Source organism: Mus musculus, chromosome 5 (assembly GCF_000001635.26).
Source record: "Mus musculus strain C57BL/6J chromosome 5, GRCm38.p6 C57BL/6J".
In the NCBI taxonomy this organism is placed as follows: Eukaryota; Metazoa; Chordata; class Mammalia; order Rodentia; family Muridae; genus Mus; species Mus musculus.
The window spans coordinates 120,083,409-120,205,356 of record NC_000071.6 but is presented as its reverse complement, the minus strand read 5'-3'; the positions used below and the strand labels follow the sequence as shown (position 1 = coordinate 120,205,356).

The following is a 121,948-nucleotide window of genomic DNA, read 5'->3' as shown; positions in this document are numbered from 1 at the left end:
ATTCAGGTCTAAAAGGACAACTCTAGGGGAATAAGATGAACTGGATCTGGCTGGTGGGGTCCCTGAGTACCTTCTCAACTGGGGATGGGCACCACTAGCAACCTGCAACTGCCTTGGGGAGGAATGTGCTCGCAGTGGGGGGAGCACCTGCATTTGTTGACCCCTCCCCCCCAGCAGGGATGGTGGCTCCCTTTCCTAACTTCTGAGGGAAGACAGAATATAGGCCCTTCCAATGGAGGGAGTTATCTGGAAAGTTCACCCAGACCCTAAGGGTTTGAGGAGTATCACTGAATCCCTAGTAGTGCTCCTCCCCCTAAAGCTGGGAGACAAGTCACTTGCCTGGCCAACACCTTGCTGGGCTGGGCAGGGCAAACCTCAGACTGGTAAGAAAAAACAAATCTGCCTGGGTGCGAGGAGGATGCAGTGGGGCCTTCCTGACATAGCAGGGGGCAAGAACCCACCATATTTGTCCTTAAAAGGGCTTAGAGCCAGGTGATGGAGTCTCCAGGCTATGGTGTGGAGAGGGGTCAGGTGAGGTAGTAGGGGCCAAGACTCAGGTGGCCAGTGAGGACTGCTCCAGGGAAATGGCATCCAGATGTGAAAGGCGGACAGGCTGCATAGACAGGGGAAGGGGTGGGGAGAGCAGAAGAGCCACAGAGTGGGTCTGGTTCTAGGGTAGTGCTCAGAAAGGGACATGGGTGGAAGATGCATTAAAAATGTGTGGGAGAGGTGGCTGGGGAGGTGGCTCAGAGGTTAAGAGCACTGGCTGCTCTTCCAGAGTCCTGAGTTCAATTCCCAGCAAACACGTGGTGGCTCACAACCATCTGTAATGAGATCTGGTGCCCTCTTCTGGCCTGCAGGCATACATGCAGGCAGAACACCCTAAAAGTAATATGTGTGGGAGATTGTGACCCCAATTTCCACATCTTCCCTCCTCCATACCCACAGCTGTGGGCGCAGTCCCTCTCACTGACTGTTTGACCGCCTGATCCCCAGCAGGTGACACTGTTTGGGGAGGCTGGAGAACCTTCTAGAAAAGGAGCCTTCTGGGAGGAAGTGGATCACTGGGGCTGGGAGGAACTTTGGGTCCAGTGTGGCCCTGCTTCTTGGCCATCTCAAGATGTGACCGAGCAGCATCGGGTTCCCACACTGGCTGTCACACCTGGCAGCCATTCCCTAAAATGATGGACTGCACCCTCAAACCGTGGTCCAAAAGAAAACCTCCTTCCCCCAAGTTGCACCTGCTAGGTGTTTGGTCACAGTGATGAGACAGTTAACTAGCTGGCATAGATTGTTTCCCAGGATTACATAACTACATAGATTGCTTCTCAGGAGTCCACGGTGGGTGGTGGTGATATCACCTGGAGTCGTGGGAAGGGAGGACTCTTGATGGCTCCCAGAAGGAGGCAGTTACCATGGTTCTCCAGGTTACCATGTCCTGGTCAAAAGAACAGTGTAGGAGCCACATGAGGACTCCAGGCTGTGCCTGAGGGGCAGGGCAGGAGTTCTTCCTCTACCGCACTGGTAGCATCCTTCGGACTGTATGACGACACAGTCTCCTGTGAGCAGCACCAGACATGCTCACCTTTCCAGTCACTCTGGAGACTTGCCTTCATTGTACTGAAGGCCCCCAAGGCCAGGGGCCAGAACACACCTTCCCCGGTGCACACTCTCAAAAACAATACAGCTGGAGGCCCCTGACTCTACAAGATTCTCTTTCACTGAGCGCTGAGTTATGAAGCTTGCATTTTAGGTTCCATTACCCAAAAATGCTCGTAATGGGAGCAGAAGTGTTTTTTTTTTTCTTGGGGTGGGGGTGGGGGGGCTCTGGATCCTGCCTCTCTAGACCAGTGGTTCTCAACCTTCTTAGTACTGAGACCCTTTAATACAGCTCCTTATGTTGTGCTGACCCCCCCCCCCCATGAAATTACTTTTGTTGCTACTTTGTAACTGTGATTTTGCTACTGTTAGGAATCAAAATGTAAATATTTTTGGAGACACAGGTCTGCCAGAGGGGTCCTGACCCACAGATTGATATTCACTGCTCTAGACCATCCCCCTCTCGGGGGCACAGTCTGAGGTATCCTAACAGGAACAGGTGTCTTCTCTCTGCTGTCTGTGGATGGTAGGGTCACATGAGCACCAAGACTTTTTTTTCCTTCCTCAAGGCAAAAGGGAGAGAGAGGCTCAGTCATTAGTCAACCATGAGGTGGGATCTGAGAGGAGGGGGCACCTGCCTTCCTCTTGCACCTTCCTGGAATACTCATTGTGAGCAGCTTGGCTCATTTCTCCAGCCTCAGTTTCCCCTTTGTATGGCAATCCCTGCCTATGATTCCAGGAAACCACTCTGTGAACTGCAGGTGTCCAGGGTGGGTGGTGGTGATATCACCTGGAATCGTGGAAAGGGAGGACTCTCCACAGCTCCCAGGAGAAGGCAGGAGCTGCCCCTGTGCGGATCTGCAAGCATGGATGCGTTTGGTGTTGGCTCTTGCCCAGGGCAGAAGCAGTCTGGCTTCAGTGGATCACTGTCAGGATGGGCACAATTAAGAAGTAGGGTTTATTAAGGACGCTGGAGGTTGAAGGCATCTTGGGTGTCCGGCGAACATGTAGGTCCCCTCTGTCACTCACAGAGACAACCCCAGCCTAGGGCTTGTGCTCGAACACTCTGGCTTCCAGGGCATCTTGGAAGTGGGGGAGCCTGCTGGGAGTGGAGGATGAGAACACTCTTTGCACTGGGGGATGGGATGACCACAGGAGAGAGTTTACAGTAAGCGTGTTGGGGCCTTTCCCAGCTCTTGGCATGTACTGACTTAAGCATCTGTGCTGGATAATTTCAGGTCATCGCGACACAGTTAGAGTCATCTGAGGGGAGGGAGCTCCAATTGAGAAAATGCCTCCATAATAGCTGGCTGTAGGTGAGCCTGCAGGGCATTTCCTTAATAGGGATTTGTGGGGGGAGGGCCCAGACCATTGTGGGTGGGCGGGGCTATCCTTGAGCTGGTGGTCCTGGGTTCTATGAGAAAGCAGGCTGAGCAAGCCATAAGGAGTAAGCCAGTAAGCAGCACCCCTCCAAGGCCTCTGCATCAGCTCCTGCTTCCTGCCCTGCTTGAGCTCCTGTCCTGACTTCCTTCAGTAATGAACAGTGACTTGAAAGTGTAAGTTAGTAGACGCCCTCCTCCCAAGTTGTCTTTGGTCACGGGGCTTAATTGCAGTTAAATCAAAGCCATAACTAAGATGGCTTGCCACCAGTCGGTGTGTCTGTCCTGGAAGGACACTGAGGCCCAGGGAAGTCAGCCCCATGTCATCCAGGCTGCATGTGACGGAGCTGAGACTCAGACCTACCGCCGTAGCAATCTATGTAGATGATATATGATCTTAGCTGGCACAGCAGTGTTACATATATATACATACACAAAATAAATGTGAAAAACTTTAAATATACATATTTAGTATATAAATAGGTATTAAAATATAATTTGATATATAAATGTTTAAATATATAAAGTTTTTCACACTTACTTGGTGTGGTCACGTGTGAATGCCACAGCATGTGTGAAGGTCAGAGGACAACGTGTGGGGGTTTGTTCTCTCCTCCTTCCATGTGGGGCTCAGGAATCGAACTCGGGCTGTCAGGCTTCTTAGCAATCACGTTTTAGCCAATGAGCTGTCTCAATGACCCCTTGTTAGTATTCTGGAGAGCCTGGAAAAGCCATGGATCTGTTTGTGGCAACCGCCTGGGGAATGACTTCATGAATTGAATAATGAAGTCAGTGTGGACTCCTCATGTCCTCCCCGTGCCTTGGGTCCATGCTTTCTGTTTCGGGGCTCTGTCTGGATGATGGTCCGGAAGCCCTCTTGTGCCCTTTGCCAGATAGAGCTGGTGCCAACCCTCTGTGCAGCGTTGGTACTGGGGGGAATGCCACCCATCTTTAGGATGCACTGAGACAGAAACTGGTATATATGTGTGTGTGTGTGTGTGTATGGGGGCGGGGGGGAGAGAGAGACTGACTCTCCTCTCCATTTTAAACACCAAGTCCTGGGACCTGCCAGTGCAAGACACTGCTCTACTGTTAGGATGGGTATGACCCCAAATAACCTGCTGCGACAGGATTAGGAGTGGGCACAGGGCCCTGTGCCTGGAGCCTGGGGTCGCTGGAGTCCAGAAGTGCAGGACGAGCCTGGGCTGCGCAGTCCTACCTACCTAAAGTAAATGCAAACAAGGAGAGACTCACAAGCTCTGATGGGGGTCATGTGTCCAGAAGGGGAGGAGTGTGGGGGTGGGGCAGACAAAGGTGCTCTCACTCCCTGCAGCAGGGGCAAGCATGTTACAAGGAGGTAGGGGCGGTCCCAGCTTTAAGAAGCAACTCTGCAAGGGAAAACCTCTAGCCATCCCCAGTGAAGCAGAGTGAGAGGGAAGGTGCAGAGTCCTGGAGGCTTCATTCCGGGGACCAGAGGGCCAGTTCCATTTCCTCCAGACCCTTACCGGAAGGGTTAAAGTCATTTTCATTAAAATTTAAATTCCGGCAGGCACCATCTCTCCCTCCTTCTCCATCCTTTGAACGTTTTTGACTGGCAACCATTTCATATTTCAATCTCAGCAGAACAAATTGAATTAGATGTTGAGCCTGAGCTCGGCTCTGTTCGGGCGAAGCCTGAGTGCGCCAGCCCCAGCTGATCCTGCCCCTGCCGTCCTGGTCCTGAGCGGTGGCTGTGGTTGCAGACTGTGGGGAGGGTGCGGGACTGGGGGGTGGGAGTGGGGGGGTGGCAGAGGCGAGGGGACACATGGGGGGAGGGGGGCTGGCTTGCACCTGATGTGAGCATTTTCTAAAATTAGAAAATTCTTATTTTTATTGATGTGTATCTGTCTCTTTTCATGTGCCAGATGAGTGCAATTGCTTGTAGAAGCCAGAAGGGGGTGCTGGGTCCTCTGGAGCTGGGGTTAATGAGTAATCTTGAGTGTGGCTCACCCCAGTAGCTGCTGGGAACTGAACCTGGGTCCTCTGGAAGAGTGGTACAGTCTCTTAACTGCTGAGTCATCTTTTTAGCACCCCATGTGTGCATCTCAAGGCCCAGGATAGCCTCTGGAGTTTATCCAGCAAGGAATGCCTTGTCTCAAGGGAGATACCCACAGAGGTACTCTGGTTTGTCCTCAGGGCTGGGTGCAGCCTGGGATTGATGAAGGAGTTTGTGAACGAGGGTCAGATCTTGCTGACTCTATGTCCTCCACCTGCAACAGGGTGCCTGTCCTGATAGGGCTGTCCCTTACTGGAGAGTGACAAGATGCTGGCGCCCTTCCAGTCAGGGTGCTCATGTGAGGACCCGAGCTCAAGGCTCATGGCAACTAGCCTTTGCTGTGAGCCAGTGGCAGGCAGGACGAGGCAGGCTCCATCTCAAATCTCCCTGCTGGCTCAGACGCCACTCTGTTTCCTGGATGTACCTTTCTCAGCTGGCCCGGGAGTCCCAGCTGGGCTCTCAGGACTCGAAGACCTAAGGCAGAACCGCATGCAGGTGTTTACACCCCAGCCACCAGAGCCTACCTGTGTGGGGAACCATGGGGTGGGTGATGATGAGTGAAGTCTCCTGCCCTGGGCTGCAGGCCAAAAACTACCTCCTCCAGGCCCTTGCTGGACTCAGGCTCCTGTCCTGTCTTGTGATGTTTCACCCACAACTTCTAAGGCCCCCAGCTGTGCTGGGCACTGGCCACCCACACGCTCTATTGTGTGTGTGTGTGATGGAGTGGGGGGAAGGTCAGAAAGAGGTACAAGGGGAAGACAGGTTCACTGTGTCCTCAGTTGCTCTCTGCCTTTTTTTTTTTTTTTTTGATTCACTTCTCTTCCTCAAGCCGGAGTTCCCTGATTGGCTAAGCTCACTGTCCGTCCGTCCGTCCGTCCGTCCATCCATCCATCCATCCATCCATCCATCCATCCATCCATCCATCCACCCACCCATCCATCCATCCAAGGACCTGTTTGTCCCCATAAGATCTGAGATTACGAGTGCACAGTGACCTTGCCTAGCTGGCATGGGTACTGGGGACCTGTGCTCAGGAGGCTGGGGGACTCAGAAGTCACCTGCTGGGCTCTAGGGTTTAGAGGCCAACCTGGTGGAGCACAGGTCTTGGGTCCCATGCCAAGTGGCACAGGTGTGGAGCCTGCTCTGGGGAGTCTACGCTGGCATCAGACTACAACTTTCTGCCCTGGGCCATCCTGGCTGAGGTGTGATGATGGGTGGGTGCACCCTGAGTGAGTGGGTCGGTTTCTAATGACCCACAGCGATCCCCATGGTCCAGTACGGGTGTGTGGCAAGCATCATCTCCACCCCTCTGTGCATCACCATGGTGCAGGGTGTCATCAGAGTGACAGAGTGACATCAGGGTAGAGGGAGGGGCAATTCTAGGCTCTGCCGTTTATTGCTTAGTTCTCAGCACCCCTGAGAGGGCGTGGCCCCATCTTTGGGAACCTGGTGTGGGATCCAGGCAAATCTGGAAGGCAAAAAGTTCATAGGCCAAGACTCTCACATAAAGTTGGAAAGCCTGGTGCTCAGAGTCCTGTCTGGTGCCTCTTCAGCCCTCGGTGACAACAGCTCTGAGGTGGTAGTAGTGTCTCCCCACGTCTTCCTGGTTGGATGAGTGAAGTTGGCATGGCTGGCCGAGGCAGCCATGCCAGTCACCTGCACTGAACAGCCACTCAAAATGACACAGGTCTTAAGCTTCTTGCTTGAGAGGTAGTGCTGGGGCTGGACAGTGGTTGAAGGGCTCTGGCCTTCCTCCCTGACTAGTGCCATGTCCTCCTCTGGTTGACGGTGTGTCCGAGTCCATGGAGAGAGGCTGTGCTAGGGTACCCAGCCAAAGACTCGCCTTTGAAGCCTCTGGTGCGGGTGAGGCCTCCGTGCGACTCCCAGGGCCTCCGCTTGAGCTGTAGAGTCCGTCAGTGGTGCTGGCGCAGTTCAGCCTGTGAACCTGACAGCAGGGCTCAGAACCTGGCTGCATCACAGGGACAAGGAAGGGGCCCCGATGATGAGGTAGAGTCCCCAGCTCTGTCTACTGGCCAGCAGTCCTGTTGAGGGGGAGACAGGGCTGCAGGAGCCTGGCTGGCCAGGGCTGAGCTCTACAGTGGCTGTGCACCCTGTCACTCATCCCAGAGTCTGGCCAGCCATGCCACAGGAGGATGCCAGGCCTGAGCTCCTCATGGAACCATCTCACAAGCAGGTGCCAGGTCAGCAGCTGCTCAGCACTGGTGCAGAGTCTGCAGCAAAGTTGTTCTCACATCCCATACTTGCCGCGAGCTTTTGACTCCTTTGGTCCTGACCCATGGAGACTTCCTGTATCGCACTATCCAGCCCCGGGGCCCTGGAGCCATGCACCCTGGCAGTGCCAGCTCACAGCTGGAGAGCCTGCTCGCCGTCACTGTTGTCCTCATCTTCCAGCTGCTCCAGGATCCCATCCAACACTGCAGACCGCTTTTTCTTCGGGGGTTCTGTGGCAGATGGCAGAGAGGAGAAAAGACCCCGAGAGGGTTCAGCAGTGAGTGGGGGAGGCAGAGGTGTGTGGGGTGAGCGCAAGGAGCGAGCAAACGGGGGATGAGCCCGGGAAGAGAACAAACACGGCTCTGGGCAGTCCAGCCTCCCATGGATGCCGCTCACCTGCCTCCCACCCTTGCCACAGAGCAAAGGACCTACTTGAGGGAGCCAGCGGCCCACCTGAGGGTTGCCTCCTCCCTGCCCGCCAGAGGCCTAGTGAACCAAGGCAACAGCTGGGCTGAAGCAGAAGCCAGCTTCATTTCTATGCCGGCCGTGGACTCAATGTTAGGTGCACAGCTGCAGTGGCCAAGGAATCCAGAGGGGTCCGGGGACCTTAGCAAAGATGATAGCTTTGGAGGAAAGGGGCTATTTGATCTGGGCTTTGATGAGTGCAGAGGAGTTTTCTAAGAAGAAGGCACAAGTGCAGGGGGGGAGGGAAGGGGGGCATTTAGACACACAGCTGTTTCAAATGCCACTGATTTGAGTACCTACTGTATGCTAAAGCACTGGTGTCCTCAACAACCCCACAGACAAGAAACCTGGCAGGCTGGCTCTGGGTTGCTCTTCTCACCAGTTCTACTGCTGGTCTAACCATCCATTCACCAGTGAAGGCCTATTTCATAAAGAGGCTGCTCACCCGAATCCCTGCCTTCAGGACACTCTTAACTCCTTCTAGGAAGCCCTCTGAATGCAGACACCTGACCCTTTATCTCGAGTGACTACAAGGCAGTAGATAGCACAATGTGGGCAGAGTGCCCGGCTCAGGCATGGATGACCTTGGCTCTTTCCGGGGTGGGTCAGGAATCCCTCTCATCTCATGCCTCCCATATTTATAAGGATATGGACCCTGCCCTCGATGGCGGTCCGTGGCCCAGCTGCTCTCACCCCCTCTCCGTTAGCTTGGCCTTTCCTAGGTGCTTCCACACTTTAGCTGTGGCTGCCCCCTGAGACCCGAGCCCACAGGCAGCCCTCTGTAGCTGCATGCTGCTTTCTGAGTCACCCCCAGGCTGGCAGAGGTCACACCCTGGTCTGTTTTGCCCCAGTTCCCCACACTTCCTTGGCACAGCCTGAGCCTCCCCTCTCCCACCATGCACCAAGCTCTTCTGTTTGGGACCGTGTCCCTGGCTGGGGCTCCTATGAGACCCCTGGGTGGGAGAGGCATGAACAGAGCTGCAGCAGCGCTGCCTGGAGACAAGGGAGGTGGGGGCACTGGCTGAGAGCTGAGGTCTGGCGGCTCTGCCCATCATGGCTGACTGTGGAAAGGGGAGGAAGCAGCCCGACTCCCGACTCCCTGCGGTGTCCTCTCTTCACTCCGTGCCTCATGCCCGATGCACAATGGCCTCAGGAAATTGGATCGTGGGCAGGTAATAGGGCTGGAAATAGACAACAACAAAGCGGGGCCCCCCACCCCCGCTGGATTTATCTGGTGCCCCTCCCGCTGCTGCTTGGGTGGTGATCCAGGACAGACTGGCTGGGGAGAAGCTGCAGGGGGCAGGTGTCCCTCAGGTGTCCTTGCTGTTTCAGAGCAGACCCCTTCTGCCATTATGATGGTCCTTCCAGCACAGAGAGACCCTGTCAAGCCAACTCTAGAGCCCAACTCCCTCTCCTGCAGAACTTTGCCCTGTTCCTGGGGGAAGCCAAACTGTCATATTGTTGGCAACCAGTCCACAGGAGCCGGCCCCTTCCCTATCCTGTACCCATTCCTCTCACCTCAGGGCCTTTGCACTGCTGTGGCCTATCTAGAATGCTCTACTGGGCTGCTCAGGGGCCTCATGCCTGTGGTGAAGCATCCCTGGGTGCCCCACAGTACCCCTAAGACCTTTTGGCTTTGCTGCTGTTTGTCTCTTGCTGGAAGGCAGGGATGCCTATCATGCCTGCCCCTGTGCTCCAATGCCCAGAACTGTCTTAATACAAGCAGCCCTCAGTAAATGTCTACTGAGAGACTGATAGACTGACTGAAGAGGGCCAGGGTACAACCGGGCTCAAAGGGATCAGGCTATGGCAAAAGGAGCAGAGAGAAGAATGTATGAAGCCATGAATGGTTTCCATGAATACCTTGCTACACAAACTCGCGCACGCATGTGCGCGCGTGCACACACACACACACACACACACACACACACACACACACTTCTCTCTCATCACAGAGACCTGGGCAACACCTGCCTGGGACCCCAGCCAGGAGCCAACTGACTCTTGGCCAGGACCTCTGAACACTGCCCTGCTAACAGTCCTCAGGGAGGAAGCCTTGGGGACTGCTTCATGGTAGCCACTGCCTTCAGCCTGTGCTCACAGCACCAGCCTGTCTTTGCTCAGAGTAGGGTTCCTTAGCCCAAGTCTTCATGCACTTTCTGAACAGCTGCTTTCTGTAGTGCCCATCTGCCATCACCAGCCAAGTCACCCTGAGCATGTCACCCCTGCTCTCTGCCACCTCCTGGGGTGGCCGTAAGGATGGGGTGGGTGCACCTTACTGATGGGTCAGGTTCAAGTCTACAGCCAGGGATGGGGGTTGGGCCACTCACCCCCATTTCTCGTCTTCACTGCTGCCACCCAGCCCCCCACCCCCACTGGCCTGCCTCCACATGGAGTGCCGGCTCCGCCTGGCAGGAACAGCTGTGGAAACCCCGCTTCCCCATGTCGGAGGCCTCCGTGGGCCTTCACCAAACAAACACAAAGCAGAACCCAGGGAAGGTGTGAAATAAATAAACGGAACAAGCCGCGCATTTTCCTTCCACAGCGCAGCTGCTCCTGGAGATAAACAACAAGTGACTGTCACCAAACATCAATACCGAGAAATGAACTCAACAAAAAGCTCGGCCGGCCCCCAACAGCCCCCCAGTCCTGCCCCCTCCCCCCAACCTCCAAACACCCACTTCTGCATTTCTCCAGTTCCCACCTAATGGTTTTATTTTTCAATTAATTCCTTGACAGAATGCCAGCCCGCATCTTTTTTTCCCTTCCCTGGCTGGCAATGTCGCCTGCATGGAAGGCACGGGCGGGCAGGCGGGGGACTGTGGGAAGACAGGAGAAAGGCTTCATGGGAGGAGAGGGAGGCTGGGGAGGAGAGCAGGGCTGACAGGGAGAAAGGACGCTGGAAGGGCTCCGTGAAGAGGCAGGCGAGACAGAGGCGGCCCAGAAGGGGAAGCCAGCAGGCCTGCAGCAGACCCTGCCACTCTGGATGGAGGCTGCATGCAAGCCAGTTGCTTTCCCTGTTTGGGCTCAGTTCCCGAATGAAGACGAAGCGTCTAAGCACAAGTTGCATGTGCTGGCCATGCCTGGTACCCCAGGACCAGGGAGGCTGGCACAGGAAGATGGTCTGAGCCTGGTGGTGAGCAGCCAGCCTGGACAATGGCGAGATCCTGTTTAGAAATGCAGGAAGTGACAAGCCACAGGGCCTTCAGGACTTTGGCTAGCACAAGGGTGAACACTCAGTTGCCAGAAGGCACCGGCCAAGATAGACAAGAAGTGTTAAATGTACCATCAAGTGACTCTGACGGCCAGCACCCAGCAGAAGGGGCTGAGCTGCCGTGGCTGAGCTGGGACACAGGCAGGGTCAGGTCTCTAAGTGCCTGTGGGGAATCCCACAAGTTGGGTACATGAGCCCTGAGCTGTGGGGAAGCCCTGTGGGTACAGACTGGCTCTCTACATGGTGCTGAGCTCACTCTGGGGGCCTTTTCCTCACATCATAGCCAAGTGTCCCACTGACACTTGCCTTGCAGTGGAAAGTGACAGCTCTACCCTCAGTCTCGGCAACAGAAGCAGAAGCAGAGTGAGTCACAGGACAGTATTCACACAACAGTAAGCCCAACAGACCCACCTCAAAGGGCAGGGATGTGGATCTTATTCAAGTAAGGTAGGCAGTGAGTGGGGTTTGCTTCTCACAGACACATTCTCCACTGTGATTCTGCCCAGTGAGGAAGGGACCTAAATGGTGGGAGGTTGTAAAGTGGCCACAGGCTAACTTCTCTCCAAGATGTCCATCCTGGGCATCTTCCTGCCTGGAGGTCCAGATAACTGGATTGGCCCTGTGCATGTGGAACCCCAACCTCGATCACGGTGGGCTTAACCCAAGATAGGGAAGGGGCCCACACTGACCTGGGGTCTTCTGTCCTTGGCCTATGTGAGTGTGGGCTACCAGGGCTGGGAACCCTGTGCAGTCTTGGGAGAGTGGAGGCTCCCACAGGCTCCTGCAGCCCTGCTTAGCCTGGAGGCTCATTTTCATTATGATCTTTTCTTCCTCCTGGGTCCAAGCTGAGATGACACAGAGACACGTGGCTGTGGAGTAAGCAGGAGTCCCAGCATTGGGAGGGCCGTGTGCCGTGGACTGGGCAACAGGAAACACACATCTCATAAATGCACAGTGGCTCTACAGGCTTCTGTGTGGGGTGTGGGACCAGGGTGGCCGGATCTGATTTCCTATGAATGCCTTGAAACTGATTTCCAGGTCAGATCTTCCAGTGGCCAAACAGTGATGAATCCAATACTGTTTTGTGTTCAACATGTTGCAGGCAAGACACCGATGGCTCAGCTGGTGGCTGCTGGTCTGCGTGCTTCTTGTTGCCTATCACAGGCACTTGAGGCCGCCACTGAAGCTGTTCCCTGGCTTCCCCTGGTTGGGCCAGGCTGCATGTCAGGTATGCTGGCCAGCCTGTACCCTCTGGGTCTGTGGGCCCCGCCCAGGATGGTGGCCAGGCCCTGCCCCTCCCACACTGCCCTGCGGTACTTCTGTCAGTTTAATTCTGTGATCGATGAGAAGGAGCAGGCGAGATGGCCCGGCACAGCTGGCTTCCCCGTTAGCCCTAGCAGGGATTCGTGGGCTTGCCGGCGACGGCTGAGTGAAATGTTTGCAGAACGCACAGAACACAAGTCAATAACAATTTAGTGGGATTGGGAGCAGGTCCCTTCCTCGCACGGACAGTCGCTCCCAGGGGAGGGAGGCACAATGTACAGGGTATTGTCACATCTCTTAAGAGTGGGAGGCTCAGGTGTGTGTGTGGTTGTGGGGGGGCGGTTAGAGGGAAGCAGGGGGCGTGGCTGGGCCACACCTGCCCCAGCAGGCCCCAAGGACCTGCAGGCTCCCAGTATACTTTCACTGGGAGATGAGGTTGCTGTCTAGAGGCCCTGACACAGGACCCCGTCCACCTGCACCTTGGCTAGAAGCTGCCTGGGCCCACAGAGTTCCACTTTGTGAGCCTCAATTCCTGTTACCAGCTGTGGCAACCAGGGGAGGGAGTGATAAGTATCCTGACCTCTCGAGGCAGGAGCCATTGATGCAACCAGGAGTCAGGATCAAAGCCCTCTTGTATACCCCGTGTCCTCCTGGGACCTAGAGTGACAGTCTGGGGTATCCAGAGGAAGGACTGACACAACCAGGTCTTGGGAAGAGTGAGAGGTGCCCAGATGAAGGGCTGAAATGTAGAGCTTACACAAAACCCCCATCTCCAGGGAGTTGGAAGGAGGCAGGCCAGGGGATGTTTTGAATAATAAATTCTGTGACTTCACATACTTGCTTGAACTTTCTGCCTATGATTTTGAAAGCCTGATGATTATGTCTTCACGGCTCAGATCAAGGAGGCCCATTTGCAGGGGCTGATGGGGGATAACGGGCTCTTGTGGTCCCTGGTCTTTCAAAAGCGTGCCATCTTGTCGATGATGGAGGTGTGGGGTGGGGGTGTGTGGGAAACGCTGGCAGGCTTTAAATATCATCTGTATGCTGATAACTTCAAATTTATATCGCAGCTCAGCCTTCGCCCGGAGCTCTGAACTCATCCATCTATTTGCTAATATCCCTGGGGCATCCTGGGATATCTCAGACCCAGCTTGGTCAGACTCCCCACTCCGCACCTGTTTTTGGCTTCCAGGGCTTGCGCAGCAGCTGGGCCCCACCCTTGCTTCTCGCCTGCCTTCTCTATGCCACCCTGGCCAGCTCGACCCGCTCCCAACACAGCCAGTCTCCTGGCTGCTTTCCGCCCTGCAGCCTTTGGCTGTGGTCCTGGCCACCATCTTTGGATGACCCCAGTGTGATCCCTGGGCCTGGTTCCAGAGCTATCCCCACGGAGCAACAACAACAATGTAGACTCACGAGGTTAGTTGATGCTGGCCTTTGATTTAGTCTTCCAGGGCTTCCCAGGGCAACATGAGCAAAGTCAGGCTTCCTGTCACCGATGGCCAGACCCCTGCTGGCTTCTCCTGTTTGGTTTCTACTCTCCATGCTGGAGCTCCAGTAGTAAACACACTTCTGCCCCATGGCCTTTGCATTGGTGGGCACCTGGGTTTGTACTGTTTCTCCTGTAGGTCTTTGGCTGGCTGGTCCCTTGCAATCACACAGAAAAGCTGACTTCCTGGGAAGGCTTGTTCTAGTTGCCATATTAGATGCACCACCTTCCCTTGGGGTATGTTGTAGCATCTATTCTAATTTTCTTCAGGAAACCTGCCGCCAACAGAACTTTGATCCTTATACGCTGTGAAACTTGCCCCTCTCTTATACAAACACCACATCCACAAGGAAAAGGAGGAGGGAGAGACAAAGCCACATGCCTTCTCCCAGGAAAGCTTACACTGAGGCTGCTACGTCTGTGCACGCCGCCCAGGACTCAGGAACTGTAGACAACGTAGGGCAGGAGGAAAAGGGGTATCTGTTCTACAAGGGCCCGCCCAGAGCTGTGTGTTCCTAGGAAAGCCAACAGCTGACTCTGGGTCTGTCTGGTCCTGTAACATGGGACCTGTCTCTCTCCGAGTGTGCTAGGCTAAGGTGCCACCAGGCTTCTAAACTGTATGTAAAAGTGCTAAGTGTTGCTGCTGCACAAAGGCCCTTGACAGAGCTTTCTCTGGCTTCCCTGAGGCTGAGCTCATCTTTAGTAAGACTTTACGAGGCTGCATCTCTGCAGAAGGACAGGGCTTTGAGGAACAAGGTAAAAATATCAGGCTCCAAACAGGGCCTGTCCTAAATAAGTCTGGGCTGGGGTAATAGCCTGGCTGTGCTGAGCCTCGGCACCCGTACCTAATGTGAAGGTGGCTGCAATCAGAACTGCACAGGACTCAGAATATGCTAGATGTCCAGCTAACATCAGCCACGTCTATCACTTGTTCTAACGGGGCTCACTCATCTGCTCTGTGGACAGTTATGAAGCCAGCTTTATTCTTGATACGAGATAAGTTAGGAGACAAGGAGGGTGGCTGTGTCCCCTGGAGGGTTAAGCTAGTAGGGGAAAGGGTGTGTGTGTGTGTGTGTGTGTGTGTGTGTGTGTGTGTGTATGTGTGTGTAACACAGAGAAGAATGCTGCAGGCCTGGAGGTGAGGTGGTGGGCTGATGGCACAGGTGTCTGGTTAGTGCTCCATCCCTACCTTGTGAGGCTAGGAAGGTGGCTCAGAGTGCCAGGCCAGTGGCTGTCTGGCCAGAACTCTTCCTGTCTGTGCCAAGGGCTCTTGCTGTGTGTGCTCTCTGTCTATGTTGCTCTGGCTGGCGTCCCCAGGCCTGGTGGGCAGGGGTAAGGCGGGTGGAGGGACGGCGGATCTGCGGCCACTTGCTATGCTGCTCATGCTTGAGCCCCTACTCTGGAGGTGAAAGTTGCAGCCACTAACCACAGCCCATCAGGCCTCCCCAGCTGGAATAAGACAACAGAGGGAAGCCTAGCCACGTTCCTGGCTAAATGAAAGCCGTGTGCCGGGCCTCCCTGCCTGTGAGTGCTTAAGACCGGTTGGGCGGTGGATCGCTTCTGGCCATTTTACTCTGTCTCTGTGCTGGGGTACTGTGGCCTGCCAGGCCCTGAAAGCTTCGCAATGCTGCGACCCTGCTGGTTTGTAACATGTTCGGGAAGAAAGGGACACAGCTAGAGGCAGACTTTCTTCTTTCTTCCCCTCCTGAGCACTCTTTTCACACCCCACACGCCAGGCAGAGAAGAAAACCACTTCACCTACTACAGGGCTGGGGGCTGGAGACCAAATATCTGATTCCTGACCGGGGAGGGGGGCAGGCAGAGAGCAAGGGGGAGGAGAGTTGGAGGGAGGGGAACAGGGAAGAGGACCAGACTGGGATAGTCCAGGAAGGGTGGGGGTGTTGAGGGAGGAAAGGAGAGGGGGAATGGACTAGAGGGGACAGCAGCCTCCCTCCCTCCCTCCCTCCGGCACCTGTCTGGCAGTAACGTCTCTACTGACTCAGGGTGACTTCTTCCTGTGGCCTGGCCTATACTGTGGTCTTGCCAGGTGGGTCCCAAGCACCAGCTAGGGAGGGACACTGTGATGTCCTGCCATTGCCCAGGGACTGCAGATAGCATCAGGGATGCTGCATGGGACAGACAAGGGGGTGGGGCTTAAAGCAAAGCTCCTTTAGACACCAGTAAGTGAAAAGCCTGAAGTGGGCTAGCCTGGGGCCCTCCTCCTGTGTGCCAGGCCCTGTGCCCTGGCTGGAGACTCAGCAGCATCAGGCTCTCCCTTTCCTCTGCCCAGTTACATACTCTTCAGTCCACTAGCTGAGTGGCCAGAAGCTGGGTGTTACCTCCCTGGAGCCACAGGCCCTCAAGGTGATGACACCCTGGGTTCACTGTAAGGATGGCAAAGCTGAGGCTGAGACTCACCAGGGCCATGGAGCAGATAATAGGACAGACAGACAGACAGACAGCAGACAGACAGACAGACAGACAGACAGACACACACACACACACACACACACATACACACACACACACACGGAATCAACGTAAGGGTGCCTACCAGATCAGCCCATGCAAAGACTCAGTCAAGAGAATGACTAAAAGCTTAGGTTTGAGTTCCAGCTGTGTCATGGGTGGCTGGACACCCCTTAATAAGCTTCTTGCCCTCTCTGAGCCCTTTCTGATCTGCTAAATGTGTCAATGACCGTATCTGTCTCCCTGAGTCCTGGCAAGGCCTGACAGGAGAGGAGAGGCTCTGACAGCAAGAATACACAGTTCAGCTGTCTCCTTGGACCCAGGAACGGCATGTCTCCACCAAGCCTCCCATGTCAGTAGCGGGCTGTGGGAGAGGCATGGAACTGCAGCCCATAGGCAGGCAGCCTTGTGGGGCCAGAGTTTCCAGGCGTCCACCTGAGGTCTGAGTACCTTCCTGGCAATGTTCAGGGCCCATGCCGGGGCTGGGCACAAGTCCCACTTACCCTTGGGTTCTGCCAGGGCCCTGGAGGCTCAGAACAATGCAGACTCCGACACAAATGAGCTAGTACTTTTCTCGGCAGGGAAAAGGGCAGAGGAGAAAGGAGGCCCAGGCAGGCATCAGGGGCCCACAGCCCTGTTTTTAGGACTTCAGCTGCTGTGCACACGGGCAGGATGGGGTAGAGGATGGGGTGCACACTGTCTCTGGGACATCTGCCTACCTGGAGCCTTGTACCTGCCAGGGTACCTGCAGGGCCACGTCTGGCAGGTGCTACAGCCATGCTCAGTACCCATGGCCATCTTGGGGTGGCTGGAGAGGCAGACACAGGGTTAGTTATCTTCCCCAGTCTCATTACCACACCCCTAGTGGGGTCCTGTGGCTGTGAGCGGCCACAGAGACAGAGACGGCGCGGACACATCAAGGGCTGGCTTCTGCTGTATCCTTGCGCCTGGGAGGAGATGATGCAGTCTTTGGAACTCAATTTATTGAAGGGTCCTCTGTCCACACAGAGCAGAAGTGCTGAGCCCACAGTCTTAGAGGCCTGGGCTGGGTGGTGGGGCGACCACAGGGGGGGTGGGCCCCGCCTCGGGAGAGTGCCTTCCACAAACATTTGCCGACGGGTGCATTTGGGGCTGTCGATGCCTGTCGATGGAGACAGGTTCTGTCTGCCCATCAGGACTCGGGATCTTATTGAGCTGTTTGTGAGCCCACCACCGAGTGTGTACCATCTCCTGCTTCTCTTGCTTTGCATTTGTTTGGGCTGGAAAGCTCCTAGCCCTGGATAGAAAGCCTGGCATCACCCGGAGATGAGCTAAATAGGGGCACCCGATAGGAATAGATCACGCCAGGTACAAGCAAGCAGCACACTACATTTGCCACGCGTGGGGGTGGGGTGGCTGGGCCTGGCCAGAATGACAAGCCATAAGAAGACTTAAAAAAAAAACCAAAAAAACCAAAACCAACCAACCAACCAACCAACCAACCAACCAACCAACCAACCAACGAACTAACCAGCCAGCTACCAAACAGCAGCGGCAGCAACAACAACAACAAAACCAAGAAAGTACAGGGACAGGCACAGAGGAGCAGATGCAGTGACCAATGCCCGGAGGGCAGGTCCAGAGCAGGGCAGGGGACCAATTGCATGGAAGCAGCATCAGCCCTTTAAACAGGGCATCCATGTCTCACAGCACAAGCACACGCAGAGAAGAAGGTGCTAATCTGATCTGGAGCAGCACATAAGAGGGCTCGGGGTCCTCCTCAGCTGGTAGAGGACAGTGACCTTAGTAAGAAGTATGGCGGGCAGGTGGCGTGGCTCTGGGAAGACCGATGGAGGGCCAAGGCCAGTATTGCTGGACTGCTCTTAACCCTCCAGGACAATGCACCCTATGGTCCTCCACTGCCCCTGGCTCCTGAGGCCAGCTTTGTAGACAGATAGCTTATAGCAAACACCTTCATGGGACGAGGGTGGTCTCTCTGAGCCCAGAGCTAGAATTCCTGCGGGGGCCCCAGTGCAAGGATGACAGGGTAGGAAGACTGCCTGCCTCTTGAGGTGACAGCACCACTGACTACAGACAGGGCTGTCCCAGCCCCAGCCAGAACCTGTTTGCCAGCAGATGGGAGGAGGGGACCAGTTCCCAGCTGGGTGGCTCAATGGTAGCTGCCTTGTTCCGCTTTCTGGGGACCACTGTGAAGGTACTTAAGGAAGATGGGCTTCCAGTTCAAGTCTTGACATCCTTGTGAGGGGTGCACACCCAATTAGAGACAAGGCTCAGTGATCCCAACCCCACAGACCTCTCTAGCTCTCCCTGACTCCCTCCATCTCTCAGCCACAGGCACAATGGGCCTCTTTGTTCTCAATTTTGGGGACCCTCAGCCTGGGCTACCCACGAAGGGAAGTGGCTACCACTTCATCCATGCCCACAGCCCTGCTCAGTCACTATGGTGTCCCACACATGAGGACAGCTGGACTCCGGAGTAGGACAACCATCTTTAGGCCAGTGTCACCTTGCTGAGTCAGCTGGGAGCACAGAGCTTGGGTCCCCAAGAATGGCAATACTGGAACTTGGTGACCCTATGGTTCCTAGGGCCAGCCCGCAGGACACATTTCCAGCACCCCTGGGCTTGAGGTATCATGTTTTGGAACCTGAATCAGAGACTATAATATGAACAGAAAAGACAACTGCCTTGCCCTTGTTGCTTGCCTGGCCTCATTGCCTTACCTACCTGCAGTGGACAAGGTAAGCTGCCATGCACATGGCTGTCCTAATCCAAGGTGGCTTGAAGTGGCAGGAGGCTGCACCCAAGTGAGGGCAGCGATCCAGGTGGTCCCCATCCCAGCTCTTAACCCCAGAAGCCCCGAGTCAGCCACTCCTACCTTGGAAGTGCCTGGCCGTCTTCCTCCGTAGGGTCTGCACGGTCACCTCTGAGTCTGCCCATTCCAGAACCAGCCTGCGGCCGTACAAGTGAGTGCTATGACACAGCGCATTGAAGGCTTTCTGGAGGAGGGGGCAGGAAAGAGCAGCGAGTGAGCTGTGAAGGAGCTGCGGGTGTTGCACACAGCCCCCCTCCCCAACCCCCTTGTGACTTGGGGTGTCTGGCAATGCTTCAGGGTGCTGCTGGCACACTTACTTCACTAGTGAGCTATGTTTGACATGAAGGAGCTGCAAACAACTGAGCAGCCAATACACTGGGCCAGGCGGGTCACCTGTTTCCCCGGGTGGCATCTTATCTGTTGTCTGTGGAGGGTGACCCCACAAGCCTCTCACCCAGCTGTCAAGTCACCAGAGGATGCATGCACACTCCCTCATGGTAACTTGGTGCCTGCCCTCTGTCTGTCCTGTTTGTTCCCAATGTCTCCTTCCTGGCCCCCCTGTCCTTTCCACTAGGGGCTTCCGTGCCCAGCTCAGCACCCCAGGCCTTGAATACGCTCTTCCTCCTTGCTCTGCCAAGCTCCCTCCGCCCCCCCCCCCCAAACCAGGCTTTTCAACACTAAATTGAGATATAATTATACAGTCAATGTATTCACATGCAGCCATCAGCATATGATTCTAGAACATTCCATCACCACCTCAAGAGAGAGACACATTTGGCTGTTACCTGGCAAGTCCCCCAATTCTTCTCCCAGTTCACACACACTTCAAACCTACTTCCTGCTTTTATGGATGTACCAGCCATGGGCATTCATCTGATCACTACACAGCACTGATCAAAGCCCTCAGTAAACATGGCTGACTGAGGCTCAGTGGCCTTGTGAAGGGACAGTCTCTTCCAACTCTTCTGGAGACATCCCATGACACGAACACAGGACTTCGGTGGCTAAGAAGTCTCTCAACTCTAGAACCAACATATCTGGGGCAAGGTAGACCCTGTGCTTCCTTTTTCTCAAGGTCTTAGGCAGGTTAAGGGGATCTTCTGAGCTCAGCATTTTGAAGTGGAAGGGTCGATGCAGCCAGATTTAGGACCCTGAAGAGGATCTAAGGTGACTCAGTGTGGGGCACATGGCATGTCTACCTACATCTCCTGTGTGGGCACACGGCATGTCCACCTACATCTCCTGTGTGGGCACACGGCATGTCCACCTACATCTCCTGTGTGGGCACACGGCATGTCTACCTACATCTCCTGTGCTCTCAGACGAATTCCCTTAGCAGCCTCCTTCTCTCCACAGAGCGCTAGGTATATAGAGGATGCTCTTGGGGGCCCCTGGAGGCTGCAGAGCACCCAGGCTGACAGCTGGAGGAGGGTGACATGGGACCAGGAGGGGAGCCTGCCTTTCTCATTGTGTTGATGCCTAGAAGCACTCACTCATTGAAGGCTGAAACGGCCACTGACCCTTGCCCATGAGGTGACTGCTATGGTTAGAATGTGTTCCCAAGAAGATATGGTGGGTTCTGACCTTGAACACCTTGGGAGATGACTGTGCTTGGAAACAATAGTTGAAGTAACCAGGTTAACACTGGAGTAAGGTGGCCCTAGCACAGAAGGACTGGTGTCAGACAGGGCAGCATTGTGCTGCACACCACCAAGCATCACCGCCTGGGGACAGCATCTGGGAGGGAGGCACCGGTCACATATTATCCCGCGCTATCTTGGTTTGGGGCCCTGTAACTCCAGGTTGTGTACTTCTGCTCTGTAAGCTGCAGGATGTGCGAGAGAAGTAAGGCCAGGACCTTGGGCTGGTCACTACCCTAGCTCGGTCTTTGGGACTTACAGCAAGCAATGAAGGCAGCCCGCCCAGAGTCCATTCAAGACAAATAGAATCTGGAAGGGCAGGAGGCTTGGGGATGCTGGGGTAGGTGGGAGGGGAAGTGGTAAATAGTCACTTGGCCAATGGAGGGAAGGCTTCCACGTTTTGTTCTTCTCTGCACTGCTTGAGAAGGGCCAGGTGCAGCCCCACCCCCCCACACACACTTTTTTTTTTTTTTTAAAGTTTAATTTAGAAGCCTCTCTTGACTGCCGGCAGAGCCCCTACCATTTTTTTTTTTCCAGGCAGATATAAAAATGCATCTGGCCCCCGAGCCGAAATGGCTCATTCTGAGCTCAGAAGCGCGAGTGCTCAGCTGTCGGGGGTGGGGGGGGGGGAGAGGCAGGGAGATGGTGGGACTCGGGGGAGCCGGGTGCCTCAAGACCAAGAAAGGAACTGGTGGGGAGTCTGATGAGGGTCCCTGAGGAGCTGCATCCTGGGGACACGGCAGTCTGGGACAGCCATGGCTGCATCTGGTGGCTGCTCCACCCTCACTTACAAAGCAGGAAGAGATCTTGGCAGGGAGGCCCAGGCGAGACCTCTCAGCCTTGGTTTCCTTTCTCATGGTTTGTTTGTTTGTTTTTCAATCTATGTTCTACTGCCTCAGAAGGCCTGGTGATGTTTCTGTTCCCTGCAGGAGTTCCTAATAGCCTCTCCCCTGCTCTCCCTCTCTCTATATCCCTTTGGCACTTTAGTAGCCCCTCATTGGAAGGGCTTTCCATACTCGGAGGGGTATGGGGGCTGCAGTTCTGCAGCCAGTTTACCTCAGTTCAATCCCCTATTCCATCACGTTCCAGCTGTGTGATGCAGGCCAGGCTGCTTAAAGTCTCTGAACCTAGGCTGAATCAAATTTTAGAAGGAGCAGCAAAGATGGAGGTGGGGACACTCAGGAAGCCATCTACTCCTAGCTCAGAGCACTGCCCTGCGGCAATGCTGTCTGGTACATCGTCATAAGCCACTCCTCAGTCTGCAGGAACCAAGAGTGGAAACGGCGGCGGCGGCCGCCTGCAAATGCTCTTATTATTTTTTTTTTTTCTAAAACACAATATGGGGTTCTACAAAAATAGCAGAGCCCTTCCCAGCTCTGACTGCTGAGGACTGAGAGACACAGGCCATGCTCTGTGTGCCTAATTCCCTGAGCTGCAGTGTGGTATCCTCAAAGCTTTCCCCCGCGGGGTGGTACAGTGCCCGGAGGTTAGAGCCAGCCTTGGGGAAAGCAGTACACATGCTGAAAGGAGAGATGGCGTGCACCTGTCTGCCTGAGGCACCTTAGCGATGGAATGAGGAGGGAGGGATGGCCCCCTTTGGAGGGGATTTTGAGCTAGGGCAGGGGCAGGGGCAGATCCGAGAAGTATGGAAGATTCTAGATGCCTCAGCAGGGAAAATGTCAGCCACCAGCAGCTTCTTCTGCATACCCAGCCCCCATAGGTGCCACCTTGCCACGCTCAGGGAAGTTGCCTTTGCTCAAACAGCCTGGGGGAGTTAGCATCCTCTGGGATGTGTCATTCTACGGCTAACAGTCTTCTTGGTGTGGCCTAGGGAGCCTCCAGGTTGGACAGGTCTCCAACCACAAGACCCCAGCCTGCTTATCCACTGAAGAGTGACTCACTGGTCTCCCTCTCACTTCAACAAGGGACAACAAGGGACACTGTGTGCTTCATCTTCTCGAGCACTGAAACTTGGCCTAGCCTGCAAAGGCCCTGCCACCCGGGCCTGGCACACCTGGTGTGGGTTCTAGCACCCATCGGCAACTCATTGTCACTCGGTCCCTCCCTTAGCCAGCACGCTGCTCTCAGTAACTACTCAGTAAAGCAGAGTCTTCCTTTGCCGAGGGTCTGGAGGAACACATCTCCATGCTGGTCGGTGTGACGCTGCCTAAATAGCCTTTCAAGCCTGAGTTTCAGAACACAAGGACACAGCTATCACAGCTGGGGCTGCTGCACACCTGATGGTAACTTGGACTCGGTCACTGCTGGGGTCATTTCACACTGGATAGTGACCTGGACTTGGTCTGGCTTTACATCTAGCACCCATGGCTTTAGGTCCCCTCTGAATGGACACAGCTGCCCACCTACTGGCACAGGAGATGCACCAGCTTTTACCCTGGCCTGCTGGGAAGCCCATAGCCCAGAGGACAATTGGAGCGACTCAGGTTGACACAGAGAATGACAAAGAAAAGCTGGACTGCCACCTCCTGGTAGCCACAGCCAGCTACCCTCAGCTCCATCCTCTACAGGGGGCCTCCCCTTAGGGCCACAGCCAGTATGGTCTCCCTGTTTCTACAAAGGGGGTGTACAGAGGAGGATTGGTGGGGTGTGGGAGATGGGTGGGAACTCCTTCCCATCCCAACCTCAAGACAACAGCATGGGCCACACCCTTCTTCCTAGAGTCTATCCTGAGGGTGCAGACATTTTCTCACCATCGGATCCCAGAGATGTCGCTATTCATGGTGAGTCCCTTGGATCTACTTACTTGAAACACTGTGGGTCTCCCTACCCTTGCTGGATCCCAACTTACACTGGTAGGGGTCTGTCTCAGGTGACTCCTATCCCAGGGGAGCATCTACCCCAGGTCCAGGTTACCACCATCACGGTCTCTGGCTTTGATTTCCTGTGACTGAAGCCTCAGCTCTCAGGTTCAAGACCATAGCCTCCTGCCTCCTCACCCTGATTCCACCTGGAAGCCAGTCCACTCGGACGGGGGTGGAGGGGGGTGGGGGAGATCAGTACAGGGCTCAAAGATGCTGGACCTGGTGGCCATCTTGGAAGACCATGGAAGGTCTGGAATGCTGCCAGAGGAGTGCTGGGTCTAACCTTTGTGCACTTTCCCTGAAGACAACATTTCTCCCAGCAACCAAAACCATTGTGTGCCCTTGGCAGGACTTCAGTCCCATGTGGTTACAGAGGACTGGCTGATCCCCAGCTGTCTGCAGCGCCAAGAATGGACCTGACTTTAGAAGTCTGCAGCCTCCTGGCCCTGTCCTCCTGCTCCCTGCTTATTCCTGGCAGAGCCAGAGGGCCGTAGATACAAAAGACATCCAATGACACCACCAACTTGCCTTCAACATCTGTGCCCCACACTTGAAGGGGACAGTGACAAGGGTGGCCAAGGATGGCCATGTGCATGCATGCCAGTGCCCTGAACTGAGCACAGGGGACAGAGGAGCCAGGTCCTACCGGGTTTGGAAGAAACACTGGGTAGTGACTTCTAGGGAAGGGTGTTTCACATGGCCTCCTCATGGCCTAAGTCGGGTCAGCACACTTTGCTAGTTAGTGGCTTCCAGCCTGCCCAGATGCCTCTTCCTCACAGGTAGGACTGTCCTAGCTCTTTGCATATCATGGACTTCCACAGTGAATGGCACCAGGGTCCATTCTGAGGAGTGGCACTTTCTTAGTCACTGGTCTATTGTGGTGAACCAACACCACGACCATGGCAACGCTTATAAAAGAAAGCATGTCATTGAGGGCTGGCTTACAGTTACAGTCCATTATCATCATGGTGCGGAGCATGTAGCTGAGAGCCACATAATGATCTGCACGCACACGCACCCCCTGCCCCACACACACGTGGACATGCATGCAGCCTGGCATGGGCTTCTGAAACCTCAAAGTCCACTCCCAGTGACACACTTTCTCCAACTAGGAAACACCTAATCCTTCTAATCCTTTCAAACAGGTCCACTCCCTGGTGTAAGCATTCAAATATAAGATGAGCCCATAGGGACTGTTCTTATTTAAACCACTACAGATACTGGGAAGCAGAGGCAACCTTCCAAGACAAAGGGCCACAAGCCCATTTGTAGACTGTGCCCTGACTCTCTGAGACAGACAGATGCACCCCAGTCATCCCATCAGCTCAAGCCAGTCAGTTTAACCTCCGAGTACACTGCGCTGACCCAAATGCCAGGTGCTACAGCAGAGTGGAGTAGGGAAGGGCTCTACTCCTGCCTCTGCAGGCCTGAAGCACCTCAGAGGGCAGGAGTCAGGTGCCCAGGGAAGGCGACAGGCGGTCCCTGCACTGCCTGGTGACCTGACAGACTTCTCTAAGTTTCACTTTCCCAACTCAGTGTGAGCTTGAGGGACTGCCTGTGCCGGAGGAGGGCAGCAGCTGCACTTCGGCCCGTGCAAGCGTCATGGCTGGGTTTCCACCTTCCTCTGACTCACGCTGTGCCTGACAGATCTGAAAGCAAGGTCTTTTGCTCTAGTCTGCGAGGTGCCTGGCAGGCCTCGGTCCCCATGGTCTGGAGAGCCGAGTAGCAGTTGGCAGAACAGCTCAGTGTGATCTTGCTTATGCCTTGGTGGTAAACTGGGCTGCACCTAATCCTGCTTACGCTCTTAGCCTACATGTGCTGGCTGAGCCTGAGTCCCTACCTTGAGATGTAAGCTTAGCTAGAATTTCTATCTCTGGGCTGTGGTGACAGAAGCCTGGCAAAGTAGCACCATTCAAATTCCGGGGTAAGCGTGCACACGACATGAATGAACACCCAAACAGAAAAGTACAGGTGAAACCCCAACTCCTGGGCTAGCTCCTGGCAGCATTCTGGCAGACACGGAACAACTAACGGATGCAAGTTTCCATGCAGCAGGGAACCTTCAGGGCCCGGGGGACTCAGCTGCCTCCCTGTCCCCAGCACATGCACCATGCCATCTGTTCTTTCAAGCCCTGCCACTCCCCAAGGACAGTGTTACCAGCTTCTGCTGTGGGGCAGAGTCACCTGGGCTCAGGGGCACACATGAAGAAGAGGAAGGCAGCTCTGATGTCATTGACCACTCTGAACCTACCTACCATTCAGGCCCTCTGCCTGGTTGGAAAAGGGGTGTTTCCTTGAGGGGCATCCCCATGGACCCCACTGTACTGATACCTCGAGACTCTTCCCTGCACACCATCATGGGGATGCGTGTTACACATGTGCTACTGATCATCCGACGGATCACGTGCTGCAGGCTACCATTCAGCACGGAGCAGGGGTGCCGGGTACCAGTGAGGGAGGCAGGAGGTGGGAGAAGCTCTGTCCTGCCCCTCTTCACCAGTCCTACAACCCAAATCTCACTTGAGCCCTCTGCGCCACACCGCCATCTCCAGCCAGTGTGAGCTCAGGCTTGTGCATCCTGTCACTCGCTCCCTGGGTGTCCACCCGCCATGGTGAAGTGGGAAAGAGGAAGGAGATGCCTGCGACCCTACAATTAAAGCTGTGGTTGTTTATCACAGCAGAGCTCTGCCTGCCAACGCCAGCCGCCATCGCATCTCTGGCTGCCGGCTCCCCCCGAGTGTTTATTTAAGCCAACACATTGCTCTGCTAATTGGATAACATTCTATGTGAAAATAGGCCTTTTAAAACAACAGTGTCGGTGGCTAAAACAGCTGCAACCACAAAAGTATAAAGAAGCGTGCGTGGCTCAGGAGGGAGAATTGAAGGCACCTCATGTGGGGAACAATTAATATTCTGGTTTCCGGGCGTCTCTCTGCTCCTCCCTACTTCTTTCTTCCTGGTGGCCCTTTCCCCCTTTCTTCAGGGCCAGTGTAGGCTAGGTAGGGAGACGAAGGTGGGGCCTGAATGGAAACCCAGTGCCTATTGGACACTTCCTAGCCAATGGGGGGGGCATCAAATCCATCTGCCTAGGACTCCCCACTGCCCATCCAGGTGAGAGAGTGGCATAGAGTGCGCAGGGTACACTGGAGGGCGCTCAGCACTGAAGAAGGCAGCTGGTTTTTGGGAGGCTCAGAGGGGCTGCTCCCCCTCTTGACTGTCTTGACAGGAGAGCAGCATTGTGTGCTGGGGTGTGCTGGAGGGCACTCAGCAGTGAAGGCAGCTGTTTTTTTGGGGGGGGGGGTCCAGAAGAGCTGCTCCCCAGAACTGTCTTGATGGGACCTTTTGGCCTCTGTGTGTGTTTCTACCGAGGGAGCCCTTTTCTGGGGTAAGGTGCTACAGCTGGATAGCGGGAATGGGTGTGAGGGGCGGGTTTGGTTAGAGGAGGGTCAGCACTTTGGTAAACCAATGCCCGATGGGAGGGAGAAGCCTGGCTGTATAATGCTAAGCCAAGTCTTTGAGCCATTTCTCCACCAGCACCCAGGGGACACTCAAAAGAAGTCCACAGGGTTGATCAATTCAGATACCCCCAGAGAAGCTATAGTGACCGGACCAGGGATGGCACACGGGCAGGGCAGCCCAGGTGACCTCATAGGTAGGTAGGATATGTGCTAGCCTGACTCCCGGCTACATCAGTCTCCTAGCTGACGGACACTGGCTTCCCTCTTCTGTGTAGAGGTTGGGATAACACAGGCACTTCCAGCAGCACTGATGTTTCCTGCCTAGAATACCAGGGAGAATTCACCTGCTTGTCTATCCATCTCCCGTAGGCAGGCAGGGCTCTGGGGCTGTGCAGTTGGACAAGGTCAGGAGAGGGAGGGTTTGTGCTCATCTCCACTAATCGTGGTGTGCTGGACTGGGACAGGCAATGTGCCTACAGTAGACACGTCACTTGTATGCTGGCGCTCTTGGGAGGCCCTGCATATCATTGTTGGGAGCCTGGGTTCTCCATGTGGCCATTATGGAGCCTCCTGCTGGCTTTGCTCCCCACGTTGTTATGCATGTGACTCAGAAGGGGTCTGATGGGTCAGGATCCCTGAGAATGTGTGAGGTACAGGGTGAGCCGCTCATTCCAGGATGGGGAGTGAGCACTTGTTCTGGGTCAGTGGGCCTGGGTGGGAGGCTACACCATGACTCTTATACCATGGGGCCAGGCCAAGAGCCCGATACCAGGAGCAGGGTGGGGTGAAGTAGGGGCTGTTGCTGGCCCCTCTGGGCAGACATAAGTCTCTCTGGGTCTCTGGCCTCACAGTCTTCCACTGTACAAGCAACCTCCTGCCTCAGTCCCAGGACATACATGTAGCCTCTTAGCCTACAAGGTTGCAAGTGCTCAGTGACTGGCTACTCTACATGGAGCAGGGTCAAGATGGGAGAAAGTGTCCAAGAGGACCAGAGACCGTCGAGGGGCCGGGGTGTTTCTAAAGGGGCCTCTCTTCTCTAAAATATCAAGTGCAAAAAGGAGGCTCGGGAGAAAATGAGGGCCCTAATCTTTGGGCTCTAATCTTTCCACAGCAGGGTAACCCCAAGCCCCAAGCCATAGCTAGAGAATGACTCCATGTTCAGAGTGTGACCACACTGTGTGCATGGTGCAAGGATATGCGGCAGGTGAAAAGAACTCATACTGCCACTCCTGACACAACCCGGTTCTGCAGACAGATCCAGGGGAGTGGAGGAGACAGACGGAGCTGCCCCAAGAAACAGCAAGAGCAAGGGATCACTGTGGGGATGGAACGCAGCTCACTCCCACTTCCATCAAGATGAGCTTACTGGCACAGTGGGTAAAAAGGGCATGAGTCCTGGCAGGGAGGGCAGGGCAGAGCACCACGGCAGGGATGGAAAGGCCTGAAATAGCACCTGGGAGCTGAGGGTACAGCCGGTCTCCGGGGCTGTGGGCAGAGAGCCCTCTCTGTCCTCAGCTGCCCTTTCTCTTGGTTCCAGGAGCCAAGAACCGAAAGGGATGGAGGGAGAAGCTGCCACCTCTGTGAGTCACTGCTGAGGGGCTGGCTTGGGATTAGGAGGATCATGGCCTCTGGCCTGAGGACTGGACTGTAATGCAGAAGTGGGCCCACGTCTGTCCAGCTCAGCTTGTCCCTCCAGCAGCTCCGTGAGGCCCAAGAGGCACTGGGAGGGGTGAGTCACTTTTCCAAGGTTTCCCCAAGGGGAAGAAGCCATGCTGGCTTCATAGATGGTGAGCCTATGTCTGGGGCTGGCTTTGGTAAGCAGGCCTTTTTCAGGGGCAGAGTTAGGCTCTATGTCTCCCAGGGCAGCCTTGTCTGGGGGTCTGGATAGGAAACTGTCAGTGATGGCCCTGGTACCCCAACCCTCCCTGTCCCGTCTGGGAAGCCTAGAGCTCAGGACACCGTGCGTACACTGTCTCGCACTGCCGCTCTGCTGACAGGATGTCACAGGTGTGGCTCACAGGGTCCCTGGGTTATAGCAATGAAGGGAGTCAGGTTGTGTTGAACATCTGCCATGTGCCAGGGAGCTGACCTCATAGGATCGTCTGTCACAAAGCAGGAATGGAGCACTACTGTTAACCCATTTCACAGACAAGGAAATCGAGGTACAGGGCAAGGCTAGGAGGGACCTAGCTACCCTCAGTGACAATGTTTCTCTGGCTGCCAAGGACTAGTGTTTGCAGTGTATTGTTCCTTCTGCCACTGAGAGGTGACAATGGAAGGGCTGCTAGCTGAGAAGAAAGGACAAATGTCTAGGCAATGAAGCAGATACCTGCACCATTCATGACAGACACGTGCACACACCAGCATGTACTACCTGGCCCTCCAAGCCCCGTGCCCAGTGCTCTGCCTCCAAGGAGACTGGATAAATCATCAGCGTCAGGGAGAGAGCGGAAGGCACGAGGCAGCCACACTCTTGCCGCCTCAGGGGCTCTGTGCTTCTCTGGGGGTAGCGCTCACCTTCGCATCCTGCTTGGTGATGAAGTCCACAAAGCCGAAACCGCGGTGGGCACCTGTCCCTGTCATCTTCTTCGGCAGGCGCACTGTCTTCAGTTCCCCAAAGGTGCTAGAGACAAAAAGGCAGACATCAGAGAGTGAGCGCTGGGGGCCTAAGGGCTTTGAGGGACACCAAGGGCTCTGGACCCCGTCGGTTACCAGAGATTGCTAGCTGCGGGAACATCCACTGCCTGGCTCGTTCATGTGCCTTCCTGCTCCCCCATACCCAGCCCTCTCTCCTCTGCAGGCGTGGCTTTCTTCTCCCTGCTGGCCACCACTTGGGGGAGGGAGGGCACCATCAGGATGGAAGGTGCTGATGGGAAATTTTTGGTGTCGCTCCTGCCACCTGGGGGACACCTTGACACTTGTTCTTTCCCCATGGGGATAGGTCTTGAGCAGGCCGTGCCAGGCCAGGAATTTCCCCAGCCAGTGCAAGGGGATGACTATGGGAGTCAAGGCTCTTGGGTGCACGGTCAGTGGGGTCCCCTGACCTTTCCCAGGCAAGCCTCCATATCCGGGACCGGGCACGTGCCAAGCCTAAGCTGACTGACTCCAATCCATGAAATCTTTGCTGTTAACCTAGAACCTGGGCGCTGGAGATGCCCCGATGTGCAGGGATCTGAAGACACACAACCCCTCCTTCTGAGCTGCATGTCCTCTACAGCTTCCTTTGATACCTGCTATGCCAGGCAGGCAGTGTTTTGGGGCAGAAAACCCAACCAGGGACCTGTGGCCTGGACCACCCTTGGGGTTGACCCTCTCCTCTCCATTGAGTTAACCTTTGAAAGACTCTAGGACAAAGGAAATGAGCTTCCTCAGGGTCGCTTGGCTGCATGCCCCCACCCCAATCCCTTTGTAATGTCCATTTATCAAATATGTACGCACACACTGCCACTGATAAATATTCAATGCGCTCTGCATTTGAAGAGAGGTCTTATTTTTATTTGAAAATCTATACTCTCTGGTGGCCACGGGGTCCATGCATCCATACACCGTGGTTTGGGATGCTTCAGGCCAAGGACCGATTGGGTAAAGAACACAGTGCAGGCCATAAGCCCTCACACAATGATGTAAGTTAAATCTGGGGCGTTAACCTGCAGCCCTGCCAGCATGAGCCGGCATCCGCTGGCCCCATTTCTGAAGGCAGGGCTGTGTGTAAACGCAGCATTATGAAGCCTAAAAATGAATCGGCACGTCCAGCTCTCCCTGTCAGCTCCCCCCATCCCTACGCCTGTGCAGGCCTCAGGGAATGGAGCTGGCGACAAGGCTAGCCTCCCCAGGATGGGAAGGAAAGAGGCAGAGGGGAGTCTGGCCAGACTCTTTGCTGAGAGGGAGCTCTTAGCTGATTTGGAGGGGGGTCGGAGTCTGAGCAGGTCAGATGAGAAGCCTGGAGAGCCACCAGTCAAACAGCCAGCAAAACCTTGCTTTATTCTGCCACCTAAAGGCCTGCACGTCCCACGACACACGGCCTTGGGTCCCTCTACCAGTCTCTATGCGTGGGTGGTGCTGACAGGAACAGGGAGAGCTGGGGATGGCTGAGGCAGGCTCCCAGCCTGGTCCACAGAAATGGCTCATTGGTCACTGGTTCTCTAGGTCACCTGTGGGGACATTGCGAGCCCAAGTCTGAGGGCTTGGCATCTAATGTAGGAAGGCTAGATAGATGACATGGGGCAGTCAGGCTGGTTGTCTGACAGAGCAGAGGGTGCCAACACCCACTGCTCTCCAGCTCTCCAGCCACACTCCCCTCATCTCCAGTACGCCTGTCACAATGCCACTGCCCATAGTGAACCAACTAGAACCACCCAGTCTGTGTGTGTGTGTGTGTATGTATGTGCAAGCGAGTGCAATTCTTCTAGTGAAAGGACCCCCACTCATCTTGCTTGTGCCGTGCCTGCAGCCTGGCGCCCAATGTCTGCCCTGCACAGGTTCTGCCAAAACCACTTCCAGAATGACCAACAGCAGGAGACAGCCGGAAGAGGCAGGGACTATGAAGAGGGGCTGTGGAGTCCACCACCCAAGTCTTTCCACCCTGCTTTACAAACAAGCCATCCAGGGAAAGCAGCCCTGTTCTGGGTGGGAAACAGCAGAGGGTGATGTCCCCTGCTTGGCCACAGGATGGTTAGTTCAAGCCTGCCCTGTTCCCCACAGAGACAAGCCAGAAGTGGGACTTCTTCCTTCCCCAAATATGGCTAAATCCAGGGTGAAGTGGTGTATGTGTATGTGTGTAAGGTGGTAGCTAGTCCTAGTGACCCACCCAGGATTGTGGGGGCAAGGGAGAGGACCATGTGCACCTTCTTTTTGCCTGGCTGTGTTGGGGTAGGGAGCAGGGAAGGGAGACAGAGAGAGGGAGAGGAGGGCAGGGTTGGGGATGGCTGCTGAGGTTAATGCCTCCCCTCCACATCGCGCTGTGAGCGTGGATGCTCGGTGCATGGTAAGCAGCCGAGGGGCCGGAGGAAGCAAGGAAAATAATTAAAAGGTGGAGAAAGAAGCTGGTGAGGAGGCGGAAGGAAGGGGCCGGGCTGCTGTGGTCTGTAGATGTGCATCTCAGAGTGCGGTGGCGGGAGCCAGGACAGTCTGGAGCCACCATGGAACTGGAGTGGGGATGGGAGCTGGGGGCCTTTGGGAGAGTCCACAACCTAGGCTTGGGGCTTCTAGACTGAATGGCCAAGGAACTCGTGCCTAAAGACCCCAGGAGCTTCAGGGGGGTGATCCTGGTAAAGAGCCAGGCTGAGGAGCAGCTGAGAGTTAAGAGTTAGAGCTTAGGAAGAACTTACCAGTATGTGAGGACACTTCTAGAAATGTAGACTGGAGGCTTCGGAACACTGTCATTGTCCATTACTACTACTGTCACCTCAGCGACAAAGGAGCCCCCCACCCCCACCCACCGCTCAGCTCTGAGACCTGCCACCCCCAGATGTAACAATGCTCGCTGGGGTCAATACTGTCACCACCTCTGGCTGACAGATGAGAAAAGCATGGGGCAAAGGGCGAAGGTGACAGACTGGGGTCTGAGGGGAGGCTCCTGCCCTGGGTGCTCAGGTACAGGGCTGGCCAGAGACCGGCCCTGGGTGCTTGTGCAATGCAGGGTTGTGGGAAGCCAATGCCGAGGATGGCGGAGAGATAGCCAAAGAGAATTAAGGAGGAAAAGAGAAGGGTGGGGGAGGGAAGAAAAAATAAAATCAATGAAGTACCTTTCGTTCCAAGGAGATAAGAGACATATAAATACCAGCCATTATGAAGGTTCTTATCTGCTGGCCTGGTCTGTGAGGCCGGTTTTTAAAAGAGGCCTTTGAAGGGACTTCCATGTGAACCCTGCCTCCTGGGAGCCAAGGCCACGGTCAGTGGGAAGAGGCTGGCTGGGGGCCACCAGGGGCCAGGGATGGAGGAGGAAACGTGGCACCTAGGGATTCATCCCCAGCCCAGTAGGCCGGGGGACGGAGCTGCACATGCTCCCCACTGTGTAGATAATAGAAACCACAAAATAGCAATTACTGTATCAGAAGCTGTGAATAAAGAGGCCAGAGCGGGCTTTTAAACACAGCCCTCCTCCCCTCCCCCACCCGCTCACACTTCCCTAACAAACTCACACCTCACTTTTCCAATTATTTCATTCACCCTGGGTTCACCAATTACGCCTCCCGCACCACGGCCCCGCCTCCTCCGCCAGGCTGCCACCACCAGGATTGGTGGCAGGTCGGTGGGTTTTCAATGACAACTGGAGTTTGCTGTGGGTGGTTCTGATTTCTTCAGGTGTGTGGGGTGGGACGAGGCACCTATGACATGGGCCAGTCGTATCTGGTGCGAGGTGGGTGTCCTCTCTCTGTGGGTCCCCTCCCCATACAGGCACTATCCCTAGCCCAGACTCATTACTTGCCAAGTAGATGGGCTCAGAGGAAGGAAGGGAGGGGAGGGGAAAGGGCCCTGTACAGCTGAATTGAGTGACATAACTGCTCTGGAGCCAGAGCCTGGTCCTGGGCCGTGGAAATAGGCTAGGAGGTGGGCCCATGTGCACCCCACCAAGGGCTGGATGTGGTACACACTGGTTCAAGTTCACGTGGGAAATCCATTCTTAGGTCCTTTCCCTACCTGCCCTCAAGGCATTGTGGAGGCATGTGCCACCACCCAATACAAGGAAGAGGAAAGGCGGTATTGTGACAGGATAAACTGCAGTATCTTCTTGCGGTGAAAAACTACTTCAAATGTGGCCCCCCGCTCGAACTATCATGCTATACGCGTGCGCACACGCACACACACACACACACACACACAAACACACACACACACACACACACACGGTGTGGCGCTGCAAGCAGCGGCTGATACATTCAGTCCCGTGCATTCTGCGGCATGAGAGAAGACCTGGACTATGGGACTCACATGGCTCCTGAAAGCAAGGCACTGTAGCCTCTGCTTTACAGAGAGGGAGGAGACCTAGGTGACAGGGTTCATGATGGGTGTCTGGTCCCCAGGCCTGCAGCTTGGCTAACGGTGTCCATGGCTCAACCTGCCTACTACCAAGTAGCCAGAAGCCAGTGGAGCCATGCCTTGTGGGAAAAGTGGCTGTTCTTTCGCACTCAACAAACAAGGGCTCGACGCCTGAGAGGTCTGATCATTGCTACTTGCTCCCACAATGCCACTCTAAGGGAGGGTGCAGATAATTCGAGGATGTGCAAACCATTCCCATCATGGCCCATGTGAGGCTGGCAGCTGCTCCGATAGCTTCCCTGTCCCTTAGAGTCCTCGTGTGGCTGAAAGTCTCACTGGGCAGCCAGAGAGCCTAGCAGCAAGCCTGGCTTATGGGCAAGGGAGGGCATCCAAACAGCCCACTTTTGCTGGGATGCAGGAAAACCAAATCTGATCTCTAGTGAGGCAAATAAGCTAAAGGCCACACCCACCCCACAGCATATAACAGATTCGGCATCTCAGACTCACACTCTCAGTGCTGAGGGACCTTTATCTTTCTTGTCCAATCATTCCCTGTCCCTTCTCACCTGTTAAGGACCCACAGTGGCTTTCCCTTTGAGTGTGCACCAACCCCAGGGCCTTAGCATCAGCTGGTCCCATTACTTAAAGCCCCAGACCCAGGTGTCTACTCATTCAACTCTCCCTCTCTGTCATCTTCACAGCTCAAAATCTGCCCCTGCCCCTGGTGCCCACTCTGCCCTAAGCCACTATGAAGATTGATACCATCTGAATAGCTTATCTGTCTTCCCTTCCTCAGCTAAAGACAGAAAGCATACTCTGACACAGCGGGGTCCCGTCACTCAGCTGAGTCTAGCGAGCTGTGCGTAGCACTGAGGAACACCCCCACCTCTCTCTAGATGCTGATCAACATTATGTGTTCTGAGTGTCGAGCACAACCCACCCACTGTCCACTTAGGCACTCACATTCAGGCAGAACGTTTGGTCTCTTTCAGATGCTGTCCTTGATGTAAGGTGACCCATGAGTCCTCTACTCTCTGAGTCTGGTAGCAGGAGAGAGGGGCCTGTCCCATACTTGTTGATGAAACTGTTTCCACACAATGACCTTCTCAACTACTTCCTGCCAACCAGGAAAGAGGTGGTCCCTCCAAAGATGATCTGGGCTAGGTGTGACACCTTAGTGGGATGCGTCCACTCCCACAGCCAACCAGGCGTGGGCAAGCAAATGTGCACGTGTGAATGGCAGTACTGGGTCTGCTCTGCAGAAGTGATGGCCCAGGGTTGGTTAATGGAGTCTCTGCCTCTTTGTCCTCGCTGGCTCTTTAAGAGTGCCTTTTACACTGAGCCCTTCCAATTACTCGGCGCTTCGGCCTGGTGAGAGCCGGTGTAAAAGGTTACCTAGTCGCCATCAGCCAACACTCCCTTTCATTTTTGTCTCTTGAAGGCTGAAAAATGGCCTGGTTTCCGAGCAAGCGAGAGGAGCGGAGGGCAGCGTTTAACGTCTCTCAATAGCCTTTCATGGGGCCCTTGCCGGGCAGGCGCGGCCTCTGCGTTTTCTAGATGAGAGATCGAGGTCTGAGTGGTTAAACGGAGTCTCTGAATCTAAGCTGGAGCTGAGTTCCAGGTGAGCTTAGAAGCTCCAGGAGGGGATGCTGAAAGGCCGCCCTGGCCTGACTGAGCCTCCACGGGTGACTGTGGGCAGAGGGGATCAAGTTTACTAGAAGTCCCCAGTGAGGAGTGGCCGGTGGCCCAGTGCTCCACCGCTACCAGGTCAGTCCCTGAACAGGCAGGTCCCATATTCCCCAAGAGACTGTCAAGAGATGTGAGTCCCTTGCTACCTGGCGATCCAGAGTCAGAGATTAAACTGATGTCAATAAAGCAAGACCAGGTATTAACGTGGCATCGTTAGATACCTTGGATACCAGTGCTGCCTCCAAGTTGGAGTTCCGATCTGATTTGTACAAAGAATCCTGAAGGGCTGGCCCATTTTCTGAGGACACTGGTTCCCACCCCTACCTGTCACCTGGTCCTTACAGCAGTTCTTGTGTTCAGACAAGAAGGATTCTTGGCAACTCTAAGCTTCACGAGGTCACATAGGGTCTGCCCCAGTCACAGACCCACCTGTAGCCTATCCACGCACTGAGCTGCCCTCACCTGCCTTTGGGCTTCAGAACTCACTGTCCTGTGGGTCTCACACGCACCTGTCAAGTACTTCTCTGTGCAGGCTGAGCTCTGCTGGGACACCCGCCAGGCACTGGGGATGCTTGTGGGTGCTCTTAGGCAAAGAAGACTTAAGCTTTGAACCAGAACCCAATTAAAAGCTGGTATGAAGGGATGGTTCTGCAACCCCAGCCCTGTGGAGGAGGAGAGCAGCAGATCCCTAGACTAACTGACCAGACCCTCAGAAGGCCCCACGTAAAAATGAGAGACTGTATCTTAAAAAACTAAGGTAGCGAGTGACTGAGGGAGACTCTGGAAGTCAACCTGACCACTACATACATGCACATGCTAGAAACATGGAAAGGATGCTGTAACCCCCACACAGAATGGGCTCGCTTCCTCGGACGGCACCAACAGCTATGTTTTGAGCCACAGAGGACTTGGAGTGCACTCTGAGTGCTGCCCCCGCACAAACCGAGTCACTGTTCTGTGTAAAAGGTAAAGTCAGGTGCCTCTGTGTCTAAGCAGTCTGTGGCCAGTGTCTTGGTGCAGGCTGTGCCTTTAATACAGAGACACAGAGGGGATGTCTGGAGGGTAAATGGATGCGGCTTCTGAAGCTCATTTAGCCAAAAAGCCCTGTTCTGTTTTCTCTTCGCCCAAATTTAAAAACCTCACAGGACATGGTAGCACACCCTACAATCCCAGAGACTTGGGAAGCTGAACCAGGAGGTGAACTTCCAGTTCCAGGCTATCCTGGGCTACTGAGTGAGTCTAAGGCCAGCTGGCATAACATGGTGAGAAGTGGTAAGAAGGCTGGGCATACAGCACCTGACCACCTGAGCATGTGTGAGGCCTCGGGTTCTAATCACTGGTACTCTGGGCATCTCTCAGGACACAGGTGCTACAGACATGGGACGCCGGGGTAGGCACAAGAGGGCCTCAATTCCATCAGCTCAGGCACAGATGAGACTGGGGAAGACTGGTCCTGATACTCAGAAGGTCTCATTCTGATGTGAGAGGCGCCCAAGCCTCACAGGGAGGTCTGGAATCACGTACCAGCCCAGCACCTGACGTCATGTTTCTCAGGTTCAGTTCATCTCCACGAAAAACTGAGCAATGAGGGCTGTAGCTACTGCGACCCACAGCCAGTGAAGAGTCTGCGCTGGCACCAAGTGAGGCTCCCTGGGTGCCGAGACAGCCAGATGGCGCTTAGTCACTCCTGACACTCTGACACAGGCAGGTCTGCATCTGGCATGGGTCCCACCAATGTTAAGACATTGTGAACAAGTCACCATGATGGTGGCCCAGTACCTCTGCTTTCCCTCAGCCACACGAGCCCATCTGGACCCCAGGTTCCTCTTCTAGTGAGAGGGACAGGAAGGAACCCTCGCTAGCCCAGGGTGTACATTCAGTCAGTCCTGCCCTCCACCCGGTGCAGTAATGGAACACACAGGCCCTCTCCCCCTCTGGTCTTCAACTGCCTGGAGAACGGCTAATCCCATTACGAGAAAATAAAGTGGATAATTTAGGTTAATGAAATCGTTACAAGCATGCAGTGGCCAGAGGTGGACGCCCAGAGCCAGTTCAACACCCTCTGTTGTCATTATCCACAAGACAGGAAGGGACAGAAAGGGAAGACAGACATTTAAAGAGACAGTGAGAAAAAAAAGAAGAGGAGGAGGAGAAGAAGGAAGGAAGAAGAGGAAGAGATGACAATGAAGAAGAGACCAGGGCTTCCTTTCTGCCTGAAACCAGGCAGGGTTTGCTTTTCATTTGTTTTGTTTTGTTTTGTTTTGTTTTGACTGTTAATTCCACCCCAACTCGAGAAACCTCAGCGATCCAGGTGTTCCAGATGTGTGTATGGCCGTGTGGGACCTGCCCTACCCTCTCCCATCCGAATCCGTCGGATTATGACACCAAGGATGAACGCACCATTCAGACTAAACTGTCTCAGGGTCTTCATTAGAAGCAGGCTCTGGGGGCTGGTGAGATGGCTCAGTGAGTAAGAGCACCTGACTGTTCTTCCAAAGGTCCAGAGTTCAAATCCCAGCAACCTTATTGGTGGCTCACAACTATCCATAATGAGATATGACTCCCTCTTCTGGTGTGTCTGAAGACAGCTACAGTGTACTTACATATAATAAATAAATAAATCTTAAAAAAAAAAAAAAAGCAGGCTCTGGGAGCCAGGGTAGGGTGTGGGAAGAAGGGGTCATGAGGTGAGCAGGGGCTGGGACCCACAGGCGAAGCCAGGGCACTGAGCCAGAAAATATTCTTTCCACTGACCCATGGCTGCTCAGGCCTGCTCCCCAGAATGCATGCACAGCCCCACCTGCTCACACCTGCTTGGAGCAGGTCACAGTGGGCTGTGGCTGGTCACCCCACAGAGCATCTGGACTTCCATCAGTCTTCTATCAGACTTCTATCACCTCTCCTGAGTGCCTGGACTTGTATCAGCCTCTCCCCCTTCCTCCCAGTCCTCACACACCCTGCCACACCCTGTCAGTCACTTTAGGGATGCACTCCAACACTCAAAACATAATGACAGTTGCACATCATCGGCAACCATGCAGGCGTGAAGCTGCTTTGTAGTTGTTCTCCAGAACTACTGACTGTCTATACTAAAGCCAAGTTAGGGGCAAAGAGCCTCCTGGCAACTGGATCCTGACCAGGGATGGTGACCAGGAAGATAGGAAGGGGAAAGGAGAAAGGCAGGTCTTCCTGGGCAAGGGGGAAGATGCCCCACTGAGAATGCTAGACAGCCAGGTCACTTCCACCACCACCAACTGGCAGTGAAGAAGGAGCTGAAGCATGGCTGAGGTGTGGCTACTGGGTGCTGCCTTCTCTGCAAGGGTACAGAGCGATGTACCCCAAGACTCAAAGGTCTCTATGGCCTCCTGACATTGTCTCTAGGAAAAGAATTCCCAATCCCCATGCTGTAGGGAAGCAGAACCTTTAGGCCAAGGAAGACTGTATAAAGGGCAGAGAGAAGGATGCCACGTGCTGTCACTGTGGCCTGGCGCTCACAGTTGCACAGGGTGGCAGCCTTCCTTCATCTAGCACCAAGTCTCTAGACGGAGGGACAGGCGCTCAGGCAGACTCCCCCCCCCCCTTCCCTCCTTCCTTTTCCCAGAGTGGTTGACAAGGGCCCAGGGTTAGCAGTGGCAGATTCCAAAAGGCTTTAGGAAGTGACAGTTGGCAGCCACTGTTACGGTGGGGTGCACACACATTTTCTATAAAGGTCGGATCATAACTGGCTATGGTGTTGTGACTACTCGGCTCTCCCTGTACCTGGAAAGCAGCCAGTGGACAGACATGGCTGGCTGTTGATAAAACTTTATTAAAACACTGGAAAAAACATGGCAGTGAGCAGCTATGTTGTACAGAGGTGGTGGCTGCACTGCACTGTATAACCTGGGTATTCTAGGGACATGCAGGGAGGGTACAGGACGGACGAAGTACAAGACAGTCTCTCCTGAAGGCTGAGACTAAGGAAACCTCTCTTCCTGAGCCTTGAGTGACAAGCTGAACTGGGCATGCCTGGAGGAGTGCTGGCCTCTGGAGCCCCCTGGCCAGACAGCTTACCATTCACGTGGAGACTTTCTAAGCAAACACAGACCGACCTTTAACCCTGATCACTAGGCAGCCAAGGGAGCAGAGTGCAAAGTAGGCTATGACCTAGGGGTGGCCTCTGTGAGCATATGCAAGGGGCTGGCATTTGTTGGTCCCCCAGCTCAATTCTCTTCCTCCATGTTCTGACTGCACTCTAGGAAGGCTCTCTGCTATTCACTGATGCTGTGTCTCCTGGATGCTGATGGCTGGACAGACCCAGTGGCACCTGGCACCTTCTGTAGAAAGCATATGCTGACTGCTGGGTGAGCATACGCTTAGCTTGCCCCAGCTTCTCTGTTTTGTGTGTCTCTCTCACCCTATCATGACCAGGGTGATCCTCTGGGGCAAGCCACAATGACCCCACCTGAGGTCTTGCTGCGAAGTCTCTCACCTCCTACTCTGCCTCACGGAGTCCCCTGCCCCCGACTCTAGACACAGTTGCTACACTGTGCTCTTGAACAGCTCCTGAGTATCTAGCTGGGACCACCACATCCTGGGGAACTCCCAGGCAAAGGAGGAAGTGGAAGAAGGAAGTAAACTGCTCTAGAGGACAGCACTGAGGAGCTCTGGCCTTCTGGACACTTCTGACAACTGACACTAGCAGAAAGGCCCCAGAACCCACCCCACGACAACATTGCAAGGCTCCAGAACCCACCCCATGACACTGCAAGGCTCCAGAACTCTACCCCACCCCACATCCTGGAAGGCTCTAGAACCCCACCCATGGCACTGGAAGGCTCTAGTATCCTACCCCATCATACTGGAAGGCTCTAAAATCCCCACCCCATGGTACTGGGAGGATCCTCAAACCCACCCAGCCCTGCTCAGGGTTGTGAGGAAGCCTTGGTAGGAAGTCTGGGGGATGCCAGGTTGGCGGCTGGGAGGTGACCACTTTTCCAGAGCAATAGGGTTTGGCCTGTCGTGTGCTCCTTCAGCACCCGAGGAAGCAGCTAGTGACGGCCAAGCCCGAGGCCAGGAGTAGAGATGCCACTGCAGGCACTGACAGAGCCAGTGTCTGGAGAGCAGGCTGGAAGGAAGGCCTTGGAGGCTTCCCAGAGAGGCATGGGGGATGGTGGGCAAGGGAGACGGCGAGCAGTGAGCAGCACTGATTCATGCCAGCGCGCCTGCCAGCACTCAGGGAGGGCAACTCGCCCAGGCTGGGACAACTGTTATTTTTAAAGTCTGGGAAAGAAAACAATAATAAACAACAGCGTGCACGACAGCTAGTGAGTTTTGAGAGAGGGGGAGAGCAGGAGATGAATCTGTGAGCTGCACCATTTATTTGGGGCCAAACAAACTGACACAGGACTCCATTCAATCCCACAGGGAAAGCGGAGGGGGCAACGGTGTGGTCCATCAGTGTCCGAGAGCCAAGGGATCTGGGTAGAGACAAGCAGGCCAAGAGAGGACCATCTCCCAGTGGGCGGGTCCACGGGGCAAAAGGAGGCAATGATTCAAATAAAAAATAAAATAAAATAAAATAAAATAAAATTCAACCAGGGCCAGGTGGGATCGAGTGTGGGAAGCTCAGGGGAGTCAATGGAGAAGGGTGAGGGCCTTGTGGCCATTAGTGTTCAGCTCACAGGTGGGTTAGCAGCACTTTTCTCAGAGGCGGCAAGGTGAGGAAGAGGCCATGGCTACAGAGAGGCACAATGTGGAGCTGTGCTAGGCTAGCGGCACAGGAGCAGGGGCCGGAGAGCCTACATCCCCCTCCCATTCCATTTGGAAGAACTGACAGTGCGACCATAGCTGGGGATGGCCAGATTCTGCTGGCAGGTCTGTGTTGGGGGCTGGGGGAGGGGAGGGTGTGGTCAGAGGGACATAATGGAAGCTTTCCACACCCTCATGGGGCAGGTTGGAAGCTAATTAAAACTAGACTTGGTTTCTCTGGTTAGATCCCAGCTCCTATGAGACAGAAGTTCTGCGTGGACCAGATGTGGTGCCAGCAACTCCTATGAAGAGTGGTTACTCGAGCCAGGCTCGGAGGGTCTGGCCCAACTGGGATGGGGCCCAGGTGGAGGCGGGGCCCCCTTGCCTCTACACAAGAGCCTCCCACCACTATCTGTTAACCATTAAATGTAAGAGCCTGTGTGATGTGTGCAGCTCACAGTGAGCAGACAGTGAAGCAGATGTGTGTGAATGAACTCATGAACAAACGGTTGAATGGACAGCTCTCCCTAGCTGGGAATGGTGGCCTCAGCCTACAATCCTAGCATGGGGGAGGCGAAGGCAAGACTGCTGAATCTGAGACAAACCTGGGATTCTCAGGCAGGCCATTTCATTTCACAAAACAAAACATCTTGCAAAGGCTGCATGTTCTCTGGACCCGTGAACAGTACCCAGGTGATGCGTGGAGGCCAGAAACCCACTTTGCAGGAGATGGGTGGGGCACTTGTCCCACCGGCCTATGCTTTGAAACTGGACCACAAACCGCAGTGATATCCCAGTACCTCCTGCCTGCCTCACTTCTCCAACTCAGGGCACGAAGGCTGGGGCTGTGGGGCTGGTAGGGGGCTCAGAGGGGCAAAGCGTTTGCCGGGCAAGCCTGACAAGCTGAGTTCAATCCCTAGAACCCTCAGAGATAGGAGAGAATAGACTCAGGGTGATCCTCTGACATCCACACTATGGCACACTACCTTGTGCACATGCACCCAAGTATGCACACATGCACGCACATGTATGAATGCATGCGCACACACATGAATATGTACACATATGTATAAATGCCCGCGCGCACGCACGCACACACACACACACACACACACACACACACTATGGTTCATGGTACACTATGGACCTGTTCTCCCTGTGTCTCAAGTCCTCTCAGATAAGTCTCAGCTAAGCCACGTGACGAGGTCTGACCTATGACATATATGAGCATGAACCTGACCAGAACCCTGGAGTGCTTCCCTAGTGACTGGGGTGAAACCTGAGGCTCTGAGTACCTGTGTGGCGCCCACCAGTGACCTCACTGGACCTGCACACCTGTGGCTGGAGCATGGAGGACATCAGGCCACACAGACTAGCTGGGACAGCAGCAGTGACAGCTGCAGTCAAGGAGCCGCCACCCCAGGGAGTAGAGGTTGACTCTCCCTGTGGTTAGGTTAAGTTAGGACGCACCTGCTGGGAACCAGGTGTGTGTGGCCAGGGCCTCGGGAGGCACAGGAGGGCAGAGCAGAAGCAGCCAGCCTTCTATGCCTAGACAGTGGCTCTTGTTTTAAATGACCGGGAAAGAGGGGAAAGCTGGTTGGCTCTTTCATTCAGGGCTGGCAGACTGTGGATCTGACCTCCTGGGGACATTCCTATGTTGCCTGAGGCTGAGTGCATGTGACAGGGATTGTGGGGTCCACAACAGGAAAACTTTACTCTGGCTTCTCACAGAGTCCGCGCCCACCCTACCCTCTACTCCACCCGGAAGCATGGCTTGATCACGGTCCCTCCCGCCCTGAAGCCCAGGTGTCTCTGTCTCCTCCTCCTTGGTATCATTTGTTTTCCTTAATCAGGTACTTATGAGGCCTGATGAGAGGCCAGGGAAGACCCAGTCAACCTGTAATTAGGGAGGTTTGCAGCAAGCCTCATTAGGCCTCCCAACCCTGCCTCCCAGCTTCACCTGAGGAGCCTTAATGAGGCTGTTCTGGGGGGGGGGGCGTATGAGAGGGATAAACTGGTATCGTCCCCAGTGGACAGGTCCAGCTTTACTCTACAGTGACCAGAAGGAAGGGGAGGCTTCCCTTCTCCCCAACACACACAGTGCACAGGGGTGGAAGGCAGGCATGGCAGTAGATGGTGGACCACCCCCACCATGTGAACCTCATTGAACTATGCAGCAGTGTGTGTGTGTGTGTGTGTGGGGTGGGGAAGAGCCAGGTACCAGACAGCTTAAAACAAATACAGGAACAAGGTTGCAGGGGAGCTGGAGGCATGGCCCAGTGGTAGAGCCCCTGCCTAGAATCCCCCAGTGAGGGGCTGGGGACATGGCTCAGTGGCAGAGTGTTTGCCTGGCACTTAGAGGCTCTTGGTCCAGCCCCAGCATCACCAAAACCAAGTCATTTGTATTTGAAAAAAAGCAACATGAAGACTGTCATAGCAGAAACCCCTACAGACAGAAAGACAGATAGCTCATCCTCTAGCCCCAGTCATATTTAGTGCCATGGGGAACATCTTTCAAGTGGCCCCAGGTTCTCTGGAGTCACAGGATCTGGGACAGAGCCTCTTGTCCCAGGCCACCTGGTATCCTGCCAGCCCTGTCTTTGCAGGTGTAAGGCCAAGGCCACTCTCAGGGAAACTTTGCCTTCCCAGCAGGCCACACTTCTGGAAAGGCACCCACATCCCGCCTGGGTGCTAGCTCTGTGACTGTCCCAGTCAGCACTGCGGTCCCCACAGCCTGGCCACATGCTCAGTCACTCAAGCAACAGATAAAGGTACAGGTCAGCCAAGACTGGGCCTTCCTTCCCCTTGCCCATCAGAACATGGCGGCTGTGAATATCACCAATGTCACTCAGCCAGTAGGCACCAGTGAGTGGCGATCTATGTGGTTACCCCAAAGGCCCCATTCTCCTCCCTACTTGTTACACATGTACACACACACACACACACACACACACACACACACACACATGCTGCTTGTCCTGACAGGGTGCTGATCTGATCAGTTTGTGGGGGCAGGAGGGGGCGGAGAGCTCTTGTCCTGGGGCCCCCCACTTCCCAGATAATGACTTCTCTTCAGCAAGTTTCTTGCTGCTGTGGCCGCAGAGACAAGTGGCAGAAGCTGAGATGGGGACAGTTGCCATGATACGCGTGGTGGTAATTTAGCCTCAGAGCTTTGGCTCCTGTGGAATAATTTAACGATCTGGTGGGGAGGGAGGGAGGAGAGGGACAGGGGTTATGTGTGGCTTCACATCCCCACTTCCCCCAAAAAACCAAAAACAAACAAACAAACAAACAAACAAACCCCTTAGTTCCTAGAGTCAGAGCAGGTGCAAGGCTGCAGGGAAGGAGAATGAGAGTCCTTCTCATGCGGACCCTGGGAGGCGGGGGTGCCCTCAGCATCACAGCTATAGGAGGGAGACAACAGGTAAATTGGAAAGACTGCAGGGACCGCATCTTCCTTCCCACCCAGAGTCTGGAGTGTCTTTTCCTAAGGGGACAGGTACTGGGAGCCTGTGACCAGCCCCCTTCCCTCCCCTGTGATGGTCATCTTCATTGTCCAATGGACTGGATTTGGAATCTCCTAGGAGATACCTTTGGATGTGCTGTGAGGGTGTTTCCAGAAAGGTTTAATTGAGGTGGGAAGGCCCACCTCGAATGTGGGTGGCCCCATCCTGCGTGCAGGTGGGGTCCTGGCCTGGACACAAAGAGGAGAGACCATGAGCTGGGCCCTGGCATTCCCTCCTCTGACTAGATGTTCCAGGCAGTGAGCACAGAGCCCTGTCCTCTCATCACCCGCTGCCCACTAAACTGACGGCAGCTTCTATAGGCAAACAGGTCCTTCCTCCACAGCTGACCTCTCGGGTAGTGGTCTCAGCCAAGGAAAGCTAACTGATACATGGGAAAGACAGGCCATGTCCCTGGAGAATGCTGGCCCACAGACTGACCGCCAGGCCACCAAAGTGAGCTCACGGAGCAGACTGTGGCCAGCATGTTGGGTCCTGAGCATTACCGACTTTGGGGTGGGGGTGGCCAGGAATGGGGGAAGGGTGAGGGAGTGGCCCTGCCCAGCACAGGCAGGGAGGGTCAGAATCAGTCCGCTGAGCTGCTGAGGTGGATCAGGCCCCAGCACCAGACCCAGGAAACAGCACAGACAGACCTTAAACTGCCTTCTGCCAGCAGCCTCTGGCTACAGAACCTGCCTCGCTGGTTCAGGTCCTCTGTGATACTTATTTCAAAGGGAGGAAACAGGCTCTCAGAAACACCCACCCACCCAAGGTCCAAACCGTGCTCAGTAACCAACCAAGTCGCTCAGTCCCGTTCCCAGGCCTTTAGTCACACACACACACCTCAAATCTTACAAAATAGGGACTTTTCGCTGGCCTGGGCTGCCAGAGGCTGCAGTGGGATTTGAACTCAGATCAAGAGGACAACCACAGAGCTGGTGCCTGTCACAGCTGCTTCAGCTCTGAGAAACGAGGGAGGAGCCTTCCTAATTTACAGCCACCTCAGCTGAGTATGAGAGGCAATACTCAGCTGCCAGGTCAGGATATAATTCCCTCAAGCTGGCAGCATCTTACAGAGCAAGCACAATGAAATGGCTTGATTTTGATAACTGTACAAAATATGGTCTTTAAAGACACCCTGTTTTTATAAGAAAGATCTCTTAAGTAACTGAGAAGGGGAGAGGCAGGGATGGAGTTCACCCTCATGTGCTAGAGCCTCTGCCTCAGAGGGTCACAAAAACTAACATACATATGTATAAACAGAGAGTAGAGCGAACATGAAGTTTCATGGTACTCTTGTAGCTTATCCATTTCTGAAAGCAAACAAATGGAGAATGACAGGCCCTGCCCCCCACAGCCTCTCAAATCCACCTTCAGCTTTATCTTCTGATCCAGAGACAGAGCCAGGCACCTATGACCAAGTCTCCTTAAAAGACCAAGAAAACAAAAAGTAAGGCCTTGGGGCTGCAACTGGGTCTGCCTCCTGTGCTAGGTGGACACGTGGACACGGATGGGCTCTGCATGGATGTGCGGCAGTGCTGGCTGAGACAGAACGCAGAGCAGAACTTTCCTTCATCAGCGACTGTCCTTTGCCCTTGATGAAGGGCAGACACCTCTATCCTTGGTGGGCACCTGACAGGACACTGCCAAAGGGCTTCAGGGGTCTCTCTGACTTTCACGCCAGTGACTCAAATGATAACTTCAAAAAGATGGGGTAGGGGGACCTCACTCCACCCATCTTTGCAGTTTCTTTGTCCTTAAGCAAGTATTTTCTGGGTGCCCACAATGCACCTCTATGATGTGTCAAGCAATGGTGTAGAGAGATGGTAAGAGCACAGAGGCCCATGGATGGGAGGAGGGAAAGAGTGGCTGGGCCACCCAGGGCAGCCAAGGAAGGCTTCTCTGAGGTCATGGTCCAAAGGTCCAACGTTGTAGCTCACAAACTGAACAAAGGAGAGAGAGAGAGAGAGGTGGGGGGGGGGGAGAGGGAGAGGGAGAGGGAGAGAAAGAGAGAGAGAGAGGTGCAAATCCAGCCCTAAGTGCAAGGATGAGTGATCCTGGCACTGGGTGGCGAGGAGGTCATGGCTGGGTGTCAGTGACATGGGCAGAGAGGGTCTGAATTTGCACAGGATGCTCAAGGACAGTGGTCCTCTGGTAGGACAACACAGAACTCAGAGAAGGCTCTCATGTCCCCACTGTTCACCGAGATTAAGGGTGGCCAGAGACAGACATAGAAGGCCTGTTGTCTGTCTCTACACAGCCACAGGAAGAGCCGTTTTTACACTGGGGAATGGTTGGCGGGGGGTGGGGCGTGGGGTGGGGGACCTCTCACAAGAACACTGTGTGCCATAGGAAAAAGGTTCGACTTGCCCTGCCTTTACAACAGTGGAAGCTCACGGCAACAGCCGCACCCCATTCCTCCTGACCCCCAATGCTTTCGAGCTGTAACTACTGTCACCACCACCTTCACAGAAAAAGCCAGCCAGTCTCTGCTCTGGACAAACCCTGTTACCCTTGCTGTGCCTGGGAGTTACCAAGGGATTGGAAGTCAGCTCTCTGGTGCTCAAACCGTGGGACATGATATGAACGTCCACGTGGTATACAGAGGAAGGCGGGGAGCTGGGGATGGAGGAAGGATGGAAAGGAGTGGAGGGAACATGGGCAGGGAGTGACTTTACGGGAGAACTTTGTTGCTATCTGTACAAAGTCTGTAGAATTTACAGACTTTAAGATGACACTGTGTGGCCCATCTGTTTAATAACGGAACACCATCTCCAAGAAGCAACATCAAAGAGTATTTGATTCTGCTTTGCCACATTTTATAGTTTTCGGCTCAAATATAGTTTGGTTTTTCAATCCTGACTTTGTGTTTTAGGGATGCTCAGGGTGGACCTGGGGCCTCACAGGAACCACTGTGAACCACACTGCAGCTTTTTACACACTGAGACGGTGTCTCCCTAGGCTTTGCAGGCAGGTCTTGAACTTGGGATCCTTCTGCCTCAGCCTCTGAAGTAGCTGGGATAATTTCAAGTAGCTGGCCTGTGCTATTAGGACTTGTTTCTTATTTCTGCTTGAGATAAGATCTCGTGGCTGTTGCCTGGCTTTAGGTCACATCTCCACGGTTGCTGGGTCTAAGGTACAGGGCCTTAAGCAGGCTTATCCCTGTTGCCTTGGATATAGGCTCCTAGGCACAATGGTGTCCTTCCCCTTACTGTATCTTTACCAAGCTCCTTTCCATTCTCTCCTCTTCCTTCTCCTCCTCCCCCACTCCCTCCCTCCCACCCTGCCAGCTGGCTCTATTTTTTACTACAGGCTTGTGGTTTCACTTTGTGCTCTTGTCTTCTCCTCTATAAGTCAAGGCTAGCTCAGGACTAGCTATAGCTATAGAAAGTAACTGGTAACTGATAGACGGAGGTTCCAGTGGGTGGCATTGGCCCCCAGAGGGCCTGAGGGCACCTGTGGGGATGGTCTGGGCTGCCACAATGACTATCAACACTCCTGGCAAGGCTTGGGTGGCCACCCACTCATGCAGAATACACCCTGGGCACATGACAAGTCTCTCCACCCCAAGCCCACCTCTATTAATCCACTGCTGCCCCCCCCCCCCCCAAAGAACACCACCGGCCTCCGACCTCATGTGTCCCATGCTCTGGAGGATGTGCGGCACAGTGGTGTCTACACAGAGTAGGTACCTTCGGAATCATGACAACACTGGCAGTTCCGGACACTGCTAAATGTCACATCCTGAGATCATAGCTCTGAGCTCTATGGTATCCGCAGTCCAGGAAAAGCCAGCACCAGGCCTAGCTGCAGAAGGTGAAACCCGGAGGAAGTGACGCTTAGGGCCCCATGGGGGGAGTCTGAGCAGGGCTGGGATTTGGGAAGGAAGAGGACAACACATGGTCCTATCATCTGGCTCGCTGAGATTACATTCTTTTGCGGTGCTCTGCCTGGAGCACGGCCCCCACGGGTCCTCAATGCAAGGCAGAGCGCGCCTGCCTCTCCAGCACCACACATCTGCCTTCTGGTACTGCTGGCTTTTTTTCCCCCAAGCCTATAAACAAAACAAACCCAACGACCAAACAAACAGGGAATTTTCAACTGCTTGGGTAGAAGGGCAGCGAATTTGAGGCGTTATTTATCCCCTGCCTGGGTCCACGGAGCTTGGGAAGAAACATGCTCCGTGCAATTCCCTACCACGAAGGGAGAGAGAAGCCTTTGAGAGATGCCAAAGCGCACACATTCCACCGAGCTTCAATTAAGCAGCGAGGGGAGATGAGGAGGCTGTCTGGTGGACTGGCAGGCCTCCCTCTCCATGGTCACCTCCTTCCCAAGCTGTCTGGTGGACCAGTGGGGTCTCTCTCACCACAGGCACCTCCTTTCTAGGCTCCCTGACTCCCAGATGTCGGGCTTCTGGTCAGCCCCAGTTTGACCGGCTTACAGCCCTGGCAGCTGGAAGCCAGGAGTGGAAATCTCGCTAACTCAATCAATGAGCTCTGACAAGCCTAAATGGTTGTTTGGAAGGGGCCTCGCTCATCCACCTCCCTTGTTGCCCCAAACCTCAAATACAATAAATTAAATAAAACATGAGATACAATCGGGGCCTTTTTGGCCGCTGTTTCTAGTGGGAGTCAGAAACATGTTAATGAAGCCTGTGTTTTCCCTCCTCCTCTTGGATGTTTGCTCTCCCTCCTCCCCTGCCTCTCCTGGTGGGTGGGTGGAGGGGGGGGGGGGGCTGGGGTATTATTCAGCGCTCTGCCATAGGTGTCTTCAGCCAATCGCAGGCGATGGCAGCCGCTTGCACCTTGCTGACAGCTGCTGTCAAAATACTCTCTCAACCAGCAGCTCGATAATAACTCGAAAATGAGATACAAATGAGTGATTCCTTGTGTGTGACTGCGCTGAGGATCCTGCAGCCCACCGGTCCTTGCTGTGGCCGGGGCACACTACAGGGCAGCTCTGGCCTCTGGAGGGAGGCTGGCAGAAAAACCAAAAACCAAAAACCAGAAGCCAAGTGGCCGGCCAGTCCTGGATGAATGTCTGAGACGGGAAGATGCTCTGACCCCTGAAAGGGTCCTGAGAATTGGCCCAAGATCCCCTTACCACTGGGTGCTACCTACCCTTGCCCCTCACTCCCAGATATATTTGATGAACGGCCAGAATCTTCTAGTGCAAGGAATCCATGAGGTACTTTTTGCCCAATACATGAGGGGCTGCCTCTGAAACCCCAGGAAGAAAGAGAACCTCTCAACTGCTTCCCAGGGCGAGTATCACCCACCTGCCTCCCCTGTCACCCACAGCCAGGCTGACCTGTTTCTCCCTCAACGATGCCAGCCCCTCACACCTAGGTAAGAATGGCACAGATGAACCCTGGGAGGAGCCAGTGGGCACATAGTCAGCCCTTTTCCGTGGATCCAAAGGATGGGCAGAGTTCCCAGCTCTGGGGTAGGATGGACAGCTCTTCCCCAAGGCCAGGGCTAGAGGAGGCTACTAGGCGTCTCTGAAAACAGTCTAGCTCCGTCTCAGGCTTTAAAAGAAACGGTGCATTGATGCTGCTTCTCTCCTACTGAATAAACTGCTCTGCACTGGCATGGCAGTCTGGCTATGTTAAAAGGAGCTCCCGCGCGCTAGGCTGTTAGAGAGGACCTTATATAAATTTAAGGCAGTAAGTACAGTGCTAAGGTCCCAGGGAGGGGCACCTATGAGGCCTGCACTGAAACCCCTTCCCTAAGCTCGAATTCTTCCCTCAGCAAGCTTTCACTCCCAGCCTGTGCTAGGAAAACACTTCGTGTGTGACAATGTGTGTTCTCCATCAGTGGCCTGTGTCACCCATCTACTTTAAACAGTGAACACCGGCGAAGGTGGACTCGGCCTATGGAGCCTGCTGTGCCAGCAGAGCCACTGTAGGAGGCTTTTAAGCATACACTCGGAAGGACAAGAGGCTCTCAGCACACGTGAGCAGGGGAGATGCCGGTTTGGGGGTTACGTCCATCAAACTTGCCTACGGAGCCGGGGGAGGAGTACAGACTGGAACCTGGGCCCCAGAGCCTTGGTTCTGCCACTTGACGGCTATGAGACCTCAGGCGAGTCACTTAACCTCTCTGCCTTGCTGTCTCCTCATCTGTGAAGGGAGTGTATTAATGACGACCCCACAGCAGAGGCGCGGGAGAAGAGAGGATGGGGCGGTGCCACGCAGACAGTTGTCTATGGCTGCTTCTGTGGCTTTTACTCACTTTCCCACGCTCTTTGGAATGAGATTCACTTAAGAACGGGGAGAGAGCCTTTGAGAGCAAAGCTTCCATTTGTTAGCAGGTAAGGATGCTGAAGGCATTTCCAATGTTTGTGCGGTATATGAAGGACTGGGTGGAAACCCACCGGGGGCAATGGCCCCAGCTACATTTACAGCAAGGAGATTCGAACAGGGGGCTGGCCCAAGAGTTCAAAGGTCAAGATATAAGAGAGCAGAGCAACTGGAGAGATGACTGGCCATGGATCTGACCTGAGTAACCCAGGCAATGCTCTCAAGGCCCTCCCTCCCCAGCAGCCCTGCCCTGGGGATACTGATGGCAGTGCTCTTCCCTTTGACTCTAAGCAGCACCGCAGCAGCACATGGAGGGAGTCTAGGCCACGTACGAATGAGCCAGCACTGACTGCCGCTATGTGTGCTTTCTCCCGATCCTCACTCTATGCACAGGCGTGAATACCGTGTGCGCCTTGCATGTTTGGTCAGCAGCCCCTAACACAAAACTTTCTTCCCCTTTAACACAGGGAAAGCTTCTCCCCCAACCAACACACAGAGGTCTCCCTGGCATCCCTCCCTGCTGTCCTCAGCCCCTCAGCATGAGGGTAGGCAGAGGGAAAGCCAGCGAGGCAGCTGTCTCCAGCAGGAGGAACCCGTGTGCACAGTGCCATCCGCCACCCTGTCACCAGAAAGCTCTTCTGGGATGTCCCACTCCATAGTAAGGATAGGTAAGCTTTGGGTTCAAGGCCAGTTCCCTGGAGGAGCCACACCCCACCTACATCTGAGGCTGATCCTTGCTGGGAACAGATAGACAGGAGCATTCTCTCTGGGAGAAAAGCCTGGGGGGTCCCCAAAAACTGGGCTCAGAGAACAAGTGTTGTGGAATGTATCTAAAGGGAAAGCGGTGAGCAGCAGGGAGGCGGGAGACACAGCAGACACCAAGGAAGTTTACAAAGGCAGAAATAGAGAGGAAGAAATCTAGGAGTCTGCATGCCCTCTGGCTGCAGCACAGCGTCAGACACAGAGAGCCACAAAGAGCTGTGTGCTCAAGTCACAGCTCCCAGACTCTTTTGTCACATGGCACCCCACAACATCCTCAGAACCTCAGTGAGTTCTAAAGGAATCCCTCAGACCCTCCCCCTATCTGCAGCAGCCTCCCATCATAGCTGACCCAGGCTCCTTCCCAACACTGGGTGCCCACAGAGCAGACACTCAAGGTCCCAGGGTACACTGAGAACCTTGGCATTAGTGCCAGGAACTGTGTTACGCTGACTGTCATGCTGAGGACTGGGTGACATCCCACGGACATGGACTCTGAGAGGCAGAGACTGAAATGACTTCCCTGAAGGAGACAGGTGGCAGAGCCAAGACTCAGAACCTGTGCTCGGTGCACTCCGGAGAGCCTGTGTGCTTGTGTAGGTTGAACATGCACAGTCCCTGAGGTGGCCACTCCCACAGCACTGAAGGGTCACTGTGCTTGTGACCCTTCAGTGCTGGCCGGCTTTAGCAGCCGCTGCCCTCCTCTAAGCCACCTGTCCTGTGGCTTCTGCAGAGAGGCTCTTGGAGGCTCTGGCCATATTCCCCTGCCAGGTACACAGACTGATAATGATGAGCCACAGGGTGCCAGAGGCGGATCAGCCAGGACCAGTGTTAATCAGGAAGCTGCACTAAATCAGAGACTAACAACCACCAGAGATGCTAACAGCGGAAATGACCTGCCGGCTTAGGTGGACCCAACAAGTGCGTGGTACCAGATACTGGGACTAAGGCTCAGGGTGTCTTTTACAACAATTCTTTAATCTGCTGCCTAGGGAGGCCATGTCTAACCAAAAGACCTACCAGGACAGTCCTTATCCCTCTGGGAGCTGACTAGCCAGCCTGTGATGCAGTGGTGAGGGCCTGCCCCTTCCAGAGGCTAACAGAGTCCTGCTCACTTAAAAGCTCTGTGAAGGAGAAGGGGCCTGAAGCTGCTGGGCCTTTAGACACTCTAGGGACATCTCCCAAGCTGTGTGGCTCCTGCTGCCTTTCATACCCAGGATGCCAGGAGACAGGCAGGCAGAGCCCTGCACTGGCTTCAACAAGTGAGCTGCAAGCAAGAATCAATCAGAGAGTGGGCCAGAACAGCCACTGTGTAGAGAGAAAACTAGCGAGGCAAATATTCACTGTGGAGAGAGGGACCATGGCTCAGTCCCAGGGTGCCCCACTTCAGTCTGAGCTCTGTGTCTTCCCTGGATATAGCGAATGGCTGCCAGTAGCAGGATGAAGAGAGAAGACGTGTGCCAGTGCTGGCTGCTTACAGAGGGGGAAGCAGGCTTCCCCACAGGCAAGTGGGAACACCCTTGTAGCAGATGAACGCTGTCTCGCCAGTGCAAACTGTGGCTGCTTCTGCAGTCACAGCAGACATTACTAATCAATTGTGATGCTACTTTCCACAGAGCCCAGGCAGCCTCCCCACCACCCAGCACAGGATCCTAGGCAGCCATGACCAATAGGTTTCACTGCCTTGGAGAGCATCAGCTCTCTGATCTAGCTGAAACAACTGCCTGGGGTTACTCAACCCATACAGGGTCTGAGAGCTCAAGCGGTGGCCTGAGTTCTGCCTTCTAGGTGATGCCCTGTGGGCTTGGAAAGCCAGACTCCTTTCCAAGCTCACGGCCAACCTCTGATGCCTGAGATAGGAGAGGCCAGAGAACTCCATCCTACCTCCAAGGTGGGTCGAAAGATGCCCCTCCAACTCCCCCGCAATGCAATGAGGCTAGGGAATTCCAACTTTCCAGGGTACCAGGTTCATATCAATTAGCACAGATTTAAGCATAAAGTTGATGCAGCATATGGAAGTCAGGGTAACTTCTCTCTCCCTGCTTGTCCCCAACTCGACCAAGGACTTACTACTGACCAAAGGCCAGACTAGCTGTGACTGACTCAGTAGCTACTCAAGTCTTCCCAACAGACAGCTGCAGTAGATGCCGCCTGCTTACTCCTGTGACGGGCAGCTCACTACTGCCATCTGTCACTGTTTGGGGTATTGATTTTCTAGTTAAAACTTGGGGTCATTTCCAGATTTGCACATGGGTAGCCTTGGGCATCTTACACAAGGATGTGGGATACTGTGTGGCCCTGCACCCTGTTCTGCTGTGGGACTACCAGATTTCAAGCCTCCGTTACCCAGAGTGGTAGAGGACTGAAGGGGACCCCAGGCACAGTGCAGGCATTGCTATGGTCAGGAGACCTTGCCCACTGTGTCTTGTTCCACGGCAGTGAGATCAGGAACATAACAAATGGTAACCTTACAGCTACTGCATATGGATCTACTGTGAGTGCTCACGGGAGTGCTTACCAGGGGTGCTCACCTATGCCAATACTGGATACAAGAATCAAAAGCTTAACTCTGGATTGTAGCCCTGGCCAAGGTTCTCTTTGATGCATATGGAAGCCAGGGAGTATTCGTAGGGATGGAGGAGGGGCATGGCCAACCTCACTGGTTCCACCCCAGGTGTGACACAGCATCCTGTCAGCCACATGGTGCCTCAGTTTTTGTCTTAGCTTCCCTCTGTCCTGGCCCTCTTCAATGCCACGTGTATGTCCTAAAGCGGCTGGCACCCTTTATCCAGAGCTGCTAGCTGGTTCAAGCTACAGGAACCTGAGGTGCAGGGGACACAAAACCCCTGTACCTGAGAGGCTACATCCCCCCAAAGATCCGTAAGTGGCCTTAGCCAATAAGATCCAGACCCATCGTTCAATGTGTGGGAACAAACACTGCAGATTGGAAGTGTGTAAGGTACACGGACAGGACAGGCTATAGGAGTGTAGCCAGATGACAGGGCATTGCTATCAGCTGGGTGAGCTAATTCAATGAAGCCCCTACCTCAGCCAGGCACAACAATGGATTCCAGAGGGACTGTGCCCAATTCAGGAAGCCAGGGAGGGGCAGACTCCAGGGAAGGCCGCTGAGTGACACGTCATGCGCGAGTGGGCACTAAGCTGCCACAGGACCAGGGAGACGCTGCGGTCATGGAACCTGGGATACAGTTCCAGAATACACAGAATGACAGAGACAATTAGAACGTTAATAAGGGAAGTTGGTTTACAGATCAGACAACTGGGGCTGGGGGCGCTCAGCGGCTGAGAACTTGCTGCTCTCATAGAGATGGGCTTCAGTTGCTAACACTGACATGGCAGCTCACAACCTCCTGTAACTCCAGGCCTTTCTGGTCTCTGTGGGCAAATGGCCTCCCACAAAGACACATGTGCACACACGTACACCCACACCATCCCCCACACAGGTATAGATCAGACAACTACTAGCCATCATAGGGAGACTTAGTAAGAGTCCCACAAATGAGACTGGGTAGAAAAGGTGGGTGAGGCGTCACAGCACCGCCTCCTGACAGTGAGACCCAGCAATGGGCAGGCAAGCTGTGGCTCAGGCAGACGGCATGGCTGTACCTCGGGGCAGCATGGGACTTCCACAGGCAGGCGTGGGACATGGGGCCTCACTGAGAGCACACACTATGCTGTCAGAGGCACAGAACTGAGGGGAGGGGCCACTCTCGCGGGACGGTGGCAGGACCAGGAATCGTGGGGACATCTATGTTTTGTGTGGGGCGTTGGCTAAGGTGTGGATGTGTGGGCACTCAAGCATGAGACGCACACAAACCTCTGCATCTGTTTACCTCTGCCCACTTAAGCATGACACTGGGTTAAATGTCTGTCTTCAGAAACCTTTGCCATTCTGAGATTGAAACACGTCCACCTGGAGCCCACGATCCCATGCTGATACTGGATCTCTGAGATGATATCAAAGACAGACAGGCAGACAGACAGACAGATGGAGCCTTGGGGCCCATGTCACAAGGAGCATATAGCCTACACTGTCAAGTATAGCTGAGCACAGGTAGGTTCAGCTGGGAGGTAGGGGACATTACTGGCCCAAGGCATGACATCCATCTTTCCAGAGAGCCAGGGGAACATGAGCCCCCCCTCCCTTTATCCCACTCTCTCTGTGCAGAGCAGTTCAAAGAGCTTGAAGCTTCTAGAAAATACTGCCAGGAACCAGGACAGAGAGCAGCAGGGCCCCGAGTCCCGGGCAGGAGAGGAAGGGCACTGCCTGCCGACAGGGACAGGAACAGGGACAGGGACAGACTGAGCTGTCCACAAAGTCAGCACAACAGGTGTGCTGGGCACAGGAGACCCAGGCCTGTAATTAAGGACTCTGGATGCCTGGTGTGAATTGCCCATTCACACCCTTGCAGGTGGCTCACACCTCTGAGGAGGAAATTGCAGGAAAAGAAAAGAAAAAACAAAACAAAACAAAACAAAACAAAACAAAAAACAAAAAAAACCAGTGTTCTATCTGGAGCCAGAGCCTGGCCAATCTGAGAGGCAGTGGATATCCCCACCCTTCGGGGACAGTCCCAGGAGGATGGTGGGCTCTACAATGGGAGCTAACTACAGCACCACAGAGCTGTGTGACCCTAGGCAAACTGCTTACCCTCTCTGTGCCTCCCAACTTGGACTTCATCAGCATTTTAGGGTAAGGCTCTGCCCAGTAGGGCTGCATATGTGGGTCGCATACTCTGTGAGCATCTTCTGCGTATCCACTGGGCACCAGGCTCCCGTGCACACTGTATGACTCTGGTGATATTGGACCTTACAGTCCAGAGTGGGGTTTTGTTCAGTAAGTAGATAATCACGTGGGCACATGCGTATCTCCACTTGGGGAGCTCGCAGGGAGAATGGGAAGGAGGGAGAGGAAGCTGGAGGGGCTACAGAGTCTCAAATCCAGGAGAAGCTCAACCTCTCCTGCCTGTGGGTGGGGTGGGGTGCGAGCAAGCGGCCAGCCGCGCAGGGAGCTTCTCTGGTGAGTACTACATAACCAGTGGCAGCTGGCAGAGCTGTGTGGGACTCAGGCTGATGAGTTTTCCTATCTTCAGATCCAAGGCTGTAGGCAGCTCACTTCAGGAGCTAGCTCACCACTGCCTGCCAGCCCATATGAACCATATCTGGGCCACGCATGGCCTAGAGTTTGTCAATGGTACCGCAGGCTGTGGTGAGCCAGGCGACAATGACAATCTGCAACAGCCAGTCTTAGGAGGGACCACAGGGCCTCTGGAGCTCCAGGGACACAGGCCCTGCCTCTGTGGGGCAATTTTCACATCCCAAGGGCTCTGCATTCTGGGAAGGTGGGCAACAGTAGGGAATACTTTACAGAGGAGACTGAGGCAGAGGGATGGTCTGGGACAGACAAGGAGCCAACAGTAAGGGCCTTCCCTTTTTTCCTTCCTTCCTTCCTTCCTTCCTTCCTTTCCTTCCTTCCTTTCTTAAAGGCATGTGCCACCACTGTCCAGCAGGCCTTCCCACAGAACAGCCATGCACCTAGACTCCCCGGTCACTGGCTGGGGACCAGGGAAAACACTCAGGCCACCTAGGAATAGGCTGTTTCTATTATATGTACTGTTAGCTATCCTCTGTAGCATCAGTGTGGTGTCTTTTGAGGAAGGAGGCACATAGCTTGTAGGCCTGGGACAGCTCAGGCGTGTTCCTCATCCTCTCAGGTACAGGCAAGGAAGAAGCTAATCTGCCCTCACACAGATGGCCTGCACCCCATGGCGAGGAAGGCAAAGTAAAGGACCTGTAGGTGAGGGGCAGAGATGGGGAGCGGAACAAGAGCACCCTAACCAGACAGCGAAGGGACAGTGCTTTTTCTATACCTCGAGAATGAAAACGTGTGAGCAGAAACTGCCCAGGGGATCTGCGGAGGGCTGTAAGAGGCCGTGGCTGTGCATCCTCCCTGCCTGCCACTCAGGCCTTCTCTTTCCCACCTTGGACTCCTGACACTAGGCTTCCAAAATTCCAAGCTGAGTCCACAGGGACCAAAGGGGAGCCTATGGCTTGGCAAGCTCCCTGTCTCCACCCCAAAGTGAGGAAGGAGAGGCCCCAAAGATGCTACAGTCACTTGGGGGGAAAGAAACCACTGGACGGCACAGCCTAAACTGTGCCCGCCAGACTGAGAATGATGCTAGTGACCCTCCCTCCCTCCTGTCTGTCTGTCCATTCCTCCCCCAGGCAGGAACAGGGAGGTAGCAGGAGTCAAGTTACAGTTCCACACCAACAGAGGAGAAAACTGAGCAAGGCTGGGTGGGCTGGCTTCCAAACATCCTAACCTTCCTCCCTGCCCCCTGTGAAAACCAAGCATCAGCTTTCAGAATGGACACTGCCTTTCCTGAAATTAGAGACTCTGGGTAAGGCCGTCCCAAGGAAGGCAATGGGGGGGGGGCCCTTGGGGCTTGTGCCCATGGCTGCAGCTACACAGCCTGAGCTGCAGTGTGTACACACACACGGTGCACAGACACTCTGAGCAGCCCTGCTGGTCCTTCCACAGGGTAGAGGGGCCTGGGCAGGCGGGTCCTCCAAGCATCCTTGGGGCTGATGGGAGATGATGAGAGAAGCCACTAAGAACCTCTGGGATTCTGCACTGTGGGTAAAGACACAGGTAGTGCTCCTACAGTTTGGGTGATGCTGAACCACAGTCACCAGCCACTGCGACTGCCCCCTCACAGAGCCTCACAGCCTCTCTCTTCCCTGGCCCTCTACAGACAGCGGCAGAAGAGAGGATACTCCGGACACAGGTGCCTTCCCTGGGGTCCTAGCACAGTGCTTCATACAAACACACATTCACCGATGTCCTCACCAAGACAACCTGGGGATGACAAGTCCTTTTATAAACATGGGAGGAAAACAGATATACAAGACCAAGCTCTGGTCAGAGCCCTGAAAGCCACATGGCCAGCTTAGATGTGCAGTCTTGAGCAGGCTGTGCCTCGAGTTCACTTTGGCCAGCTTCAAGTTCACTTTGGCCACAGCAGAAGCCCTCCCATGCCCAGGGCTGCGAGTTCCAAGCCAGCCAGCATGGCAGGCACCAGGCACAGAGCCCAGCACACAGGCACATACCAGGAACGTGGGTTGTGACTCCGGGTGTATCTACCATGAGAAGCGCCCCCAATCCTGCCTGACACAGTAGGTCAACCAGTTCTCCCAAACCCTGAAGCCTTCCTTCCCCTCAGTCAGTGACCTTCCGCTGGCCGGTGGGTGGCTTTGTGTAGAATCAGAGCTGAGGCACGGGCCTCGCATCCCTGGGAAAGTCTCACAGTGACCCCTGCTGTCCACCACTGCAATCGGCCCCAGCTCTCTATCTATCCACTGGGAAGCTAACAAAAGCGAGGCAGTGCCTGTCCAGGACAGTTCCAGCTTCAGGGGTTTAGGACCGCTCAGTCAGAACAATGGCGGAGGGGAAGAGACGCCGAGTGTAAGTACATTCCGCAGACACTAATTCCCTGTCTGCTAAAGAGGAAGTATAATACACAGATCAAACAAAGCACCTTCCCCTGCCTTGCAGTCTATTGTTTCCCTGGATAAATGTCATCCCTGATACACCGTGGATCCGGGCGACACTGTCATCTTGGAGGGATGTGGTTCCTGATCAACACGCACGGTTCTTAGCAACTCCTTTTGAAGCGGCAGCTGTGAGATTGGGACTCTTTAAAAAAAAAAAAAAAAAAAAAAAAAAAGAGGCAGAGGCACCACAGGCGAGCCGGGAGCTAACACTCTCCCTCTCTTTTTGACTGTTGTGCCGGATGCTGGTATGTGGGGAAAAAAGAAAAGAAAAAGAAAAAAGCGCCCCTTGTCCCAGACTGTGACCCGTATCACTAGGCACCGGAGCTCAGACATCAGAGGGGACAGCATGCAGCACTGATTGAGCTGACTGCAGCGGTGAACACCCCCACCCCAGGGGATGGGGAAGAACAGGGAGAAAAGGGATGGGTTTTGAAGCCGATTCCCCAAGCAGCATCCCATCTCTTAACCTCCCAGCAAGAGGAGAGACGCAAGCCTCACAAAGATAATTCCCTCTCTAACTTAGCACTTGTCATGTAGCCTTGCAAGACGCAGACAGGTCATTCTACCAGAGACATCACCCGAGACAGTGACAAGCAGAGGCTGAGCGCTCCTGACATGGCTCCTCCCCAGGCAGAGCCTCAGCAGGCCACGGTGGGGGGGGGGGGCGGGGTGGAGGGGCACTCAAGGCCCCTGTGTTCTCCAAAATCCCAGCTGAACCTCGGCGAATGGCACAGAAAGGTTAAACGCCCCACCTCATGCTCTGAGAACGCGTGCCTTGGGGTGCCTCATGATCCAGTGCCCCCTCATGGGATCACAGAAATGTCTCCTTTAACTTGAGACTCAATACAGGGCCACCCAAGTGAAAATGCTCTTCTATGCACATATGGGGTGGTCAGCCTGAGGCCTGTGTGGATCAGACTGTAAGAGTTCACATACAGAGGGAGGAGACATGGCTGCCTCAGTGGTTAAAAGCACTGGGTGCTCTTCCAGGGGACCCGGGTTCATTCCCAGCACCCAAATGGCAGCTCAGTGGTCACTCCAGTTGCAGGTGATCTCATGCCCTCCTCTGGCCTCTGGAGGCACTGCATGCACACAGTTCGTGAGTGGAAGTTACATGCTCATACATAAAACAAAAAGGTTGGGGAAAAAAGAATTTAAACTGATGGACCACCTTTCAAACCACGAGCAGAATGAGCCTGACGAAACCCAGGCTCCTGCATCAGGCTCCTGTGTGCCGTCACGGCCAGGGAAGGAGAGCCCTGAAGTTAAAGACAACCTACCCCTGTCCCAGCCAGGCTGTCTTTGACTCTCGTCACTTGCCTGGGCCCTAAGCCGAGACTGCATCCTGTACTAACAGACCATGGCCTGTGTTCTGTATGTCACATTCACTGTCCTCCCAAAATGGCTTTTTCCAGAGAGCAACTGAGGCCAGTATCTTAATCCCATGAGGACAACAGGGTCCTCTGGGGACCTGAGGTGAAGGTCCCAGTGTCTGGGACCCACCTTGAAGGAAATGACTCTCCAGGAGCAAAGCCTGCATGGAGGGATATCGGTAAATCCCACAGGGGAACCACAGGCTGCAGCCACCAGAACTGCTATCTCTCCTGATATCTGGGGACAGTGCTAAAGTACAGGCACACACCCAGACATCCTCCTGCCTCTGAGAAGGGAGGTCAGGGCACTCTTGTACCATAATCTCTGAGATTACGGAAGCCAGACCAAAGGCAAAGTTTAGAAAGCCCCATTGTGGGCTTAAAGCACTATCAGTCAGGACCTGGGAAGCCTCGCAGCCTCCAGGGGGCGCTGTGCACACAGCCCAGTGTGGGGACCTACCTGAAAAGCTCCCGGATCTCCCTCTGGTTGGCCTGGAAGGGGATATTCCGCACCAGGATCTTGGAGGTCGTCTGCTTCTTGGGGACCTGCTTCTTCCGAGTTGATGTCAAGGCAGGCCTGGAATGGGGTGGGGGAAAACACCAGGTCATCTGGGCTGCCAACTGCTTGTACCTAGACCAATCCTGTCACCTGCCCACAGAAAACACCTCCTGGTCATTGCAAGTGGCCTCCAGAAGGGGCCAGGATGAAAGCACAGGAAGTCAGCCCATCCTCCGCTTGGGGTGATGGGAATGGAGTTATCTTCTCCCCTGAACAGCGTAGCCCATTGCTGCTGTCCTTGAACAAGGACCATAAGAAGGAAGGAACGCCATGAGGGAGGGCCTCAAGCATTCTGGGCCAGCACTTTACCCTCGGGCTACACTCCCAGCCCCATCTCCTCCTTTTATGATAAAAATGGTCACTGACTGGTTCAGACGGGCAGGGAAGCGGGTATGAAAGTTGGCAAGAGAAACCTTAATTGTGAAGAACCCCAAGTGGCTGAGGAATTGGGGTGTGTAGGTGGCAGAGGTGGGGCATTTAAGAACCATGAGACACCAGGACAATCAGCACCAAGGTCAGACCAAGGTCAGACACAGAGAGCTGCCACCCACCCAAGGACAGAGAAGACATCTGAGGACTCACTTAGTGGCCCGTTCAGAGATCCGTACTTCCAGCTTATGGCCGTCCACAGTGTGACCCTAGAACACAGAAAGACCAGGCCTGGTCACTAACCCATCCTTGCCCTTTTCCAGCACACAGCCTGTCTCAGGCAGAGGGGCTGGTGGGAACCAAGGACAGAGATGGCTTTAACACAAAAGCAGTCCTGAGCCAAGCAGCCAGTGGCCAGAGAGGGCCAGTCTCCTAGGAATTCCGAACCTCCTAGCTACTCAGGGAGCTATTTCTACCACAGAGGCATATTCAGGGAGAGGAGCCTGCAGGTCTGGCTTGCAGAGAGCTCGCTCTAGTTCATAGGCTCTTTATGGAAGGCTCTAACCCACCCGAGCCACAGGTAAGCTAGGCTGGAACTGCAGTCCCCAGCTGCAAAGCTGCTGCATTAGCAAAATGACCCCTGGAAATCCCTCCGATATCCCAGGAAACGCAGCGAGTGGGGCTTTGGACGCCCTATCCCTGGCAGTGATGTGCACACATGTTTGTGCACAGGAGAGCACATGGCACACATGCAAATGCTGCACCACCAACTTGAGAACCACCAAAGAGAAAATATGGACCACAATCTTCAGAGTTTAATTTGAATCTCAGACAAGATCTGGGACCGCAGTGCGGATTTCTAGTAAGCAAAAGACAAAACCTCACAGGGCCCATGCTGAGCTGTGGCCTCTGCCCTGCATGGCCTGATGACTGTCAATGCAGGGGGCTCTACTGTTATTTTTCTTGATACAGGGTCTACTATATAGATCAGGCTAGCCTAAGACCTGCTATGTAGACCAGGCTGGTCCGGAACTCAGAGATCCTCCTGAGTACCGGCCTTGTGGCTGTTTTCTAAGCAAGGTTCAGGTCCCTCTAGGGCTGCCACGGGCCACAGGCCACAGGCCTGCTCTTGCTGTGGAGGATCACAATCTGCCTTTGTCTTAGCCCCTCTCCCGACTTGTTCCTTGATCCAAGCTAGGGTGATGCCTTGTGATGGGATGCAAGGGTTCCCCATTACCCCCAGGCTTCACAGCAGCTCAGGAAACAGTCCCAAAACTCCAGTTAGAGCTTGCTCGGTCTTCCGCTGCCTTCAAGTCTGGTGCTAGCCCTCCAAAGGACCTAAGGCTAAAGCTGGGCGACTACACCTCCTTCCTCCATCCCAGTATCCTGTTCTCCATCCTGCCCATCATGCTGACTTCTCTGCCTCTCACATCTACAAAGCTCATCCCTGTCTCAGAGTCCCTGCTGTCCCCACCTTCTAGCTGCTCCCTCCCAGAGCTCTGAGCAGGTGACTTCTGTCATGACAGGTACTAGTCTCCTGTCACCTCCTTAAGGAGCCCTCTTTGTGTTTTCTGCAGTATCCCCCAGGGAGGCGTGATTTCCATGGAGCGCCCGTGACCATGCTCTTGCGCATCTGTCCAGGTCTGAAGCCCGTCTTTCCCAGCAGAGGGAGGAGCAAGCACATCTGGTTCAGTCATGTCCAATAGACACACGGGCCTGAGTGTGTATACAGCCCCACTCGCTGCGTTTCCTGGGATATCGCAGGGATTTCCTGGGGTCATTTTGCTAATGCAGCAGCTTTGCGTCTAGGGACTGCAGTCAGAGCCTAGCTTATGGGTGGCTCAGGTGGGTTAGAACACACCATAGAGCCTGCAGAATAGAGCGAGCATGTTTGGAATCGTGGTAAACAAACAAGCAAGTCAAAGTGACCACGGAGGGTGAGAGAGGCCCTTACTCTTTCTTGGACTCCCTTGGGCCCTGGTCTCACCATGGTGACCCAGGAATCCCTGTCTTACCTGGAGCTGCTTGAGGGCTTTCTGGGCCTGTTCTGGCTTCTTGTATTCCACAAACCCAAACCCCATTGAGAGGAGCACTCCTGAGGGAGAGAGGGAGAGAGAGTAAGGGGGTGGGGCAGGGAGGGGCCCAGCTCCAGAGCAGACCACTCGGGAAGACCCCATGGGTGGACCTCCACTCATTTCTCTTCCCTTCTCATACCCCCTTCCTTTAAACCAAGACCTGGTTCGTGCTAAAAGACCTAGGATCAGGCATTAAGGTGAATCACAATGGGGCAACATGGCTGCTCCTTGGGCCTCCTCGGCTACGAACTCGTGGACGATTGACTGGACAGCTCACCTCCTAATCAGATTCTCCCTTCAGAGGGAGTGGGCAGTAACAGGGTGATCATGGCTACACCAGCAGGCTCCCGGGACCTGACTGATGGACACTCAGCAGGCACCATGGCTGTCCATTACTAGTCAGGAACATGCTGCGCCAGCCCCTGTGCTATGCCCACCAATCCTGCCTAACTGAAGGGGACTGGATAGGGGTGGCCCTGCTCACTCCTTGCAGGAAGCCAGGAGGAGGTTGCCCTGGACTCAGGAGAACCCTTTGGGCCAAGGAAAGACATGAGGTCTAGGTGCCCCCTGGCCAGGGGGCACACGATTAATGAATCGGTAGAATGTTCTAGAACTTATTCTTCTGGGTATTTCCCTTGGAAAATGGGAAGGAAAGCCCAAGGTCAGCCATTTCTTGGCACGCCTGGGAAACTTCCAGAACACAGAGGTAAGGGGAAGAGGTAGAGGCTTCAGCTCCATACTGCAGCCCCATGGAACTGTTTCAAAGCCGCTCACTACTAGGGAACATTCTAGAAAAGAGCCCGATGTGTCAGTTGAGTCTGCAAAGAGCAGGAGGCCTGAGGTAGGCTCAGGACTGACCACCATACAGGAGGGTGACACCTGGAGACCAGAGGAGTCGGAGATGCCATGGTGGGGTCCTGACCCCCTCCCTCAAGCACTCCCTGCGCTCCTGCTGGGTCATGTGGATAAATACCTGCTTTATTCTTCTTCTTGGAGATGGTGCAGCTCTTTATAGCTCCCACTTTGGAAAACACCTGCAAAAGACAGGCCCCTGTCACCAGGCTGCCTTCTAGAGCAGCCACTACTGGTCCCTTACGTGAACCAGGACCCGGCCCTGAGGTGAACAAGGGGGCAGCCGTGATGCTGCCAGGAGGCTGCAGACTGAGGGGTTCCCATCCCTTTGTTCCCCAAACTCACTCCCTTCAGTGTCTCCTCTGTGGTGCTGAAGTTGAGGTTCTTAATGAACAAAGTGCATCCTGGGATACTCTCTTCCTCCTCCTCCTCCTCCTCTTCCTCCTCCTCTTCCATTTTGCCTGTGGAGGCCTCTGCTCCTTCTACCGAAGCCTTTTCACCTTCTGGGTCTAGTACTGACCGTCGACAAAGAAAGCAGTGCGTTACATGGTGACACTGCAAACTCACAGACATCTCAGGACTTCAAGCACAAAACTTGCTAGATTAAAGGGGTCCTGAGATGCTGTTGGCTTCAGCAGAGGGAGAAAGAAAGAGAGGGAAGGAAAAAGGGGGAAGGAGGAGAGAAAGGCAGAGGAGAAGGGGAGCGAGATGGAATGAGAGAGATGGAGCCAGAGAGAGAGGGAGTGAGAGGGGGTTGGGAGAAGGGGGGACAGAGAGATGTGTGTAAGACAGGCAGGCAGGCAGACACAGACGTCCTGCTGTAGGCCTCATTCAAGAGAGAACAGAATATTGAACACAAACCACACAAACTGTGAGTGCTGAGCAGGCCTGACCACACTGACTTAATTTTAACATAAATTACCACATCAACTATTTATTGTCTTTAACTGTGAACCTAAGCAAAATGTTATTTTCCTCAAAATCACAGACAAACACTCCCCCCCCCCCTCCTCACCCAGGTACTTGATGAACTTCCAAACTAAAATCCGATTTGAAATCTCTCAAAATTGTAAAATGGGGATGGGGCGGGGTTGAAAACAGATCGTTCTCAACAGCCCTGCCCAAGGGATTGGACCCAAAGCCTTGGGTACACCTCTGTCAGAAATGTGAGCAAGGGCAATGCACGCTCTGGCGGGCCAACACCAGAAAGGTCACATGGGCCAACCGACAGCTGCTGTTCTTTGCTCTCAGACCAGCTTCTGCATGTGGGCGGGACTTCCTGGTGCTCAGCTCTGTCCATCTCCCCAGCCCTCTTCTGAAAGCCTCACTCACACCTGCTGTAACTGTCAGCCCCACAACCCCACCCTCGCAAGCCCAATGGAAGTGACGCAGTGACATCAGTGACATCATCGCCTCTCTGACACCCTCAGCACTCTCTCTGTGGGCCTGGCCCAAGCCTTGTCTCCCAGCAATGCCACCACAGCACAGCTGCTTGTACTTGCACAGGCAAAGCTTAGGAAAAGAGTGACTCAGGATGGAGAAGGGGACGTCGGCTCCTGAGGAAGACGCAGAACAACAGACACTAGTCACCTCGACCTCAGACAAGGGAGGCTGTTGACATCTCTGAGGTACCACACCACAAAACACTGGGCTCCAGAACATTCTGGGGCTTCTGCACCTGAACCCTAAATCTCAGGTTGCCTCGGGTTGGTGTAAGGAGTCACTAGGGCTGGGAAAGACATTTTCAATGTGAACGGTAGGGAAGGCAATGGCTCAGGAGGTATATGGTCTGCTGGAGTGGGTGGGCGTCCCTTCTTGGTACTGCTCAATGTCTTGACACTTGGAGAGGTCACCTCAGTGTGACCAGAAACAGAGTTTTCAAGAGGAGGAAAATGCAAGTGTTTTCTTACAACGTAAGTTGTAAGAGCACTTGGCTTTCAGCCTCAGCTGGGGCCAGAAAAAGAACCAGCTTGCTGGCCTCATGCTCCATGCCCTGGCCTCTTCCACATTACTGACCCTGCCTTCCTCCTGTCCCCAGTCCAGATTCAGCTAGCATCCAGGGGCCAGGAGTCTGACAGCTCCTGGCACGGGCACCCAGGACTCTGCCCTGAGCTGTGTCTCCCAGGGCACGTTCAGATAGTCACAGGGAGGTCACTCTCTGCGTTAGCAGCTGGCTGAGCTGAAAAAGGTTCTAGGCAGTATCATGATGGGCAGGTCCCTCCTGAGCAGGCCAGCTTCCAGCTGCTCCTAGCCCCAGCCTCAGGAGCTAGGGGACTTTTGAGAATGGCTGGCACCTAGTTCTAGGTTCACAGCTGGCCTGGCCAGAACAGTCCCAATGAGCCAACCACACCCTCCCTCAACACCAGGATATGCAGGCCATACTCTGCTGGTATGGCAGACCTTCTTCCCGCAGCCCAAGCAGGGCTACCCGCCTCCCCACACTCATCCTGGCCCCTGGATCCTGGGGTCCATGTGGACCTGGAAGGGAAGTGGGAAAGGGGGTGCATGGAGCTATGAGACATATGCAGGCTACACTGGTGCTGGGGCCAGAGGCTGAATCCCTACCTTAGCACCCCATTTATAGTACAGCTGTGGTGGTTTGAAAGAAAATGGCCCCCATGGCCCCACAGGGCATGGCACTGTTAGGAGGTGTGGCCTTGTGGGAAGAAGTATGTCACTGCTGGGGTGGGCTTTGAGGTTTCATATGCATAAACTATGCCCAATGTGGCTCAGCTTCCTGCTACCTCAGTATCAAGATGTAGAACTCTCTAGAACTCATAGCTCCTTCTCTAACAGCATGTCTGCCTGCACACTGCTACATTTCCCATCATGATGGTAATGGTAACGGACTAAACCTCTAAGGCAGCCCCAATAAAATGTTTTCCTTTATATGAGTTGGCATGGTCATGGTGTCTCTCCACAGCACTGGAAGCCTAAGACAACCATGTTTAATGAGACCAAGCACAGCGCACAGGCATGAAGCATACACTCCTGCATCCGCATACACATATACATGGTACACGTGCATGCACACACTCCTGAACCCAGCACTGGGCTGTTCTGAAGTACATGTGCCCATGACCTCATCCACAGGTTGGGATACTATCACTGGTCACCAACTGACCAAGTGACCTCCTTGCTGGTCCCCGACCTGCTCCTGCCCCTTCCCCACTGGGCTTGTCAGCTGCTCACGCCTCATCCCTGGCTTCTCTCTGCTTAGCTCACACCAACTGCTCCGGCCTCTTTGCTGACTGCCAAATCTGCCAAACCAGAGCCTGCCACAGGACCTTTGCACATGCTGCGCCTGCTCATTCTTCATCTCCTGGATCCCTATGAGGTCACAGCACAAGCATTCCCCAGGGTCCCTGTTACAGAGGACTCAGCTAGTCTCTATTGCTTTCCTCTTTACAGAGCCCCAGCCCCATTGTGAAATCACTTTCTCCACTGGCTCCGGTCTGTGTGTCTCAGATATGAGGGGAGCTCACCATGTGTGGGGCCAGGCCTGGGATAGTGATGTCCACCCCAAAAACACCCATGGAAATGAGTCTGTCATGCTCAGCCTGTGCCTGGAACAGAGGCCTGGCGACCACACTTAGACGGTGTTCCTAAGTAGCTGTGGAGTCACAGACCCGAGCTCAGACCTTGGGCTGAGCACTCTGAGCCATACACATATGCCCTGCCCACATATGTGAGCTCAGAGCTGCAGGCTTCCCACCTTCTCGCCATCTAGAAGGGGCATCAATAAAGGTTCTAGGAAAGACCAAGAAGGGACCAGGGAAGCAGCCTGCCACAAGCATCCAAGAGGGCTGCAACCTCATGCCCTGTGCACACTGCAGATTGCTTGGTGGGCCCTCCTGGGCCACAGGAGGAAAAGCTGTGTACCCTTAATCCGAAAGACAAAAACGGTACAAGGCAGAGAGAGTGATGGGGAGACAAAGGAGAAACAAAAACCTGGGCACCATGAAATCCAAATGGATGACGAGAAAAGGGAGAAGGAGCAGAGAGGGGGAAGGGTGAGAGAGGTGGAGGGCTGGGCATGGCACAGGATGGGGTGAGCAGCAAGGTGGGCTGCAGGGACCGGGAGGGGCAGGGAAAGACTATTCCACCTCAGACAGCACAATGGCAGCCAGTCACGGGTGGCCACAGGGGGCGTCATTAGAAGCAGGCTGTAGGATTCCCCGGCCCCTCCCCACTGGAGCTCCTGTGAGGCCCACAGCGACAGCCTGTTATCAGCAGCAAGCAGCTTTGTGGGACCTCCCCTGACTCGCAGCCCTTTATCTGGAGGTGAGGGTCTTGGTTGTGGGGAGATAAAACACGCTGTTCCTGTCCCTCGGGACTCAGCTCAATGCAGAAAAGCCTGCCCCTCCCCCCTTGCCTATGAAATCCTATTCTGGGTCCGCAGCACTCTAGGTCCTGGCCCTACAGGGATGGGAGAGCTGGCGGTACCTTGGGAACAATGGGCAGGGCAGAGTGAGGGGGCACAGAACAACACTCCAGGCATGGGTGAAGGGGCACGGGATGACATTCCAGGCAGGGGTGAAAGGCACGGGATGACACTGGGCAGGGGTGAGGGGGCACGGAATGACACTCTGGGCAGGGGTGAGGGAGCAGGGGATGACACTCTGAGCAGTAGACTATGTAGTCAGACAGGATGAGAAAAGCCACAGGAGGCCAAGGTGGCTTTGGGTAGGGGCAGAGAGATGGTGTGAGCCCAGTGCATCTGGGCAGGGCCTAACCAGGGACAGCTTCCTGGTCCTCCTCCCAGGTCTAAGGTTGCCTTGGTGTAGGTCACAGGCTATGGCCCTGGAAAGCAACCTCTCAAGGTCAGGGCCTGGTAGTGGGGACAAGAGACAGAGTACCACCCCCAGACCCTGGACACCAGTGTCAGGAAAACTCTCTAGCTCTAGAGAAATGTCTGCACCCAAAGTCGCCAGTGATACTACTCAGTCCACCTCAGCCCCTCCACCTGCCCCCTCACCGGAGCAGCAGGAAGTTCTAGGGATGTAGCCAGTCAGCACGTGCGTCGGCTGACACACAACTCTATGTGGCTACAAGGGCACTGGGACGCTACTTAGCTCCCAGCCTGTGGGTGACAACAGTAACCTTGGGCACCCTGGTGGCCATCACCCATGTTACAGACACAAAACCAGAAGTCAGAAAAGGGAGGCGCTCCCTCAGCCATGTCGAGGAGGAGACGGCGCATGCACTGGACAGCGAGTACATCTCCCCCCGCAGTGCCACGGCTGTGAGTGTAACTCAAGGTCCCACTGGCTATACACAGACTCAAGCCACAGCCACCTAAAGTCACCTTCGCGTGCCACCATGCAACCACTCACTGGCTGGGGCCACCAAACCCTGGAGCCAGTTTCAAGCCTCACGTGTATCAGAGGCTCAGACACAAACACCGCCAGAGCTCAGCCCTCTCTGCAGAGGGGTGAGTCACACACTTCCCACAGTCCTTCACTGTCTTGGCGCCTACCTATGCAGCGGTCCTGCTCTCCCTCTGTCTAGGGCTACATCCCCAGATGCTGGACACCAGGGTGCAGTGATAGCCCAGCCAGGATGGAGATGACAAGTGAGAAATTAAAGTGCAGATTACGATGTTTATCAGCATCACCATAAAAGGGGAGAGATGTGGATGCACCCATCAGGACAGGGGAGCAACCACTCAAAGCCTCTGTGAGATGGGCCTCCTGGGGTGTATGTCTTTGGGAACTCTGGGGTGCTGAGGGGGAGAACTAGCCCCAGGAGAGGCAGCACTTGCAGAACGCCCACAGCCTGAGGTCCCAACCCACAACGCTAATGATCAACCAATGCAGGACCGCGAGGAGAAACGTCTCTGGATAAGATCGTGAGCAGGCTTGAGGGGACCTCTGGTCTGAGAGACACCGTGCCACCTCCTGACTGAGGCTAGGAAGAGGTATCCAGAAGGTCCAACCCGCTACCAGAGAGCGACAACCACAGTGTGTCAGGGTCAGAGAGAAGTGACAACCCACACAGAACTATGGCCTCCAAATGACCCTCAGTGAGCAGAGACATCACAGCCTGGGTGAGGATCCGAACCCTACGTGTGCCAACCCTGGCACTTGGCTCCCCTTTGCTTGCTGCAATAGACTCCTATGTGTGTATACCTGAATATACAGAAACCACAGAAAATGGACTATGGTCTCTACACCTGTAGCTCAAGGTCACCCTCAGCTAACAGGAAGCCTGAGACTACCCCAAACTACACGAGAATAGCAAACTAGACCAAAACAATAAACAATGAATCTACACAGCACCTTGACCCACCACAGCCGTCTAGTGGGTCCTCACACTTGCTGGTGCCACTGCCCAGGCTGCATCTGGGATGTGACCCCGATGCTTCTGGTTCTCAGAGTGGCAGGCACTCCTGAACATCAATCTGGATAAGGGAGAGCTGTCCTATACCTAATGTCAAAGATGTGCCCTCCCCCTCCCCACAGTGAGGCACCAGCCAAAGGGAACCACTGCTGTTTCCTCTCCCGACCACCAGGGGGCACTGAGACACCCGAGCTGCTACAGAGGGACCAGCAGACACCACTGATGCTGGAGACATGGTTCCCAAAGCCTCCTTCAAATCCCAGTCAATACACTCAAAGATTCTAAAACCTTCGGCCAAGAAATTAAAACTCGGCCACCTCTAGTGACACGACTGCAAGGGTCTACTCTTCAAATGACACATGACATGCCTATGAAATCTACCTACAGGCAGAATGAAGGACACCCAGCCAGTGGCCTAATGACAGTCTCCCCCACCCCGGCCCACCCTTCTCCCAGCGCTGCCCACAGCATGGTGACCCCAGACTCTGCCCTTACCAGTCTCCTGCTCCACCTCGGCTTTCTCTGCAGGCTGCTCATGCTGGGAATCTTTCTTCTGGGGGGCTGCGCCAAAGACACCAATTGGAGCCCACTCCAGGTACAGGGGGACATGGTGGAACTGCAGAAACAGGGTGCCAAGGCTGTGGGTCCCCATCTAAGACCTAGCTGGAGACTGAGTGCTGCTTGACAGAAGGGCCAGAGATGACTGACAGAGCCAGGAGAAGCCAGCTGGGTACAGAGCCCTTCCTGCACTGGCAGGGCCCAGGGCCCTCTGTACAACCAGGTACCTGAGCAGAGCCCGCAGACACTAATGTAAGACACAGGTCATGACGCATACAAGCCCCAGGCACACAGAAATTCCTTGTACTGAGTGGAATAGTGCCTCGCCAAGACACAGTCAAGTCTTGACCTTGAGCCCCAGCCTGTGACTGTGACCTTGGCAATAGGAGGCAGATCTTGGGGTGAGACTGTGCTATCTGGCTGGGCTGTAAGTTTGATACACGAGTCGGGAGGTTGGAATGGGATGGGCAGAGGTGAGTGGGTGAGACTGGGCTGCCAATCAAGCTGTGAGATCAGAATCCTCCGTCTCATGCCACCAAGCTGGCAGCGGCCCCTTGTCACGACAGCCTGGGAAACTCATATCTGCTGTTTTCTTTTCTTTAACCAAAAGTCAGGAGACAGCCCCAGGTACAGCCGTAATGCCCACCATGGGGCAGCAGGCTCCAAGAGGGAAGGTGGGTTTGGGCAGAGCCTGTGTGAGCGAGGCCCATGCTAGCCTGGGGGCAACTCTAACTCTTGGAGTCCCTCTGGTGCCCCACCAGGATCAGCGGCCATACCTTAGAATAGGCCAGGTGCCTGAAAGCCTTGCGGGCCTCCAGCGGCTCTAGGAACTCTACGATGGCCGTGATGCCACCTTCAGGCAGGAGCACGCGACCCAGGCTGCCGAAGCGGCTGAAGGTCTCCTGGATCTCAGCCGCCAGAGTACCTGCCGGGAGGTTCTTAGCCAGGATCACAGTCTTACTTCGCTCCGCTGCAGCCTGGAGGGGTGGAGGGGATAGGGGGTGGGGGGAGATGAATGTGTGGAGGGACAACAGAAAGGTGACCTCAGCATGGCTTCAGTACTGGCCACTGGTATTGCCTCAGCAGAGAGGCCCCATTCGGGCTCCTAGCAAATACGCTTGGACAGCCAAGCTGAGGTTGGGGGTTGTTGGGGGTTGTTCGCTCACTCCATGCCCCAGACAGCTTTGCAGAGGGGCTGGAGCCCAAGACTCCAGGCCACACCTCTCCTGATTTACCCCAAGTCACATGGAATCCAACAGTCCCCAACCATAACCCAGACTGGAGATCCCAAGGTGGCCCAATGGGCTTCCAAAGGACAAGAGCCACATCTCAATGCCCAGGCTCCTTCCTGGCAGCACAGACCTGTTCCCTCTGTGTGGAAGGCAGGAAGAGCTAGGGACTCTCATCCCCAAGTGCACGCTGTCCTCTGCAGGGGACAGTCTGAGGGACCAGTGCTGAAGGCTTCATCTTGGCTCAGGTTCCCCTCCCCCACAGGATCCATCTCTCCAGCCTCTCAGGAAATTCTCCCCTGGCTCTGCTCGACTATAGACTCACTGTGTGCTGTAAAGACTCACCTGGCTGAAAGAGTCCAGGCAGACCCCATTGTCAATAAGGAAGCTTCGGACCTCCTGGACCAGCTGGGTCTCCCCCAGAGCCACACGCACGGCCACGCTGCCCCTGGTCTCCTGTGGGAGGAAGGGAAGAGGCCCGGATGCTGTCAGGAGGTGGCTCAGAGGGAAATGCCTGTGTGCACACCCATCGTTCTTCACACTCCTCTGGACAAAGTAAATCTGGGAGCCCTTGGTCCCTTTCTAGCTTTGCCTTGCCCCACGGCTCATGATGCCCTCCCCTGGCTTTCCTTGGGGAGATGGCCCTGCTGTTCTTTCTACAGCTCATTGCCTGCAGGGTCTTCTGATGCACCCACCTCAGCCTGAGCCAGCTCCTACCCCAGACTCTCCTGTCATATCTGTCACCTTGCTGAGCAGCTCTGAGGTGCTATGACCACTCCTTTGTGTCTCTCTCCAGTAGAGGGCACCGAAGAGCAGTCCCCTTCTGTCCCGGGCATGGCTGACATTTGAGCCACTGAAACTGTCCCCTTAAATTAGGTTATGCTGTGGCTGCTCAAAACAGTGTCTCTAAATGTGGTCCACTCCATTCCATCTCCCACCAAGGGTAAAACACACGCCAGCACCAGACAGTTAAGGAAAAATAGATCGTGCTGTTTGCGTGTTGAGTACATGTTCCAATCATAATATTTTAGATATACTGACTTATGCCATGAAAGTGAACCCTGCCCGCTTCCCCCTGCTCCTCTGAAATATAGTCATTATCACCTATGTGGTATGTTCAGTGTCCAGGGACAGTGCAGAACTTGTGTCTGGGGAGAAGGGGAGGTGACAGGGGAGGGGCTGCAAACAAACCACAGGCATTCTCTGCCAACCATCAGGTGGCGAGCATGCTGCCACCCCAGGCCTGGCCTAAGGTAACTCAGAGGCTGTCCAGGTGCAGACAGCTGCCCTGGGACAGAGACGCCATGAAATCACCCCCACAGAGAGGCTCTTCACTCACATGGTCAAACACTTGGCTCTTGGTGGCGTTGTACTTCTGTGCAATGGCGTCAGCCACGGCATTTGGTCCCATAAACAGCGTGTTCCAGTTGTGCGAGCTGAGGAGTGTGGGCAGAACGGAGGTCACGTAGGGGTCAACAAGTCGATTCCCTCTCAGACGCCCGAGCCCCTCCCTCCAGCTCCCTGCTATGGACAAAGCACACGAGGGCCCAGCAGACTGAGGAAGGCAGGTCTCAGCTCTGGGCAGGGACTCTCTCTCCTACACCCCGTACCGTGTGCAGTGGTAGGGAGTCTGTCCTCCCCACCTCACAGATGGGGAAACTGAGGCCTGGGAAAGTCATAGATGAGGCACACAAGGAGACTGAAAGGTGGGGTCAAGGGCAGCAGACCCTGGTACTGGGGCTCAGCAGAGGTGACAAGGACCTGGAACTGTTGGCTTTGTCCATGGCTTCCTTCTTCTTCTTATAAGAGGACCCTGGGGCGTTGGCCTCCTGGCTGGCTTCTTTCTTGATGGTAGAAGGTAGGACATGGAGCATCCTGCCCTGGAGGGGATGGAAGGAGAATGTAACACAGCTCCACCCCCTCCCCCCCCAGTCTGCCACCTCAGGTCACAAGTGCTCTAGATCTATGTCTGCCTGGAGGGGACAGCAGAGGGACCCATGTGGTTTGGGGCAGTTTGGATGAGAATGACCCTAGAGGCTCACATATTGGAATATTTGGTCCCCAGTTTGTGGAACTATATGGAAAAGATTAAGAGAGGCCTTGTTGGAGGAGGTGTAGCCTTGCTGGAGGAGGTGTGGCCTTGTTGGAGGAGGTGTGGCCTTGTTGGAGGAGGTGTAGCCTTGCTGGAGTAGGTGTGGCCTTGTTGGAGGGGGTGTGACCTTGCTGGAGGAGGTGTGGCCTTGGAGGAAGTGAGTCACTGGAGATGAGCTTTGAGGTTTCAAAAGCCTACACAATTTCCAGTTAGCTCTCTCTCTCCCCACCTCATGCTTACTGATGGAGATGCGTTCTCTCAGCAGCTGTCTACTGGTGTGTTCCCCATCCTGATGGTCACGGACCCACCCTCTCAAACTGTAGGCCCCCAACAGTTTAAGAATAAGTTTAAGACCTAGTTATCCTCCATCTGTGTGACAAAGGGACCTGTTATTGTGGTGAGGCCTGACGACACCGCTGCATACGGCAGACATTGTTCATGTTTTTGAAAAGATTTACTATTATATATGTCTATGTGTGTGTGCCTGTGCCTGAGCCTAAGAGCTTGTATGTGCACATGTGTGCACTGCCTTCAGAGGCCAGAAGAGGGCGTTAGAGTCCCTGGAGCTGGAGATCCAGTGGTTGTGGCCCAGCACGGCTTTGAGAACTGAACTTTGGTACTCTAGAAGAGTAGGAAAGAGTGGGATATGAAAGGTGGCTTAGTCCCTAGTTGGGCTAAGGCTTGAAGCCCCAGAAACCCTGAATGGGCAGGAGGCGCTTCGCCTGCTCCTGGGCATCAGGCCCCTGTCACTAGCTGCAGCCCCCCCACCCAAAAGATTTGTGGCCATCAGTCACTTAGGGGCAACACCCCAAGCCCCTCCACAGGTAGAGGATGTGATCTGTGGTCACACAGGCTCAAGATAGATCTCCATGTTAACGAGGTACCTAAGGGCCTGGAGAGCTTAGCCAATAAGCTTCCCTTCCCAGACACTCCTCCCTGTAAAAGGTATTTAACCTCAGGCCTGCCCTGAGAAGTGGGGTACTGTTTTACTCACTCACTTTCCACCATGACAACAAATGTTTTAAAACCATAGACTGCCTCTTCTTGTTGGGATCTGCCACGGGGAGCTATGGAGGCCTTCACCTACAGAACCACCATCTAGTCTCCCATAGAAGGCCTCTCTGCACTCCCAGCCATGACTACTGCCAAGCCAAGCCCATGCCCGCCACCATCGTCAAGCCAAGGACTATCACCGTGGGGCCAGCTGGGGCTCTCCCTTTTCCCCCAGCCTTGGGCCAGATCCAGCCCGCGGGTCCCTACTCCATTCTCAGCTCTTCTGTGGCATCTAGCAGTACCAGGGTGTCCAAGAGCCTGACAACCAGATGGCCCTGGCCTTGTCGAACCAGCTCCATCTGTCCTGCACCTCAGACTGTCCTTTCCTACCCCCTGAGCAGTGTCCTGGGGCTTCACTACAGCCCAACATCCACCCGACAACAGTGTGGAGCAAGCAGTCAACTCCCGTATTCCGCCTCCCAGAGCGGCCGTGCCCTGTGGTGGAGTGGACGTGGGACATACAACCCTATAGGAAATGTTGCATTTTTTTTTCCTTTCTTTTTTATTTTTTGTCTTTTGAGACAAAAACCCTGATTGGCCTGGAACTCCATTTGTACACCAATCTGGCTTTGAACTCCCAGAAATCTACCTGCTTCTGCTTCTTGAGTGCTGTGGGCCCACTCAGGAAGTGCTCTAATTGCTGAACCACCTCTCCAGCGCTGGAACCTGCTTACAGTCCCCACAGCCCCACAAACCCCACATCCTGTCCTTTTCCGTCCCTCTGGTGAAAGACCAGGAGGTTTACAAAGGTGGACGCAGTTCTAGCCTGATAACAATGACATCTATAAACCACAAAACAAATAAGCCCCATAGGCAGCCTGAGGCTCAGGCAGGCATGCTGTGCCCACCGCCTGCAGCCATAGGCAAACGGCCTGAGTGCTTGGGCACACCATGGCTACCAGGCTTGCAGCTTCATCTTTTGCCAAGAAACCATTCTGGGAGGCAAAAAGCACAGTTTCATTCAACAAATGTTCTGTAAGGATCCAGCGTGTGGCAGGTTACCATTAACAAACAGCAAACTGCAAGGTTAGAGATCCCACCCTCTAAAAGCTTTCATCACGTGACAGCACAGCAGACCACCATGGGCTTTCAGGCCTGAAATGCACAGGCAGACACCTAAGCTCGCGTACCTGGAATACCTGCCCGTCCACCTCAGCATAGGCCTTCACGGCGTGCTCAGGGAACATGAAGGTGACGAAGGCAAAGCCCTTCGGCTTCTTGGTCAGGCTGTCAATGGGGTAGTGGAGCTCTGACAGGGGACCTGGAGATGGGAGAAGTATCAGCCAGTTGTGGGCCAGAGCACTGGGCAACAGAAGTGCAGGACCCTGGCCAGGCAACGGAGCAGCCCAGACTGCTAGGTCCCTCAGGAGAACACGGTGAGAGCCAACCAGCTTACCAGCCCAGGGCTAAAGGCATCTGTGAGCCAATCCTCAGAGGAGAGGTATGGGCTGTACACTCGCTCTGCTACCTCCCCTACGTGTGGCCTTCCCTTGGGACATGTCACTAATCAACACAGGCCGGTGTCCTCACCTACAAAGTGACACAAGATCCCTAGCTCACAGGACAGGTGTGGGGTGGGCTGTACTAACACACGAGGAGTGCAGCCAACAGTGCCCCCTACAGGCGGTGCGGTGGAAGTGCCGCAACATCACCATACAAACGAGGCAGTGCTTGCCACTCTGAACATAGGCCAGGATCGTGTTCCTCCCAAATGGACACTCACAGTCTAGGCAAACCCTCTCCTGTCTGCTCTGGCCTCGTTAGCCAGGAGGCAGGAGGGTCTGCCTGGCACAACAGTGGTGGGCATACTGGGTGGTTTCGGCCCAGGGGAACTATTCTCACTGTTGCTGCTGTTGTAGTTTCTGAGGCTGAAAACTCACTGGCCTGTAGGTCACAAGGCTGCGTTTTTACCTGTGGGGTCAGGATTATCACACAAAAGGCAGCAAGGCTCTACATAGGGCTGGGGTCCAGGCACTTGCCGCATGCCTGCAGTAACTACTGTGCCTCTTCTAAGGACAACCTGGGTGTGGAGGCTTAGGGACAGGACGGGCCCCTGGAGCCTCCTTCCCTGACCTGCCTCTGTGCCTCCACACAGTGTCTAGGAAGGATGGGACAGCAGTGTGGACAACCCGAGGGAGACACCACTCTCTCCTCTGCTTTATATTCTAAGGGGGTGCTGTGAGCCCCTCAGCAGTAGAGCGCTTTGTCCTGTTTCTCCAGCGGAGCCACTAGACGAGGGACACAGCTGTCACCCAGCACCAGGAGGAGGTTGCACCCACCGTAGGCCGAGAAAAGCTTCTCCAGGTCCTCCTCAGAGCTGGTGTAGGACAGGTTCCGTACGAAGAGCCTCCCAGAGTCGGCCAGGTCTTCCTCCTCCTCATTCTCCCCGAGCGTTCGGCCTTGCCAGGGCGTGGTGCTCTTTGGGGGACCACGGGCGGTGGGAGCCTGCTTTTCCCTGAACACCTCGATATAGCGTCCACCTGCATGAAGACAGGGGTCAGGGCTGCTGTGTGCCTCCCGAGGTCCCCTCAGCCTCTGCTCTGCTGCTGCTCAGAGCCTGCTGCCCCTATGTGTGATCATGTCTGCGGCGCACAGTGTCCCAGGCTACAGCTGGACCCACTGGGACTTCACTCGCCTTGGCAGTGCAGCCAAGGCCCTGAGGAGCTTGAGAGACATCCCAGACCATAGTAGTCGGCACCTGGGTTCTGCAGTCTCCCCACAATCCCTGTGGCCGATCTGGAACGGTGGCACATGACAACCCACCTTGGGGCATTGATAGAGTGAACCGTTGCATGCCCCGCTCTTCCTCGGTGCCCCACCCCACTTCAGCCAGCACTCGCTCCCCTCATCAGTGCTCCACTGGTACCCACCACCTGACCACTGACAGAACTCCCCTCCTTCCTCAGTACTACTTTTCTCAGTCAGTGGCCCACACCCACCTCTGAGTCAAGTCGGCCAGTGTCATGGGCTGCTCCAGGAGGGCAGAGCACAGGGCAACACAGCGTCTCCTGCTCTACCCATCACTCAGATCATTGGCATCATCTGCCTACACTGCCCATGACTGTCTGTGTTCGCTCTGTGGCTGCTCCAGGGGGAGGGACTGTGGACTCCCTGCTGGATCCCCAGGGCCCTAAACTATCTCAGCACCGACATGTGTCAGCATAGGGATGGTAGTCACTGACGGCTGATACTCCCTTACCCATGTAGTCACGGTTGCACTTCAGAGCCTTCTTTACTTCTTCTTCACTGCTGAGGTCCACGAAGACATACCCTGAGTGACGACAGGGATAAGAAGGATCATAGGCTGTCAACCTCCAGGACACTCACACACACACACCCTACACCCCAACAGCTTCAGACCAGCGGGCCATGTGGGTGCAGATGTGGACCCCAGGAGCAAGCAGCAGGCCTTCCTGCCTGTCCCAACCCCACCCTGTTCCTGAACACTCTCTAGAGAAGGGGTGCAGGCTACATTGTGACTCAGTTCAGGATAGTCAGGGCCATCGTCAGGACCTCTGTCCCTGAAGCTCGGATCCAGGCCTGGAATCCTTCCTGAGAGGGAGCCTGACCCTATGAGACAGCAGAGCAGGGCTGTCCCTTCCCTAGGATACTTAAAGTCACATGTCCCAGGTCACAAGGCTGTCTGATGGCAATGCCACAATGTGTCCCAAAGCCCAAGGGTTTTTCACAAGCAAGATGAGGCTGTTCTTTCTGTCCAGCCCGCTCTTCTCTCCTCTGCAGGGACACCACCTACACATAAAGTACTTCACCTGCTCCATGCGCCAGGAGCCTCCCAGGGGCAGGCCAGCTGAGGGACCGCTCTTGATCGGATCTGGCCTCCCCAGCCACCCTCCCCCATGGATCTGCTCTAGGCTGGAAGTACACTGGCTGAAGTCCCGCATGGCTGAGCCCACTTCTCCAGCTTGTTCAAAGCCCTGCTTGTGCCCTTTGGAGCCAGCGCCATGTGTTTTCCAGCTGCAGGCCCAGCTGGCTCTCTTCCTGCCCAGTCTCTAACATGTCGTAACCAGGGCACCACCCTTAGCAGCAGATGAATGCCGCCACAGTTCCCACAGAGTGGGCAAGGCAGCTCTGAGGGTCAGCTCCTCGGCTCCTCACTGCTAGGGGACAGGCCCACCCCAGAGTGTGCAGGTACCGAGGCTGATCCTGTCCACACGTGTCTGAGGTGACAAAGCCCCTAAGCAGCTAAGCTGGGATGAAGCCCCACTACTCCACACTGCCCTCTTCAAGATTCAAGGTGAGGAGAGCCGGCTTGGTACAGGATGTGGTAAAGTCAAGAGGGGTGCTAGGGGGAAACAAGCCCCAGGATGGAGACTGGGCTGCTCTTGATGCACAGGCGCTCTCTTCCCCCAGATGCTTTACCCAGGCAGCCTCTTCCTGCCAAGGAGCCCTCACAGCCTGTAGGCTGCGGGTCCCCTGCAGCCACAGTGCCTTGGTGTGGCTCTGTAAAACGCAGCTACGCTCCTGCTGCATCTCTGACAGTCTTCTGGCCTCCCCCAGCTCCAACGCTGGCTCATCACCAGACTCTCTGCCTTATGACAGCCAAATCAAGTGCTCTGTGGCCGGGAGACCCTTGTTGACCAGGAGGCCCTGGCTGACCAGGAGGCCCATGGTCGGCAGCCCCAGCACCGCCAGGGTAGTCTTTCTGTCTCACCTGTCTTGTTCCCGTGAGCATTTCTCACTATTCGGATGGCCACTGGCTTCAGAGGAGCTAGGAATTCAATGACGTTTTTCTGGAATGAAAAAAAATGTCTTCCCTTCTATCTTTTTCTTTTTTAAAAACGAGTTTAATATTTCGTTAGACCTGTGAAAATTCCCTCAGCATTTTCTCTTAGAACGTAAAGCACTGGACAGCGACGCCAGGGATGCAGCTCAGCAGCAGAGCGCTTGCCGAAGTAAGTGCCTGCCGACTGGTCTCGCGCTACCTGTTAAGTCAGCAATACAGCACATACCTGGGGCTTGAACTCAGGTCCCCAGTCTTGCACAGCAAGCACTCTGCCCACAGAGCTATCCAGTCCCATGCCCCCTCCCTTTTTAACAGCGAGCCTCCAGCCTGGCACCCATGGGAGGCAACGGAAGCACTCCTCACACTGCCACTGGTCTCCTTCCCGTGTCTGCAGCCCCGAGCCCAGCTCCTTCCAGCTCCTGACTTCATCTGATCCTGGCCTGCCCACCCTCCCTTTCCGGATTCATACCTCAGTGACATTGAACGGGGCTCCCCGGAGCTTCACGGTGTAGGGGGTAGTGGGTTCCTTCTGGCTGACTGGCTTCTCTACCTGAGGAATCACAAAGATGGTGAGTACCTGACGCTCACGTGGCAGGTGGTGGTGGCTGGGACACCCTGGAGCTGGAAGGGGCACCAGCTGCCGGGGGAGCTGGAGAATGCCAGGAGAATCCCTGTCTGCTGTGAGCTGAGCCTGGACAGAGCTGGAGGAGGCAGCTGCATGCGAAACCTGGTGAGACACCAGCCCTGGCCCCAGGAAGGAACCTAGAGGTACCACTGAGGCAGGCCTTGTCCAGTGTCCAGCTGAGAGTACAATTCCACAAAGATGCTGGGATCAGGATCTGCTATTCTGGAGTACCAACAACTTCCAAGGGCCTCTGCCCTTGATTTCTCCTTTGAAGCCCAAACCTGTCCTGACTAGAATTCTTTCCCTGGCAAAGTCTGTTCTGGACTGCTGTGTACCCCAGCTTCGTTCAGCACAGGAACCCCAAGGGCTGTGGTCCCACCCGAGTCTCTAAGTGTCTTGTCTCTGCAGCAGAGAGGACCTCCTGGTGGGAGAGAGGGACCATCAAGGTCTCAGCTATCTGTGCAATCTGAGCTTCAGGCTCCGAGCCTTGGCCCCACCACTTCCCAGCCGTCACCGTGGGTGAAGCTGCCTCACCTGCTTCCTCACCTGTGCAGAGGACTGTAACGTCAATCATTGACTTGTGAGGGATATTACCCAGCATGCAGCTCGTCCATCCATCCATCCATCCATCCATCCATCCATCTATCCATCTATCTATATATCTATCTTGCTGCTAAGTATAAGGCAGGACCCGCCCAGTTCATTGATAACCCACGACTCCAGCAGCAGACGGCTTCCCGGGGCCCACAGGGACCTATGGTGTGAGGACACCTATGGGCAAGTAAGTGGCCTTCCCTTCCAGGCAATCCTCTAGGCAAGGGGCTACAGGGACACTATGTAACCCAAGCCCAGTGTATCCTCAGCCCTCACAGACACAGTCACACAGAGGTACAGACACAGATAGATAGACAGGCAGACAGACAGACCTTGCCAGCAGCTTCCTGGGGCCTCAGGACCCCAGGCACGGCTCCCCGGCTCACACCTCCTTGCTTGGCTGGGGAGGCAGGGGAGCCCTCCTCTTCCTCTTCCTCACTCCCTTCTTCACAGTTCACCGCCTCGTCTTCACTGTCCTCTTCGTCCTCATCCTCAGAGGACACCTCAGCCCGCACCATCTTGGATTTCAAGTAGTCCATGTCTGACAGCTCCTTCTGCACAGCTGCCTTTGGCTGCAGGCCTTGTTCCTCTGGGGAAACAGAGCTCAGTGACCTTAGTGAGCAGAGACAGCACACCCACCATGGCCAAGGCCCTCACACATAAGCAGCTCCAGCCAGTTCTCTGACAGGCAGTGCCGGGTGGTGGACTGGGAACGCTGGACTGTGCATGTCTCTCTATCCCAGGGCACATGGAGATCTGTGGATCCCTTTCACCATCCTGGCCCTTTCCAGCCCTCCCTCCCCCATAAGATTTATGGGTGTGTCTGTGTGTGGATGTGTGCACGTGAGTACAGTGCCCATAGAGGCCAGAAGAGGGCGCTGGAGTTATGGGCAACTGTGAGTCATCATGTGGGTGCTGGGCACTGACCTCAGATCTTGTGGTAGAGGATTAAATGTACTTAAAGACTGAATCAGTCTCCCTAGCAACCCAAGATCCCTTTTTTAGGTTCATCTTTAAACAATCATTAAAAATCCTGCACAACACAGTTACCCCTTTTGATTATGGCAGAGGGTGCTATAATCCATCCGTTCAGGAAAACCCATGAGTGCCAGACACCAGGTATGGGTGTGTGTATGTGTGTGTGTGTGTGTGTGTGTGTGTATGTGTGTGCACTGTACACCTGTCACCCAGTGTCCTTTTACCCTTGCTATCCCTGGTGAACAGTGTAGTTTGCACACAAATACAAAGGGCACCTGGTGTGTCATACTTGGATGACAAGGGATGGATGAGAGGAAGCTGGAAGGGAGTTACCAGGGAAGGCTGACTGAGGAAGACGGCCATCCCTTACACTGCAGTGCGCACTCCTAGCACACTGTGAGGCGGTGGCTCTGTTCAGCACCCTCCAGGGGTTTCGGGGTGGAGTTTGAATTCCCCTCTCCCATCTCCTGAAACCGGGCCACATCTCTAGCCACTGTGCTGTCCTTTCCTTTGAGACTCTCCTAGCTGTTTCCCACTTTCTCTGCTTCTCCACCCTCAGTCACACAGTCCTCGGCTCAGTAGACTACCAGACTGAGCTGTGTCAATCCAACTCCTCACCTGTAAACCACAACGGTCCTCACTCTGGCCCGCAGCTTACAGTCTACATTCTGTGCTCTGATTGGCTGCTTACAAGCCACAGCAGGGCCCATGAAAGCACAACACCATACTACTACCCCCTAGAGCAGCAGGAGCCCTTCCAGAAAGCTTTCCCAGGCCCTGTCCTATCTCCTTGCCACACCTGTCACCACACATGCCCCACTGGGAACTACCTGCCTTGCCACTCTGCTCTCACCAGGATGCCCCCTGCACAGGTGCAGAGATTCTTGGGGTCTTTTCTCACTGCTGTGTCCCCAGTCCCTACAGCTGTGCTTGGCATACTGTATATGCTTGGTGACTACTGGCTGAGTCAGGTGACCAGATCTGCCTGGGGGGAGACACACCAATGAGTAGGCTGCCCATTCAATGGCTAGAGGGTAGCACCTGGTGGCCCTTTCCTTCCGAGTCCTGCTTGACCATGTGTAAGGGACAGATGACATGGTTCCTGCCCCTGGAACAGAGCCAGCAGGGCATGGACTCTCATGAGTGTTGATGGTTGTTGTATAATAATATATATATTTTCATCTTCCTCCTTGGAAGAATATCCTCTCTGTCAAGGTTAAGGACTCCATGATAATCAGAGACAGCATGAGTCTGGGAGGCGAGGGTGTTTCTATGTCTCAGCAAAATGGTAGAATGCTGTGACCTTCAGGACAGCCCTTAAGGCTGTGGGAAACATCTCTGAAAACATGAGCTTGAAAATATATAGTTTCTCAACTGTGCAAAAACATAAGGATGCTCTTGAAAAACCAACATATGTGTGTGTATACATATATATGTATTATATATATACATGGATTGTGTAAGGAGCAATATGAATTGTGTAAGGAGCTTCACAGATCTAAAGCAACAGGGGCAGCTGCACTATGAGCCAGCTTGTCAGGAAGATATAAAGGTAGGCAGATACAAAGGTAGGCAGGTTCCTGAGTTTAGAGTCAGCCTGGGACATAGGGAGTTTAGGCCCAGGTCTAGGCCCAGGCCCAGGCCCAAGTGTGGTAGGAATGGTAATTCCAGAGCAGGGTATCACCCAGCTATCTTATTGCCCGTGCTTGTGCTGGCTGTCTCTAAGAATCAGGGGGCTGGGATCATGGGAGGCTGGGATTCTGAGAGGCTGATTCATGGGATAATCAAAAGGGAACCTCGGGTAATGAGCAAATTGATATATATAAAAAACTGGGCTTTGATTTGCAAGAGATGAGATTTTAGAATTGCAAAAAAAGTTGTCTTGATAAAAAAGCTATCTGGAGATCAGAGAAAGCAGAACATAGAACAATCTGGAAAGCTATCTTGGGCAGAACATAGGCTGTCAGTTTGTAACTTGTAATTTGACTGAGTCGTTTGTTTCTCCGCTCCCTGATACCCCTTCTCTCGGGAACCCCTCTCCAAGCCCAGGCTGGTCCTTGGCACTTTTCTTAGCCCATGTCACCAGAAAGTGTCACACAAATTGTCCTTTGTATGTCTGTGCCAAGTATATGGTACTTGTGCCCATCAGGCCAAGGCCAGGCAAAGGCCAGAAGGCACAGCACTCCCGGGACTCACACTCACCTTCAGGGTCCTCTCTGGCTGGCTCCTCCTCACTCTCCTGCCCAGAGTCAGAGTTGGAGTCGGAGTCGAAGTTCAGATAGTCACTTGATGCCTTGGTTTTTGCTTTTGGGAGCTTGGCCTCCAAAGCGTCGTTTGCCCACGTGGCCACTTGGGTCCTCTTCTGATGAATTGACAGGAACTCCTGGAACTTGGCATCTTCCTTCAGCTGTGGCAGGTGGAAGAGGCAGGAGGAGGGACAGGAGGAGGGAGATGAGGCAGCGCTTCAGGAGGCTCGGTGTTCCAGCCCTCCTCCCTCTCAGTGCTCACAGGCCTCCTCCTTCTTCAGCCACACAACACTCACCCTCCTCCCTCTCTACCCACAGAATACTCACCTTCTCCAGGTCACTGGGCCCTTTTTTCTTCTTGTCCTGAAAGTAGAAGGCAGACGGGCTCACGCCGATGCTGGGCGTACCCACCTTCCAAAACCATCCTAAATATACTCCCAACTCCTTCCCAGCCAGAGACCACCCTGCCATCACTGGGCACAGGGCTGGGGGTACTGCCTACATACCTTTTTAGTGTCTGAGGGAACGGAGTCTTGCGACGGCTGCTTGGGCTGACTTGACTTCTGGGCATGCTTGCTCCAAGCTCGGGGCTTCGATGGGTCTCCAAAGGACTTGCAGAATTCGACCTGCATGGGAAAGAGAGCTGGCTTCCACAGCTGCTGAGGTCCCTAGGCACGTGTGCATCCCCTTCAGCACAGGAGTATGGGTTTCCCAGAGTGCAGTGGTCGCTGACCTGCTATCTGCTTTAAAGCGAATCACTTTCATTCCCAGCCTAGACACTGCCCCCCAAAAAGTCATGCTGCCATTTACAGAAGACTAATTCTGTCTCCCAGGCCATCCAGAAGAACGTGACAGGAAATGCTATTGTCCCCTGGGAGTCAGCCCCTGCCTAGTACAGGGCAACAGGGAGCAATGGCCACAAGTCAGGTGACTATTTACCACAAGGCAAGTTCAGTTACAGCAGAAAACAAGCCCAGGGTACCAGGGACAGTTGGGTGACCAGAGGAGTGTGGAAGAACGCCTGGGACCACACATGAACTGATTCATCCCTCTGTTCTGGTAACTCCACTACATCCTCTGAGGCAGCCTTTGGGAGGGCACTCCCACAAGCCATGCCCAGATGGTCTAGGCTGTTGCTGGTCAGCAAACTGCTTTCTCCTAGGGATGGATGCCCCTGTAGAAGTAACTGCGCCTACCAGTTCTATCACACTTATCACTCGTGGTCAGGGTACAAAGGTCAAACAACGTAAAAGAGTGAAGAGTTAAAAAGTACTTTAATAATTCAGAAACTCGGGGAGGGCCCAGTGAGCAGTGGGCCGACTCTCAGGCAACGATGCTCAAGCACTTGAAAGCCTGGGTAGTCCTGAGGTAAGGCAAACTCTACGGTGGGCAGGATGAGACTCGCTCAGACTCACGGTGATCCGGGTCGTGTCAATAAAGCTCCGGTGGAAATGGTTCAGTGCTGCCTGGGCCTCCTCCTCCGACTTGAAACCTATGAAGCCGAACTTTCGGAACTTGCCGTCTTTGGTGAACTTGAGGCTGCAGTCGGTCAGTGTGCCAAAGGCGGCAAACAGCTGCCGGAATCGCTCCTCCTTCATCTAGAGCAGAAGGATATAATGAGAGAGAGGAGGGAGAAGGGTCCCTGGAGCCAAGAGACAAATAACCTAGAGGGCCTGGAGGGAATCCTGAGATGAGCAGGTGACAGACCTTGACTTTTTTAAGGGTGGCCAGGTCCTGGCTCAGAGCCTGACACCCGCTGAGCACCCCTGAGCAGGCCATTCAGTTCTTTAATAAGGAAATGGAACTTCAAGGCACCTCAATTGGTCTCTTCTCTTTCTTGCCCTGTCCCCGTTGAGGAAGACATCAATTACAACTTCCATCCTGAGGCTGCCACAACAAACAAGATACCCAACAGAGGCTTGTCCAAATAAACAAAGACAAGGGAAGCTGTGTAAACGTTTGCTTACCTTGGGAGCCAGCGAATAATGGAGCCCATTAAAGATGCCCACACCCTGGTCCCCAGCACCTGGGGTTGCACTGTAGAACAATTACAATGGGGAGTGCAGCCCCATTGGGCCTCAAACTAGAGATCTGCCTGCCTCACTTCCCAGCCCCAGCAGGGGTGTCCCATTGCACCCAGATATTTCAAAAGAGATATTTTTTCAGGTGTGTTTTAAAACCTGGTGATAAGGCCAGGCGTGGTCAAGCACACCTTTAATCCTAGCACTCTGGAGGCAGAGGCAGGCAGATTTCTTTAGTTTGGGGCCAGCCTGGTCTACATAAATGTTAAGTTCCAGGACAGCCAGGGCTACTAAATGAGATCCCGTGTCAGAAAAGGACAGAAACCCTGAGATGAGGCTAGGTATGGTGGGGAGGCAGAAGCAGGTGTTCAAGGTCAGCCAGGGCTACAGATTTAAGAGTCTGTTTTTTTAAAAAAGCATCCCCCAAAACAACAAACAAAATCCCAAATAGGGGAGATCATCTTGGGTCTCCCTTTTGGGGGGGATGCATATGATATCCCACATACCAGATATTTACGTTATATTCATAATGAGAAAATTACAGTTATGCAGTAGCAACAAAATAACTTCATGACTAGGGGGTCACAACAGGAGGAACTGTATTAAAGGGGGGCACAGCATTTGGAAGGTTGAGGACTGCTGTTCTGGGGGGCACATGGTCCCAACAACAACAAAACAAATTTAATTAATTTATTTATTTTTAGCCACATCATCTTGCTATGTAACCCAGGCTGGCCTTGAACTCGCCACCCTCTGCCTATGGAAAGCTGACAACAGGTGTATGCACCACCACACTTGGCTTTGAAGTCTAATCTTGCTCTGTGATGGTGAACCAGTAAGCATTCTCTAGTCTGTTCCCTGTTGTGACACACATCAAGGATACAAAGCAATTTGGGGGGCGTGGGCTGGAGAGATGGCTCAGCAGTTAAGAGCACTGACTGCTCTTCCAAAGGTCTTGACTTCAAATCCCAGCAACCACATGGTGGCTCACAACCATCTGTAATGGGATCTGACGCCCTCTTCTGGTGTGTCTGAAGACAGCTACAGTGTACTTACACATAATAAAAAAATAAATCTTTTAAAAACAAACAAAAAAACCAAAGCAATTTGGGGAGGAAGACCATTGATTTGGCTTATGGGTCTCCATCACAGTCCGCCATCCAGGGAAGTCGAGGCAAGAACCGACGCAGACTTACTTGCCCCGCCAACATCTGTACACAGCCCAGGGACACTTGCCGAGGCGTGACAGCACCCACAGGGGGCTGGAACCTCCCACACCCATCACTCCTCAGAGCACCACAGGCTGGTCCACAGGCATATGGACGCAATAACATCCAATGAAGTTCCCTCTCCGTAAGTGACTCCGGTCTGGGTCAAACTGACCCAAACTGCCCAGCACAACATGGAAGGATCCTCAGAATGCTCGGAAGCCACTTTGCGGCTTGCTGAGCCCTCAGGACAGGGTGCCGCCTCCTTGGATTCCGGACCTCCCCAGTCCTGTCCCTGACTTAGAACCCCTCCATCCTTCACCCTCCATTCCCGGACCTCTGCTTCCACTTCCGGGCCCCATCCCCGGCTCCCGCTCACCCCATTCGGGAGGTTCTTCACGATCAGACGCGACATGGCTCTCAGGTTCCCTTCGCTTTTCAGACTCACGACCCCGGCGACAGCGACTTCCCACAACTTTCACGCCGCCACACTGGGCGCCGCCATTTTTAGCGAGTCACGTGGCCCCCGCCGCGTTCCATCCGGAAGTGGGTGTGGCCTCACGGGAGACTCTCTCCGGGGAAAGTCCCACCCACAAGGCGGGGTTGGCGGGGACGGGGGAAAGGCCCGAGCGCTCGCGTTTTCTCCGCCAGGTCTTGGGGCCTCTAAATCCCCGCAAGGAAGGCAGGAGGCGCTGATGTCCAACCCCCTCGGGATGACAGGCTTCTGGGAAAGAGCAGAGAGCCTAGAAAAAAAAAATTGTTTTAAAGGTAAAGGCAAGCGGATCTCCGAGTTCCAGGATAGCTAGGGCTGCACAGAGAACCCCCGTTACAAAAATAAAATTATAAAGGTTTATTTATTGTGTAAAGGCGTTGAACTCAGAAACCCTCCCGCCTCTGCCTCCCAAGTGCTGAGATTAAAGGTGTGCGCCACCACTGCTCAAATAGATTTTCTTCTTCTAAAAGACATTTTGCTCCATCTCCCCATATCCTTTCTTGTTACTGTTGGCAGCTTTATTGAGATACAGTCCAGGTGCCACACAATTTGCCCACTTAAAGTGGACAACTCCAGTTGGCAAGATGGCTCGTCAGATAAAGGCACTTGTGGGCAAGCCTGACAGCCTGAGATTTCCCTCCCCCCAACCCCCCAACCTTGGTTCTTCGTAGTGGGAGGAGAGAACCAATCTTAGAACATTTTTTATTGAAAAAAAAAAATGCAGCTAGGCAGTGATGGCGCTCGCCTTTAATCCCAGCGCTCAGGAGACAGAGGCAGGCAGATCTCTGAGTTAAGGCCAGTCTGGTCTACAGAGCTAGTTCCAGGACAGCCAAGGCTAAACCATTTTTTTCAGATAATTTATATAGATATTTTTAAAGATTTATTTATTATTATATGTAAGTACACTGTAGCTGTCTTCAGACACACCAGAAGAGGGAGTCAGATCTTGTTACGGATGGTTGTGAGCCACCATGTGGTTGCTAGGATTTGAACTCTGGACCTTCGGAAGAGCAGTCGGGTGCTCATACCCACTGAGCCATCTCACCAGCCCCCAGATAATATATTTTGATCATGGCTTCCCCGTCCCACCAGCTCCTTCCTGCCTCCCCACCAACCCAGCCCCCAGTCCTTTTGTTCTCTTTAGAAAGAAAACAGGCAAACAAAACAAACAAAAATGAAGGAGAAGGAGAAGAAGAGAATGAAAGAGAGACCACAAGAAACACCCCACACAGTCAGAAACCATTATATACAAGCAAAAGACCAGTCACCAACTTCCCGCCTTCTAGGAACCTAGAATCTATCTGGCATCTCTATGGATGTGTTACTTTCTTGGCTGATTTTTCTCTTCACATATTGTTTTCAAGGTTAATCCATGTCTCTGCATGAATCATCCTTCACTCGTTACCCCTCCCCACACACACACACACACACAAGTGTCAAATGTCGGACTCCAGTATGTTTGTGTATCCAACCATCTGTCTAAGGCATCTGGGTGGATGTACCCCATGGCTATTGATAGTAACATTGCTGAGAACGTCTGTGTTCGTGCCTGTCTCTACGTGGACATGTGTCTTCATTCCTCGCCGGCACAGTCCTAGGTTGGGGTCCCCCCCAGGTCTTTAGGAACTGGGTTTTTTTTTTTTTTTTTTTTTTTTTTCCGAGACAGGGTTTCTCTGTATAGCCCTGGCTGTCTTGGAACTCACTTTGTAGACCAGGCTGACCTCGAACTCAGAAATCCGGCTGCCTCTGCCTCCCAAGTGCTGGGATTAAAGGCGTGCGCCACCACCGCCCGGCCTTTAGGAACTTTTAATCAAATAGTTTTGCAAACTGTCTGCATTATTATGTTTTTCTGAAGGTTGCGTATGAAAAGGTTCATTTCCCGTCCTTCCGTTCTCATTGGTTCTTTTTAAATTACGCCCGCCTCACTGTCTGTTACTGCATATTTGATTGGCCGGAGCGGGTAGCCATCTTTGTCTCTGAACCCACTCCATCCCTGAGCTCCAAGACCAGCTCAAGCACAAAGCCCTAACCAGCATCTTCCTCTATGAGCTCCAGATGCAAGGAGCTCACGTGTCCAACAGAGCTGCAGAGCTGCACCAAGCACACAGAATTTACCGCTGGTGCCCAGAGGGAGAGGCACCTTCAGGAAAGTTCTTGCTGGGATCAGAGGTAGCAGCGGTGGTAGCTCGTGCTTGGAGCCCCAGTGCTAAGGAGGCAGAAGGCAGAGAAAGGTGTATCCTTGGGGTTTGCTGGAGACCTGGACTATCTAGTGAGCTCCAGGATAGGAGGGACCTTGTCTCAAAGGAGATTGGCCATATTCCTGAGGATGACATCTGGGTTTGTCTTCTGGTTTCCACATACATATGCATGCACACACTCTCCCGTGTGTGTGTGTGTGTGTGTGTGTGTGTGTGTGTGTGTGTGTGTGTGTGTATGTGTGTGTGTATACATATATACAACCATCTGTAAATGGGATCCGATGCCCTCTTCTGTTGTGTCTGAAGACAGCTACAGTGTACCCATATACATAAAATAAATAAAATCTAAAAAAAAAAAGGGGGGGGGGATGGCCCTTCCTAAAAGATGCCCCTCTCCTGGTCTTCTAGTACCTGTGGGAAAGGGTCCTTGACCTTGTCACAAGCATGGAAACATGACATCAGCTTGGATGATCTGGGTGGCCTTAGGTCTACTTACCGACAAGTGACCTTCAGCGGGAAGATAGAGATGAGACTGGATGTCACCTAAGACAGGCATGGCAGCCCCAGACTGTGGGCCAGGCATGCACAGAAGGGGCATGATCCTGAAGACAACTTAATCTCGGTCTTAATCACTGGAGACCTAGAGACACTAACTCTCTCATGGAATAATTTGTTATTCTAGCACAGAAAGAAATATAGATGGGCCCTGGTATAGTGGTCATGTCTTTAATCCCAGCACTTGGGAGACAGAGCCAGGAGGATCTCTGTGAACTGGGGGCCAGCCTGGTGTACAGGGTGAGTTCCAGGCCAGCCAGGGGTAAATAGTGAAATAGTCCCCTCCTCCATAAACCAGGCTCTGAAGGGCAGAGGACAGTGGAGCAGGGGCCACGGAAGAAGCTGGGTCGGTGTTCCAGGAGCTGTGGTAGTAGAGAGAAAGGGTCATCACAGAGCTATGGAAGGGTCTGTGGCTGGTTTAAGTGCATTTTCCAGGGTAACACTGGGAACAACTGTCTCAGTCATTGCTCTATTGCTGTGAAGAGACACCGTGACCAAGGCAACCCTGGTAAAGAGAAAGCATTTGATTGGTGACTTGTTTACAGTTTCAGAGGTTTAGTCCTTAACGATCATGGGGCGAGAATGTCGGCAGATAGGCAGGCAGGATGATGAAGAAGTACCTGAGAGCTTCATCCTGGTCCACAGGTGGAGGAGGGGGAAGGAAAGGCAGGAGGGAGGGGAGAGGAGAAGAGAGGGAGGGGAGGAGTGGGGAGACCAAGTCTACCCTGGGCTTTTGAAACCTCAGAGCTGGATCCCAGAGACATACCTCCTCCAAGGCCACGTTTATTCCAACCGGGACTAAACAAATATATGAATCCATGGGGGCCATTCTCATTCAACCCACAATGCTGACCAAGGACAGGGGTCCGTGTAGATAGAACACAGGACCTGGCAAAGAAGCCAAGATGGTTGACTAGGGACTAGATACTAGAGAATGGTCACAGGAAAACCTCCAAGATACACCAGAACACAGAGACAAGCAGAGGACCAAAGACTGTCATGTACATCGTCCCCGTCTGTAGGGACAGTGGCAGGGAAACAGCCTGCGATCTTTGTTTGTCACTGGCAGCCCTGCACTCAAACACTCTAATGGCTGGCTTTGTGTGTCAACTCGACACAGGCTGGAGGTATCACAGAGAAAGGAGCCTCCATTGAGGAAATGCTTCCATGAGCTCCAGCTGTAAGGCATTTTCTCAATTAGTGATGGGGGGGAGGGATTGTGTGTGTGGCCGTCCTGGGTTCTATAAGAAAACAGGCTGAGTAAGCCAGGGGAGCAAGCCAGTAAGCAGCATCCCTCCATGACCTGCTCTGCATCAGCTCCAGCCTCCAAGTTCCTGCCCTGTGTGAGCTCATGTCCTGACTTCCTTTGGTGATGAATAGCAATGTGGAAGTGTAAGCTGAATAAACCGGTTCCTCCCCAGCTTGCTTCTTGGTCATAGTGATTTGTGCAGCAATAGAAACTCCAACACCTACTGCCTCCTCGTTCTCCCCTCCTCCTCATGGGATGCTGCTCAACCTAGCATCTGTAATCCCTTCTCCACACTTTCCTTCTGCACACAGCAAGACCCACCTCGCCCTTTCTCCGAGGGAACGGATGATTTCATTTTAACTCCATCACATCTGAGACCCTATCTCCAAATAAGGTTCCCTGCTGTGGCACTCAATGTTAGTACAACTTCAATTTCTAAGTGTGTTGCAACCTTTTTAATTTTCTGTTGTTTCTGAGACAGGGCCTCTATACATAACCTTGGCTGTCTTAGAATTCACTCTGTAGACCAGGCTGGCCTTGAACTCAAAGATCTGCCCACCCCTGCCTCCCTAATGCTTAGGCTAAAGGCAGTTGTCACTGTGCCTTGCTTATGTTCAAGTGTTAACAATGACATTAGCAGTTGGGCATGGTGATGACGCCTTTAGAACCAGTACTTGGGAGGCAGAGGCAGGCAGATCTCTGAGTTCAAGGCCAGTCTGGTCTACAAAATGAGTTCCTGGAAAGCCAGGGGCTACACAAAGAAACTGTCTCAAAACAAACAAACAATAAAAATCTCAATGACACAATTACTTTAGCCAAGATGATGTCCCTGGCCCATGGGGAGGTGACAGCAATTGCTGCTTCTGGGAAAGGGAGAGAAAAAGTGGTGCCCAGGTAGAGAATATCTTTTAAATAAATATTTATATTTATTATTTGTGTGTCTGTGCACAAGCATGGGAGTGCCATGTCCCCAGAGAGCAGAAGAGGACATTGGGTGTCCTGGAGTGACTGACAGGTGTAAGTCACCAGACATGGGTACTGGGAACCTAAACTTGGTCCCCTGCAAGAACAGCAGGCGCTCTTAACCACTGAGCCCCAAGAAGACATCTTTTATATTGAGTAGTGAGTTGTCATTTTGGGTTTTTTTATTGGATATTTTCTTTATTTACATTTCAAATGTTAGCCCCTTTCCTGGTTGCCCCCCCTCCAAGCCCCCCTATCCCATTCTCCCTCTCCCTACTTCTATGAGGGTGTTCCTCCACCCACCCACCCACTCCCACCTCCCTGCCCTCAGTTCCCCTACACTGGGGCATCTATTGAGCCTTCATAGGACCAAGGACCTCTCCTCTGACTGATGCCTGGCAAGGCCATCCTCTGCTACATATGCAGCTGGAGCCATGTGTACTCCTCTGTTGATGGCCAAGTCCCTGGGAGCTCCTGGGGGACTGGTTGGTTGATATTGTTGTTCTTCTTGTGGGGTTGCAATCCCCTTCATCTCCTTTGGTCCTTTCTCTAACTCCTCTATTGTGGACCCCATGTTCAGTCCAATGGTTGGCTGTGAGCATCCACCCCTGTGTTTGTAAGGTTCTGGCAGGAGACAGATATGGCTCTCAGGAGACAGCCATATCAGGCTCCTTTCAGCATGCACTTCTTAGTATCCACTAAAGTGTCTGAGTTTGGTAACTGAATATGGGATGAATTCCCAGATGGGATGGTCATCATTTGGTTTTTTCAAAGTTACTGGCTATTCTTAACTAATGACAGTGTTAACCACATGTGGGTATATCTATACTGATATTCACACAATGAAAGTCACCGTCATGACTATGGAGGCTGTCACCAAGGCACGGGAAGGGACAAAAGGCAAGGAATTGTCAGGTTGGATGGATTTGGAATCACCTGCCGCACACACATGGGGCACACCTATGAGTTAACTGTCAAAAAGATTTGATTGAGGTTGGAAGGCCCACCATGAATGTGGTAAGAATCATTCCAGGGGCTGGGTCTCTGCATCTATCTCTCTCTCGGCTTCCTGGCTGTCGGTGTGATGAGACCAGCAGTCTTGCGCTCCTGCCACCATGGCTTCCCCACCATGATGAACTGCACCCACAGACCAAGCGTCAAACACACCCCTTCCTGCCTGCCCATCTGAGGTCGCCTCCACCAGGTCTTTAGTCACGGAACAAGAAAACAGATTGATATACGGATTGATCAGCTTTTCCTTAAAGAGCAGAGAGTGAATCTTTCCGGTTTGGGGAGCGACTCAGTCTCTGAGAAGAGTGCTCAGTTTTGTTCAAAAGTAGCCGGAAGCAGCAGGCCTGGACATGTGAATCTACCCAGCTGGGATTAGAACATGTTTCACACACGTCTTGATAGCGTTGAATCTTAACCACTAGACCACCAGAAGGTGTTGCTTCTACACACATCTATTAAAATGCCATGCTATGGAAATAGATGCAACTATAGGGCTTAGGGGGCAGAGGGGCTTGCTGCAGAAACTCGAAGACCTGAGTTCAAATCCCCTGACTCCATCTATAACTAGGCACAGTGGTATGTGCCAATAACCCTAGGGAGACGGACAAGAGAGAGTTACTGGGAATGAAGCAACGGAGAACAAAGGGACCTCATCTCACACTAGGTGGAAGATGACACACATGACGATCATCCTCTGAACTCCATAGGCATGCCATGCACGCACACACTCTCACACATGTGCCGGATTAAGAAAATGCAGTTATTACATGAGAATTTTTTTTTTAATTTAAAACATACCTATTACAATTTTGGGGGGATACTCAGGGCCTTTTGTTGACTCTGCATTTGATGTACTAAGATGTCCTTAATAAATGGAAATGAGGAACGGGACCACACCCAAGACCCTCTCAGAATTGGCCAGCTTAAGCCTTCTTGGGGTGACTCTGGGGTGACTCTTAGCCTCTAAGCAAAGGGCAGGTACAGGCAGCTTCTCTGGGTCCCAGATTCATAGACTTTGATTTTTATTATTTTTCATGAACTGCTGTTATTAAAACACACAACTAAATATAGCCTCCCCCAGAGACGGCTGCAACTCAGAAAGGTGTTTTAAAGGCATTAAAAGAAAACGGAATGCTCTTTATGAATCCCGTGTCCCCAAGCTGGGCTGCGAAATATGGTTACCACATGTCCAGAAAACCACTCCGTTCATGGCCTTCTGTTCCTGTGCATTAATAAGCTTGCTCACCTTAACTTTATTGCGCCCTTCTTGCCCTCCTGCCTTGCTCCCTACCTCTTGGCCCCCCTTTCCCTCTCCTTCTAGCATTTGAAACTTGGGGGCACCTAGGACCCCCAGGTTGGCTTCGCTGACATCTCAGGAATTAAAAACATCAACAACTCAGGGTGGTCCCTGCAGCTCCAGCCACTGTGGTTCTGGGATGGATTCAGGACCCTGAGCACCAGAACCAGCCCTGAGGGGGTGGGCTTCCCAACCAAGGAAAGGCAAGCAGCAAGGAGATATTCTAGAAGGGTCTAGAACAATGGTTCTCAACCTGTGGTCTCAACTCTTTGGGGTGCAACGACCCTTTCATGGGGGTCACTCGAGGCTGGAAAACACAGATATTTACACTGCAATTCATAACAGTAGCAAAATTGCAGTTATGAAGTAGCAATGAAAATAATTTTATGGCTGGAGGTCAACACAACAAGAGGCACTGAATTAATGGGTTGCAGCATTAGGAAGGTTGAGAACCACTGCTCTAGAAGACAGAAGGGAATTTCAAACGAACTCTGTGTTTCCTATGTGGTTTGTTGTTGTTGCTGCTGATGCTTTTTGTCCCAATGCATGGGACCACCAAGAACCCTGGTAGTGCTGGTGAGACCCTGTGTGATGGTTAATGTTATTTTAAATAGTTATTTAGCATATGTGTGTGTGTGTGTGTGTGTGTGTGTGAGAGAGAGAGAGAGAGAGAGAGAGAGAGAGAGAAGGAGAGAGAGAGCATGCACAAGTACACACACGTGTACAAGTCAGCCGTCAATGGCGGTGTTTCTCCAAATGTCGCTCTCTGCTTTATTTTGGGACAGGGAACATCCCTCACTGAACCCAGGGCCACCCATTCAGCAAGGCTGGCTCAACAGACAGTTCCAGGAATCCTTCTGTCTCCAACCCCCAGTGCTGAGATTAGGGTCTCATTCAGCTTTCCCCATGGGTTCCAGGACTAAACGAGGACTAAACTCAGGCCCTTCTGTTTGCATAACTATTACTCTATGGTCTACACAGCCTCCCTTCTCTGTGTGGGTCCCACCTCCCCTACATAGGATACAGATATGTTGAGGTTTGGTCTTTTGCTATGTTTTATAATGCTAACTACTGGCCCCCAAAATCTGGTTGTCCCCAAGGAGGAGAGACTCTGCACATAGACCCAAGAGACACTATGTGTCCTTGCCACCCCCCCCCAATTATTGGTGTGTAAAGATGCTGCAGCCTATAGCTGGGCAGAATTGAGATAGGTGGGGCCTGGGTTTCTGGGCTTGGAGTCTGAGGAAAACAGGGGGGGAGGAGGAGGAAGAAGAAGAGGAAGAGAAGGAGGAGGAGGAAGAAAAGGCAGAAGGAGAAGAGGAGGAAGAGGAGAACGAGGAGGAGGAGGAGGAGGAGGAGGAGGAGAGGAGGAGGAGGGGGAGGAGGAGGAGGAGGAGGAGAAGAAGAAGAAGAAGAAGAAGAAGAAGAAGAAGAAGAAGAAGAAGAAGAAGAAGAAGAAGAAGAAGAAGAAGAAAAAGAAGGTGGTGCAGAGAAAAGATGTTGTGGGGTAAGAATCTTGAAATTGGGCTGGAGAGATGGTTCTGCAGTTAAGAGCACTGACTGCTCTTCCAGAGGTCCTGAGTTCAAATTCTAGCAACCACGTGGTGGCTCACAACCATTTGGAATGGGATCTGATGCCCTCTCCTGAAGACAGCTACATAAATAAATAAACCTTTTAAAAATTTATATATATGTTTATATATATATGTATGTATGTGTATATGTATATATGTGTATATATATAAAATCTTGAAATCATGGCCATGAGGACTGGCCAATTGGAGTTAAAAGCAGTCCAGATGGAGCATGGCAAGTTATACTGTGGCATGATTGTCAGGGATGTAGACATAGAGGATAGATACCTGCCCAGCTCTAGTGCTGATTAAGTCTTATAATAATAATAATAATTAATAATTATTAATAATAATAAGTTGTGTGTCTTTCATCCAGGAACCGAGTGATCAAAGGCGGGGTAGGAGCCCCTGATTGAGATTAAATAATTTCTATAGCACAGCTGTCATTTAAATTTCCAATGAACATCTCTTTTACAACAATTTCATTTCACCTTCCCCATACCCAATGCTCACCCGGAGAAGAGCAGAGAGACTTGGACTGGGGACTAGATTCCATGTCTGATACTTCCTGCTGTGTGACTGTGGGTAAGTCAGTTACCCTCTCTGAAATCCTCATGCCTCCTTTGTAAAACAGGACTCATCATACACACCTGTGTACCCCTGAGAGTTCAAAAGAATAAATTCACACCAGTCCTCACAGTGCCAACAGCAGGAACAACAAAACTATGTTGCGCTGTAGAAACCAGCTCTTCCCAACCTCACAAGAACTGAGGGATATGTCTGTAATTATGGAGGACATATGGGAGCACAGAGGTGTGGGCGTATCTGAGTTTGCCCAGCCAGTAGTATCTGTCAGGGATGTAGCGCAGAGTCTCACTCACTATGATGTGGGTTCGGCGCCAGAAGCTTCCTGTAGCACCGGCTACTGGGACTCAGTCTCCTTTGCTAACAGCCGGCCCCCATCCCTCTAGCTCCCCCACCCCACTCCCAACAGCACCCCTTGAGTCCTCCCAAGGCTGTTAGGAAAGCGGCCTGCAATTCCACAACACTGCCAGCAGGGGGAAGGAGAGGACCGTGGATCAGCGCTAACAACCCTGGCTTTCTTTGGCCCCTTAAGATTCTTATCCAGACCAGCACAGGGCACGCTTGGTTACAGTTGGCTGGTAAGTATCTCTGCAAACACGAACAGATTTGAATACTGAGTAACTGAAGGAAGCCAGAGAGCCACCCATCTGGGGATGGCAGGATTTGTCAGGGTCCCAGGCAGGGAGGACCCCGGAGGTGTGAGAGTGGCAAAGAAACACCAGGAGATCCTGGGAACGTGGACTTTGAATGTGTAGTCAGTCCGTAGTAGGCCAAGAAGTGGCTCTTCAGTTCCCCTGGGCAAGCAGTCTTGCAGATGTGGTGACAATGTTATGGGCCTTAAGATGGGAAACATTTCGGGAATGGCCCAATGGGCATTTTTGGCATTGCTTCTATCCTAAGAGAGAGAAGAATGACAGGCATTGAGGCCATGCAAGGACAGGGTCAGACTTCAAGATGGCAAGACGTGGGCCCACAAGCCGAGGGAGACTGACAATGTCCTACAAATGGAAGACCCAGGGTCAACTTCTTCTCCCTTGACCATTTAGGGCAGTGGTTCTCCACCTGTGGGTCGAGACCTCTTTTTTTTGGGGGGGGGGTCTAAAACCCTTTCACAGGGATCGCTTAAGATGATCAGGAAACACAGATATTTACATTTCCATACACAACGGCAGCAGAATTACAGTTACGAAGCAGCAACAAAGATAATTTTATGGTTGGGAGTCGCCACACCGTGAGGACCCAGTTAAAGGGTCGCAGCGTTAGGAAGGTTGTGAGATCCACTGGGCTCTAGGAGTACCCTGGTTCTTCTGACCCCAGTTTTCACCCAGAGAAACTAATTTGGGGCTCCGTGTTTAAGAGCTGAGAGTGAGGGGAACATTTACTCATTTTTGTTGTTGCTTTCGGTTTTGCTTTTTTGCTCTTTTGAGACAGGGTTTCTCTGTGTAGCCCTGGCTGTCCTGGAACTCACTCTGTAGACCAGACTGGCCTCGAACTCAGAGATCTGCCTGCCTCTGCCTCCCAAGTTCTGGGATTAAAGGCGTGCACCACCACTGCCTGGCGAGGGGAACATTTGTATTGCTTCAATTTGCTTGTGTAGATTGGTCAGAAGCATGGAATGGAAGGGTTTCAAGATCCCCCTCGGCAGGGACTGGTGGACAGAGACCCAGAGGGAGGGGCCCGCCTGTCTGCTATTCCATCTGTGAGCGCCTGTCAGCCTTCCCATTGGCTGATGTAATCAGGAAGGAGAAAGAGGGGCTAGGGAGCCCCTGTGTATGCACGCATGTGGGGCTCATTTCTGCTCACCCTCTGGACACAGAGCTGGGCTGGAGTTGTGCGGGACGTAAGAGTGTCCAGCCCACCTATGCAGCCAGCAGAGGCTCCTCGGCTTTGAGGGCATCTCCAGGGTTCAGGGAAATTTTTACCCTTCAACACCACAAAGTTCATCCCTGTGGGCTTGACATTGGGGCTTTGAGGATGTGTTCCCAAAAGTGCCTTTTCTGATGGGGGTGTGTGGGGTTCACATCTCTGGTTGCAAGCCTCAATCCTGAGCTTGGGAAAGCTGGGTCACAGTGTCCCTGAGTCAGGAGCTCCACCCTTGAGGAACCTCCCAGCCATCCTCACTCTCTCCACATGCCTCACAAGCAGGAGTAATTGATTACCATGTAGTGGACCACAGCAGCAACAGGAGGCCAGTCATAAGTCAGAAGAAAGGATAGAAGCCAGGAAGTGGTTGCCACCATAGGTGGCAACCTTATCTCCGACCTCCCAAGCTGTGTCACCTCGGGAAAGATGCTTAACCTCTCTGTACAGGTTAAACCTCCTCTCCCAGAGCAGGGACAGCACTCGAGGTCTTGTGGCTTCCGTAGAAAGTTGCCTTTGTCACTCTTCATCTTTAGAAATTCAGATGTGGGGCTGGAGAGATGGTTTAGCAGTTAAGAGCACTGACTGCCCTTCTGGAGGTCCTGAGTTCAAATCCCAGCAACCACATGGTTGCTCACAACCATCTGTAATGAGATCTGACACCCTCTTGTGGTGTGTCTGAAGACAGCTACAGTGTACTTATATATTAGAAGAGCTAAAAAAAAAAAAAAAAAAAAAAAAAATAAGGACCTGGGCATGGTGGCGCATGCCTTTAATCCCAGCACTTGGGAGGCAGAGGCAGGCGGATTTCTGAGTTCGAGGCCAGCCTGGTCTACAGAGTGAGTTCCAGGACAGCCAGGGCTACACAGAGAAACCCTGTCTCGAAACAACAAACAAACAAACAACAACAACAACAACAACAAAAGAAAGAAAGAAAAGGAAAGAAAAGAAAAGAAAAAGAAATTCAGATGTGTTCTGGATCCCCAGGTAGGGAGCAGCTTGAGGACTTGGGGGAACAGAGTGACTGGGACTCACTGTGGTTTCTGGGATTCTGAAGGCTCCTCCTGGCACCCAGAACGTGGTCAGTTCTAGTGGAGCATGCATATGAAGAGCAGGCTCTAAATAAAAGACCTGGAAACTCTGGGCAGATACCTGGTGGGACTGGAAAGAATCCACTGAGAAACAGTATGAAAGTAGTTGGAGATGTGGTCTCATCCCAGCCGAAAGTGATGGCCTACTGAGGGATGGGGGATGTGGGTGAAGGATGGGGGATGGGGGTAGGAGGTAGGGGTGGGGGATGGGAGAGGAAGCACAGGGTAAACTGTTCTCGGATGTTGAGGAGATGCTGTGGATAAGACTGCTGGACCCAGAAGAAAAGACCTTGCCAGATTCCGTCTGGCAGGAGCCCGACCCACCACATCTCCCTTCATGACCTCGCCTGTCAGAATCCTTCTAGCCAAATCCTTGTGGAGCCAGCCTCAGGGGAATGATAACGAAAGCAGAGAGGAAGCTGGGTAGGCGGTGACATCGGGCTGCACACCACCATCTGCTCTCTGGGGGCCTCAGATGAGCCCTCGGGTTTCTGAGCTATCTCTAGGGTCGAGTCCCAGACTCTGAGGTCAATAAGGGACAAACCACTGGCGCGCTCTCAGGCCTTTGGGCGGCAGACTCTGACCTCTGAGCTCCCCAGAGAGGAGAATGCACGAAGTGGGGGTCTGGGGAGATGTCCTGACTCTCAGCTGTTTCCCAGGGATTCCAGCCCTGCAGGAAAGCCTGTCTCCTCTACCCCCCAGCCTGACTGACCCAGGGAGTTCGGGGAGGCTGAAGAGGATGTTGGCTTTTGGAGTTCAAAATTTACTTAGCCCTGTGACCTTGCGGGAGTCAGTCACCCCATCTCTCTGAACCTCAGCTCGCTCATCTCATTTGGAAAGTGGACCGCCTGCCCTGACTGTTTGTTGAGCCCTGTTTTCCCCCGGTAAAGCACTGGAGGGCTAACTCTGACAGCTGTAATGTGTGACCTTATTTGGAAATAGCCTCTGTAGAGGGGGTCAAGTTAAAATGGGGTCAGACAGGATGCGGTTTGGAGCCTATGATCACTTGGTGTTTTTCTAAGAAGACAGAGTCACAGAGGAGAACACAGAGGTCAACGGAGCACCGACTGCAAGGACTCACCTGTAAGACCCAGGGCTCAGAGGCTAGAGACCCACAAGAAGAAGGCCTGTTCCTTCTTGCAGCCGTCAGTTCCTCCTTGAGGCCGCCAGAGGGCGTACAGCCCAGTGGCGGTCAGTTCCTCTCTGCGGCCACCAGGGGGCGCACAGCACTGAGCTTGCCTTTGCCTTGGCCACGAGCTTCCAGGCCTAAGCACGCTGTCATTTTAAGCCTCATGGACTTGGGTTGTGTGTGACAGAAGCCAACGCAAGACAGACAACCTCAAACCAGAGCTCATTGCTTCTGTGTGCACATGGGGGAAAATTTGTACTGCACAGTGGGACTAGGCCGGTTCCCTACTTAGCTTTGATGCCCCTTCCTGTACAGACTCCACGGATTCCTGTAGTCTGTAGCTGGGCTCCAAGGGGATGTCCCCCAGAATAGAAATGGATCCACCTGAAGCTGGGCACACCCAGAGACGTTGAGTGGGCTTGTCTAAGATCACATGGCTGGCAAGCAGCAGAATCAGGTCTTGAACTTAGGACTTTTTCTCATGGCCAAACTTGGCCTTTTGCGCTCGGCTGTGCCTCCAAGTGCAGCATGCTGGGGTAAGCCCGAGGGCGAGGCTGGGGTGCCAAGCCCAGAGGGCATGAGAGAGACCAGTCCAGTTCACCTCCTTCCCATGCTGTCTCTGCCTCGGGGACTCTGGCTCCTCACACGTACACAGCTGCCAGGGATCAAAGCCCTCTCCAAGATGTATTTGCTGTGACTTCCAAACAGACGGGTGTTAGCATGTAGCTAAGAGAAACATCGGGAGGACACAGCGTACAAAAGCCGGAGGGCCTTTAAAGTCCTGGTGATTGATGGACCCTGCTTTGGTCTCAGGCTCTCTGGGGGCTGGGGGTGGAGGGGTGAGGAGCTTGAAGTTCTCAGAACATAGGGCATAGCTGCTGGCCACTGTGGGGACACCTCCCATGGCCCAATCTGTCTCTCCTACTTCCATTCTGAGAGTGAACTGTACGGGCTATAAGCCCTAGGTCAACCTCCACACAGGGAAAAAAAAAAAAACCCCCTTGTCTGTTACCAGGCTGTGCCAATTAAGTGGGACACTTCATGTGTTGTGTCTGGAAGCCACACCCCTGGTGACAACTGAGCTGAGGACCCAGAGCTGGTTGCCAGACATGCTAGATTCTGCTCTCTACTCTTGAATTCGGACAGACCAAGACAGTTTGAAACACCATTGTGGCAGTACATACTTTTTAATCCTAGCATTGGGGAGGATGAGGCAGGAGGGTTGCCATTTTGGGCAAGCCTGGGCTATATAGTGATACCCTGCACCCAGTGAAACTTGGGTCCACTTACACCAGACCTTGGCCTTGTTAAGAGTTTTGGATATGCCCTAAAGAGCTTTGTGTTTCCAAAGCAGGACTCCGGGGAGGGGAACACAGGCCTGCCCAGTCTTGATTTCCAGTTTCCAACTTCCTGTAGCCCAGGCTAGCTTCAATCTTGTTATGTAGCCAAGTATGTCCTTGAACTTCTTTGTTTGTTTGCCTGTTTGTTTGTTTCGAGACAAGGTTTCTCTGTGTAGCTCTAGCTGTCCTGGAACTCACTCTGTAGACCAGGCTGGCCTCAAACTCAGAAATCTGCCTGCCTCTGCCTCCCAAGTGCTGGGATTAAAGGCGTGCGCCACCAATGCCCAGCGGTCTTTGAACGTCTTGATCCTTCTTTCTCCACCACTTGAATGCTGGGATTAATTCCAGGCTTGCTCACCCAGTTTATGTGGTCCTGGGGACCAAATCTGGCCTTGTTGGTGTTAGACAGGAACCATAGCAACTGAGCTACACCCCAGTCTTCTTTCCATTCTCTCCTGCTCCTCCACCCCATGAGCGTGTGCCCGAATGCTCACATGGAAACCAGAAGACAACTAGTGAAAGTCAGCTTGCTGCATACAAAACAAATGATTACACACACACACACACACACACACACACACACACACACACACAGAGAGAGGTTGTTTGTGGTCAGCAGAGAGCATCACATACACACGAGTGTGTGTGTGCCCACAGTGGCCAGCAGAGGGCATCGGATCACTTAGGACAGAGTTACAGGCCATTATGAGCCTCTACGTGGGTGCTAGGAGCTGAACTAAGGTCCTCTGTAAGGGCAGCCAATGCTCTTAATTGCTGAGCTATCTCTCCAGCCCTGGTTCTCTCCTTCCACCATGTGGGTCCTGAGGATCAAACTCAGGCCACCAGGCTTGGCGGCAATTGCCTTTACTCACTGAGCCATCTTGCCAGTCCCTTTTTCTTCAACAACAACAACAGCAACAACAACAACAACAACAACAACAACAACAAAAGCAGGCTGTCCTAAGCATCTCAGTCCTCCTGCCTCAGCTTTCCTGGGCACCCAGGGGCTATAGATCTCTTTGATTTTCCATTCCCAGCACTCCTGGGTTTATGTGATGCTGGGGCCTTGGCCAGGGCCATAGGAACAAAGTCAGCAGGTGATGACAACTGCTGGAGGAAGAGGAAGTTGTCTCCAGCTCTGCAGACAACCTGGTTTACAAATATAAAGTCATAAGCTGGGCATGGAGGCCTAGACCTACAATAATCCCAGTGCCCAGGAGGCCGAGTCTGTATAGAAAATCCTGGGCTGGGGGCTCGTTTGGCCGAGGGCTTGCCTTATGTCATGCACGAAGTCCTGGATTGCATCCCTAGCTCCAGCCCAGAATGCATAAGACACGCTCAGAGAAACACCATCAGTCTAAAAGTACCGTGTTACTTCACACTGAAATCCCCACCACCTATCCCAAATCCCTACATTCCCGACCCTCACTGTTGCTGTTTTCAAGACAAGGTTTTTCTGTGTAGCCTCTAGTTATCCTGGAACTCACTCTGTAGACCAGGCTGGCCTCAAACTCACAGAGATCCACCTGTCTCTGCCTCCCAAGTGCTGGGATTAAAGGCGTGCACCACCATGCCAAGCTCCCTATTTGATTAAAACAAACAAACAAACAAACAAACAAACTAATTTACTTGTGTGTAAATGTATGCTGTTGTGTGTGTGTGTGGTGTGTGTGCATACAAGATGGTTTTGAGTGTCTTCCTCTATGGCTATCTATTCCTTTGAGATAGTGTCTCTCTGAATCTTTTCAGCTAGACTGAAGGTCAGCAAGTCCCAGCTATCCTCCTGTCTCCATCCCTCTTGGGGCAGGTGTTATAGGCATGCACAGTACAGCTGCCTGGTTACGTGGGAGCTGGGATCCAAACCCTGGTTCTTATTAGTTTGGAACAAGTATGGTTAACCTCTGTACCAAATCTCCAGAAGCCAGGTCTCTCCTGACATCACATGGGTTCCAGGGTCTGAACCCCAGTTATTAGTCTTGACAGAAAGCACCTTTACCTAGAGCCATCCCACTGGCTCCTCGTTTGATTTATGTGGCCGAGACAGGCATGGGTAAACAGTGTGGTGTTCTTGCTGTGGTTCAAGTCGAGGGCGAAGGAAGATGTTGAAGGAAGATGTAGTTCAGAGATCCTCCAAGAACCGCAGTGGATCCTTGAGGGGGACAATTCCTGGGAGGGGAGGGGGTCTGGAGAGATGATGATTCTTCTTCCTCCACCTGCCAAGTGCCAGGATGGCAAATGTGTGCCACCATGACCAGTGTTTCATTTAATTCTTAATAATGTCCATGTTCAACAAATATAGCTCTTGAAATCCCTGGGCCCTTGGGGTCAGAGGCTCATGATGGTGGGAATGTGGGAAGGAAGGAATGAAGCTCTGTGCTGGAGAGGAAGCAGGGAAGGGGGCGTGGCAGAGAGGTTCCTGTGTGTGTGTGTGTCTGTAATGCTGTGAATCTGTGTCTCTCTCTCTCTGTGTCTCTGTTTGTATCTCTCTCTCTCTCTCTCTGTCTCTCTCTCTCTGTCTCTGTGTGTGTGTGTGTGTCTGTAATGCTGTGAATCTGTGTCTCTCTCTCCCTGTCTCTGTTTGTATCTCTCTCTCTCTCTCTCTCTCTGTGTGTGTGTGTGTGTGTAACACTGTGAATCTGTCTCTCTCCCTGTGTCTCTGTCTGTCTGTCTCTGTCTGTATCTCTCTCTCTCTGTGTGTCTGTAATGCTGTGAATCTGTCTCTCTCTCCCTGTGTCTCTGTCTGTCTCTGTCTGTATCTCTCTCTCTCTCTCTCTCTCTCTCTCTCTCTCTCTGTGTATCTGTCTGTATCTCTGTGCATGCATGTGTGTGTGTCTGTGTATGTCAATCTGTCTGTATCTCTCTGAGTATCTGTATCTCTCTCCCTGACTCTTTCTGTGTATCTGTCTGTATCTCTTTGTGTGTGTATCTGTCTGTATCTTTCTCTCTGTGTGTGTGTATCTGTCTTTATCTTAGTGTGTGTCTGTGTGTTGTGTGTGTATGTCCTGTGTGCTGTGTGTATGTATGTATGTATGTATGTATGTATGTATGTATATGGTGTACTATGTGCATATTGTATGTGAGTGTATGTATGTTGGTATGTGTGTTGTGTATGTGCCAGTGTGACAAGATTCCTCCAAGGACTCATTCCCAGTGATCTACAGACTCACCTCCTAAAGACTCCCTAAATCTTCCAAAATAGTGTCAGCAGCTGGGGACCAAGCCCCTAACACATGAGGTTTGGGGAGGCACTTTATAACCAGGTTGCAATACCAGCACCCCTTTCTCTACTTAAATAGTTTAAGTCTTTGAGAAAGTTTTATCTGGCTATGTACATTAATATTTGGCTCCTGTTTTAAGAATTTTTAAAAAATAAAAACAATGTTAAGGCCAGAGAAGATGGCTCAGTGGTTATGCTCACTGGATGCTTTGCAGACAACGTAAGCTCGATTCCCAGCACCCACACAGAGGCTTGCAACCATCTGTAACTCCAGTTCCAGGGGACCCAACACTCTCTTCTGGTTCCCTCAGGCAGTAGGCATGCATGTGGTACACAGACATACATACAGGCAAAACACTCATATACATAAAAATAAAGAAGAACTTACAAAGCAATATATTAATTTTTCCAAATAGAGAAAACCATCTTTTGTATGTATGTATGTATGTATGTATGTATGTATGTGTATGTATGTATGTATGTATGTATGTATTTCTGTGGTTGTGTGGGCATTTGCCACATTCATGCATAGAAGCCAGAGAACCGCTGATGTTCAATCTCTCCTACCCTGTGGATTCTGGGATTCCTCAGGCTTGGTGGTAAACCCCTTTAGCTGCTACACTATCTTGCTGTCAAAAGGTACCCTTGTTTCTAAAAATGCCCATAACTGCACTGAATCAGCAAAGGAGATGGAGAAGTGTTTCCTTCTTCCTGCTCAGGCTCAGCCCCTTTCCTGTGCTGAGGATCAACCCCCAGGCCTTGCATGTACTTGGTCAGTGTTCTGTGAGTGCGCTAAGCATCCCCATGAGAAACTCTGTCTTACCATGTAGCCAGAGCTGGCTTTGAACTCACTGTCCTCCTGTCTCAGTTTCCCCAGTGCACAAGGCTCATTCTGTTTAATTATTAGTAGAAATCGCAGCTCTTGAACACCTACAATGAAAGATGGATGGAGACAGACCCCAGAGGCCGGCTTGAGAGGGAATCGTGGCCACCGGCTAGGGCCCTGGGAGCCCGTTTCCACTCTGAGTTCTTATTTCATGATTCCTTTTGAGTCAGACCCCTGCATTTAGCGCCAGCCACCCCTACGCTTCTCGAACCAGTGACCTTCCTTCTAGGTACCCGGTGATGGATGGGGAAGGCCCCACGGAACCCCGCCCAGCCAGGTTCCACTTCTGTCACGTGTCTGTCCCACCCGCTCTGGGGAGGGTCTAGGCAACAGCTGCCTTTGATCAGCTCAACATCTGGGCTGACTAGTGATCAAAGATGGGAACGCTGTGACAGCTGAGACTTGGCAAGGAACCAGCCTGGCTGAATGTGTGGTGGGGGAGGGGAAGGAGAGGGCAAGGGTAGAAACTTGGGGTGAAATGAGGAGGGGGTGCTGGAATAAACCACCCAACTGCTTCTGTGACCTCAAAGCTCCATCCCTCAGTTTCCTTCTCTGTAAAATGGGGATGAATGATGTGGGAACATGAACTAAGACACGCATAAGGTACTCAGAGCAGCGCTCTCTGCTGATGCTATGAGGTATTGCTGTTTTCCTTCCGGGAATGATTGGCAGAGCCTGGGATGATCCTTCGTTTTCCCCAGCTGTAAAGGGAAGATCCAGAACAGGACTTCATAAACAGGAGACAGACACTTCTTTCCCCTAGAGAGATGGAGAAACTGAGTTCTGCTGATGAAGGTCACACAAGGATGAAGCTTACTGGCCTTTACCGTGGCCCCAAATGGAGAGTGTGGCCAGGAGCCAGGGGTCCAAAATAAAGCCCTGGGTGTTTTGGCATCATCCAAGAATCCTGCCTTAGTTTCCTATACCTAGGAGACTGCAGTGTCACCACTAGCAGCAGAGAGTTTTATTTTGTATGTGTGTTTACAGGTGTGTGTGTGTGTGTGTAAGGTGTGTGCACACATGTGTATGTGTACAGGTATGTATGTGTACATGTGTGTACAGGTGTGCATGCACATGCATGTGTACAGGTGTGCACACACGAGTGTACAAGTGTGTGCATATGTGTGTAAAGTGTGTACACACATGTGTGCGTATAGGTGTGTGCATATGCATGTACAGGTATGTGTGAACATGTTTGTGTGCACGGTATGTGTGTCTGTGTGAGCGTGTACAGGTATATACAGGTGTTTCTACAGGTGTATGTATGTGTATGTATGTGTGCAGGTATGTGTGTATACAGGTATATGTGTGTATACTGCTGTGTGTAGTGTGCAGGTGTCTGTATACAGGTGTATGTGTGTATACAGATGTGTGTGCCTCTGTGTGTTAGTGTTTACAGGTGTGTGTGTGGGTATGGGAGGATAATAGTGGCCAATACTTCTCAGGAACTATTCACTTTTTTGTCCCTCTCCTCTTTCAAATGAAAAAAAGTGTTGTGTGTGTGTGTGTGTGTGTATGTGTGTAAGCACAACACACGAGTGTGTGTGCCCATGGAGGCCAGAAGAGGGTGTCAGGTCTCCTGGAGTATGAATTACACACAATGTGAGCCACCAGGCATGTGTGCTAGGAGCCCGTTGTGGTTGCTCTGCAAGAGTGTCACACACTCTTAGTGGCTGAGCTGTCTCTCCTGCACAACCATGTTTTCTGTGACAGGGTTTCTGGATGTTGTAGGGCTTACTAATTAGAGAATGCTGGCTGGTTAGTGAGCCCTGGGGGACTGTCTGTCTTTCTCCAGTGCTAAGATTACAGGCACGTGTCACCATGCCCGGCTTTCTTCATGTGTGTGCCGGGGATTGTATGCATGTCCTTATGCTTGTGAGGCACGTTACCAACTGAGCCATTCCCCAGTCTCAGACACTTTTTTTTTTTGGGGGGGGGTTTGAGACAGGGTTTCTCTGTGTAGCCCTGGCTGTCCTGGAACTCACTCTGTAGATCAGGCTGGCCTCAAACTCAGAAATCTGCCTGCCTCTGCCTCCCAACTGCTGGGATTAAAGGCATGCGCCACCACTGCCTGGCTCAGTCTCAGACTTACTAAAGTGTGAGGTTTCTTGGTGAGAGCACAAATGTCAGCACGTTGCAGACTCACCTGTGGAACCAGCATCCAGATGGAGAACAGTTTAGTCCCTTAGGCTCCTCCCCTTCTTTCTACCAATCACTGTTCAGCTGTAAACCACACTCACCCTTGGGACCCTGTGAGGCAGGTACCTTGCCTGTCCCTAATAGAAACCTTGCAACCACGCAGAAGTGGCCAGCACTATCCAGGTGCCCATGGCACAGAGGACAAGCTCCCTGGGACTCTGGAAATTGAGCTGTTCGCTGACCCAGGAGTGATCCGGTTACGTCCTCGAGCCCCCGATCTGAGGTTAGTGCCTCGCTCTCAGGAAGACCCAAATACTGCAAACTTCCCCGTGTCTGTGGCAAAATGTGGCGGGAGCAACACAGAAGGAAGGACTTTTGGCTACACATTCAGGGATATCAGTTCAGCATGGTAGAGAAGGCACGGACGCTAAGGCATGGTAGCTGGGGTGGATCTGTACTCGATGGCAGGAATTTGCAATTGTAGCTTGTTCACATCTTGGTGGGTCAGGATGCAGGTGCATATGGAAGTAGGGTTCTGCTTGGAAGCAGGACAAGGCTAGACTCCCCATAGGTGAACCCAGCAACCATTTCTGCCAGGTCAACTTAAGTCGTAAAGGTCTGTCAACCGTTCAAACAGCGCCACCTGCTGGAGAACCAGGTGTTCGACCATGTGAGCCTATTGCGGACATTTCATAATCAAATCCTGCTGCCATGCCTGGGCTCACATATACTGGAACCACAAGACAATCATTTATTTTGTTTACGCCACTTAACCTGGAGTTTTTAGAGTACTTTTATCTAGCCAATGGCCCCTTGAGCAAATGTAGCAATTCTGCAGATAAGAATTCTAGCCTTTCATTTTTAAAAAAAGATTTATTTACTTTTTTTATGCATATGAATATGCTGTGGCTATACAGACGGTTGCTGGGAATTGAACTCAGGACCTCTGCTCACTCTGGCCCTGCTTGCTCTGGCCCAATGATTTATTTATTAAATACATAAGTACACTGTAGCTGTCTTCAGATGCACCAGAAGAGAACGTCAGATCTCATTACCAGTGGTTGTGAGCTGCCATGTGGTTGCTGGGATTTGAACTCAGGACCTTAGGAAGAACAGTCAGTGCTCTTAACTACTGAGCCATCTCTCCAGCCCTCCCATTTTTTGTTTTGTTTTGTTCTTGTTTTTGGTTTTTTGAGATAGGGTTTCTCTGTGTAGCCCTGGCTGTCCTGGAACTCACTCTGTAAACCAGGCTGGCCTTGAACTCAGAAATCTGCCTGCCTCTGCCTTCCAAGTGCTGCGATTAAAGGCGTGTGCCACCACTGCCCAGCCTCCTTTTTTTTTTTTACATTTAAAAAATTATTTATTTTTATGTGTGTGGTTTTTTTTTTTTTTTTTTTTTTTTTTTTTTTTTTTTTTGTCTGCATGCATATCTATGTACCACGTGTGTGCCTGGTGCCCATGGAAGCCAGAAGAGGGTGTCAGATCTCTTGACATGGAGTTAGAGACATTTGTGAGGTGCCATGAGGGTGCTGGGAATTGAACCTGGGTTCTCTGGAAGAACAGGTAGTACTATTGTTTAGTTAGGGTTTCTTTTCCTGCAGTGAAACACAATGACCAAAAAGCAGGTTGGGGAGGAAAGAGTTTATTTGGCTTATAGTTCTGCATCGCTGTTCATCACCAAAGGAATTTGGGACAGGAACTCAAGCAGGGCAGGAACCTAGAGGCAGGAGCTGATGCAGAGGCCATGGAGGGATGCTGCTGTCCCCAAACTTACTACAGAGCTGGGGGTGACCTTGAATCCTTCTCTCTCTGAGATTACAAGAGTGTGCTAGCACACCTGGTTTGTGAGGCCCTGGACTTCGTGTATACTAGGCAAACATTCTCCCTACTAGTCCTCAGCCTCAGTCATCCTCAGGAATATTTGGAAATCGCCTTTACAACCTCGAACCCATCCATGGCTTAAGGATGCCCTGGAGCTAGTGAACATCCCGAAGAAGCAGAGAGCAGTCTGTAAACTCACACAGATCAGGAGCTTTGCTATAACCTAGATGAAAAGGTCAGGTCTATGACCTTTTTGGCCAGGATCTGATGTGAACAGTCACCAGAGTCTCACCGAAGCTCTTAGCTCACAGGAGAGGACTCAACTTCTGCCTTCTGGGAAGGACAGGCAGATTAGGAGAAGCCTAGGGGGAGGGGCTAATCCATTTAAACCTGATCATCTTGAGGTTTTTGTCAGGTTCTCAGGGCAGGTCTGGGTCCTGCCCGGGTTCTTTTCCCTTCTCCACTCTTGTATGCAGCCTCCCCTCTGAGCGCTTCCTCTCCTTAGGGCTGCATCTGCAGAAGACTTCAGAGGTCTGCTCATAGTTGCTGCTGCTCTGCCAGCCCCAGCACTGATGACTTCAGAGCCAGTGCACAAACCAGCAGGGCTCTGGGTGAGCCTCAGCCACCACTGATTGAGAGGCTGAAGGACCAGCCCCTGGGCCTCTGGAGAGCTGAAGCCAGCCCGTAGCTGCAGTGATCCTGGAGGGTGCTATGTAGCACCGAGTTAAAGTGGGGCTTTGCTGAGACTCACCTGAGAGCGTCGTTTTCTCTCTTCCCTCACTGCCTGTTGCATCTCACCTGACCCTCATCCTCAATAGTCACTCTCCAAGATGCCTTGAGGTGGGCGATTCCTGATTCTGCAGCCTTGCATGAGGCAGGTGGTTAGTGATCCCTGGGTACCCCAAATGGTCCTCTCTGATATCCTGGGCTCTGACTGTCATCCTGTGGCCCTGGCACTAGCTGTTTCTATGGTCCAAGGGGGAAGAGTTAAGTATTAGGATGTGTGTGTGTGTGTGTGTGTGTGTGTGTGTGTGTGTGGTGTGTGTATTAGATGCACACAAGTATTTTAGTCCCTTCCATCAGTGGTCCTAGAGACTGGGGGAAGGCTATGCCATTGAGCTTGGATGTTTCTGGCTCTATTGGCCTTCAGTACTGCCGTGGCATTGTGGAACAACAGATCTTTGATCTCTGTTCACTAGAGGTCAGCGCTGCTCCTTTAGTGTGTAAACAGAAGTGTCTCTGGAGAGTGCCTGATGTCCATGTCCTCTGTCAAGGATACGCTGTGTCAAGCCAGGATCTGAGAACCCTCTGAGAGGTTGGGTAGCTTGACTGAGCCAGTGCTAGCTCTTCAGGGAAGGTCATGGGGTGTGTGTAGCACATAGTTCTCAGGGAAGGGGTGAGTGTGACCAGAATCCAGGGATGTTAGCCATGGTATCATTTGTGAACCACGTGTATGAGGCTGTAGAAGGCTAGTGTGTGACATGCCTGTCCCGTGATGAAGGACTGGCTGAAGCAGGGATAACAATTTTCCTCCTAATGGCATCAAATAGTGGTGGCTGTGTGGCACCTTCTTTGAGCCTTAAAGAAGGGTAGACACTGGCTGAATGCTAGGCTTTCTAGGCACGTGAGTTACCACACCCGGCATCTCTCAGGTCCCATATGGAAATACAGGTCTTGGCTTTTATTCTTACCCATTTCCCCTCTTCCTATCTCCTAATCTCTTTCAAAACAGAGGCTTCCACCCTGAAGCCTCCACATCTCCAATTTACCAGTGGCCTCACCCCCTCGAAACTGACCCTGGCTTTCTTTTTCATCAGGACCGGAGCTCAAACATCTCTTTACAGCAGGATTATCCCCAGACCCTCCCCACTGACTCTGCCAACGCACACAATCTCCACCTTTCCTCTCCAGCCCAGAGCCTGGCTGTCTGGGGGACAATGAGCCACTTGTGAGTCCTGGTGGACAGCCTTGCCCAGGGTGGTCCCTTGGCGCCTCTGAAAGATGGCCTCTCCTGCCCTGGCTGGGCTAGCCCCATCCAGAGATGACCAGCCTGCCTGGGCTTCTGTTGGCTTCCACTCGGGAAAGGCAAACTCCACATCCTCTCCGCTCAGGGCTTTGAGTTTTCTTGGAAGCATTTGATGATGGTTTGTCAAAAAGCCTATTCTATTCCTTTCCCAAATAAACACTCTATAAAATGATCTGACAGTCAGAGGAGGTGTACCCAGGCCAAGGACTCAAACACAGACAAACTGGGTAATGGCTAGCTTTTCTTTCCTGCTCCAGGCTTAAAGATATTCGGCAGCAATGTAGTGTTCTGTTCTTAACTTTACAAAAAAAATTTTTTAAAAAAAATTAAAATTATGTATGTGTGTCTGGACGTGTGTGTGCAGGTGCCTTCTGAGGCCAGAAGAGGGCGTCAGATCCCCTGGCACAGTAACCACAGGAGGGTGGGAGTCGGGGATTGAATTCCTGTCATCTGCGAGAGCAGTGAGTTCTCTGAACCCCAGAGCTGGCTCTCCTGAGCTCTGTTCTCAACTTTAGAGATGATGCTGTTTGTTTTTTTTTAATATTGCAGATTAACTCCCCCCATCCTGGGTTCATAAGTCTGTTACATTCATACCCTTTTGGAGTGGATCCAGCACACAAGACCCAGGGTCAGTGAGGAGAAACCAGAAGCACACAGACTCCAGTTCCCCACCTCAGGAGACCCAGGCAGCCTACAATGTATAGAATGGCAAACTCTTTGCTTATTTTCAAAGCCAAGGAGGCCACATCTACTCTAGCTGGGGGGGAGGGGGGGAGTTCACAAACAACCTAGAAGCATTTTCCTACCCCCATCCGTGACCTTGGCATCAGTGACCTAGGCAGAGCCCTGCCCAGCCTGTTACCTCAAGTAGCAACAGCATAAGTCCTACCCAGGCACGGATCAAAGAGTCACACCTAAGTGGGCCCCCTGGTGCATGCGCACCTGTGACCACAGCCCTTGGGAGGCCGAGGTAGCAGAATCATGAGTTCAAGTCTAGCCTGGGCTACAAAGCATATTCCAGGCCAGCTCGAGCTGCACAGTGAGTTTGTCTTGGAGAATAACGACTCACACCTGAGGCTTGGAGACATCTGGTGCTGGTCTCCCTAGAAGCAGTTTTAGGGATCACGGCTGGGGTTGAAGCCCTTACTTGGGAGGTAGTCTCAGAGTGTATGGTGTGTCTGTAAGGGTGGTTCTTTAGCCTAGGTATCTGCACTGTCCTTGCAGATCAACAGGGACGGGTGCCCACATGAACTTAGCTTGGAGCCATCGATCTATACAGAACACAGGACAGCTATTGACCATGACAGTGTCGTCTCCAGTCATCAGACACGACGGTAGCATCTCCTGATGATGTAACACTCATGACTTCAATGGTCACCACCCTACTCTGAACCAGGATTCTAGCAACCAGATTTGTGCACCAGTCAAGGAACAAAATTAAAACCACTTCCTTGAAGCTCCCAGAGGGCTGTGCAGAAGCGCGTGTACTTTGCCTGAAGCAGAGAGGGGAGAAACTGTGTCCCAGTCCTTTCTACAGATGGGGCTGAGGACTCAGCGGGGGTGCAGAGGAGAGTCCCGAGATGGGTTGGACACACCTTTACTTGGGGACACAGTGGCATGGTCAACGTTCTGAGTGCATGTGCATGAGAGATGCCATATTGCAGAATCGGGGGTGGAGGTGGGGTGGGGTCTGAACCTAAAAGAGACAGGACTAGGGATGGGGATGGGAGCAATTCCAGGGTGTTAGGAATGGAGCTGGAGGACTTCTTGGAGGTGGTCATGTCAATGGAGCGGAAGCTGGTAGGGCTAAGTAGAGGATACTGGGGGCAGGATGTGGGTGGGGATAGAGGAGAAGCCCCTGGGTAGGCAAAGGGCACAAAACACGAGGAATTCTTAGATACATGTTTCTGTCAGAGAAACGAATGCAATCCTACACTGCCCTCAAATCGACTGACGATGAAACATGCTGGTGAGGATTCAGGCAGAGAACCCAGCACACACCTAGGACGAGAGAGGGAGGGAGGGAGGGAGGGAGGGAGGGAGGGAGAGAGAGAGAGAGAGAGAGAGAGAGAGAGGGAGAGAGAGAGAGAGAGAGAGAGAGAGAGAGAGAGAGGGAGAGAGACTACAGAATCTTTATCCCCCTGCAGCTGGCGGGTGGGGTCAGCTTCCCCACTGTCTGCTGCTGGGACTTCTAGCTTGTTCCTTAGAGTTTGGACTCCATAAACATGTATAGGTCTCGGCTCTGCCTTGGATCAAGGATCCAGGATCAAGATACTGGCAGATATGGTGATTGCTGGGGTGCGGGTGGGGGTGCTTCTCTGCTCAGAGAGAGCCACCTAGTTCAGCGGTGGGGGGCACCTTCATGGCCCACCGCATTCCCAAAGGCCCTCAAGACCTTAGGGCTCAGAATTTCCTGACAAACTTGGGAGGAGAAATGTTAAGACCACAGTCAGGCTTCCTTGACTCTCATCATGGTCTTTTCCTCATTTTTTTCCAGCCTGCGTTCTTCAGTACATCTCAGCCATCCTAGATCTGGTTTTACAAAAGAGCATTCATACGAAAGTGACTAATACCCAAGAGATCCACCTCTTTCTTCTCCTGGTCTTAAGTGTGAACCTGTGTCCCGTTTTTTTCTAGGAAACTGCCTAGAAACTCATTCATGTCAGAAATCTCTTATGGTTGCTGAGACGAGATTTTTTTTCTCCCTCAGGACCTTCGGAGCCAGGTTGGCCTGGTGACAACATAACCAGTGACTTTGGAAGAGCCTCCCTGCCAACCTCCCCGCTCCTTCCGCACCCGCCCCTTTTCCGTCTTCAGTCTAAACTGCCATCAAGTGATGTTTTGCCACAAGGGGGCGCCCGCGCTCTTCAAGCGGAAGCAAGCTACCTTGGCGCGGGCCGGCTTGGCTCCTAGCTCTCGCTCCTTCTTGCCCTCTCTGACATCTTTGATATGGGACTTGGTCTCTCTATGCCTCAGTTTTCCCATCTGAGAACTAGGATGGAATTGTCTCATCCTCTATGGCAACGCCGCTGAAAGAGGCTGAGCATGGTGCTTCTGAGCCTTCCTTTTTGAACGGTGGGGCTCATGATGCTATCGTTCGTGGGACGGTAGAGGAGGGTTAAGAGATCGTCCCTGTAAAGGACCCGGATGATGATGTCAGTTGATTGAATTTTACCTTTTAAACCTTTAACAACTCACATTTATATTTTTATCAATATGACATTCTGCAATTGTTCCTATTAAAAAAAAAAAAAACAAAAAAACAAAAAAAAAAAAAAACAGGAGAGAAATTAGGCCAAGCAGGTGAGAAGAGATGACTTTCTTTCGACCCAGTAGGCCTTCTAGGTACAAACTGTAGCAACAAGACCCAGTTCCTTGTCCATGCTCCCTAAACTCCTCACAGCCCACCCCAGCTCCGGCCCCTTCTGCAAAGAATCCATCTTTGCGCTTCCCAAGGGACCGCTAACTCTGCAGGGGTTGGGGGAGGTCCAGTCTCTCCACCCACGTCACGTGGCCATCTTGAGATGCTTTCTTTCTATTCTCCGAGTAGATTAAACCAGGTTCTCTGCAAGTTCATCAGCCAGGTTCTCTCCTATCAGTCTAAAGATGAATTACCAACAAGGGCAAGTGCTTCAGGAACACTGGCCGTGTTCCCAGCTTGGATACAAGAATATGGAACATGTACAGGTTACGTAAGAGACTACAGGGGCCCCCGCTCCTGCCCCAGTTCTCTCTGACCTCAGGTAGAGGGAACCATGATCATTTCATTTCACACATGAGCCAGGCAAGGCTCCGAGGTCTCTTCCTTCAGCCCTTTCTCTCCTTTCTGAGCGTCCCTAGCAAGCAGGGTGTGGTCACACAGGACAGGGCTTAGCACTGAGCCTGGTACTTATGGAACATTCAGCACACGACTGCTCTTATCATGGGAGGCTCTGAAGACCCTAACTAGGCAGCGGGGGTGGGGGTGGGGGGTTCCCTCCTCCCCGATTTCCTGTGGGAGAGCTGGAGCTGGGTTATCTCAGGGTGCCCTTTCAACCTCTCCGAGGGACGGGGTCAGGGCTGGGGCAGCAGGCCTGCTGGGAACGGGAGGGCTGGCAACATGGTGTGTGTCAGCGTGAGATATACCAGGGAGATGGCTGGAGATGGCCAGGGAGCAGGGCGGGGAAGAAAGGACAAGTAACGATGCCCACGGGGTGGGGGCGGGGTGGAAGAGAGGGGAGAAGGGTACAGGGAGCCAATGGGGACCCCTCCCTGTTCTGGCTCCATTTTGGCAGCTCCTTAAGGTCTTTATTTTAAAAACTTTTATTTGATGTGTGTAAGTGGGTACACGTATGTATGTGCATGTGAAAAGCAGAAATCAATCTTGGGTTATGTTCCTTAGAAACCACATGTGGGATTTGTTTGTTTGGGACAGGACCTCACTATTGAGTCCTACCTGTCATGGCTGTCTTAGATCTGGTTTTGCTAAAGTATAGCCACCCAACACTTTACTAAAGTGTGTGTGACTAATATTATACTAGAGAGCTCCAGCTTCTTTTCCCCAATTTTAAGTGAAAAATTGGGCTATATATATATATATGTATGTACATATAATATACATATAATATACATATAATATACATATAATATACATATAATATACATATACATATATCTCTCTCACACACATATATATTTAGAGAGAGAGATAATATGTTCTGTGTGTGTGTGTGTGTGCGCGCGCGTGTGCGCGCGCGTGGGTGTATTTATATATACATATACCATTCTCCATTTAGTCTTATGTAGACCCGTCTAACTTCAAAGTCGCAGGTATCTTCCTGTCTCTGTATTCCGAGTGACTAAAGGGATGCACCACCATGCCTGGCTCTGTGTAAATGTTTAAGGCACATTCCCACACTGGAGTCTGGGGTTTGCTCACTCAGCTAGGCAGCTGGCCAGTGAGCCCCAGAGATCTGCCCAGCACTGACACATCTGACCCTTTTCTCTGGGGCTAGGGATCTGAACCTGGCTTTTCAGGCTTGCATGGCAAGCATCTTCCTGATTGAGGCATCTTCCCAGGCCAAGGTTTTAATTTTGATGTTTAGTTTTTAAAATTAGCTTTATTTCCTCCTCTTTGAGTGTGTGTGTGTGTGTGTGTGTGTGTGTGTGTTGTAACAGTGCCCAAGTCAAGGTCAAAGGACAACGGGGTTGGTTGGATACCACGTGGATTCCCGGGGATCGAACTCAAGCTGTCTGGCTTAGTGGCAAGCTCCTTTATCTATTTAGCCCTCTTGACACCCCCTGAATACTTAGCTTGTGGTTTTGAGTACTAGCAGGTGTATCTCTTTGAGAAACTTCAGAAAGTTGTGACATCATATCAGTCACTCCTAGATGCATGGGAGCTTCCTGCCCTCTCCTGTTTACACAAACTCACGCAGCCTTGGCTTCCTTCTGCAAAAACCAATCCAAATTATTACTATTTCATTAATGTCTTGGACATGCCTTTAAGTTAAAAAAAACATTGGCATGCCAACCTTATCCTTTTTAATAGCTGCATGCTATTCCTTGCTCTGGCCAGGTGCCTATTGCCCTGCCATTCCCCTGCCGACCGTCAAGGGTTCATGTCCAGTTTGACGTAAGAAGGGTGCTACCACCAACATCCCCATTTTTGTTCTCCGAGGCTCGACTGTTACTGTTCTAGGGTGGGGCTCCAGAAGCGGGCCTAAAGGCCATTCAACTTGGGAGTTTTAGATTTACTGCACAACTTCCCAAAGAGGCCCAAGGCTGTTCCTTGAAAGGTCCATTTCTCTTCTGTTTTATCCTTAAGGCTCCCGTGAGCCCCGGGACCACAAGAAAAAGTTCTTTGCTCTTTTGGGAACAAGACTATCGTTTCCTAGTTGATTTCTTAGCCCGTTTCACAGAGAGGGAGGCAGAAGGCATATCAGGACGTCTGAGGCAGGATGGGGTATGGGGGGTATGGGAGGTGTGGGGCAGGGTGCGGCACAGTGAGGCCTTGGGTACAGAAGAGGGATCCAGGAAACAGGAAGAGGGTCAGTTCCTTGTTACCCTCCTGGGCTCCCAGTGGCCTGAACCCGGCTCCCTGGTGTATTGCGCATGTCCGGGGAGGCCTGGAGTGCCTCTGGCCTCAGTCACAGAAGTAGGAGGGGAGTAACTGGGGCTCAGTGCTGTCCTAGAGGAGTGGGGGCTGCAGGAGCCCAGACGGTTCATCAGCTCCACGGGTCTTTCTGAAGGCACACCCTCGCTGAACTTGATCCTTGCTATGGTACTTCGGTACTTCGTCCTCTGTCTCACCTGTGTCTTGGCACAGCCTATTAACACAGCAAGCCCCGTCCAGGCTTTGTGTTTCTGGTGGAAACACTAAGGTAGTAGCAAGGCTTGAAAGTGTTTGTGTGGGGACATCTTTGTTTTGCAGTCATTTAGCAACAGTTGAGGGAAGTGCCAGCTTGCATGCACACTGCAGAAAAGGAAGTCCTCATCTGGGCGGGGGGGTGGGGTGGGGTGGGGTGGTAACGTGTGAGGCTTCCCAGCATGCACCAGGAGCCCAAGGGTCCAGGTGGTCCTTGCCCTGGCCCTTCAACCTCCAGCAACTGTCCTTAAGAATTATCAATAACACCACCAGACAGGCTGGGTCGCCTCCCACAGCGTCTTCAACCTCCACTGCCTCCACTTTTAGTATCTGTACAATGCCGGCAGTATCTGAGTCACGGGCTTCCAGGCACAGGGATGAGCTTCGAGCTCACCTCCGCGCGGACTGCTCAGGCAGGCACACACTCAGCCACCCCTTCCGGTCCGGTGGACCTCCAACAGCAGTGCCTCAGTTTCTCTGCTTGGTCCCTGGTGACAACTGCGTCTGTCTTTAGGATGGCGGAAGGATCACGTGACTGAGGAGGCGTGTAGCCACCCTTGGTTCCCAATGGAGAGATCAGAGACATTCTCACGGGTGGATTGAAGGGAAAAGAGATAACTTTGTATTTATGTGATCGTATGTAAGCATTTCTATTATATATTTACGTGATCAAGACATACAAAACGCTGGGTGTGGTGGCACACGACTTTAATCCCAGTACTCGGGAGGCAGAGGCAGGCAAATTTTTGAGTTCGAGGCTAGCCTGGTCTACAAAGTGAGTTCCAGGACAGCCAGGGCTATACAGAGAAACCCTGTCTTGAACCCCCCGCGCCCCCAAAAAGACATACAAAATTAAGAAAGTCAAGGCCTCCCCTGGTGCTTCTTAGGGACAATCACCAGTGTTTATCCATGCACTTTCCCATGCCTTCCTACATACTACATGTAAGTGTATAAATCTGGCCTAGACCCCACTCTGTAGACCAGTTTGGCCTTGATTCACTACCTCTGGCTCCTGAGCCCTGGGACCAAAGTCTGCCGCAGTCTTTAAAGATAGCTTTGAAAGCCAAACATTTTGTCTGTATGATTTAAAATGTATTAGTGACCTCAGGAGCGGTGGCTTGGTACACAGGCTCGGCTCATCCATTAGTGACCCACTTAGCCCCTCCCTCATGTGGTGTCTTTGGGGGGACACCTCATATAGACATCTCCATGCTCATTGATCTTGGAGCGTGTGCTGTGTTGGTTCTTTGTCTCTGTGGGGAACAGTTCCCTGGCCTTCTGGGAGATGTGTGTCCTGTGTGGAAAGTGACACACAGCATTTGAATGTAATATTTACACGCACTTGGGTAGTCCCAGGGATTGAACCCATAGCTTTGCATGCACTAGGTAAATGCTCTACCAGACCTCTTTTTGCTTTTCTGAGTTTGAAGCTCCAAACACCCTTCTAACTCCACCCTCCTGAGACCCAGGAGCTGGGACCACTCATTCTGCAGGCACCCTGCATCTCAGCCTCAGAGATGGGCGCCATCGGCCCTGTGTGTTCCTCTCAGTCCTCTTCCTTTCTTCTCCAACCAGGTTCCCTCCTTTTCAATCCAACAATGGACAAGGAAAAGGTTGAAGACAGATAGGCCAGAATGTTCCACGGAAGACCAAAATGTCCTCCTGATTCATCAACTATTGGTACCTTGGGTGGGCAGTGCTGGGTGAGCTGTCTCTCCATCACCACTGTCCTCCTCCTAGTTCACAAAAGGGGAAAGATTTTTACCCACGTTCTACTACAGGAAAAAGCTAGGGATACGGGGAAGAAACTATAGGGGTCCAAACCACACAGACATCCACA

At 53.0% G+C, this 121,948-nt stretch overlaps 1 protein-coding gene and 1 long non-coding RNA gene across 2 annotated transcripts, besides 1 other annotated feature; one reads left to right on the top strand and one right to left on the bottom strand.

Annotated features, from left to right (window-relative positions):
• Nucleotides 1-6,385: 6,385 nt before the first annotated feature.
• Rbm19 (RNA binding motif protein 19) lies at nucleotides 6,386-88,844 on the bottom strand. The gene is made up of 24 exons (NM_028762.1): nucleotides 88,708-88,844; nucleotides 86,515-86,697; nucleotides 85,606-85,725; nucleotides 85,427-85,462; nucleotides 85,056-85,260; nucleotides 82,208-82,464; nucleotides 81,126-81,206; nucleotides 80,585-80,663; nucleotides 79,112-79,183; nucleotides 78,192-78,392; nucleotides 77,043-77,173; nucleotides 74,529-74,647; nucleotides 74,107-74,203; nucleotides 73,113-73,223; nucleotides 72,315-72,515; nucleotides 71,476-71,596; nucleotides 64,984-65,153; nucleotides 64,760-64,820; nucleotides 63,727-63,806; nucleotides 61,925-61,980; nucleotides 61,244-61,360; nucleotides 29,393-29,498; nucleotides 19,019-19,139; nucleotides 6,386-7,475 (listed from the first exon to the last, which is right to left on the bottom strand). Exons 1-24 carry the CDS (start codon nucleotides 88,741-88,743, stop codon nucleotides 7,378-7,380), a joined length of 2,859 nt encoding a protein of 952 aa, NP_083038.1. The 5' UTR covers nucleotides 88,744-88,844; the 3' UTR covers nucleotides 6,386-7,377.
• Nucleotides 66,094-84,261, top strand: Gm10390 (predicted gene 10390). Its single transcript, NR_045793.1, has 3 exons — nucleotides 66,094-66,266; nucleotides 79,654-80,167; nucleotides 80,972-84,261. It is a non-coding gene; the product is annotated as a predicted gene 10390 (long non-coding RNA).
• Nucleotides 68,423-69,579: an enhancer, noted in NCBI's record as "VISTA enhancer mm144". NCBI's record gives its function as "enhancer in: midbrain (mesencephalon)[6/8]" and the evidence as "EXISTENCE:transgenic organism evidence [ECO:0001131][PMID:17130149]".
• Nucleotides 88,845-121,948: the final 33,104 nt, after the last annotated feature.

What these genes read in the sequence shown, in the direction of transcription:
- Rbm19 (NM_028762.1), bottom strand. Translation starts at nt 88,743, where the DNA reads ATGTCGCGTCTGATCGTGAAGAACCTCCCGAATGGG. An exon ending in CCCAGGAAGCTGCTGGCAAG is followed by an intron (nt 81,207 to 82,207) that starts GTCTGTCTGTCT and finishes GTGATTCCTCAG; the next exon opens with GTAGAGAAGCCAGTCAGCCA. An exon ending in CAGAGGAGACACTGAAGGGA is followed by an intron (nt 64,821 to 64,983) that starts GTGAGTTTGGGG and finishes TGTCTTTTGCAG; the next exon opens with GTGTTTTCCAAAGTGGGAGC.